This window comes from Nicotiana sylvestris, chromosome 6 (genome assembly GCF_000393655.2).
Source record: "Nicotiana sylvestris chromosome 6, ASM39365v2, whole genome shotgun sequence".
Classification (NCBI taxonomy): Eukaryota; Viridiplantae; Streptophyta; class Magnoliopsida; order Solanales; family Solanaceae; genus Nicotiana; species Nicotiana sylvestris.
The window spans coordinates 44012810-44156988 of record NC_091062.1 but is presented as its reverse complement, the minus strand read 5'-3'; the positions used below and the strand labels follow the sequence as shown (position 1 = coordinate 44156988).

At 38.5% G+C, this 144179-nt stretch overlaps 3 protein-coding genes across 4 annotated transcripts; all 3 read right to left on the bottom strand.

Annotated features, from left to right (window-relative positions):
• Window positions 1-54214: 54214 nt before the first annotated feature.
• LOC104212906 (uncharacterized) lies at window positions 54215-64136 on the bottom strand. Its single transcript, XM_070148354.1, has 4 exons — window positions 63778-64136; window positions 63238-63465; window positions 61066-61439; window positions 54215-54336 (listed from the first exon to the last, which is right to left on the bottom strand). Exons 1-4 carry the CDS (start codon window positions 64134-64136, stop codon window positions 54215-54217), a joined length of 1083 nt encoding a protein of 360 aa, XP_070004455.1.
• A 77-nt stretch (window positions 64137-64213) lies between these two features.
• On the bottom strand, window positions 64214-65083 carry LOC138870539 (uncharacterized). The gene has a single exon (XM_070148353.1). The coding sequence runs from the start codon at window positions 65081-65083 to the stop codon at window positions 64214-64216; it is 870 nt and encodes a 289-aa protein (XP_070004454.1).
• A 3029-nt stretch (window positions 65084-68112) lies between these two features.
• On the bottom strand, window positions 68113-119057 carry LOC104221039 (phytyl ester synthase 1, chloroplastic-like). 2 transcript variants are annotated; one of them, XM_070150027.1, is made up of 14 exons: window positions 119031-119057; window positions 118068-118461; window positions 117795-117846; window positions 116838-116893; window positions 115816-115974; window positions 115603-115707; window positions 114913-115019; window positions 112752-112873; window positions 111366-111474; window positions 83567-83697; window positions 75434-75803; window positions 70155-70268; window positions 68697-68794; window positions 68113-68590 (listed from the first exon to the last, which is right to left on the bottom strand). In XM_070150027.1, the coding sequence occupies exons 1-14, from the start codon at window positions 119040-119042 to the stop codon at window positions 68290-68292; spliced, it is 2130 nt and encodes a 709-aa protein (XP_070006128.1). In that variant the 5' UTR covers window positions 119043-119057; the 3' UTR covers window positions 68113-68289. The 2 variants fall into 2 exon arrangements, with proteins under 2 accessions (XP_070006128.1, XP_070006127.1); XM_070150026.1 differs by lacking the exon at window positions 119031-119057 and having other exon boundaries at window positions 118068-119019.
• Window positions 119058-144179: the final 25122 nt, after the last annotated feature.

Below are 144179 nucleotides of genomic sequence, written 5' to 3'. Positions count from 1 at the left end.
CCCGTTTCGATTGTCCTTTAATTGGAAAAACTCCCTTTACCCCTTTAGACCCTTTCCGGGGGTGTAAGGTAAAAAGGAGGTGTGACAGCTCTGGCGACTCTGCTGGGGATCGAACCTAGAATCTCTGGTTCAGGGTTCAAGAATTCGAGCTTAGAATAATTGTTATAGTTGGCTTTATCCATTATCTGATTTTGTTACATGATTTGGGCCTAATGTGCTAATTGATTGCTTTTACCTCTTTGATATTTCGTGAACTGTATATAAACTGTTGCGAAATCCCCCTTTTCTCTGAGTCTTCTAAATCATGAAGAAGTGTGCAGTTCGTGTGACTTCTTTTCTGTTAGAGTCATATCCCAAATTTAGAACGAGGTTCAGACAAGTTGCAAAGCCGGTGAAGATTACGCTGCCCCCCCTCGGCTCGAGCTGTCTGCTCGGGTAAGCCAGGTCTAGAACAATAAACCCAGGTTTTGAACCTAGTACAACAAGACCTCATGTCGGATCCCTAGAAGGCACGTTTGTTTGCATCATGTGCATTTGACTTTGGGGACTCAACACAGGGGTTGGGTCCGTCTAGGACAGGTACACCCCAAAAAATAAAAGATCATCCTGATGCATCTTACGTGTTACATGTTGCATTTATGTAAGGGTAAAAGGGTCATTAGGCGTACCAATGATAATTGAGGGCGAATGAAAAAAAAGGAAGGAAAAAAAAAAGAGAAAGGGTGAAGTGTGAGGATAAAGAGAGTAAGGCCCATTTATGTTTTCTATTACATTTTTGTTATCAAAAAAAGAGTTTGAAAATTGAAAAAGATTTTGCACTTTTTATCATTTTTCAAAAATCAAAAAAAAATCAAAAAAAAAAAAGAAAAGAAAATCCAAAGAGATTTTACATGTTTCATCATTTTTCGAAAAATAAAAGAAGAAGAAGAAAAAGAAAAAGAAAAAATGTGTTTTCTATATGTCAGTTGTTTTTTTATTGTTCTCGCCCGTATCCAATCTGCCCGAACTACACATACCTGATTCTCGTCTTTCGGGGCGTGATACATAGGCAACCCACATAGGGTCCAGTCTTCCTAGTAAATCTTAGGTTCTCGACTTTGCGGGGTCTTAGCCAAATTTTGCACTTCTAGCCAGTTTTTGGCCAAATAAGCCATTTTGCAAAAATAGCCTCAATCATGTCTTGCATGTGTCTTAGGGAATGTTATTGTCTCACCTAGTGTTGGTTTAAGTTTTCTCATATAGGTGTGGATTTATTTACCGGACTTTGGGCATGATAGACATCCCGTGACCATCCAGTCAGGATCGCTCAGTCGGGAGTTGCTTAAGGAGATTTGTTTTATTTTTTTTATGTCCTGAGGTTCTTCTTCATTTTATGTCGTTTGTTACTTTCTAGTTTTGTACAATAATGTCAAGCCTTTTGTTATTATATTTTCTGCTTTATATTTGAAAATATGTTGTAACTCAAAAAGCCAAAAAGAGATATGTTGCATTTTATATTTCGTTATAAATTTTCTTTAGAATATTAATTCTAGAAATGAAAAAAAAAATTGAGGTTGTTTTTCCTTTAGGCAATTAATATCTAAGACTTAAAATGAATTGTTTTTATGTTTACTTTAGTATATTAGGACCAAAATTCAAAAAAAGAGAATTTTCTTTTAGTGCTTCTTTAAAAGCTTCCTTTAAGGTGTTAATTCCAAAATCCAAAAAGATTTTCTTTTAAGGTGTTTCTTTGGGAAATTAGTGAAAAATGAAAAAAAAATTCTTTTATTTCCATTTGAACTTTAGGATATTGTATATAGAAAAAATACTTTATCTTTCGTTTATCATTAGAATTTCCTTTTTAGGTAATCAAAATTGAAATTCAAAAATATTTTGTTTTATCTTTTTCATTGCTTGCTTCGAAATCTTGCGTCAAGATATCAAATGAAGATTCGAAATGTTCTTCTGTGGTTTATTCCTTAGATTTCCTTCAAAAAAAAAAGAATCAAAAAATATTTTTCTCTTTTAGGGGTTTTCCTTGATAATTTCTCATAGAGTACCTATTTTTTTTATAAAAAAAAAGAAGAAAGAAAGAAAAAAACAAAGAAAAGAAAAGAAAATGAAATTGTTAGTTTGTTTACTTTATCCCCGATCTTCCAGAACTACGCAAAGATCTGATTCATGCGAGGTCAGGATACGTAGGCAGCCTCACGGTTCGGTCCCATCAAAATAAAAATCCAAAAGTCCCCAAGAAAGAAACTGGGGCAGAAGTTGTGGTTGTTGTGAGAAATCTGATTCAAAAGTTGTAATTTTAACCCATTTGAATTGTTTTGAGCCTTTTATACCCTTTTTTTCTAACCCCATCCAAAAGCCCACGTTGCCGTCCAAAGAAGTACCTTCTGATCAGTCTTCGAGAAATGCCAAGTCAAACAGGTAAAAGTAATTCATGTCAGGGGCAACACTCTGATTCAAGCAGAAAAATCAAAAATGAGAGAATCTTAATGGTAAAAATCTTCACGGGCACCGTAAGGCGACGGGAGCTGAGAGAAATCAAAAATGAGAGAGTCTTATTGGTGAAAACCCTCGTGGGCACCGTAAGGCGACAATAAGTTGAGAGAAAGAACAAAATAAGAGAGGCTTGATGGTGAAAACCCTTCGGGCACTACAAGTCGAATAAGGATTATGAATCAGATTGGATAATCAGAGCATTGAAGCCCAGTTTCACGGTTTAAGGGGGTATAACAGGAGTTGAACATCAGACTTGCTCAACAGAATATGTCACAGGTGCATGTCATGGTCATTAGAGTTAGTATCCACATCTGATAGGTTTCTACTTTGTAGTTTTCTTGTTAGGAATCATTTCTTTCCTTTGTCCTTTACTCTGTTCCTTTTGTCTTTTTTACTTTCTCTTTCTGAGTCGGTTTGGTTAGAACAAGTGAGAAATGACTTCAAAATTTGTCGCCAGCTTTCCAATTGCACAAAACGGGATCTGGCCAGCACATCAAAGTGGCATAAGTTAGGAAAGAACAACAAGCGCACTGAGTTGGTAGCAATCAACATGCGTTGGAGTCCATGAGAAATACAAAGGTTTGGTATATTTCAACTTATGAACATTACAACAGATAGAGGATGTTGGGTGAACAGGTCAAAGATATTCTCTATGATGAATCAACAAATAAAGTGTTTAACGAGTGATAAACGAGGTCTTCCAAGCAGAAATCAAGGTTGTCGTGGCAAGTGAAGGAGCAATAGACCTCAAGGCCAATGTCAGTGGGTTAAGTCAGGAAAGAACAGCATGCACATTGAGTGGACAGTAATTGACGTGCGTTGGGATTCATGTGAAATACAAAAGTTTGGTACATATCAATTCAGGAGCGATGCAACAGATGAAGGTGTTAGGTGGACGAATCAAAGGTATTTTCGGTGAAACACAAAGGTTGGTAAATGTCAGTTCATGAGCAATGCAACAGATAAAGGGAATTGGGTCTGAACGGAGAAGGGGTATTTTCTGTGATAAGGATGACAAGGAAAGTGGTTAGTCCAAAAGCAAGCAAGGTCCTCGAGTGGAAAGCAATTATCAAGGGAAGTGAAGGAGCAATCACCCTCAAAGTCAAGGCCACAAGCCAACCACCACATTTTAAACTGACAAAATTTTTCTTTGATTAAAACAGGGGCAGGAGATTTCGGTTGTTTCGGAGAAACCCTCAGTGGAGAAAGGCAGTCACCAAACAGGTCGGATTTTTGATTTTCAGGACCCTCCTGGAAAATGGGACCTAGTTTAAAGTTCAGAAATAGCATAATCTAGCATAAATGTATCCCAAAGGAATATAAGTTGGTTTAGAAGTTTTCATGCTTGGGATAAGAATCAATTAAGAGTTTTCAGGACCCTCCTGAATAATGGGACTTAGCTTTAAGATTTCGATTAGATAACAACATTTAGCGTAAAGTCTGTTGTAGGGTAGTATAATTCAGCCATAAAAGTTGTCACTCTTAAGATAAAATTGGACTTTTGATTTTCAGGACCCTCTTGGATAATGGGGAGTAGTTTAAAGATCATCTTAGATAGCAAGATTTAGCAGAAGTCACACCTATAGAAGATATAACTTAGATTTTAAATTGTCGTTTAGTTAAGAGTTGTCAGGACCCCCTGAATAATGGGACCTAGCTTTCAAATCCTTAGTAATACTTGGTAATATGATTTAGTTTTACAATCACATCTGTCCCCAGCCACCAAACTGGGGCAGACAATTTTCTTTGTTTTTGTCTATGTTGAAGTTAGGAGCCCGCCTGGAGAGCAGGGAATACATTCAAGTCAGCAATCAGGAGCCCGCCTGGAGAACAAGGGAGTACAATTTAAGTTTTAGCTTTCAAATTCTTTGTTTTGTCTATTTGAAGTCAGGAGCCCGCCTAGAGAGCAGGGAATACATTTCAAGTTGAAGTCAGGAGCCCGCCTGGAGAGCAGGGAATACATTCAAGCGTAGCAGTCAGGAGCCCGCCTGGAGAACAAGGGAGTACAATTTAAGTTTTAGCTTTCAAATTCTTTGTTTTGTCTATGTGAAGTCAGGAGCCCGCCTGGAGAGCAGGGAATACATTTCAAGTTGAAGTCAGGAGCCCGCCTGGAGAGCAGGGAATACTTTCAAGCGCAGCAGTCAGGAGCCCGCCTGGAGAACAAGGGAGTACAATTTAAGTTTTAGCTTTCAAACTCTTTGTTTTGTCTATGTTGAAGTCAGGTGACCGCTTGGAGAGCAGGGAATACATTTCAAGTTGAAGTCAGGTGCCCGCCTGGAGAGCAGGGAATACTTTCAAGCGTAGCAGTCAGGAGCCCGCCTGGAGAACAAGGGAGTACAATTTAAATTTTGGCTTTCAAATTCTTTGTTTTGTCTATCTTGAAGTCAGGAGCCCGCCTGGAGAGCAGGGAATACATTTCAAGTTGAAGTCAGGAGCTCGCCTGGAGAGCAGGGAATACTTTCAAGTTGGCAGTCAGGAGCCCTCCTAGGGAACAAGGGAGTTCAATTTAAATTTTAGCTTTCAAATTCTTTGTTTTGTCTATCTTGAAGTCAGGAGCCCGCCTGGAGAGCAGGGAATACATTTCAAGTTAGAAGTCAGGAGCCCGCCTGGAGAGCAGGGAATACATTTCACGTCAGCAGTCAGGAGCCCGCCTGGAGAGCAGAGAATACATTTCAAGTTAGCAGTCAGGGAGCCCCGCCTGGAGAATAGGGTTAGTTTTTACTTTAGTCAAGCTTAGTTTATAGTTTTCCTAGTCTATTCTTTAGTTTAATTTCATCACTGCATCAATAGTACAAGTGGTTTACAATTTTGCTAACAACCCATAAATCTTCCTAGTGCAAACTGGGGCAGAAAATTTCTTTGTTTTGTCTATTTTGTTGTAATCAGGCGCCCACCTGGAGAACAAGGGGAAACAACTCAAGTTTCTAGGGAAAGCAGTGTCGAAGGAAGACAACTCGAGTTTCAAGGGAAAGCAGTTTCGAAGGAAGACAGTTCAAGTTTCAGGGGAGAATGGTTCAAGGTGCAAAGGAAAACAATGTCAAGTAACAAGAGAAGACGGTTCGAGTTCAACGGTCAGGCGTCCACCTGAAGAAATGGAAAAGCATCTCAGATTGCAATTCAAGTCAGCAACCAAAGAATCTCGCGGCAAGAATGTGAGTCAACAGTCTGAGGTGATCAACAGAAGTTAGTCACAATAAAGAAAAGAGAGAAAGGAAAGAAGTGAATCCAAATGCAGAAGTTGATGAAAGATGTGAACTGCTTAAGACGTGGTGGAAGTCACAAGCACTACATGTCCGGTCCTGACCCAAAAGATGTGGAAGAACAACCTAGCACCTGCAGCTAACAAGCGCCAAGGTTCAGATCTAATGTCTGCATGAAGAACCATTCAAGACTCAAGATCAAGCTTCAGAAGACTTATAGATAGGAATCTTGTAACTCGTAGTTGATAGGATTAGCTAGTCTTTTTCATGTTTTGATTTTGATGTAATAGCAGGACTGCGTACCGGAACCTCGACGGAATGACACCTAGACCGGATCTCCACCTCGGCATACTCTGTCATCTCACTCATTTCTGAACTACACGTGGTCTGATTCCTTTATAGCCAAGGATATGTAGGCAGCCCAGATACCAGGGCTCGGTCACATTCCCCTCTCTCTCAGTTTTAGTCTCCTCAAATAAGAGTCGGGTCAAAAACCTATCTAGTCAGTCTTTCTCTGAAAACTCCGTACATTTTCAGTTAAAGAGGGGTAGCTGTAGACCTGTGATTTTTTATCCTCCCCAAGATTTTTTATATATTAGCGTAAAATATTTAATTTAGGCATAATATAGATATTTTAAGTAATTTTGACTCTTTTACTTTATTTTAGTACAAGAAAACAAAAATTACAAAAAATAGGTTCATTAATGTTTTGTAGTAATTATTAATCTAAAAAAATACACAAAAATAGTATCGTATTTTTGTTTTAATATGATATTTGAAAATACAAAAAATACATTTATTTTAATGGTTAGTTTTATTTTAGTAGTTATTTGAATAGTAGGATTAATTAATAAATGGGCCCGTATTTTTAATCTCGTTCGCAGCGAAAGAATAGAACTTGGGCTCGAGCAACCCATCTTTAGGCCTAATTTTGGACCTATCCCACAATTGCCAAGCCCATAATTCCTAGGCTCATACTCCTTAACCTAAAACCCTACCAAAACCTAGACTATATAAATAGAAAAACAACGAACAAAAATAGAGGAACGGACAAAAGGCAAAACGCAAAGTTGCGCATGAAAAAAGAATGGAACAAAGAGATAATGGAGAAGGGGATTGAACGAAAAGAAAGGGATGAACAAAAGATGCGCATGGAGGGAACAAAATAAGAAAGGAACGAAAAAGCAGTAGCCAAAGAAGCATGCGCACAAACGAGCGACCCCCAGCCCTTTCACGTTTTCTTCTCCAACGACCCCTTCCCCATTCTTCTTCTTCAACCAACAGCCTCCAAAACCGGGAACAACCCAGCTCGCTGGAGAAAACACCAACGACCTCGTCTCTGCCTGAAACTCGCCGAAAAAATGAGCTCCACCTGTTCGTTGGATCAACGAGTTCCAGATGCGACAAACAGAACCAAGCGACCTCACCCAGCTCACCATCGTCGCTGGACCTCCATTCACCGCGAAGCTGCCATTTCCGACGAAGCTTCACGTCACAAACGACTTGCCATAGAATCCGACGAAGTAGGTTCGAACCCAACGGTAAACCAAGCTCCAAAACTCCCTGAAACTAACTCAAATCAGTGCGAAAGTCAGCTCAAAGACTCTACCCAAATCCATGTCGAGTGAATCTGTTCAGTTCCGTCGAGGTGTTCGTTGATACGCTGTCCGAGATTTCGACTGTTTTGAATTTCTGGCGAGATCTTCAGTCCGTCGAGGTTGCTGGTTTGAGGTCTATTCGTGGGTGACCATGTTTTCAATGTGAACGATTCATGGCTATATGCTCTGTTTAACCAGGTTGGTCGCTACTTATTTGAATTCTTAGAGCGTCGAATTTGCATTTCCTTACAGTTTCTATTATGTTTCTTTTAATTCATTTGAATTTGCACTTCTTATAAATGCTATTATGTCGGTTTTGTGCATGACCATTTTTATATACATATATAAAACTTTGAAAAGTACAATCACCTATTTTTCTTTCCTTGAGTTTTCCTTATTTAAATTATGTTGTCAAGTTGTTACTTGTATTTGAAATTGAGTAGTACAGTAGACGTATGTTTGGTTTTGGTTTGTGCTCAAAGGAAATCGACTGATTTCAAATAGCCCTTTTGTGGCCTTATCTTTGGAAATCGATTAGTTTCATCAAAATTAGACCCACGGGTACGAAGTTTGAGAGGTCTTATTGTATTTTGTTGATCTTTTGAGGGATAAGTTTTATTCCATTGCTAAATCATACATGGTAGTGCTGAGTGGTTGGTGATAGTGTTAAAGAGAAGCACATTAGTATTTGTGGAATTCGATTGTGTTCGATTGTTATAGTTGAATACAAATCTCTGTTTTAAAGAAATTGAGGCTCGTGTTTACTCGAATTGGTTATTGCTGAACATGATTTTGTCACAGTATGAAAATTGGGTTACTATTCATCAACTGAACTACGTCAAATTAGACTAAAGGGACTCGGGTTTGCATTTCATGTGACCTCGCCATGACTTTGAATAATAATAGAATGAAGCGTGTTGTTGAAATCTGGGGGTGCATTTCATGTGACCCGGTTCTAATTGCAACAAGGTTAAACAGAACGTGTCGTGAATCATGGGTGCATTTCATGTGGTGTGGCTTGCGATATGTTTTAAATGACCTTGAATTAATTCTTTAAAATGGGAGAATGTAACAAGCTGATCGGTCATTTTGTGTAATTGCACTTGTTTCCCCCTTTTGATGCTTCACACATGTGTGCTTTTGGTTTTATGACTTATGGGGTTGATTTTTTTCATTCTGGGATGATTTTGGGTTGAATTGGCCCTTTGGCTCTTGGCTTAGAAGCCTAAGTTGTTAATGATGACCAAACTTTGACTTTGGTGAAAACGACCCCAAAACAGTGTTTTGATGGCTCCGATAATTTCATATTGTTATTTTGGACTTGGGCGTATGGTTGGAATCGAATTTAGAGGTCTGTAGGGTGTTTGCGATTTTTTGTCAAAAATTGGCAATTTGAGGTTTAGAAGTTTGACCGTAGGTTGACTTTTGGCTATCAGGTTCAAAATTTTTGTTTTGGGACTTGGAATAGGTCTGTTATGCTATTTAAAACTTGTCTTCAAAATTTGGTATCAATTAGAGCTGATTTGATAGGATTCGAATGCTTGGTTGTAATTCTAGAAGTTCTTGAAATTTACTTTGAAATTCATGCATTTTGGTATCTGATTCGTAGTTTTGGATGTGATTTTTGTAATTTGACCGCGCAATTGAGTTCGTATGATGTTTTTAGACTTGTGTAGATATTTGTCTTGGAGTTTCGAGGGCTCGGGTGAGTTTCAGACGTGTTTCAAAATGTTTTGGACTGAAAATAGAAAATCTGGTGTGCTGGTGCTCTAATGTCACAATTGTGAGCACCAGCTTTGCAATTGCGAACATGGAAAGGGAGGGTCAGGTGTCGCAAAAGCGATTCCTAGTTCGCATTTGCGAGGTATGGGTTTGGGTAGGAAATTTCACATTTGCAATGAAACTGTCGCATTTGCGAAGGGAACAGGGTCCGTATTTGCGAACCCACAGTCGCATTTGTGAGGTTCCCCTTGAGTTTGTTAGTGCCGCAATTGCGAGAAATTCTTCTCAATTGTGAGGGTTTGCAATTGTGAACCTAGTGTCGCAATTGCGACGTCTGCAACTGAACAAAAGATAGAAAAGTCGAAATTTAGGTCTCATTTCTCATATTTTAGGACCCTAGCCTCAGTAGGAGACAATTTGGAGAGGGAATTTTCATCTACAAACATTGGGTTAGTGATTCTAATTAATTTCCAACTATATTTCATGATTATATCTTAGATTTAACATCAAATTTATGTGAATCAAAGAGTAAAATTGGGAAATTTTGTCAGGTTTTAGAAAAATGAGAGTTTGAATTTTGAGAGTCGAATTGGACTCAGATTTGAAAACTAATCACATATATGGACTCGTGGGGTTATGAGTAGTCGGAATCTACCCTTGGACCTAGGTTTTGACCGGGCAAGCCTGGGGTTGACTTTTGTTGACTTTTTGGAAATTTAGTAAAGATCTAAGTTTTGTCTACTGTAATTGTTTTCCCTTACATTGTTTGATGATATAAAGTAACTTTTTATTAGATTTGAGACACGTGGAGGCGAATTTTAGGGGAAAAGCTATCCGAGGGTTGAGTTAGCCTAATTGAGGTAAGTATCTTGCCTTACTTTGTGTGGGGGAAACACCCTTAGGATTTGGGATTGATTGTGCTATTTGTGTTATGTGAAAGCTGTGTATGCAAGGTGACGAGTGGGTACATTGGTTATATGTAGTATTTGACCGGTTTAGGTTATTTAGACTCTTTCCATACCTGTAATTGAAATGTGATAATATGTTATATCCCTCGTTGTTAATCAACTCTTACATGTGTTAATCTACCCTTACATGCCTTATTTAACATTGTTAACACTTGTTCCACCTCTTACTTGTTATTTTGATCTTATATGCTTAATTGAAGTTATTGCCTTCCTTATTGACCTGTTACATCTTTCATTGTTGAATTACTTTTATTTGAAGTTGTTATTTTGTGGAATATCTTCTTGTTGAGTTATTGGTGTTTAAATTGTGAAAGCTGTTATCACATTGAGGTGAAGTTGTTAATTATTGAGATATCTTTCTTGTTAAGCAATTCACATTCATTTTGTTATTGTTGAGATTCTTGTGCACATTATGGTTGAGTCAAGGGCTATTTATTGTGAAAACATTAATATTGTTAAATCCTTTGGCAAGTTGTGGCGTATGGTTACTTGTGGTGCGAATTGTGATTATGTTGTGATGTTGATACGCATGCGGTGGTATAAGGATAGGGGTTGATACACATGAGGAGAGATAAGATGGGCTTGATACGTATGTTGCTAGTATGGGGAATTACTTGAAGCCACAAGGTATGATAAGGTGGGTTAAAACGCGGGTAGCTATTTCGGGAAAAATAATTTTTAAAACTAAATGTAAGGCTCCGCGGTGATATAAGGAAAGATTTTGACTGAAATTTTGAAATGTGAATACGAGGTGGTACCTTGGTTGTGATTCTTGTTGTGCACTTCATATTGAAAAGAGTTATTCGTTAAACCATTCTTGTTTCATTTATGTTTCCTTGTCATACTAGTTTTGTCCCTATTTGATTATTTGAGGTTCTCATTAATTTCTTCCTTCTTGTTGTTTTTCTGCTTACAATCCTGTCATTAGGTTATGTTATTAGAATGCTAGTTACTATTCATTTTCTCCGTTTCCATTACTTCTCGTTATTATATTTTTGTTTTGTTTACTATGTCCTAGTAGGTGTCTTGATCTGACCTCATCACTACTCTACCGAGGTTAGGCTTGATACATACTGGGTACCATTGTGGTGCACTCATACTACACTTATACACATCTTTTTGTGCAGATCCAGGTACGTCTGATCGTGCTGGACATTAGTTATTGACTTGTTCGTTGCCTTTTGGAGACTTCAAGTTATACCTGCTCGGCGTCTTCAGGCCTCGGAATCACCTTCTATTTTTAGACTTTCTACTGTTTATTTCTTGTGCCAAACAGTGTTGTGTTACGAGGCTATTAGTACTTTCTTGAAAAGCTTATGACTCTGTTCCACCACGTTTTGAAAAAGTGTTGGCTATTGTATTGTTTAGTTTTAGTATAATAGTGTAATGGTTTAATTTGAGATTTTAGTATTATTTTTGCTATTTTTCTATGCATGTTAGGCCCATCCCAAGGTAGGAAATCACGGTCATGACAGGTTGTGTGCTGATCATGTCCAATTCACACCTCAATTAACGGAATATGAAATGGTCGTTTTAATAATAAACCCAACGAGAGTCGGAATCGAATCCACAAACAATTTAGAACGGGTGTTGAGGTAAATACTTAAGAGAGAAACTCGAATAACTAGATTTAGCTTCCAAATAAAAGTAGGCATCAATTCTTCTAAATTAAACTACTAAGAAATTTGACTAACTAATGAACAAGTAATAACTAAAATGTTTTTTTAAGGTTTTATCAAATATGGAAAGGCCTAGGGTTGTAACCTTAACCTATGTGCAAACCTATTGGGTAGAATAAATCTTTGCTTGCTTGGTAGATCGAGATTTGTTATGACTCTCAATCCACAAGTAAACACTCAATACCTCTCGATTAAGGAGTGATTATGCCCAAATTGGCTCTCTTAATTATAAATGGGTAGCAATCAAAGAAATTGAATATGAGTCCAAGTTACATTATCCCTATCTCTAGTTCAAATCCTTTAATTAAGCTAATCGATACTTCAACTAGTTCAATTTTTTGTTAGCCAAGTTTTCCTAGACTAAATTTCTCTTTGTCAAGTAAGAACAAAGACAACTAGTCTTGAATCAATGTACGCAACCATCAATTCTAACTTAAAAGCATAAACAAGGTTAAATAATATTGATCCAATAAATAACAAGCATTAATATTAAACACCCATAATTTTTACACTTTAGGGTTGGATCACAAACCCTAGATAAAATCTAGCTACTCATGATAATGGACATAGAAAAATAAAAAGAAAAAGAAATTAAAGACATAAAGCTAAATTAAAATGAAAAAGTAATTGATCCTTTCTAATTGTAACTCCACGTTTTCCCAAATAACTAAGAATAACAACCAGTTGCTGCTACAATTCAAAAAGATGCTCTAAAAAAGCGTTTCACACATATATATGAAAATTCTGACAAAAATACCCTTCGGTGGGTTCTGCGGCCGCCCTTTAACATCAGTGGTCCACATTTTGCTAGGTTACTGCTGCCAGTTCATTTAGTTGGAGGAGTTATGCGGCCACACATTAGCTTATGTGGCTGCACCTAAATTGTTGTATAGCACAGTTTGAGGAGGCTTCAGACTTGATTTCACCTTCTCTGATGTTTTAGGCTTTGTTAATGCGAACTTGCTTTGCGGACCAAGTCCGACCGCACTTTTTGTTTTGCGGACCGTGTTTCTACCAAAAATCTGTGAAGCTTCAGTTCCTCTTTTGCGGCTACATTTCATCTTTTACGGGTTGCATTTGCTTTTGCGGCCATAGATGGAATTATGCGAACCATACTGTTCTTCGTTTTTATTTTGTTGATATTAGCTAGAACATCTCCTCTTTGAGATATATTTCTTTATTGAGCTCACATTCTCCATCACACCTGCATTTTAACCATCTTCATTAGATTTAGGGACAAAAATTAGCACTTTTGGACTAAAACTAAAGCAAGAAGGTACTAATAAATGGTTAAAATCCATACTTATCAGTTCTCCAAAATTTAAGTCTTTGTTTGTCCCCAAGCAAGTAGATTAGCTCCTCTTTCTCTCATTGTATGATCATTTCAAGGAGTCACCTATTAGTTATGCATACTATATTGGGACCAACAATTACCCACAATACTCATACATTCTAAACAAGGCGTCAATTTTTTCATAAAGGTGCAACTTGTTCATCTCATGTAATTCTAGTGTGACATTTGAGCCTCAAGAGTTGACTTCATCCATCAAGGATTCTTGTTCTTTCATGTATATCATGGTGGGCTCAAAACTCTTCCTCTTCTACCTTACATTTGCAATGCTCAATTCAAGTTTCAAAACTCAATTTTTAAAGAAACAAAGGCTTCACTCTTCTATCACAAAGAAATGTCAGAAAATTAACAAGATTGAAGTGATGCACACAATATTGTGGAAGTGTGATAGGACCAATTGGAATGTGGATGGCTGTGTGTGTTCAAAAGTTCAAGCAACTTGTTCCTCAGAGAGTATCAGTGATATGGTGAAAAGAGTGAAAATTGTAAATGGGAGATCTACTGTTCTATTTATACTCACGCGTAGGTAAGGGTAACACAGGGCGAGTGCGGCTGCAAAATTTCAAATGCGGGACGCACTCTATTACTTGGGCACTGGAGAGCTTAGAGTTGTGTTGTCCGCACGTTTTCAAGTGCGGCCGCACTTTTGTGAACCTAGTCTTAGTGACTTCTCTGTGATTGCTCTCCTGCAACCACAAAATTTGTGATAGTCCGCAAAGTTAGTTCTGCATCATTGGGAGAAAAGTTCAGAGGACCTTCTATTTAGCACCTGTGAAGCTTCTTGAAAATGCAGTTCGCGGGTAATATTTGTGACTATTAGAATTTTTTTATGGTCCACATCTCCACTTCTGCGGCCGCACAAATAAAATTGTGGTCTGTAGTTTCCCATGTAGGACACATCTTCAGCCGTCATCTCAATACCTAACACTAATCACTACAGCACACTTTAAATCTAGTTGAAAATAAGAAACAACATCTACCTAAAAGAGAAAAATGAAAAGAACTTGGTTTCCTCCCAACAAGCGCCTTATTTAACGTCGTGGCATGACGCAATATCATAGTATTCACAATTAAAGTAAAGTACCTCCACCATATGGCTTTCACTAACTTTTCCCAAGTAGTGCTTCACTCTATGGCCATTGACTTGAAATATTTTATTGTTCTTGTTCTTCAAAATCAAAGCACCAAAAGGTGTCACACCAACAATTTCAAATGGACCACTCCACTTTGACATGAGTTTCCCGGAAAACATTCTCAACCTTGAGTTGAACAACAACACTAGATCACCGATTTTGAACTCATTGCTCCAAATATACTTATAATGAAAGTACTTTATCTTTTTTTTGTACAAGGACAAACTCTCATAAGCATGGTACTGGAATTCATCCAATTCATTCAAACGTGCAACCCACAAGTTAGCTGCTACATCCCAATCAAGATTTAGCTTCTTCAAGGACCACATTGCCTTGTACACTAATTCCACCGAAAGATGACATGTTTTTCAGAACACCAACGAGTATGGAGACATTCCAATAAGTGTTTTGTTGGCCATTCTATATGCCCATAGAGCATCATCAAGCTTCTTAGATCAATCTGCCCGATTTGCATTCACCGTCTTGGACAAAATACTCTTTCTCTCTTGGTTGAAAAATTACACTTGACCACTTGCTTGTAGATGATAGGGAGTTGTCACTTTGTGAGTGACACCATACTTTCCAAGCAAAGTTTTAAAATACGTATTGCAAAAATGCGACCCTCCTCACTTATGATTGCCTACAGAGTGCCAAATCTTCTAAAAATATTGCTTTTCAAGAAAGCCACCACACTTCTAGCATTATTTTTGGGGTAAAGTAATGGCTTTAACTCATTTAGACATATAATCCACCGCAACCAAAATATAGGTGTTTCCACAAGAACTCACGAAGGGCCCATGAAGTCAATACCCCGAACATCAAAGATATCAATCTCCAAGATGGTTAAAGGGACATCTCATATTTCTTTGAAATTTCACCAGCCTATTGACATCCATCATATCATCTCACCAACTCATATGCATCTTTGTAGAGAGTATGCCAATAGAAACCACAACTTAAGACTTTATCCGTCATTGTTTCTCCACTATGATGACTACCATAGGGCGAAGAATGACAAGCCTCATGAATATAACTTTGTTCCTCCTCTGGCACACATCTTCTAATCACTACATCTGTGCGAATCCGGAGAAGGTATGGTTCATCCCAATAGTAGTCCTTGCAATCCCTCTTGATCTTCTTCCATTGATTTGAATAGAACTCATCCGAAATGATTCCACTCACAAGAAAATTTGCAAAATTCGTGAACCATGGTAACTCTTTCACTGAAAGTGCCAAGAGTTGCTCATCGGGGAAAGAGTCATTGATCTCAAGGCCATCATATGGCCTCCCCTATTCCTCCTAACGAGACAAGTGGTCGGCCACTTAATTTTCACTTCCCTTTTTGTCTTGAAAGTTATTATCAAACTCTTGTAACAAAATCACCCATCTCACAAATGAGCTTTAGATTCCTTCTTGCTTATAAGATAGCGAAGAGCCACATGATTCGTGTGGACAATAACTTTAGCACCCATCAGTATAGGCAGAACTTCTCAATAGCAAAAACAATAGCAAGAAGATCCTTCTCCGTAATAGTATAATTGACTTGGGCACTATTCATCATCTTAATAGCATCGTAGAAATGATGAAAAACTTAGTTAATACATTTCCCCAAAGTAGCCCCAACCGCTACATCACCTGTATCACACATGAGCTCAAATTTGGAGATGTAATGATAGGATTAGTTTCCAACTTGAACTTAAATTGTTCAAAATATCTCATACAATCATAATTTAAATGGAAATGACATCCTTCTCGAGGAGTTTGCACAAGGGTTCACCACTTTAGAAAAGTCTGTGATAAATCGCCAGTGGAAACCCGCATAGCCCAAGAAACTCATCATACCCTTCACTAAGGTAGGGGGTTGAAGTTTAGAAATAGCTTCAACCTTTACCTTATCCACTTCAATACCATTCTTTAAAATCGTATGACCAAGGACAATGCCTTCCTCAACCATGAAATGACAATTCTCCCAATTGAGTACCAAATTTATTTCCTCACATCTAGCCAAAAACCTTTTCCAAATTAGCAAGACAATCATCAAATGAATCCCCAACCAACCAAAAGTCATCCATGAAGACCTCAAGGTAATCTCCCACTATGTCCGTGAAGATAGCCATCATACACCATTGAAAAGTCACCGACTCATTGCACAATCCAAAAGGCATAAGTTTGAAAGAAAAAGTACCATATGGACATGCAAAGGTGATTTTCTCTTGATCCTCCAGTTTTATAGAATTTGGTTGTATCCCGAGTAACCATCAAGAATAAAATAGAAGGCACGACCGGCCAACCAATCAAGCATTTGATCCATAAAAGGGAGAGGAAATTGATTCTTCCTTGTGATTTTGTTGAGCTTACGATAATCCATACAAACTCTCCAACCGGTGAACGTCCTTGTAGGAATAAACTCATTCTTATCAGTGGTAAAAACCATCATGCCCCCTTTCTTTGGAATACATTGGACATGTGAAGTCCATGAACTATCAAAAATAGGGAAGAAAACCCGGCATCTAGCCATTTGATAATATCCTTTTTGACACCTCTTGCATAGATTCATTTAGTCTTTTTTATGTTCAATGGACGGTTTAGCACCATCCTCCAACTTAATCTTATGCATGTAAAAGGCGGGGCTTGTATCCTGAATATCCGCCAAAGTCCATCCAATAGATTTCTTCCTCTTTTGCAAGACCGCCAATGTGGAATCTACTTGCATATTAGTCAAACAAGAGGACAAAATACTCGGTAAAGTAGAACAAGGGCCAAGAAAATCATACCGAAGGTGAGTTGGCAATAGCTTCAACTCCAAGGTTGATGGCTCTTCAATTGACGGCTTTATAGGAGGAGTCTTCCTATTCTTACGATCCAATGAAAACTTTAGGGTATATAGTTGTAAGACCCCATTCCTTGCAACAAATTCACTCACTCCATGAATCCATCCATCTCATCATCATCAAAGTTGAGCAAAGTGGCTTTTAACGTCACCAACATTAATTGTAGCACTAGTATCATTAATAATGACATCGGTTACCAAGTCCACAAAAGAGAACACCTCATTGCTATCTGGTTGACGCATGGACTTGCGCACATGGAATACCACTTATTTATCACCAACCCGAAAAGTGAGTTCTACGGCTTCAACATCACAATCCAAGAATGACATGACTTTACAATCAACCTCACAATCTAGAATAACAAAGTCCACCGGAAGAATAAATTTGTCAACTCATACCAATACATCCTCAATCACTCCCAACGCTCTCTTCATTGTACAATTGGCCATTTGGTCTCACAGATGTGGGTCTTGGTTTCCTAATCCCCCAAAGTTTTGAACATTGAATAAGGCATCAAATTGATACCCGCCCCATGATCATAGATAGCTTTAGCATAAATATCACTTCCAATAGTACAAGGAATTGTGAAAGCATCGGGATCCTCCAACTTGCGAGCCTTGGAATGAAAAATTTCACTCACTAGATGAGTGACCTTAATTTTTTTAAAGTTCATCGACCTCTTCTTTGGTCATCTTTCATAAACTTGGCATAACTTGGCATTTGTTCCAAAGCTTCCACCACTGGCACATTAATAGAGAGACCTTTCATCATTTGAACGAACTTCTTGAATTGATTCTCACAATTTTGCTTATCAAGCCTTTGAGGCTAATGAGGTAGAGGCTTAGATAATGGTGCCTTGGCCTTTTGTACCACCGGATCTGGTATGTCAATGGCGTGTTCCTTAGATGAGTTCACCTCTTTTTGGGTCTCCTCCACACTATCATCGATATCAATCCGAACATCATCTTGCACTTGAACATCATTTTGTGGAATTTCCCCATCTTGGATCATTAGGTCATCATCATCCACGAGTTGACTTTCAATTGAGGTGGGTGCATTCCCGCCTATTCCACTTCTTGTGATAATCAGGGCGATAGTATGACCCATATTGTTACCACCCTTTAGGTTTGTCGCACCCCTTTTTTCCCTTTTTGATGGGGAAGTCTCGGTTTCGACATTCACGGGGTGTAATGACTCACTTCCTTTTGGGAATTGGGTATTTGAAGAGTCGACACCTAACGAATTACGGTGTGTTAGGGCACCTAGAGCGATTAACTCTTGGATTGGTTTGCATTACCACATATTAGGGTAAGGGCTCAAAGTTACCTCGAGGGAAAGGTATTAGGCACCCCTCTTGGTCCAAAATTGTAGGTCTCGGCTGAACTTATATTTACAAATTAGTCCATTACAAGTGAACAATTGAATCAAATAGGTTGCTAGTAAAGTACGTTGGATAACTCAAGTAATAAGATAAAGATTTGGACAAGTTGTAAAACAAAGGTTTAAATAAAAGGACATTTTAGTAAATGAGGGGTCCTAGGTTGGTTATCCTATAGGATCACCCCACACAATGTCCGGTAAACACTCATCAATGAGGGGATACACATGACATTAGCGTGTAGTCATCATATCTCATATCTACCCTTCCCATCCCCTTAATGGTCATGCAAAGCGAGTGTTTGGTCAATGATTTCTATTGCGTGCTGCTATCCGTCCCTTCTTAATGGTCCTAGAGGGAGTTAGGACCTCTACTTATAGGTGGTTCTAGACGGACCCTAAGGTTTTAAAGGTGAACATTCTAAGGCGAAAAGCAAAACACTTAGGACTTTCAGCACATAAAAGGAAGTAAATAGAGGCTCAAGGTTTCCTTCTCAAACAAGCACACAAACAGCACGACTCAAGCACAATTAAGGGCTTCATTAAGACAGCATCTTAAGGTAGGATGTCTAGGTGAATATGCAGAAGACAAACAATTTCCTTTTAGACTCAGAAGTGACAACCCTAGTAGTTGCCTACTGATTTAAAAAGCCTGTTAGGATCAGAAAACATTAAGAAATGGGAACAGTTTTAGAGATGCAGTTTTGGAAATGCCCTAAAGGCTTGCCTATACGCGGAGTACTAATGACTGCATTGTATAGTAAGACAGGGCAGATTTTAAAACAGACTTTTGAAAATTCTATGGGCCTGATGTCTAATAACAGATTAAAGCGATTTTAAAAGACTTGTTTCAGAAATGTAAACTACTTAGTTGAACCAATTCAGAAGTGAACTAGGCGTGAATCAGGTTGAATCATTCAGACTAGTTTAGACTGAGAAGCAGAATTTCGAATATGGTTCCTTATAGGCATGATATGTAATCTAATTATAAGACATGTAGACATGAAAACATTCGTAAACATTTGCCATAACAGAATCTGGATTAGGTCCTATAGGTATGACATCTATTAGTTAAGCCGATTTTAAGACATTGAAGGCATACATGAACACTCATCATAACAGAATCTGGATTAAGTCCTATAGGCATGGCATCTATTAGTTAATCTGATTTTAAGACATTGAAGGCATGATTATTTGGAACCTATAGGCATGGTTTCTAGCATGGTGAGGTGACAAAATGTAATGCCCTATAAGCATGATTTCTACTTGATAAAGCAATCAGATTAAATGCAAAGTCCTATGAACATTATTTCTTCCTGTATTACCCAATAAAAACATGTATCTACCCATCCCTTTCACTAAATACCCCAATATTTGTTTACAAGTTATTACAGACCAATGAATGAATTACATAAGTAAATAAGAAAAATAAGAAGCTATCTTATAGGGAGCCTTCGATTAGGACCATATTTCCTAAAGCCTCCAATGGCCTCAAATGCCTCAATTCCATAGACAATGACATAGTCTAGGTGCATCAAAGTTCCCTAAGGATCTCAAGGATCCCGGGCAGTGCTTACACCTAGACTTGGTAACCAAAAATTAAACAAGTGCAGTGTGGAAGGGCCAGCCTCAGTATGCCAGAGTTCAGAGGGTTCTTAAGAGGATCCCAAGGCAGTACACATACTGGAGGGGACAAAACTTATTGACTAAAAGTAGAGTGAAAGTGATTTTAGTGAAAAATTGTATAAATGAATGCATGTTTGAAAGTAATTTAGCAAAACACAGAGACTGTTTGAAAAGAAATGAAAAGAAGTCCAAACACAACACCTTAGGACAGGTTCATACATAGCTAGGGGTCATAGCACCCAAAGCAGGTTCAGTAGCCACAAACATGGATCAAGGGGTCTGGGAAATACATAGGACACACAATTAAGCAAAGATCCAGGAATTAGTATAGACATGCTTAGAAGCAGCTGACCAGACATAGTCACAAAACTAGACAAAGGAACAAACTCATACACAGGGGAGATAGGGATTTGGGGATTCATGGGACATATGATGGTCATCATATAACAAGTAAGCGATAATTGGTATAGACATGTTCAGAAACAATAGAGAGGGGTAACATGCTGATCTAAAAGAAGGTGAGTACATAATAAGGTAAACATCAATTACAAGTTTCACAACAAAACCACAAATAGAAGCAAAACTAGAAACATGATGAACTGAAGCAATAAGAAAATCATATTGTTGTTGGAACTTTGAATTGAAATTTAGATATACCAGTAAGGGGAAAGTAAGCAAAGTGAAAGAACAAGAGAACACAATGGTTAGCCTTGGCTTGCAACCGGCTAACTTAAAGCAGTAGCAAGTAGCACAAGAGAGAGAGCAGAAAGTTTTAAGTGTGAGAGATAGTTTTGAACCAAGAGTGTTCGTCTGTTGTGCTAATGAAAGACTAAGGTATTTATAGTTTGAAAGCAGATAGTAAAACAGGGTAGAAATCAAAGTCCATTAGTAATTAAGGAACTCAGAATCAATCAGTCAGGAAATCAAGGTAAGTACTCCCTTAAGTTAAGGGAATTAATTCAAACGGTAAGAACCGATAGAATATAAGGCAAGAAATCAGTATATGACTAATAAGGAAAGAATCAAATTTAGTAAGTATAGGGTAAACAATTAGGGCTAAGTTCAGAAAACTCCAATTAAGGAAATGGTTTAGTAAGAATAAAGTACCATAGAAAATAAGGTAGGGGAATCAATTAATTTAGACGGACGAGGTATAAATTTAGGGTTTAAACGAAGATCTTTCAATCAAACCATAAAATAAGGAAATCAGAATCAATCAAGAGGAAGTTATGATTCTATACTCAACATATAAATAGAGTAAGAACAAACAGATGTAGCAAACAGGCAAGGTCAACAATATCGATAGAAAGAGGCTAGTCTTGAACAATCAAAATGAATATAATCACATAGAGGTGGTATAAGTTAGGCTAAGAACTCAGTAAAACATATTCGAAGCAAGGTAACCACAGAAACTTAACAAGAATCGAGTAGTCATGCTAACATACAGAACCAAACAAAGAAGATCTAGAAAAATTAGGGATTTTAACATAGGCGAGTTGAAAAAAGCAGTAAAAACATAGAATCAGTTGAGATATGCAAAGGATAGAAGTTTGAACATACAAATCGGTTTAAACAAAGTGTAGAAGAAGTTTCGAAAAAACCCTAACTTTAGAAGAAAGTGAAAACAACTCGAAATCGATGATTTTTGCAAAACGAAGTTCAAGAATAGTGTAAAATATAAAAGGAACAGACTCGAATCGTTTAAAAATAGCACAGATCTAGGAGGTGTAAACAAAAATTAGGGTTTCGGAAGAAACCCAAGTGGAGATGGAAGAACCTGCTTAGAAACTCAAAGATCGTAACAAATACAGTGTGATTTTACTTGAAATCACACCGGAGCAGCCATGAACAGCCAAAAAGGCAAACCCTAGATATAAGTTGGCGTGGCCCAGGGCCCTTGAAGGCCTTAGAGAAGATGAGCATGGCAATGGAGGAGCCATTGGAGACTTAGGGGTCGAATGGTGGTTACCGGAGAAGACCGGAGAAGGAAGGCAGTTGAAAAGGGGTTAGGGTTAGGTTGAGAGAAGAGGGGAGATGAGAGGATTTGAGGGCGGTGGTGTGTAGTGAATGATTAGGGTTAGGAGTCATTTAGGATTAAAAAAGGAAAGAAACAATACGGGTCGTTGATCTTTCAGATCAACGGCCATGATCTAACGGGTTCTGGATCGGGTAAGTGTGTATAGGGTCTGGGTCGGGTAATTTAGCTTGAAATTGGGCTGGGTATTGGGTTTAATTTAGGCTACAATTGAAAGCCAAATCTGGCTATGATTTAAATAACCAATTTTCCCTATTTAATTTATAATAAGTAATAAACAATTTCTGAAAAATAATTTTTATGTACAAAAATGATATAAAATATATATTTATCATAAAAATATAGGGACAAATTTTACACATATAAAAAGTAATTATGCATTAGATGTGCTAATATTGCAATTATATGCAATTTAGCCTAAAAAATACCAAATGCAATTATAAAAATGCATAAAAATATATTAACCATAGTTTGGCATAAATATAGGAATTAAATGACTAAATCATCATAACAATAATTTGAGAAATGATTATTGGGGATTTTATGAATAAAAGGGGAAGAAATAAATCAATTTAAATCTTTAAAATTATGGAAAATTTTATAAAAACCTTGTGCATCCTTATATGTGCATGTATATGCTATTTTGAAGGTATTTATGCATATTTAAAAATATATAGAGAAAAATTGGGTATCACCAAGGTTCACTACTGTATCACTCGGTAATGCACCATTAGGACGACTATTAAGAGCTTGAGAAATTTTTCCCATTTGAACTTCAAGATTATGGATTGAAGTGGGAAAGTTGGACATCCTAATCCGTATTATTTTTCATCATTTGCTTGAACATGTTCTCAATATGACCCATCTTATTGCTTGAAGAACTTGAACCGTGGGAAGGATACGAAGGTGAGTTGCTCAGTTGTTAGTATATTGGGGGTCTTTGAATACCCGGACTCCGATTTGCATGATTATTATTGTTTTCCCAATTTCCTTGATTGTTGTCTCCCCAGTTCCCTTGGTTTATTTTTTATGCCAATTCCCTTGATTGATAGAACCCCATTTCCCTTGGTTATTTTGAGAAGCCATTGATTTTAATTGGAGCCTTGAAAATTGCTCTCTTGCTCTTGGCAATTTTTCATAAATTGTACCTCTTCTTCTTGCTCTTGATAAGAGTCATCTTGGTTATAACCACCATTATCATGTGCATAAGTCTCCACCCGGGATTAAATTTGTGGACCTTTAGTCCTTTTCTTGTTGGCTAAGGCACTCACCCCTTCCATAGCATGAACTTGGTTGGGAGCTTGAGTTTGATGAAGTTGAGCCTTAGCGAGTCGAGTAATACTTGTGTTCAATTCGGCAATAGCTTGCCCATGGTCTTGTAACTCTTTATGAATATGGATCATGTTGGGAACACCTCGGGGAACATTAGTTCGGGATTGCCTATGAACCTAATGCTGAAGGTAAAACTAGAACTAGAGTTGTGGTCAAGGCAATCTTGAGCTTCTGAAAGCTCTCCTCACACTCATTAGACCACCTGAATAGGGAACCCTTCTGGGTCAATCTAGTCAAAGGTGCAGGAATGGATGATAAATCCTCCACAAAATGGTGATAATATCTGGCCAAGCCAAGAAAACTCCGAATCTCAATAGCTGAAGACGGTCTGGGCCAACTTTGAACTGCCTCAATCTTCTTCAAATCAACCTTGATCCCCTCACTGGACACCACGTGCCCCAAGAATGTCATAGAATCGAACCAAAACTCACACTTGGAGAATTAAGCATAAAGCTTCTTCTCCCTCAATGTTTGTAGTACAATCTTCAGATGATGTACATGCTCCTCCTAGCTACGTGAGTACACCAGGATATCATCGATAAATACTATGATAAAAGAATCAAGATATGGCTGAAATACACTGTTCATCAGATGCATAAATATTGTTGGGGCATTGGTCAGCCAAAACGACATCACAAGGAACTCGTAGTGGCCATAGCGGGTCCTGAATACCGTCTTTAGAATATCAGAATCCCAAATCTTCAATTGGTGATACCCGGACCTCAAATCAATCTTAAAGAATAATCTCGCACCATGTAGCTGGTCAAATAAGTCATCAATGCTCGACAGTGGGGTACTTGTTCTTAATTGTAACTTTGTTCAACTACCTATAATCAATGCACATCCGCATAGTACCATCCTTCTTCTTTACAAATGGAATAGGTGCACCCCAAGGCGATACACTAGGCCTAATGAACCCCGTATCAAGAAGCTCCTGAAGCTATTCTTTCAATTCCTTCAACTCTGCTGGTGCCATACGATACGGAGGAATAGAAATGGGTTGAGTGCCTAGCGCCAAGTCAATACCAAAATCAATGTCCCTGTAGGATGTCATACCCGGCAGGTCTATAGGAAACACATTCATAAAGTCTCGCACTATCAGAACAAACTCAATGGTAGGAGTATCAACAACGACATCCCTCACAAAGTCCAAACATGCTAAACATCCCTTCCCTACCATCCGTTGGGCCTTTAGCTATGAAATCACTCTACTGCGAACATAGTCCAGAGAATATCCACTCAATCCTAGGCAATCCCGGCATCACCAACATCATAGCCTTAGTGTGGAAATCCAGAATAGCAAGACATGGTAACAACAAATCCATGCTTAGAATCATGTCAAAATCAACCATACTAAGCAGTAAAAGATCAATTCTCATGTATAATCCCCCAATAGTTACCACACATGACCGATATACACAGTTCACAATAATAGAATAACCCACAGGCGTAGATATATGAACATGTATAACTAAGGAATCACGGGGCATATCCAAATAATGAGCGAAGTACAATGATACATAGAAATAAATGGAGCTAGGGTCAAATAATATGGAAGCATCTCTATGGCACATTGAAACAATATAAGTGATCATTATGTCTGAAGCAATAGCCTTTGGCCTGGCGGGAAAAGCATAGCATCGAGCCCAACCACCACTTGATTGACCTTCCCCTCTAGGCAACCTCGAGCTTCCTGAGTCCCACCTTGAGCTGGCTGAGCGGGTGGTGAAGTAACTGGTGTAGAAGTCATAGCCTGACCCCTCTCCTGAACTGGACCTCCCATAAGATGGGCACAATACCTCCTCACATGCCCAACTCTCCACAATCGAAGCAACCTCGATCTGACAATGGCAGCGAGGACTGAATCAGACCTCGAGAACCAGTATAACCACTAGAAGAACCTAGTGCAGACAACCCTGAACTATGGAGCACAGGATAAACTCTGAGCTAAGAGGGAACTGAAAGATCACTGACCGGGACGAGCAATGTATGAACCATGGCTAGTTGATGCACCACGATGAACCACACGAGCCATTTGAGTGGGCCTATAAAGACGACCCCTACTATGGTGGGACTGTCCTCCAGATGAGGCACTGCTGAAACCACCCGAATCACGAGGCCTCTTGTCCTCCCTCTCCTCACGCTCCTGACTGCAAACCAACTCTAGGCGCCTAGCAATATCAACCACCTCGTCAAACCTCAGACCCGTCGCAATCTCCCGAGTCATGATAAAACGTAGTCCATAGTTGAGGCCATCAATGAACCTCTTAATCCTTTCCCTCTCAGTAGGAACCAACCATACAACATGATGAGCCAACTTTGAAAATCTCATCTCATACTAAGTCACTGCCATACCCTCATGGCGTAGCTGCTCAAACTGCCTACGCAACTCCTCCCTACGAGTGTGTGGAACAAACTTCTCTAAGAAGAGAACTAAGAACTCATGCCACGTAAGTGGTGCAGCACTGGCTGGCCTGCCTCCCACCATCTGTAGGCTACCCCGTCTACTGAAAAGAAGTAAATAAAACTCTACTGGTCTTCAAAATACTCGTAGTACGAAGAATCTGCTGACACCTGTCTGTAAAATCTTGAGCATCCTCTAACTCAGCCCCACTGAACTCTGGAGGCTTAAGCCTCCCAAAATGCTCTAGTCTCTTCTACTCCTTATCACTCATAGGTGGGCCAACCTAGGCCCGAGTAGCTGTAACCGGATGGGCTGGTAATACCCCCGATTTTTGGAGTCCTTGAGCTACCTTCTCTGGAGTACAGGCGGCAGGAGTCTGAGCACCTCCTCTAGCCTAAGAAGTGGTTGGTGCGGCTGGAACTGAAACTGCCTGAGCAAGGCTAGTGCATACACTCAATATCTGGGCCAAAGCCTCTTGAAGGCCTGGAATCACAATAGGCACAGCTGGTGCCTAAGCTGGTCCTATCATCTCAGCCACATCTGGTACCTGCTCCTAAGCTAGAGCAACTGGTGGCTCCACAGGTGCTACTCTAGCTGTAGTATCAGCTGCACCTCGGTTTTTATCGTGGCCCTAGCTAATGGTACTGGTGGTCATCCTCTTGATCTGGTCACATGTGTTCTCACTATCTATGAGAGAATAGAATAATAGAAATTTAGTTTCTAGAATCAATAAATCTGCAAGACAAGAGTACAAGAAAGTGAAGTTTTCTAATTGTTCGGTAGTCTTTAGAAGATAAGTATAGACATCTCTGTACTGATCCTCAAGAATTTACCAAACCTTCTCATGTCTCGTGAGACCAAAGTAACCTAGTGCTTTAATACAAACTTGTCACGACCCAAAATCCCAACCTATTATGATGGCACCTAACACATTACTAGGCAAGCCAACAATTACATAACAACTTTGCATTTGAAATAAAACATGATTTAATGATCTCAACAGCAAAAATATCTCATAAATATCAACCATCCCAAAAATTTTGTGTCATTGAGTGCGTGAGCAACAAAATATCAACATAGGTTGAAACTCTATACAACTGACCGAGAAATAGAACAGTACTGAATAAAATAAAAAAAGGAGAGTCAAGGTCTGCGGGCGCAATGGCAGCTACCTCAAGGTCTCTGCATAAGTCTAGCACCACTCTAGAAATCACGGCATCCTAATGTACCTGAATCTGCACACGATGTGTAGAGTGTAGTATGAGTATAACCGACCCAATGTGCTCAATAAGTAATAGGACTAACCTTGGGCCGAAAGCAGTGATGAGCTCAGAAGGAAACAGTTAGAACCAAAATAATGACAACACAAATATAACAAAGAGAATGACAGTAATATCTCAGAGAAACTTCCATATTTAGCTTGTTCACAATACAGAAATTTAAGAATGCTTTCAAGTTCAACAATTTAAGCCCAACATTGATAAAAATATGCCAAGTATAGCTAGTATGAGGAATGTTGCGTCTCTATGCTTACATGTCAACTATGCATGTCAAATGTAATGTATCACAGTGATAATCCCAAGTACTCACACTCTCAGAGTACTCAATCTTTCTATCTCAAATTTCCACTCATCACACACAATCACTCAACATTATATGGGTTCCTGGCATCAATTCCCCTTACCAAAGCACGTGTATATAAATCACTGTGGTTGCGCTCGTTGTTGGTATGTAAGACTCTGGAGGGTCAGATCCTGCCCAAGCTCTAATTAAAAGACTATTAGGCCTGCTGCAGCATGCAGCCCGATCCACAATAATAAATGAGCCAATAAGGTCTGCTGCGACACGCAACCCAATACACAATAACATACACAATCCGGCTCTCAAGCCCAACTGGGTCATCAATTTCTCCAGTCTCACGGGCTCACAAGTCTCACACTACTCAGCCTAAACAATGATAACATGATATAACAGTGAATGATAATAGAGACTAAGATGTGATATACAATTGAATAAACAAGGCTAAGTACATAATTGCAGTTGAAGCAAATAACTCAATAGTAGACATAACCACAGTGGGTCCCAATAGAATAAGTGCATAGCCTAAACATGATTCTTATATGAATCACAGCTCAGTTGCTCTAACATGTACGAATTAAAGGGATAAAACAAGACTAGATAACTACACAGTACCATAAATTCAACCGAGTCATAATTACCACGGTGCACACCCACATGCCCGTCACCTAGCATGTGCATCATCCCAATGTCAACCATATAACACGTATTTCGGGGATTCATACCCTCAGTACCAAGTTTAGAAGTGTTACTTACCTTAAAGTGCGCAACTCAATGCTCCAGCAAACCCTTGCCTAGCGAATTGGCCTCCTTCTAGTCACAAATAACTTAATATAACCAATACAAGTTATAGAAATAAATTACATAGGCTAAAGCTAAGTTCTTTAACTAAATTCAAAAATTCAACCCAAAAAGTCAACTCTGGTCCCACGCCTCGGAACCCGGCAAAATTTACAAAATCCGAATAGACATTCAATAATGAGTCCAGCCATACCAAAATCATCTAATTTCGACCATAAATCGAATCCCAAATCCCCAAATCTTACTCTCAAATACACAGACCACTAATCTCCCAAATTTCACCTCGAAAACACATAATTTAGGTGGAAAAATCAATGGATATTCAATATTAATGAATAAAAATGACCAAAAGTTGCTTACCTCGTGAATTATGGCGAAATCCCACTCCACAATCGCCACTAGCCAAGCTTCTAAAGTGCAAAAATGAGAAAATCTCCAAACCTTCACGTATAACATTCTGTCCAGGCATCTCGCACCTGCGGACACATAAGCCGCACATGCGATTCCACTTTTGCGGAATATCCATCGGTTCTATGAAGCTCACTTAAGTCCCAACCAGCCGCTTCTTCGGCCCTTTTCCCACTTCTACAACAACAGCCTCCTATGCCACATCCACTTTTGTGACCAACTACCCGCACCGCGAGCTCGCAGGTGCAGAATTTTCCTCGTACCTGCGTAACTACCCAATACCACACAGGACTGCTTCTGCGACCCCCTGGCCACTTCTGCGGCTCCGTACCTACGGCCAATTCCTCGCAGGTGCGGTTGCACCAGAACTGAACATAACAGAAATTCCTTAAGTCTAAAATTCCATCTGATGACCTCATCCAAACATACCAACGCATCCTAAAACACAATACGAACTTAGCCGAAGCCTCAAATTACATCAAACAACATCAAACAACATGAATCTTACCCCAATTCAAGGCTATTGAAACTAATGGATTTCCAACTTCTACAATTGATGCCGAAACTTATCAAACCAATTCCGATTGACTTCAAATTTTGCACACAAGTCATAAAGGATATAACGGACCTATTCCAACTTTTGGAACCAAAATCCGAGCTCAATATCAACAAACTCAATCCTCGGTCAAACTTTTCAATCTTCCAAACCTTAAACTTTCCAACTTTCGCCAATTCAAGCCAAAATGACCAACGAACCTCCAAATTAATATCCAGACATACTCCTAAGTCCAAACTCATCATACGAAGCTATCTGGACCATCAAAACTCCATTCCGGAGCCATTTACACATAAGTCAACATACGGTCAACTCTTTCAACTTAGGCTTCCAACCTTGGGACTAAGTGTCCCTATTCATTCTGAAATATCCTAAGAACCAAACGAACCATCACGGAAAGTCACATAACCACAATTAAATTTAAAATAAGCAATAAATAGGGGAACGGGATTACGATACTCAAAATGATCGGTCGAATCATTATAAGTATATCCTAATTAATAAATATGCTATGGGACAGTGAATTCCAAATGCGAGCTATTAATAAGTTAGGACCAGAAAGCTGAGCGATAATAAAACATCTCCATATCACTGACCTAAACTTTGTAGAGAAAGTGTTTTTCTCCATTTTGGATAATTGATAATATAATTAATGGGTATGCAGACAAACAAAAGAGTAAATAAAAAGTTGTAATTCGATCCTTGATGTTGATGAGGTGCATTTCAAGCAAAGTCATTGGCTTCTCAATTGTGCTAGCTCAATACTGTATTCTTCATTAAGGGTCAGTGTAGGGATATATCAAATCACTATTACCGGTTGCCTTTCATCTAACCAAATTTACGCATGTGGTTGAAGAGTAAAGACAAGCGCCAAAACTTTGAAACCCTCCATTCCTCCTTCAACTAAGGAAAAATAGACAGGAACAAAAAAGGCAAAAACATGGTGTCATGGGTAAACTTGGACGATAATGTTTGGATTGCTAAGTACCATTGATATGATAGTGAGTGAATGAGGATTGTGCCCTAAGTTGAGAGCTTTGACTATGGATCCAACACTCTGAAGTGTTGTTGATATGAGAGATCACCAATTCTCTGTGGGTTCTGGAGGAGCCGTGCCGCATTGCTGTTGATTGTAGCCAAGGACAAATGACTGAACTCTATTTTACTAGATCCATGGACGATGACCTTTCTACAAGGGCGACTCTAGGGTAAAGCCCTTACCTTAGGCCCCAAATATTTATTGTATAATTTATATTTATATAATAGTTAATAAAAAATTGTTAGCATTTTTTCATACTTGTTGTTATAATATAATATTCTTAAATGATATAAAACCTTTAACTTCACATAATAATATTATTACTTATATTAGTAAGCGATAATTCGAATAAATAAGATATTAGGCATGTATTATCAATATTTGTCCTTTGATATTCTCTTAAAAAAATTTATTTACTAATACAAAAATTTAAGTAGTTTAATTCAAAGTTCTAAAATATTTTGCTATTAAAGAATAGATAAAAATAATTTTTTTTTTTACAAAATTTTATACTTTTTATATTTCTACATTAATATTGTCATAAAATTTACTATTAAAATATTGAGGCCTCAAAATCTCGAGGGCTTAAATCAAGACTTTACTAGTCTCCCCCTTGAGCCATCCATCCACTCATGACATTCTCAATTAAATTTTGTAGAGTCTCAATTAAGATAAGACAATAATGGCAAGAACATTAAAGATACTAAATGTGTCATTCAGTTAACAGATGTGAATGAAGTTGGTTGAACAGCATATTCGCGGGCAAAGAATCTCAACAAAATTGGTGGATAAAATCAAATATATTAAAATACCATTAAACATTTTTCATAAAATTCATAAAATAATAAGACGCTAACAAGGTATACATATGAGAGTGCAAAGATATACATGATGTGTTAGTTAGGCGTATATAATGATATCGAATTCTCCTCTATACAAAAATGTAGTATTAAGAAAAATTATAAATGGGTGAACCCATTACTCATTGAGTTTTTTCTTAACATTGCAACACCTGCCTCAAGAATTTCTTAATTAAAAATTAGACACAAAGAACTTGCTGATGTATGAATCAATCAAATATGCCAAAAGGAATTTCTAATTTAGAGAATTTGAGGTAAAATTAGAAAGTAAAATCATGAGAAATATTTTTAAAAAAATTATACATAAAAGAAGAAAAGTAGAATTAACGAAATGTAAATATGTTATTTAATTTAATGAGAAATTATTTTTATCATATTAACTCACTCCTACCTCTATCAAATTTTAATAGCCACTAAATTTATTGAGCCCCTTGCCTTTTCAGTTTCAATGCAGAGAGGTAAAAATCTAATTTTTTATGGGGTTTTGGCTTCTTTGTTTTCTGTTTTTGCATTCTCATTTCCACCCTTTTTTTTATATAAAGCAAAACTAGATATAGATTTACAGCAAATAATATAGATAAAGCGTAGGTTTTATATTAGCTTTTAATTTTTGTGGCTATTTCTATTTTACCTTTTTGGTTCTTTGCTTCTTTTGTCTTCTTGGGAGAAAATGAAGCGAAATGATATGGTCATACAGTTAAGTAGAGAGAGAGACAAAGGGTTTAGGGAGAGGGTTTTAACCTGTTTATTTATTTTTTCCTTTTTAAAGCCTTTTTTCTAACTCAGACCACACTATAGCCGTGGACTTGATTTCTCACCTTTTTTGTTCTTTCTTTTTATTCTTATATGCTACACCAATACATATTTACGATGACATGATTTGGTCCTTAATCATCAAATAAATAGTACTAATTACTATTTGTATAAAAGTTTAATTTTTGGATGTCCCGAAAAATTCTTATACTATATATTAGGCTACTCATCTAAAACCCCAACAGATAAATGTCAAAGTATGCATAGGTGAAATATTTGAAAAGGAGATAAAAATTGCTTGTTAAAAATATGAGTCAAGCAGTATTTGTACCAGGTAGAGTGTTAAATGATAATATACTACTGGGGCACGAGCTTGTTAAAGGATATGGAAGGAAAGGTATCTCACCCAGGTGTATGGTTAAAATTGATATGCAGAAAGCCTATGATTCTTTAGAGTGGAAGTTTCTTGAACAGGTACTCAAGGAACTGAATATACTAGAGAAATTTCTTTCGTGGATCATGACATATGTCACTAAAATGTCTTATTCTATTGTGATAAATGGCAAGCCAACAACTCCTTTCGATGCCAAAAGAGGAGTAAGACAAGGGGATCCACTGTCGCCTTATCTTTTTGTTCTAGCCATGGAATACTTGACCAGAATCTTAAAGACTTTGAAGGACAGGCCTGATTTTAACTATCATCCCCGATGTGAGAAGCTGAACATAGTGCAACTCGGCTTTGCAGATGATTTGTTGTTGTTTTGTAGATGTGATGTGGTATCCATTCAACTGCTCTATGAGTGTTTTCAACACTTTTTCAGCTCGTCAGGATTGATTGCAAACCAAGACAAGAGTTGTATCTACTTTAGAGGGGTACCAGTGGAAGTCAAACAGCAAATTATACAATGCATAGGCTTCTCCACAGGCACACTATCATTCATATACTTGGGGGTTCCATTAAGCACCAAAAGATTATCTGTAGCCCAGTGTCAGCCCCTATTGGATAAGATGCTCAGCAGAGTTAAGCATTGGACATCAAAATTTCTATCATATGCAGGGAGGTTACAATTGATCAAAAGTATTTTGATTACCATTCAATCCTTTTGGTCGCAAATCTTCCCTTTACCAAAGAAGATTATTCTAAAGATTGAGACCATATGCAAGAGGTTTATATGGACAGGTGAAGCAGAAGGTAGCAGCAAAGCTTTAGTGGCCTGAAAACAATTGTGCTAGCCAAAATCTACAGGTGGTTTGAACATAACTGACATCCTCACGTGGAACAGAGATGCAATCCTTAAGCAACTGTGGAATTTGTGTAAGAAGAATGATTGCTTATGGATACAGTGGATGCATACATAATATATAAAATAGGATGTGATATGGAGTGTAAACGTGAAACAAGCTTCTTGGCTCACTCGAAAAACTTTAGGAGCTACAAAATATTTTAATGAAGCAAATATAGGAGTGGAGGAGGTGATGAATGCGCGGAGCTACTCCATCAGAGGCATGTATAACAAGCTTAGAAGAGAGTTTCCTAAAGTTGAATGGAGGAAACTAATATGTAATAACACTAGCATTCCTAAATGGATCTTCATATTTTATCTGGCAATTCTGGGCAGACTATACACATGAGACAGGCTTATCACTTGGGAAATATTAGCTAATCCATCATGTTCATTGTGTGAAGGAGGTACAGAGGATCACGATTATCTCTTCTTCAGATGCAACTACTCAATAGCAGTTTGGAGGAAGCTATTGTACTAGCTTGTTATCAAAAGAGATATGACTGGGTGGAATGAAGAGATAAAATAGGTTACAAAGCATGCTACAGGTTGACAGCCATCAGCAGCAATATATAGAATGCTTCTAACTTGCACTGTGTACTACATATGGCAAGAAAGGAATTGGAGAATATTTCATAGGCAGCAGAGAAGAAGTGAGGAGCTGGTCAAAACAATAATCCAAGAGGTCCATCATCGAGGAAGCTTGAGTCCTAATCTAGCTAAAGGATTTCAAGAGTTAAATTTTTACCTTTAGCTTGTATATACTTAAAAATGGTGTTACTTAGCAGGGAGCACAAGCGAGGAGGAGAGGAGTGCGAATAAAGAGAGGTACAAAGTGGCTAGGAAGGAGGCAAAGTTGGCGGTCACGGAGGCTAAGAATGTAGCGTTTAGCCGTCTATACAAGGAATTAGGGGAGAAAGGCGGGGAAAGGAAGTTGTTTCGGCTGGCTAAAGCGAGGGAGAGGAAGGCCCGAGATCTGGACCAAGTAAGGTGCATCAAAGACGAGGATGGTAGAGTATTGATGGGGAGTCCCAGATTAAGCAGAGATGGCAGACGTACTTTTATGGTCTTCTTAATGAGGAGGGGGACCAGGATATAGCGCTAGGGGACTTGGGGCATTCGAAGAGTCTCCGAGATTTTAGGTGTTGCAGGCGCATTAAGGTGGAGGAGGTCGTGGGGGCTTTGCGTAAGATGAGTAGGGGTAGAGCGACCGGGCCAGATGAAATTCCGGTTGAGTTTTAGAAGTGTGTGGGTAAAGCAAGATTGGAATGGCTGGCTGGGTTGTTCAATGTAATTTTTAGGACAAAGAGGATGCCGGAGGAATGAAGGTCAAGTACAATAGTATCGTTGTACAAGAACAAAGGTGATATCCAGTGTTGTAACAATTATAGGGGTATTAAGTTACTTAGCCATACTATGAAAGTCTGGGAGAGGTAGTGGAGGTCAGGGTGAGGAAGACGACGTCTATATCCGACAATCAGTTTGGGTTCATGTAGGGCCGCTACACTACGGAAGTTATCCACCTTATTAGGAGGTTGGTGGAATAGTACAGGGATAAGAAGAAGGATCTGCACATGGTGTTTATTGACTTGGAGAAAGCGTATAATAAGGTTCCTAGGGAGGTGCTCTGGAGATGTCTTGAGGCGAAGGGCGTGCTGGTAGCCTACATACGAGTGATCAAGGACATGTATGATGGAGCTAAGACTAAGGTTAGGGCTGTGGGAGGCGACTCGGAGCATTTCCCAGTTGTTATGGGATTATACCAAGGCTCTACGCATAGCCTGTTCTTATTTGCCTTAGTGATGGATACTTTGACATACCATATTCAAGGGGAGGTGCCATGGTGTATGTTATTTGTTAATGATATAGTTCTAATTGATGAGACGAGGGCCGGTGTTAACGAGAGATTGGAGGTTTGGAGACAGACTCTCGAGTCTAAGGGTTTCAAATTGAGCAGGTCTAAGATAGAGTACCTGGAGTGCAAGTTTAGCGCTGAGTCGAGGGAAGTAGGCAGGGACGTTAGGCTTGGGTCACAGGTCATCCCCAAGAGACATAGCTTCAAGTACCTTGGGTCGATAATTCAGGGGGACGGAGAGATCGACGAGGACGTCACTCACCGCATAGGGGCGGACTAGATGAAATGGAGGCTTGTATCTGGAGTCTTGTGTGACAAGAAAGTGCCACCGTTACTCAAAGGTAAGTTTTATAGAGGTGTGGTTAGGCCGGCCATGTTGTATGGGGCAGAGTGTTGGCCGGTTAAGAACTCCCATATCTAGAGGATGAAAGTAGCAGAGATGCGGATGCTAAGGTGGATGTGTGGGCACACTAGGATAGACAAGATTAATAATAAAGATATTCGGAGGAAGGTGGGTGTCGCCCCTGTGGATGACAAGATGCGGGAAGTGAGGCTCAGATGGTTCGGACACGTGTAGAGGAGAAGCCTTGATGCACCGGTGAGGAGGTGTGAGCGGTTGGCAATGGTGGGTATGAGAAGAGGTAGAGGAAGACCTAAGAAGTATTGGGGAGAGGTGATTAGGCATGACATGGTACGACTGCAGATTTCCGAGGACATGGCCCTTGATAGGAAGGCCTGGAGGTCAAGCATTAGGGTTGTAGGATAGGGGTAGTAAAGCTTTCTTTACTTCATACAGGGGGTGAGGCGGGGTTGGATTAGGGTTGATCTTAGATGGCTTGCAGTTTATGTTAAACTCACACTATTCGTGTTGTTTATCTTAGCCCCGGGCCTTAGATTCTGGTTACTGTTATTGCATGTCATTCATCTTTTGGTTTTTATGCTTCTGTTACTATTATAGTTTCTACTGGAGTTACTGATGAATTCTCTTTTCTTGTTTTTTATTTTATTTTCGTCTTTTTGAGCTGAGGGTTTATCGAAAACAGCCTCTCTACCCCTATCGGGGCAGGGGTAAGGTCTGCGTACACATTACCTTCCCCAGACCCCACTATGTGGAATTTTACTGGGTTGTTGTTGTTGTTGTTGTTGTTTAGTTTTGATAATCCTAGGTTTGGGGCTGCATGTCCAAATCTAGGGGATAATTGATAGGGTTTTTGTTATACTTATAAATATTTCCCCGGTAATAAAAATTAATTACCAAAAAAAAATGGATTTGCGTAGCTTACATGGAACGTATAAGGTTCTTATAACCCTTTCCTAGAATATGAATTAGATTATTAAATAGTATATAGTACCTTCCTTCAAATACAATCTCTTTTTAAACCATCTTTGTCAATGTCCTTGGTTCCCACGACTTACCTAATTGTGTTTTCTATTACGATAATCTATAGATTTTGGAAAAGAAAAAAAAAGTTAATCCTCCTATATAAGGGGCTGGTTGACAATCCAGAGAGATCCAAAAATGTAAACAAATCAAACATAGTAAGGTACAAACGGGGAACAATTAGTTTAAGTTAGACTTAGTACTCAATAAATAATGACAAAGAAGGGCAGTTTTGGAAATAATTGTAATAGTTTTATTTTTTAAGATTTTTTCCTTAGTGTCATTTGCTTTTTGTTCCATAGGTCAAGAAACTTGACAAATTTTTGGCTAAGAAGGGATCTGACACTTCAGTTACAAACTCTGAATTTGAAGAAGCGACTCCAAAGTTGAAATTGTTGAAGGAGGTGCTCCTTTACGAGTGCAATCGCACACCAAGTGATAATGCAGCATAGAAGACGATTTTAACGATGTTAAGGAGAAAAATGAAGTTGCAAGCTACATTCCAAAACATTTGCTCAATTACACCATCTCCAACTTGTTGGCGAAGCATTAGATGACCGTGGGCTAGAAACCATCATCAATGGTTGTCATTACCTCGAGTCCCTTGACTTAAGGAGGTGTTTCAATCTCGAACAATTCAGGGAGGCCTAGAAAAGAGGTGTGCTCAACAAGTTGTCACTTTTCTGGGTCCTCACGAGCCAATGGACGACTTCCCCTTTGAAGTTACAACTCCACCACATCAATTCCACCTCCCGCCGACGTTTGACGGGCAGTGATAATAATGAGAGGAATTTGAGGAGGGCACTGACGAGTAGTTTTAGCTTGATATTGACCAAGACTAGCACAACTACTTCCTTTTAAAATGTCTCTGGCCGGTAATTTCTTTTTTTCGTAGACAATCGTCTAGGTTGTGTTGTATTTAAAAAAGCGCAAGAAGGAGGCTAGACCTGACCTCACAAAATACAACAATGGTGATTCAATCACCCCGAAAGAAGGACATGAGGTTCATATATATACACCCTTCTTCCTAAGACCTATTAACAAAATTAACTAATAAAGAAATTAGATTTTTAATATTTTGTCCTTATACTAGGAAGTTGCCATTTATCAAGGAGAAAGCGCCCTTTTGCATTGCTAGGCAAATCTTGGAGTGAATGATATACCCTTCTCTGATTTGTGGTTGTAGCCATTTTAGCAAGATAATCCGCTACCTGATTCCCCTCTCTGAAACAGTTCCTGACTGTAGCTCTAGTTTGTTTAATAATGAGAGAGGCTCTGTCTATAACCTTTTTAATCTTCATGTTGTTAGGATTTCCATCCGTGAGCATATCCACTATGATCTTTGAGTCCAGTTTGATAGAGAAATTAGTGTACCCATTCTAACTACACCATTTTCCTCCAAACTCTGCTGCTTTAGCCTCTGCCATGGTATTATCATCACCGCTGATAGGAAATGAAAAAGCCATAATAAGGTCCGATTAACTGTTCATGACCACCCCTCCAATGTCTGCCTTACCACTTTCTTTGCAAAAGCTTCCATCCTTATAAACTTTAACAGTGCCGGGTAGAGGACACTCCCATGTAACTTGTATCCATTTCTGAGATGGTCTGAGTCTCTCTACATTATCACATAATAGCGGTCATTCCATCACTACTGGTACCATGTTCGAGATAGCCTCTTTCAATGTCCATGTGATTTGGTGTCTCATCGAGTTCAGCTGAAATTTCTTCTGTTTTCCAAAACTGCATGCATTTCTTTGTTTCCACAGTTCCCAGCATATGATTGTGGGAGCTATCTGAAACATCTGATTATGCACTTTATTGTTGGTTGTTGTCTCCCACCATCTTTTGAAGGTAGCAATAATAGGCTCCTGCTGATGTTTGATTCCAAATGCATTTCCTATGTTGTTCCATATGAAGATGGCAGCTTCACTACTATTAAAGACATGTTGAATTGTTTCTACCTGCGCAGAAGAACGACAAGAACATCTAGAAATAATGTTAGTACCAAATCTACAAATAACATCATCAAAAGGCAGTCTATTTTTGAAAATTCTCCAAGAGATAAAGGACATTTTAAAGGGGAGAGAATTATGCCAGATTTTGTTTATGAAGATATTCTTCTATTTCTTGAATCTAATAGAATGCCATGCTGAGTTAGAAGAAAATCTTCCATCATTAGAAGTAGTCCAAACAGGAAAATCATCCTCATTTGGGTCTCCTATATCCAGTTGAGCAATACTATCCATAATATGCATGGGGAGAACATTGTTGAGTTTGACAATATTCCGTTCTCCATTAATTATGAAGTCTTTCACCTATACTTTAGAAGATCTCCCACTGCCTTGTAAGATGTTGGCCAATGCACCTTTACATGTCTAGTTATCCCACCAAAAACTACAATTACCTTTCTGTATTTCCCATCTAATGTTTTCATCGGCTTTATCTTTGATTTTGAGCATGTTTTTCCAAATATGAGAATCAGTAGGATTTAGCTTTTTGTTCACTGGATGGGCTCTTTTGCAATATTTATTCTTGAGAAAGTTGGCCCATAGGAAAGGATGAGTTCTGAATCTCCACTATCTTTAATGCTAAGTGTATCTATGATATCCTCTATTTTTCTGATATCAGCTCCTCCCTCATCTTTGGGGAGACAAATATTATTCCATGAAGACCAATGATATCTGTTTTTACCCTCATTTGTTCCCCAGAAGAAGTTTGCAAAGTGTTTCTCCGTGAGCTTAGTTATTCCTTTAGGAGAGTTCATAGCAGATAGGATGTATGTGGGGAGGGATTGTAAGACATGTTTAATCAAAATCATTCTCCCTTCAGAGGACATCATATTGGCTTGCCATCCACTAAGTTTCTTGACCACCTTAAAGAGCATATCTTCAAAAAGATTGCTAGTCTTCCCCCCAAAATAAATGGGGCATCCCAGTTAAGAGAAAGGGAAAGGCTTATCCATATAGCTCGTAGCATTCCTAATTCTATTGATTCTTGCAGCACATGTGTGAGGGGCTATAATAAATAAGCTTTTATCATTGTTAACTTTCTACCCAAAAGCCTTTTCATACCTGTCAATAGCCTTTTTGATTAACTTGAGAGTCATATTATTTCCACCACAGAATATAAAAATATCATCAGTGTAGGCTAAATGATTGATCATCGGACCTCTCGGACCCATGCTAAAAGGAGTGAAGCCAATAAATTCATTTAGAGCATTTAGAGATCTAGAGAGAACCTCTGCTCCAATAATAAACAGAGAAGGAGATAAGGGATCTCCCTATTTGAGGCCCTGAGTAGATGTGAAAAAACCTGTTCTAGCCCTATTGATAATGATAGAGTACCATATATCTTGTAGAAGTCCTCAGATCATGTCAATCCAATTTTCATAGAAACCAAATTTCCTCATAACTGCTATCAGAAAGGTCCAGGAAATTCTATCATAAGCTTTTGCCATGTCAAGTTTTATAATAACATTGTCTCCTATGTTCTTCTTGTTCACGCCCTGAGCAATCTCCTAAGCTAAAAGTATATTTTCAGTGATCAATCTTCTTTTCACAAAGCCACTTTGATTCTCTGATACAAGCTTCCCAAGAATAGGATTCAGCCTTCTGGAAAGGATCATGGAGATAATCTTGGCTATAAAGTTACTCAAACTAATAGGTCTCAATTCCGAGAAACTACTAGGAGAGTCAACTTTAGGAATAAGAACTAAACAAGTATGAGAAAAAAATTTAGTGAGCCTCCTACCATATAGCTTGAACAAAATCAGTGATATCCTCCTTAATGATATTCCAACAGGATTGAAAGAATTTTCCATTATATCCATCCGGCCCTGCTGCACTGTCAGGACTCATGTTGAAGACAACATCTCTAACCTCCTCTGTGTCAGGAATGGCAGTGAGACTTTCATTATCTGCATCAGTTACACATTGAGGAATACAATTGATGATGTCATGATCATTGTAGTGATGATTGATGTTAAAGAACTATTGAAAGTGATGGACAGCTGCCTTGCCAATATTAGCATCCCCCTCAATCCAGTGGCCTCTATGGTCTTTGATTTTAAGAATTTGCAGCCTTCTCCTTCTCCCTCTAATGGTGTTATGGAAGTATTTAGTATTAGCATGTCCTTATTCAAATCAGTTCATCCTAGCTTTCTGTCTGAGGATGGCATCCTGCATCCCCATCCATCTAATGTACTCAGCTTGCCCTTTGTTCAGTTCAGTTCTGGTTGTATCATTATTATTCATAAGATCCATTTGCTCAAGGTCTTTTATTTTATCTTCCCAGTATTGAACTTGGTTGAAAATATTGCCAATGTCGTCTCTGGACAATTAAGTCAGTCTTCTGCTCAGCATTTTAAGCTTTTGTTGAAGTCTCCACAGAGGATTTCCATTGACACAATTTCTCCAAACTTCTTCAACTACCTGCAAAAAAGTTGGTTTATTAGTCCACAAATTTAAAAACTTGAAGTATTTTGGCCCCTGCTGGTTAGTGTCCTTGCATTAATTTAGAATAGGTCTATGGTCAGAGCTAATTCTAGCCAAGTGGTTGACAATATTGTTTTGAAAGATTTGGGACCAATCATCATTGATAAAACAACTTTATTCAATCTCTTCCATATTCTTCTTCTTGGCTCCCAATTGTTACACCATGTGTATTTTGGACCAACAAAACCCAAGTTTATCATACCACAGTTATCCATGCAGTTGCTGAATTCTAGACTTTTGTTTATTCAGTGAGGTCTGCCACTTTTTTTCTCATCAGGATCCAGAATGATATTGGAATCACCTCTAATGCACCATGGACCGTTCACATGAGGATTGGTTAACTCAAGACTATTCCATAGCTATCTCCTATCTTCAGGAGTACATCTAGCATATACTGCTATGATGTACAAATTACTGTTGGCAGCCCCATAATGCAACTTGATAGTAAGTTATTGATCATGGTTGCTCAGTATAGTAGTCATGTTGTTGCCTGACCACATGATCCAAATCTGACCATTTGAATTAGAAATATAGTGTTTACAACCAAGGAACCTCCTGCACCTTTCTATTTGATTAATGCTAACAAAAGGTTCCATAATAACAACTAGTTCCAACTTATAGATGAAGATCAATTTTTTTAGCATTGGTAAGGCTTTTATGGTATTCACACCCCTAATGTTCCAAAAATGGCATTTATCATTGAAATAGTTTAGGATAGCATGAGTGTCCCTCTTTAGGAGGTGTAGTGTCTTTGCTTTTGTTCTTTTTTCCTTTTTTCGTTTTCTTTTCTTTCGAGCATATGATCTGGAAAGACTCATCCTTTGAATCAGTTTGTATTTGGTCTTCAGGAACCATTACTGTCACCCTATTAGGAGATGTCACCTCTATTTGTTGACTAGTCATATATCTATCTTGTTTTGATTTGGATTCCATATTGAGATCAACTACCATCTCAATCCCAGGAAGATTTCGAATTTCAGAAGGCACACTAGTAGATTCATTGACATAATCACTTATGTTTAACGCACTCTTTTGTATTTTTTTGTTTTCAGTATCCTTCTTCACATTCTGACTAACATTTTCTCGGATGGACTCCTGCATATCTTCTTTTCTACCTCTGTTTTCAGTATCCTCCTGCATATCCCTGTGTAGCTTAGTTCTCGGAGACAACTGCTCACTGACAGCCTTAGTTTGGTCGTTAATAGCCTTAGTATGATCATTAGATGCCTTAACTTGATCTCTCTGCTCATCTTCCTTAGGCTGCCCTTGAGCATTCATAGTATTTTCAATGGTACTGTTCTGGTTCAGGTTTTGAAGGGCCAAACTTAACTCTTTGTTATGTTTCTTCCTCCTGCTAGGATCATCAGATACGTAGAGCATTGGTTTGAAAATGACTTTGGCTTTTTTTCTTAGGTAGTTTTCCCTATTTTCTTTTTTTGATTTTTTTCCTGGATCTCTCCCTGATGTTGCTTGATGGCTGTTGGAGGTGATTATCAGAATCAAATTCACTCTCCTGTCTTGGAGTGGTTCTGTTTTCAGTCTGCCCAGTGTTCACAACAGTAGCAGATTCAGTCCCTCTTTTTTGATCAATTTATTTAGCAACTTCTCTATTGAAGGCAGATTCAGCAAATTTGGTCCCTCTGTTTTGATCAATTTTTGTAGTAGCAGCAGTAACAATTCCTCTATTTAACAGTTTCATGTTTTGATCAATATGTGTAGCAGCAGCAGTAACCATTCCTCTATTTAACAGTTTCATGTTTTGATCAATTTGTGTAGCCTCATTCTGATTTCCAGCATGTTCACTCTGTTTAGCAGTATGTTCAGTTCCAGTTTCCATATTTCGATCAGCAATTCCCCTGTTAAGGGAAGTTCCAACTTCCAAATTTGGATCAATAATTCCCCTGTTATCCTCATTCTTATTTTCAGCGATCTTTAGGGTCTCTAAATCCCTATTTTCAGCAATATTTTTCCTCTCTAAAGCTCTACAATTAACCAAATTATGTCCCAATTTCTGGCAGAACTTACAATATTTAGGTACATCCTCAAATTCTATTTTTTGCACAAAGCCTTTTTGAGGTGTATTGTCATATGTTTGACCAACATAGACAGAGTTCGGTTGGTCTTTCGACAAGTTGATTTCAACTCTTACTTTGGCCATACTAGGCCTTGTTCTTCCCTTAGTCACTAAGTCCATTTCAAGGGGAGTGCCAATTGCACTTACCACTTGTTTAACATAATTTCAAGTGTGCATATGAAAAGGAAGTCTGGACAGGAGGACCCATATTGGAGAAATAGTCAAATCTTCCTCCGGCTTGAAATCCGGAGACCACTTTTGGAGCCACATTTGTTGACCTTCAATCTCAATAAATCTTTTAACCCGGATAGAATTAAAATCTTCTTCATTAGTGAAATCTAGGAATACATTATACATATCATAGATCCCAATCTTGACAGAGCCCTTAATCGATATTAATTCCTTGAATTTTGACCTAATTTTGTCAATTTGGGGCCTTGGCTTGAGGAATCTCCCTACAATTGTGAGTTTGCACTCCTCAGCCATAATTCCATAATAATCTGTTGCTTTAAAAAGAACCGCCGGCATGCCGTTGTGCGTTGTGTGAGTCACAATTATAGCCTCCCTGCCATGGCAGTTTGAAGGAGTCGGAGTAGTCGATGAAGAAATAACTTTTGTAGCATAAGTTAATTTTGTGTCAATTGGATCTGAGGGTTGGTTTGTCGTGTTATAAGGAGTCGGTTGACCACCCAAACGCGCCGGAGCGGCGCCGCCTAGCGGTTCCATCTGGTGGCGTGTGAGAGGGACGGATGTTTAAGAAATAGCCGCTGGGTTCAGTTGTAGAGATAAAAGAGAGAGAATTTTTGTATAAAATTGCACTAAGGTTGGCCGGTAAGTTAGATTTGCCTGATGAACAAATGTAAGGAGTCGACGTGACTTTGATTGTTTTCGCACTATTACTTTTACTATGGATTCTGCTTTTGTTGAAATTGTTTTTCGCACTATAATCACTTGGTTGATTACTCATTGTCCTTTAATATGGCTATCTTTTGCTTTTGTTCCGATTGTTTCTGGCAACTAGGCTTTCACAAAACTTTTCCAATTGTTTTTGGCTCTATGATTTCTCTTTAACTTGGCTGATTTTTTATGACTGATGAGTACCTCATTGTTTAACCAAAAATATGATTCTTTGGTCAAAGTTAAAGACAAATAGAAATTCGAGCTACTGATAATCAGGAGACGAAAAAGAAATAATAGACTTTTTGAGAATGACAAATAAGAAGTAGATAAGTTTGTATTTTAATGTAATGTTGATGGTATCCTCTGTCCTTACAAATGACCTGACCTCCTCCTTTTATAGTTGATCCTAAATAAAGGAGTAATACCTTAGCCTTAATGAGACAATTATGAGCAATAAATGACATTAAATAAGACGTTACACAATCATTCCTATTTAACACCAATTCTCTAACGTATTGGGTATTTAATATTGAATTTGGACTCCTTTTTGTCATCATATCCATGTCTTCAATACCTTCTGATCTCTTGGATTTAAATGACCTAAATAGGTACAAAGCTTGTATTATTCGAATTACCTCTCGTGCCTATTTAGCTTTCCTTTCCCCGTATCTGTTGTCACTCGTGCCTCTTAACTGATCATCATGTTTTGACCATTTGACCAGTCCTCGTGTCATGCCACGTCACCTTCAATGTAAATTCAATTTTTTCCCAATACAGATAGTCCCCCCACTTTCCATTTATTTATCAATTAAATATCTGGGAAGTGGATCTTCATAAAAAGGGATTTTTTGTTGTAATTAATACTATAACAGTAATGACGCTTCAATTGTCCCTTCTAATTAATGTTTTACATACGTGTCACCTTTTGATTGGTTTTGCAATTCTGCGCCCTTTTTTCAAGGCTTCTTCATTCCCACTATTGACGAAGTGTTAGTTGCCTTTATTATAGGCTTTCCATCATTACACTTCTAATTTTGACGATTGTCATTATAAACATATTTAACCCTCTTTCTTTTGTTTTCTTCTTCGTAGATCTTCAACAAGCAATTTATTATTCACTTCTGTTTTTTCTCCCCTTTAGTTCATCCTTCTTCAATAATGTCATCTCCAAACCCTAACCCTAGAAAAGTTCCAATTCTAGATCATTTCCCCAATGCCCCCGTAAGACATAGGAGAGGCAGAGGAGGTAGGCTTCGGAGCTTGAGCCTAAGATCCACTCATGGTGATTCATCTGGTTCTGCTTCTTCTTCTTCTGGTATTAGGAGTTCTATCTCAAAGACCCCCTCTTCTAAGGATAAAGAACTCTCTGAACCTACTCAGGAGCCTTTAGTTGAAGAAATCGTACCCAATTATTTATCTTTTGGGAATGATAGAAGATCTCTCCAAGAACAAGTTAAAAATTTAGAAAAATCTGACACCTATCCTTCTTTAATAACTAAACTTGTGATTCCCACTGTTAGGAAAGATTGTAATTGGAGAGATAATCTTCGTATGATGATTCCTGCCCCAAACCAAAGAATTTCTTCTTTCAGAATTGGATTCTCTTTCGTTTATACTTATCCCTTTACTTTGGGATTTAATCCGTCCATTGACCCAGTTATTCTTGAATTTTGTCGCTTTTTCAAAATTTGCTTAGCTCAAGTAGGGTCTCTTGTTTGGAGAGTTGTGGCTTGCTTAAGGTATTTGCCTACTAAAGCCAATGTTAATTTTACCTTTTCCCATATTATTCACCTATACCACCCCAAATTGTTCCGCCATGGAGTTTTTACCTTAACTGCAAGAAGCAAGAAGGTTTTAGTAAACCCCGAAGATGACAAGGATCGAGGGTGGTATTGTCGTTACGTTGCTGTACGTACGGTGGATTTGTTGGGTGAAACAAACATTCCCTTCCCTAAGAAGTGGAATTTTGCACGTAAGTTTTTCTTTTTCCTACCGTATCTTAGTTTTTAAGAATTTTGGTTTCTTTTATAATCTCATCTCTTTTTGGCTTTTTGTAGCAACCATGGGAGATGTGGAACACGTTCCTAACTTCCGTGGTTGGGTAGATTCAATTTTGAAGATTGCGCCTATGGAGGCGAGAACTTGGAAATCAATTTCTCTTTTGAATGGTTGGAAAGTGAAGAGCCATGGTATGTATTTCCTTATACTTTGCCGTATATTGAATTCTTTCTTATTTCAATTCCTTATCCCTCTTTTTATCAGGATTTGGTATCAGGGGTATGACAGCTGAGGTAACCATTGCCATTCGAGCGTCTTCAACCGCTTCACTTGATTTGGAAAAGACTCGAGCCACACTACCAAAAAGAAAAGTTGTAGAAGAAAGTTCTGAGAATGAGGAAGAAGAGAATACCTCTTTGATAGCTAGGCCAAGAACCAGGAGACGCGTCATTGATGGAGATGAAGTTGAAGATACTCCTGCTCGAGCCTCTATCTTCGAGCCTGTTCAAGTCCTTTCTGATGAGGATACCACTCCAAGTGGCTCTAATGAATCAATTCGATGTCTCCTTGTTAGTGGTTTTGAGAGTGGAGAGTTTGGACCAGTTCTTAATGAAACTCCCCTTTCTTATTCTATTCCCATTTTTTCTATTCCTTCTATTCCTTTGACAACCACGAGTATTTCTTTGCCTATTTTGTCGACTCCTATTTCTTTACCTGTTTTGGTTCCCATATCTACTCCTACCATCCCTACTTTGACTCCCACAGCTCCCATTGTTTTTACCACTTCTAATACTCCTCCTTCCATTGTTCCCCCTCCCTTTGTTCAGCATACAAAGGCGGGTTCTAGCTGCAGAGGCAGGGCTATGAGAAGTGTTACTCTTGAAGTTCCTGCCAATCATAGCCTTTTGAGAAAGACTGGTGGAGCTAATGTTTGGCTCGAGCCTTTAATCAGAGATATTGAGAAGAAGAAGATGGAGAGCCACAGTTGCTTGACTCTGATAAATGACATAGTTCATTCTACCTTGAAGGTACTTCTCTTTTAACTTACAAGTTTTTTTATATATCTCTCTATATTCTCACATTTGATGCCTTTCCTTTGTAGGCTAATCTTATTGGTACTGAGTTAATGGGAAGAGTCTCCACTCTAGAGAAGAAGGATCGAGAGTCTGCGAAGGCTATCTCTAAGGCTAGGAGAATAGCCAAGGATACCCAACTTGAGGCAGCAAACTGGAATGAGCAGTTTGAGAATGCTCAGGGGACCATAGAGGAGTTGCAAGAAAGTAGAAATTTCCTGGAGCAGCAAAAACGTGGTTTGACTTCTGAGCTAGCAATTGCCAAGGCTTCTTCAAGCCAACTTGAAAAAGATAAGGAGCTTTTGGAGGACTCATTTTCAAAACAACTATCAAAGGCTAGTGAAGAAATTAGGGAGCTTAAGGCACTTGTGGAGAAGAAAGAAGAATATGCAGGGGAGTTGGTGCAAAGCTTGACTCAAGCTCAGGCTGACTTAAGGATCTCCTCTGACGAAATACGTGCTTTGAAGAGTTCTCATGCCTCCCTTGAAGCTTCCCTTGACTCCCGCTTAGCTGAACACCAGATATTGAAGAACGATCTTGCTATGTGGGAGAGGGAATATGGACTTCTTGAGGAGAACTTCAACATAGAGGTAAGTTGTGCTTTTCTAAAATCTCGCCGTGATGCTTTGATGGAAGCTACTCAAGAAAACTTTGATTTGCAATCTGAATTAGCCAAAGTTTTAGACACTATTGAAAAAAGCCAACAACCAGTTGATACTCCTTCTCCTGCACTTGGAACTCCTGGGGCAGAAGAGCTTTTAAATGAAGAAGTAGCTACAGCGGCAATTGAAGTTGCAATTCCAGCTCCTGAGGGTGAAACTTCTATGACACAGTCCATGGAAGCTGAAGTTCCCGTGACTCTTGCTTCCCCCGATGATTTTAACATTCCATGCCCAGTTGAAACCGCTCCTATTTCTGCTCCTTCAGAAGTTGTTACCGTGCCTGTGACTGTCCCTGAAAATGAGATTGCAACTTCTGATGTTCCAACCCCTTCAGTGACTAGTTGAATGTATTTCAAACTTTACTGTTTTTTTATTAACTGGTGGTGTTATCCCTTGGTAAGTTTAAGGGATCTTTTGATGAAGTCCCCAGTTATCGTAATGGGGCATTTGTATAAAACAAATATTTTGCTGACTAAGTTTGTACTTAGTATTTTATATTAAGAAGTTTTATCGGTACTTCTGTATATTCTATTCTTGCCTATTTATCTAGGACTTATAGAATAACTTAGCATTTTTATCCTTTGAAAATGCTTTATGATTCTTCTCATGGATTATCAACATGAGACTTATAAAAGAGGGCCCTTTTATTTTATCGACACTTAATGAAGAAGACGTCTCAACTTCATAATGGTGTTATAATACGATGAAAGAAATAGGAATACACATGTTTTGTATGAAACAACTTTGACAAGTTTTTATTCATGAACTTTAACAAGTTTTTTTTTTCTCTTTTGACTATTACATGTATTAAAATACATCTATAACTTTCTCGTAACTGTTTTTCTTGCAATAGATTTTTACATAATATAAAATAAACAAGGTTTTTCTTCATAACCTGTTTCAGTACATAGTCATGACCCTATCTTTATATATTAGGAAGGGTTTGAGAGGTGACTTCGTTTATGAGTTTGAGAGATGACTTTGTTGTTCCCTCTGGAAAAACACTATGATGAATGTCTTGTGTTTGTTGAACACGATGATGAATGTTGAAGACTTCGTAACGTTTTCTCAACACTCGTCTCTTTGTGGCCGACCTTTGTTCGATATTCGTATCTGTTTTTCTGCACATATCTGTATATGATATATAGTCCCCCAAGTGTTGGAGCGGTGAAGTATAAAGCCTCGAGCACTTGTTTATTTCTTTCAATTTGGTCCTTTTTCTGAAACAGCAAAATATACGGGACTCGAAGGTGCGATTATAGATGAAGACTGCCTAACTCCTGTGTATTTCCATCAGATTAATTGTAACCCTGGGCTAGGAATTTTAGAATACTCCATTTTCCCTTGCAGGTCGTGACTCATCATTTGGCACGAGTTAGGGTTTTTGCCTAGCATCTAAAATCGTTAGTAAAACATTAATAATTCAAAAGAAAAATTTTAACATGGCGATACCTGACCGTGGGTACTTTCTCAGAAGTAATATCTCCTTAAATGGACGGCATTCCAATGTGAGGGTAAAACTTTGTCGTCCATTGTCTCCAACTCGTATGCTCCTTTTCCCGCAATGTCACAAACTTTGTATGGTCCTTCCCACGTTGGACTTAGCTTTCCTGAATTAGCAGCCTTTGCAGATTGGAACACCTTTTTAAGCACGAAGTCCCCAATTTTGAAAAATCTGAGGCGTGCTTTCCTATTGTAATATCGTTCAATTACTTGCTTTTGTGCTGCCATTCTTATCAATGCAGCTTCTCTTCTTCCTTCAAGCAAATCAAGGTTGACCCGCATCTCTTCATCATTAGATTCCTCCGTTGCCTGAACGTACCGTGTGCTTGGTTCACCTATTTCAACTGGAATTAAGGCTTCCGCACCATAAACCATTGAAAATGGTGTTTCTCCAGTGCTTGTTTTTGTCGTTATACGATAAGCCCATAATACTCCAGGTAATATCTCAGGCTAATTACCTTTTGAATCTTGTAACCTCTTCTTCAAGTTGTTGATAATGACTTTGTTAGTGGATTTCGCTTGTCCATTACCCACTGGATGGTATGGCGTAGATGTTATCCTTTTAATCTGCCAACTTTGAAGAAATTCTGTGATTTGAGCTCTTATGAATTGTGGTCCATTGTCACACACGATCTCCTTTGGTGCTCCAAAGCGGCATATTACATTTCGCCATATGAAGTCTTTAACTTCCTTCTCTCGTACCTTTTGCTTGTGGTAGTAGACCTACGATATCCATTCCTTATTTCATAAAGGGCCACGGGGCTATAATAGGGTGTAGTAACTCAGCTGGTCTGTGCTTATTATTGTCGTATCTTTGACATTTATCGCATTTGGACACGAAACTATTTGCCTCTTCTTCCATCTTAGGCCAATAATATCCTGCTCGAATCAATGTTCTTACCAGCGACCTTCCCCCTGCGTGATTTCCACAATGTCCTTCGTGCACTTCCCTCATCACATATTCTGTTTGAGAGGGTCCGAGACACTGTGCTAGTGGTCCACCGAACATCTTTCGATAAAGATTTCCTTGATATAAACAATATCGAGTGGCTTTTTTGCGAAGCGCGTGAGCCTTCCCTTTGTCAATAGGCACGGTTCCGTGCTGTAAAAAAGTAATAATTTCGTTTCTCCAATCCCATGTTAAATGATTAAAATTTACCTCAATCTTATCAGGTTCGATAACGGAATGAAATAAATGTATGACTGAAGCATTTGCGTCGTTTGCTACGTCAGCTGCAGATGCAAGATTAGCTAAAGCATCTGCCTCCACATTCTCATCTCTTGGGATCTGCATTACCTTCCAAGTTTGGAATTGCTTAATTAGTTCCCGTACCTTTTCGAGATATTCTTGCATTCGAGTTTCCCTGGCTGTATAAGTCCCCAGCACTTGATTGACCACGAGTTGAGAATCACTCTTGATTATAATTTGTGTTATGCCGAGTTCTCTTGCCAATTCCAAACCTGTAATTACAGCTTCGTACTCTGCTTCATTGTTAGTTATAGAATGACATTTTATAGCTTGCCTAATAGTTTCACCCGCAGGTGGTATGAGAACTATACCCAGACCTGCTCCTTTTACATTAGATGAACCATCAGTAAATAAAACCCAAGTCCCCGGGTTTGCACCATTAAAAACTTGTAATTGTTTTTCTGCTTCTAAATACATCCCCTGACTAAAATCAGCCATGAAATCAGCTAGTACTTGAGATTTTATAGCGGTCCTGGGTTGATAAATGATTTCGTATTCACTTAGTTCTATAGCCCATTTTGCTAATCTTCCTGACAGTTCGTGTTTATGCAAAATATTTCGAAGCAGAAAAGCAGTAACTACAACAATGGGATGGCATTGAAAATAAGGTCTTAATTTTCTAGATGTCATGATCAAAGCTAATGCTAACTTTTCTAGCTGTGGGTATCGTGTTTCAGCATCTAGTAAGAACTTACTTACATAATAAATAGGATATTGTTTACCTCGGTCCTCACAGACTAAAACAGCACTTATCGCAACTTCAGACACAGCCAGATAGATGAGAAGATTTTCTCCCACCTTTGGTTTTGCCAATAACGGTGGTTTTGACAAATAAGCTTTCAAATTTCTAAGGGCTTGTTGACAATCTTCATTCCATTCAAAACAATCTTGCTTTTTGAGTGCAGAGAAAAACTTAAAATATTTTTCTGAAGATTTGGAAATAAATCTCCCCAAAGCTGCAATTCTTCCCGTTAATCTTTGAACTTCCTTTTTATTAGTAAGGATATCAGGGATTTCTTCTATTGCTTTGATCTGAGAAGGATTTACCTCAATACCACGGTTAGAAACAAGAAAACCCAAAAATTTACCTGATGAAACTCCAAATGCACATTTTTCTGGGTTGAGTTTCATATTAAATTTTCACAAAATTTCAAATGTTACAGATAGATGAGAAATATGATCATGAGACTGCTGGGTTTTGACGAACATATCGTCTATATATACCTTCATTGTCTTTCCTAAATGTTCCTGGAATATTTTGGTGACCAACCTTTGTTAGGTTGCCCCAGCATTTTTGAGACCAAAGGGCATTACTTTATAACAGTAAGTCCCCATGTCTGTGATGAAAGAAGTTTTTTCTTCCTCACTAGGGTCCATTTTAATTTGGTTGTACCTTGAATATGCATCTAAAAAATTTAAAAGTTCATGTCCTGCAGTTGTATCAATTAATTGATCTATATGTGGTAAAGGAAAAGAATCTTTTGGACAAGCTTTATTAAGATCTGTATAATCTACGCAGACTCGCCACTTACCATTTTTCTTAGGTACTAAAATTGTGTTGGCTAACCAATTAGGGTACTTTACCTCGCGGATTGACCCAATTTTTAATAGCTTTTGGACGTCATCTTGAATCACCTGGTTTTTGAAAGCCCTTTGCTTTCTTTTCTTTTGCTTTATTGGTGTAAAGGATGGGTCTTCGTTTAACTTGTGAGTCATCACATCCGGTGGTACTCCTGTCATGTCAGCATGGGACCAAGCAAAGCAGTCCACGTTAGATTTTAGAAATTCAATTAACATACCTCGCATGTTTGAGTTTAAATTAGCTCCAACATAAACTTTCCGTTTAGGCCAATGCTCAAATAATATCACAGCCTCGAGTTCTTCGATGGTTGTTTTGATATTTTCATTCTCCTCAGGTTCTTGAATTGTATCAAGTCTTGAGTCTAAATCTGTTTTCTCTTGCTCAGTTGAGGTTTGATTGCTGGCACCTTCAACTGTTTCCTGTAATTGCTATTTTTCTTTGTTTACGGTACTCATAATTGTTATAGCGTTGATACTCCTGGCTGTTTGCTGATCCCCTCGAATTTGACAAATCCCCCACGGTGATGGAAATTTAACAACCTGATGTAGAATTGATGGAACAGCATCCATATCATGGATCCAAGGCCTCCCCATGATCATATTGTAGGCCATTTCCATATCAACTACCTGAAATTTAGTTTCTTTAACAACACCTGCAGCAAAGGTTGTTAGAATTACCTCTCCTTTTGTTACCACACTTGAATTGTCGAAGCCTGACAAGGTATGCGCCTTGGGTATCATTTTGTCTTCAGCTTGCATTTCACGTAATACCCTTAGTAGTATAATATTTACGGAACTCCCTGGATCAATCAAAACTTGTTTTACATTAGTATCATGTACAAGTAAAGATATTACCAGTGCGTCATTATGTGGAGTTATCACTCCTTCGGTATCTGCATCATCGAATGAAATACTTTCATTTTCTAAAACCTGCCGTACCCGTTTCCCGTGTGTAATTGTTACTTTAGAAACCTTGTTGGAAGCTATGTAGGTTATGCCGTGAATATCTTCTCCCCCACTTATCACATTCACTGTTCTCTTGGGTGAAGGAGGCTTTGGTGGCTCTTGCCTATTTTTCATATAGGCTTGTTTACCCTTTTCACTAAATAACTCAGTGAGGTACCCTTGCTTCAATAGATGATCCACTTCACTCTGCAAGAATCTACATTCTGAAGTTTTGTACCCGTGATCATTGTGGAATTCGCACCAATGATCTGGATTGCGTCTATTTGGATTTGACTGTATCTCTTTTGGCCACCGTACCTTATCTCCCATGCTTCTCAAAACAGCCACGAGCTCGGAGGTAGTGACATTAAAGTTATATCCACCGAATCATGCCTTTAAACTTCTGTCATCATCTCGTGACTCTTGTCTGTTCCGATCATTTCTGAATTTCGATGAAGAACCAGAGTCCCTGTTCCTCGATTTTTGATCATATTGCTGGCTATCTTGTTTTGACCGTGAGTCTTTTCCTGCAGGTCCCATATATGGATCGTACCTGTTTTTACCTGATCTTTTTCCGGTTTCTGATCTTTTGGAACAGCCCCTTTCTTCATGATGAAACTTAGGTACGGTATCTTCTTCAATTCGCAGCCTCGTACTATACCTGTTGTAAACATCATTCCACATGGTTGCAGGGAATTCTCAAAGACTTTCTTTGAGTCTTCTCGTGGCTTCAGAATTTTTGTCATTTAAATTACTTGCAAAAGCTATTGCAGCCCAGTTGTCAGGCACACGGGGTAGAGTCATTTTTTCACGCTGGAATCTATCAGCAAAGTCTCTTAGCAACTCTGAATCCCCTTGTTTGATTTTGAAAATATCTTCCATTCTTTTCTCAACCTTTTGAGCTTCCGAATGTGCTTTAATAAAAGAATCTGCAAGCTCAGCAAAAGAATTTATAAAATTTTCAGATAAAAGAGAATACCAGGTTAATGCACCCTTGGTGAGTGTTTCTCCAAATTTCTTGACCAGTACTGATTCAATTTCTTATTTGGTCAAGTCGTTGCCTTTCACGCCTGTTGTAAATGCAGTCACGTGGTCACGTGGGTCTGTAGTACCATCATATTTCGGGATGTCAGGCATTTTGAACTTTTTCGGAATTGGAAGGGGAGCAGCACTTGGCTTCCAAGGTTGTTGTGAGTATTTGTCCATGTCAAGTCCCTTTATTACAGGCGGAACTCCAGGGATTTGCTCAATACGCTCATTTTGTTCCTTAATCTGTTTCTGCAAGGTTAGTACTAAATTTTGTAAATAGGAATTATTTGAATTACCTGGTCCCCCTTCCTGTGGTTCACTGGTGGTTCCTCCATTCCCAGAATTAACAAGACCAGAACGGGGATCCTCCAATGTATTATTATTAGGAGTTGGTGTGGGTGGTGCAGCAGGCAATCGACTAACTAGAGCCTGAAGAGCTTTGCCGACCTATGCATCAATTAGCTTTTGTAAAGCTCCATTTGTACCTCCTTCAAAGTGTTCAGATTGTTCTTGTTGATCAGCACAGGATTCAGTAGCAGGAGTGCCTTCACGAGATTGACGTGGTGAATCTGGAGGGGAGGGAACCACGTCACCTTGATTTTGATGGATTTGATTTCATGGTTTCCCAATGTGTTATTACTGTTATTGTCGTTGTTGTTTGACATGTTGATAAAAGACGAATAAAACGTAGCTTCAAAGAAAAGATTATCAGTTTCCCGGTAACGGAACCAATTTGTTTAACCAAAAATATGATTCTTTGGTCAAAGTTAAAGACAAATAGAAATTCGGGCTACTGATAATCAGGAGACGAAAAAGAAATAATAGACTTTTTGAGAATGACAAATAAGCAGTAGATAAGTTTGTATTTTAATGTAATGTTGATGGTATCCTCTGTCCTTACAAATGACCTGACCTCCTCCTTTTAAAGTTGATCCTAAATAAAGGAGTAATACCTTAGCCTTAATGAGACAATTATGAGCAATAAATGACATTAAATAAGACGTTACACAATCATTCCTATTTAATACCAATTCTCTAACGTCTTGGGTACTTAATATTGAATTTGGACTCCTTTTTGTCATCATATCCATGTCTTCAATGCCTTCTGATCTCTTGGCTTTAAATGGCCTAAATAGGTATGAAGCTTGTATTATTCGAATTGCCTCTTGTGCCTATTTAGCTTTCCTTTCCCCGTATCTGTTGTCACTCGTGCCTCTTAACAGATCATCATGTTTTGACCATTTGACCAGTCCTCGGGTCATGCCACGTCACCTTCAATGTAAATTCAATTTTTTCCCAATACACTCATAAGTAGTATAGATTTTACTATGGCTTCTGCTATTCCACCCTTTTTTTTTTGGCACAAATGCATAAAGTTCACCAATGACGCCCATATGACTTCTGGTGCAACAGGCAACGTCCAAATACAATTTTGGACTGGAGAAATTAAGAAATGTTGACAGATGTGTATCCACTCTTTCGAATAAATGGAATCTTTGATACATTGTAGAAGCACACGTCTGATGCTATTTTTGCACCCCATGCAAACAATTACAGAATGAGTTACGTTGGGACTCTATCTTAGAGTCCGTTTACAAAGTAAAATTTACAACTAAGCTCACGGTTTGGCACTTAGCTTGATTTATACTTAGCATTACACGTTGCCTAAAATTGATATATATAAATTTTTTCCTGCACACAATAATCAAGTTAATGTTAGTCCACATATAATAAAATTTCCAATATTCTCCCACTTAGACAATATTAACTTAATCTTAAACTAAAAGTTTTAAAAAATTATTCTATAAAATAACTCTTGGGCTAAACAAAGTGGCCACAAACATACAGTGGTAGAACATCACTTCCAACATGGTCTAGTCAAACTAGACTATCAATGTCGAAATGCAGTTGTACTTGCATCAATTAACAAATAATCAACTATTGTCCCATTTACAACTCAAACCTACCAATAACATAAAAAACAAACAAGTCAAACATCTTGTGACAGTATGATTATTACGATCCATTTTCTACGCATAGACATATAAGAATGTGTCTCTCCATTACGGATCAAGCAAATTGATCATTTTGTTAACAAATCATCAAGGAGATGATCAAATAACAAGGAGACAACATGAAATATATTACGGCCAATATATGTCAATATCTCCAATGGTATCATTCTGAATATACATTTATCGATTCAAATAAATTCCAAAGAGTGTTATATGATGATTTAGCGTAACTGTTTAAAAAATCGCAATACAGTTTACGTCCTTCTCGGAGTTCAACCATTAAAATATAATTGTATTGCCATACTTTATAAATGATATTGAGTTTTATCATTATAACATAAACAAATGGAGTAATAAATACAAAATTCACTACTACTAATCAACAGATTCATTTACAATTTTAAGCATGACTTAATATATATTTTGCAGAACTCAAAAATGTACTTCCAATCGTGATTTCACATAAATACATATTCAATACATGCGATCTTAAGAATTTTCTTAATACTCTTGTTAAATATGCAATCTTTTAGAATGATAACCACATGTACATGAAAAGTCATAATTTAGTTCATAGAAAATGTTCCCGTTGAGAAACTAATATTTATTTTATTTTTTTGTCAAATGCATTTTCGATCGTCAAAGATATTGTAGATGTATGATCAAATATAACATTTTAAAATACTATGTGTCAGTGAAAAATGATCCATTATGTATGAGAACAATATATGCTTTCACTCCAACAAAAAATGAAAAGGATAGACTCGATGAATATATATATATATATAAGATCATCAACTTCAGACTCCTCATTATCAAAAACTCTCTTATTCTTCACTATTAAAATTCGTGCAAGTTCTCAACTCATTTATGGTCCTATAGTGCATGGAATATGCACATCTTTTCAATTTGTCAATCTTACTATTTCTCACTAATGACCATTATTAGCTCACATGTAATCCGTCCTTCAACAACATGCGACGAAAAATACTCACACAGAGACAAAAAAAGGTGCAGGAGAGACACAGTCGAATCTTTCTAATATGATTCTCAAAATTAATGTCAAACACCATAGTAATCCATATGAGCTACGTGATAGTTGAAGTTTACCAACTATCATAACTGACCTTTTCAACTATGATAATAAATCATCTTTAGCAACTGAATAGAAAGCTAAACATATATCAAATAAAGACAACAAATGCTATCTCAACGAGAAATAATTAATACAACAGATATTTCTCTCATCAGTATAATTCTTTCAACACAAGTAAATTTTTGGAGATATTGCAAGGTTGTTATCGTTTATGGCTAACAAGTTTCATCTACAAATAGTAAGAAATCTTTATTGGTGATATTTGCTCTATGTGAGACAAGGTAATGAGGGGAATGTAACAGGATTATTTGGTTATGATGGTCTAAGGGTATGAGCCTTCATTTACGTCCTTTAGGCAGGTAATTAATGAGAAAATATTCCAGTCCTTTAGGTAGGTAGATTCACTAAACTAAAATATTAACTTTAAGGCCTCACACTATCTGTGGGTAAATAAGTCTTCTACAAGATTGAAAGACCATGAAGAATGCAATATAAGTTAATTATGGACAGCAAACGTGAGCCTTCACAATATTACCCCCTTTGGGCGGGTAACGAGAAAATATTTCAGCATTAATAAACATATCCCCTTTAGACAGACAGATTTACTTAACTTAAACGTGCTCAATCAAATCAATCATCCCGCAAGTCACATAATAATAAACAAGTATACGAGAAGCATCAAATAGGAGAACGAGGCTCAAATATCCAAAACGATCGGCTGAATCATTACAAAATAAAACACTTATTGGACAGGATTTCCATTGTAGAGAAGGAGGAGCATCCCCAAATCCCATACACTCCTAGGAAAGATTTTTCCATGAATTAGTGTCTTTTTATAACATCTTAATACTAAAATTGACACACCGTACTCGTGGAATTCAGAGATTCTCATGTAGGATATATAGTATTCTTAGTCATTGAGAATTATTTATAAATACCCAAAACTACACGTGCCGGCATATGATCATAATCACCCTTAAATGGTTTCCCTTGATTGGGAATTCTCTTGCTAGCATACATGGTCAACACCTATACGATATTATGGTGAGACACCCTATTCGATACGGGCCAAGTACGGGGCTCTATGAGATACACATGGTTGTGATGGTTTTGGTCTGATTTGAAAACTCCCACCTAAAACAAAAAGGTTTGTTTAAAGGTTTAAGTTCTATAATATTTCTTTTCATAAAATGTTTACTTGTATTTCATTTCACATTACGATTCCATGTTGTCCTCCATATATGTTCCTTGTCATGTTTTACATGATGGAATTTAGCTACACATACGAGTACTATTTCACATGTACTTATGCTTCTTTTGTCAGGGGTGCTACATCTTTTAATGGATGCGGGCATGTCACGACCACAAATTCCCACCTTAGGATGTCATGATGGTACCTAGGCTCTAAGACGCCTAACATGCATTGAGAAATAGCAGAAATAACAACTTAAATATCAACTTAAACTGTTAAACTATCATAATAAAACTCAAACAGTACAGCTGTCAAATAACTCCCAAAACCTGGTGGAACCGAGTCATAAACTCTACAAAGAGTGCACTAATAATATTGAGATACTATATTGTTTGAACAGGAAATAAACAGTAATACAACTAAAGCAGAAGATGACTTCGAGGCCTGCGGACGTTGGCAGGTGTACCTTGAAATCTCCGGGATAACTGGTCAATCACTGACGTTCGACACGAGCGGATGTACCTGGATTTGCACAAAATAAATATGTAGAAGTATAGTATAAGTACACCACAACAGTACACCTAGTAAGTATCAAGTCTAACCTCAGTAGAACAGTGACGAGGTCAGGTCAAAACACGTACTAGGATAAGAAAACTGAATAGAATATAAGATAATCTAATAACGGAAGCAAGGAAATGAATGGCAACAAGGCAATGCAACAATGTAGGCTAACAACGAAATTTAAGGCAATAAAGAAAACAAGGAAAGGATACATGATAAGAACGACGAGCAATCAAATACGGGCAAAACACAAGTAAGAATAATGAAGAATTAACAAAATTATTCAACCAACAAGCCTAACACAGAAGGTGCAACAAGAATCACAACCGAGACACCATACCTCATATCCATATCTCACAAATCACAATTACAATCTTTCTTATATCGCCGCGTGAGCCTTGCATTTATATTTTTGAAAATATTTTTCTGAAATAGCTATCCATTACTAAAAAATCAGGTTTTAGCGACGGACAAATTCTGTAGCTAAACAGAAAAATCCGTCACTAGTCTCATTTAGCGATGGATTAGCTACGGATTATCAAGAAATTCTTCTAGCTACGAGTGTTTTAGCAACAGATTAGCGATGACGTTCGTAGCTAATTCAAGTTTTTTTGTAGTGTACATGCGCTTTAGCCCCTTATCTCACCGTGTGGCACCAAGTAATTCCCTTACTAGCAACACGCGCATAAATCCCATCTTATATCTCCGCATGCACATTAACCCATATTCTTATACCGCCACATACACATCAATATCAAAACATAATAGTCAACTCACACCACACGTGCCCATATGCCACAGCACTTGCCAACATCAATAATACCAAGATTACCACAACATATAGCCCACGGCTCAACCACAATAATATATAATATCTCAATGATAACAAGAATGAACGAGAATTACTCAACAAGGAAAGATATCTCCATAATCAATAGCTTCAACCTCAACGTGATAATAGTTTTCATAGCTTCAACTTCAATAACTAGAAATAAAGGCGTTCCTACAAAATGACTACTTCCAATCCAAGTGTATAATATAAGCTTAACAATGAAAAGATAGTATAAAATAGCAGCTATGTCTAAATGCATAAGGATAGTTCAACACGAAAAAATATAATGAAATAACAACTTCAAGTAAGATTAATTCAAAATAAAAGAGGCACATGACAATAAGAGAGATAAAAATGCCAATTAAGGCATATAAGTGCAAGTTTGGAAATAAAATATAGAACATGAGTTAACAACGTCAGGTAAAGCATGTTAGAGTAATTTAATAATGAAATATATAACATGATATGACAATGTCATTTTAATGCATGAAAGAGCCTAAGAGTCTAACCCGGTCAACATACTACATATAAGCTCATGTACACACTCATCACCTCATATAAACGTCTTCCACACAATTCAAATAACAAAATTAACCAAATCCTAAGGAGTAGTTCCTCCACACAAGGTTAGGCAAGATACTTACCTCCATAAAAATTCAATAAAAGTCAACCACAGGCCCGCCCGGTCAAAATCTGGGTTCAAGGGTAGATCTCGACTACCCATAACCCCACGAGTTCATATATGTGTTTTGTTTTCAAATCCGATTCCAGATCCACTCTCAAATCCCAAATTTTCTTTTTCAAAACTTAGACAAACAACAACAACAACAACAACAACCCAGTAAAATCCCACAAGTGGGGTCTGGAGAGGGTAAAGTGTACGCAGATCTTACCCTTACCCAAAGGAGGTAGAGAAGTTATTTTCGATAGACCCTCGGCTCAAGCAGACAAAAAAGACAATATATCAGTACCAACAAAAGAAAGCATAAAAATAGTAACAACATCATAAGTACCAGAAAAAAGATGAAAAACAATAACAGTAACACGTAAAAAAAGCTCGGTACTATGAAAAGTGAAAGAAAGTGTGGACACAACAATAACCACTAGCACTATAGGACACAACCCTATAAGACTAGCCTCTCACCCGGTACGAAGTAGACAAGAGCTCTACTACCTCCTAAGCTACAACTCTAATGTTAGACCTCTACACATTCCTATCAAGGGTCATGTCTTCGAAAATCTGAAGCCTCGCCATCTTCTGCCTGATCACCTCTTCCCCATACTTCTTGGGCCGCCCTCTACCTCTTCTCATACTCGTTAAAGCCAGCCACTCACATCTCCTTACTAGGGCGTTCGGACTTCTCCTCCGCACGTGCCCGAACCATCTGAGCCTAGTTTCCCGCATCTCTTCATATATCGGGGCCGCGCCCACCTTCTTCCAAATATCTTCATTCCTAATCATATCCATCCTAGTGTGCCTGCACATCCACCTCAATATCCTCATTTCTGCTACTTTCATCTTCTGGATATGAGAGTTCTTGACCGGCCAACACTTTGCCCCATACAACATGGCTGGTCTAACCACCGCTCTATAGAACTTACCTTTGATCCTTAGTGGCACCTTCCTGTCACACAGTACTCCAGGTGCTAACCTCCACTTCATCCAACTCACCCCTATACAGTGCGCGACATCCTTGTCAATCTCCCCACCCCCCTTGATAACGGACCCAAGATACTTAAAACTGCGTCTCTTGGGGATGACATGTGATACAAGAGTCATGTCCACACCCGTTTCCCTCGACTCGGTGCTGAACTTACACTCCAAGTAATCTGTCTTAGTCCTGCTAAACTTGAAACCCTTAGACTCAAGGGTCTGTCTCAAAACCTCCAGCCTCTCGTTAACACCACCTCGCATCAAAAGTATGTCATCAGCAAATAACATACACCATGGAACCTCCCCTTGAATATGTGCATCACTGCGTCCATCACCAGGGCAAATAAAAATGGGCTGAGCGCAAATCCTTGGTGCAACCCCATAACAACCGAAAAATGCTCTGAGTCGCCTACTACAGTCCTAACCCGAGTCTTAGATCCATCATACATGTCCTTAATCGCCCTAATGTAAGCAACCGGCATGCATTTTGATCACGTCCAAATGCACACCTCACAAGAGAGATAACACGATCGTATGCAATAATAAAACTCAACAAGGAGTCGGGATCGATTCCATAAGGAGCTAAGATGGGAGTTCGTAGTATATATTCGGAATAAGTAAATGGAATATCTAGATTGCACTTCCACAAATAAGGTTTTGTTTTTACTTCTAAAATTAAGCTAACAATTGCAAATCTAAAGATTTAAAACTAGAGAAGATTGTTTTTGAGTATTTTCCAAAGATATAAAAAGGCCTAGGGTTGTGATCATGAACTAGGTGTTTGCCTAATGGGATAAAGACTTTTATGCTCATTTTATTGACTGGGGTGTATTATAGCTCACAACACTATGTTGCCCACTCAATACCTCTCAGTGAGAGACTAGCTTTGCGCAATTTGGCTTTCTCAATACCAAATGGGTATCTACCAAAACGGTTGATAAGAGCTCAAGTAGGGTTGTTACTATCTCTAGGTTGAACCTTTTAACTAGGTTAATCAATTTCTCAATTGACCCAATTCCTTGCTAGCTAAGTTAACCTAAACTAGGTCCCTCTTAGACTAAGTCAAATAGGCATGAATTAATGTTTGCAACCATTAATTCCACAAACAAAGAATGAACCAAGCTAAATAATAAATACATTCATAAACAAGCATAAATTAATCACCCATAAGGTTTACACACTAGGGTTGGGTCACAACCTAGTAAACATCTAGCTATTCATGCTTGAAATTGAAGAAATAGAAGAAGAAATGCTAATTAAACTCATATTGTAAAATCAAATGATAAAATCTATGTTAAAATATTCCAAAATAAGAAAAACTACTAAAAGAGGCAAAGAGAAACGGCTACTGTAATTGCTGATGTCAAAAATTGACCTAAAATTGTTAAACTCGTCTATTTATATAAGGCTGGAAATTTCGGACAAAAATGCCCTTTAGAAGGTTCTGCGGCTGAACAAATCGTGTGCGGTTCGCAGATCTCTTCAAGTTGTCAGGAACTGGAGGTCTGCAGCTGCATAAATCTGATTTGTGGCTGCGAGGCATTCTTTTTGCGGTCCGTAGATTTGTCACTGCGGTAGCACCTTGGCCATCTACGATCCGCACTTTTACGTCTGTGGCCGCAAGGCACTTCTTCTGCAGCGGCACAATTCCTGTGCGGTCCGCACTTTTGAGGACTTGAAAACTTGGAACTTTGCACATTCTTTGAACTTTGTTCCTAGCCATCTTTTCCGGTCGCATAATTCATGTGCGGATCGCAATTTGCACAAAGGTCTGTTGGTCTTTCCTTCATCATCTGCGGTCCGCACTTGTGAGCCTCTGTGACATTTATGGCCTTGAGTTTAATTAGATTACTCCTTTTGAGTTAGATTTTATCTCAGGAGTCCATCTTCCAATATTCTTGTAATTTAGCAAATTTCATCAGTTTTGGGAACATAATTAAACACTTTTAGACTAAAACAAAAGTTAAAAGGCGCTAATAAGTAGTCAAAATTCCCACTTATCACCTTTTGCCTCCAGGCATCTCCAAAGAACCTCCCTAGGTACCTTGTTATATGCTTTCTCCATGTCAATAAACACCATGTGCAGATCCTTCTTCATATTCATGTACTATTCCACCAACCTCCTAATAAGGTGGATAGTTTCCGTAGTTGAACGACCCGGTATGAACCCGAACTGGTTATCAGATATAGACACAATTTTCCTCACCCTCTCCACCAGCCTCTCCCAAACTTCCATGGTATGACTTAACTTGATACCTCTATTGTTGTTACAATTCTGGACATCGCCTTTGCTCTTGTACAACGGTACCACCGTACTCCACCTCCACTCATTCGGCATCATTTTCGTCCTGAAAATAATATTGAACAACCCAGTCAGCCACTCCAAGCCTGCTCTACCCACACTTCTAAAAAATTCAACCGAAATTTCGTCTGGTCCGGTCTCTCTACCCCTACTCATCTTACGCATAACCCCTACGACCTCCTCAACCTTAATGCGTCTACAGTACCCAAAGTCTCGGTAACACTCGGAATGCCCCAATTCACCTAGCACAATATCCTCGTCCCCATCTTCATTCAACAGTTTATGAAAGTAAATCTGTCATCTTCTCTCAACCTGGGCCTCTCCCATCAATACTCTGTCGTCCTCATCTTTGATGCACCTCACTTGGTATATATCCCGAGCCTTCCTCTCTCTTGCCTTGGCCAGCCGGAAGATCTTTTTATCCCTGCCTTTGTCCCTCAGTTCCTCATTCAAACAAACAAACACATCAGTCTTAGCCTCTGTGACCGCCAACTTTGCCTCCCTCCTAGATACCTTATACCTCTCTCTGTGCGTCCTCCTCTCCTCCTTGTCTATGCTCCCTACTAACCTCAGGTACGTCGTCTTCTTCTCTTCCACTTTGACTTGGACCACTTCATTCCACCACCTGTCACCTTTGCGCCTATCAGTGTCACCCTTCGAGACCCCTAGCACCTCTTTTGTCTCCTCCCTAATACGGTTCACCGTCGTCTCCCACATAGCGCTCGCGTCCCTGCTATTCCTCCAGAATCCCAATATCAATAACCTCCCCTCCAACTCTCGAGCTTTATCCTCAGTCAAGGCTCCCACCTGATCCTCGGTCGTCCCTGTGCCAACCTCTTCTTTCTCTTTATTATGATACCGACGTCCATCACCAAGAGCCTATGCTGCATCATGAGGATCCCCCAGGGAATAACCTTGCAGTCCTTACATAACCCTCTATCACATCTCCTGAGGAGGATGTAGTCAATTTGGGTCCTCGCCATTGTACTTTGGAAAGTAACCAAATGCTCATCCCTCCTCGAAAAACTAGAGTTCGCAATCACTAGCTCAAATGCCTCCGCAAAATCCAACAGTGATGTACCTCCTCCGTTCCTAACCCCAAAACCGAAGTCGCCATGCACATTTCTATAGCCATCAAAAGTCGACCCAATATGACCATTGAAATTCCCTCCTATAAATAACCTCTCAGAAAGCGGGATACTACGCACAATCTCATCCAACACTTCCCGGAAGAGCCTTTTAACCTCCTCATCCAAGCCCACCTGTGGCGCGTAAGCGCTAACTACATTTAGAGTGCACTCCCCAACCACTAGCTTAATAGTCATTAATCTATCACTGATCCGCCTGACCTCTACCACCGACTCTCGAAGATCCCTGTCCACCAGAATACCCACTTCATTCTTACCCTTCATGACTCCAGAGTACCAAAACTTATACCCGTCTGCATCCCTCGCCCTCGATCCTACGCAGCTAGTCTCTTGAACACAAGTTATATTAACCTTCCTCATCTGAAGAATCTTCGCCAACTCTATAGACTTACCCGTTAGTGTTCCTATGTTCCAAGACCCAATTCTCAACTTAGAGGCTCTCGTGTTCCCCTTACTCCCTTTGCCTCCAGTATCACCCCATGTGCCCTGCCCCACCCCCGCCTCACCCGAGGACATGACCTTACTCTAACATTCCAAACCTCAGCCACTATACCTACCGCATACTAAGGAAAATCACTAACCCAAAAATAGGCAAAGGACCAATCTAGAAGAAAATGATATGTCGCTACAGACACGCAGATATTATGATTGTACTAATGCGACTACAATGGCACCAATTTAACGAATACATCGAAGGGAGTGAGTGAGGCAAGAGGTACCAACTCCCGACAGTAAAACCTTGATATTCAACTTGGTGTCGTCTTTGCTTCCACTTCTTCAATGACAATCGCCAGAAAACGTCACCGGAAAATTTCTCTTTGATTCTCATAAATTTGATGTTAAATCTCATAGATAATAATAAAATATAGTCCGAAATTGATTAAAACTACTTACCCAATGATTGTAGGTAAAAATCCCCTCTCCAAGTCGCCTCAAACATAGTCTAGGGTTCTAAAATAAGAGAAAATGAGATAAAATTCCAACTCCCAAACTTTTTGTTCAGTTGTAAATGTCGCAATTGCGATACTGGGTTCGCAATTGCGAATCCTCACAATTGTGAGGAATGATTCACAAATGTGGCACTGACAACCTATGTGGGAAGTTGCAAATGCGACATTGGGTTCGCAATTGCGAACCCTGTTCCTATCGCAAAATGCGACTAAAAATGTAGCAAATGTGATCCTACCCAGACTAGCATATCTTCACAAATACGAACAAGGTATCACAATTGCAATATCTGAGTCTCCCTTGTCATGTTCACAATTGGGATGCTGGTGCTTGCAATTGCGATAACTGCAGCACCAGCACACCAACAACCTGTATTTGTGTCGAAACCATTCCAAATTACGTCTAAAACTCACTCGAGCCCTCGGGGCTCTAAACTAAACATCTACACAAGTCTAAAAACATCTAGAATTACGAATCGGATATCAAAATTCATGAAATCCAAGGAAGAGTTCAACAACCTCTAGAAATGTAACCAAACGTCCGAATCCTGCCAAACCAACTCCAAATTACACCAAATTTTGCGGACAAGTTTCAAATAGCAAAACAGGCCTATTCCAAGTCCCAAAATCAAATTCTGAATTCGATATCCAAAAGTTCAACCTACGGTCAAACTTAGGGAAACTTCTAAACCTCAAATTGCTAACTTTCAGCAAACCAAGTCAAATCAACCTAGGGACCTCCGAATTCAATTCCGAGCATATGCATAAACCCAAAATCATGATACGAACCAATCGGAGTAATCAAAATACCGTTCTGGATCGTTTCACAAAAGTCAAACCTTGGTAAACATTTTCAACTTCGGCTTCTAAACCAAGAACCAAAGGGTCTGAATCAACCCAAAACCTTCCCGGAACAAAACCAATCAACCCCGCAACCCATAAAATTACAAATATACATGTATGAAGCATCAAAAGAAAAAAATGGAGCTTAAATACACATAACGACCGGTCGGGTCATTACAAGATATTACTAGTACAGGATGATATGGATTTTTTTTAGGCTCCTCCATGTCATCTTCAACTACTATAAAAAGCTCACTATAATTCTAGTGGGTAATTTGAGTCTAGGTTATTTATGTACTTAGGTATCTATTATCATAGTACGGGATAATATGGATTTTTTCTAGGCTCCTCCATGTCATCTTCAACTACTATAGAAAGCTCACTATAGTTCAAGTGGGTAATTTGAGTCTAGGTTATTTATGTACTTAGGTATCTATTGTCATAGTAGCTCCATGTACATTGTGGACATGTATTTAAGTTTAAAGCATTATCATTTATTCATGAAAATTATGTATAATGTATTGATGAGAAGGTTTTTGGGCCATTGAGACAAATGTATATGATTTAATTTTTTAAATATTTATTGTTATCATAGATTATGTATTTTCCAAGTCGAAGCGTAAAGGAATGACTAGTCCACCGTGTTAAAAGTTTAAGGCACTTGTTGTGTCGCGCTCACTAAGGTTGGGGGTTGATAATGAACATCCATACATGATGCGCCTAAGGTAAATCAACGTATAGGTTGGTACATATAAGATACTATGGCGATCTTAGGTCTAAGGATCACTTGCACAACCTCCACATGAGTACTTCCTTATTGACTAAGCGTTCATTAAGGTTTTCTTAAAAATGAGTCAATCCAATGAGCTCATTCTCTAATGAGCACCATATTCTTTAATTAGTGTCACATATACAAGTGTTTATGAGATCAATCACCCTCTCCATGCGTAGAATGTGCCAATCTAACTGGTTTACCAGTACTCATTCTCGAAAAATCATAACGACTAAAAATGTTTAAGATCGGGGCTTTCGATGCATCGAGGTCTCATTGGTATGATTGCTAGCATAACCCTCAAATTCGTTTCCCTAATTCAATGATTATCATCTTCTTCAAATTATTAGATATAAACAAGGCACAACAAGATGATGAAGATCGCCTTTATGATAATCATATATATAATGAAAAGATTTCTTACAATAATTTACCTATCACATCTCTATATGATTAGCTTGAGGGTGTATTTCCAACACTAAGATTAATAAAATTCTACTACCGCTACCTTGTCTTTGTTGGTGAAAACTTGAAAATTTGATATAGTGAAGAAGTAAGAAACGAATGTTGCATCTCAACAAAATGCAGAATTTGAATTCAAAGCTTTGGCACAGTCCTCATATGAGATTATGGGGACACATCATCTTTTGACTGAAGCTAGAGCGAAGCATCCTACAACAGCAAAACTTATAAGGAGCTATAATAAAGTTGCCCTTGTATATCATAAAAGAACAAAACATACTGAGATTGATTTTCATTTTATTGTGAGAAGATTCAAGAAAACATGATTTTCACTTGTTACGTGAAGATAAAAAAGCAACTAGCTGATATATTCACAATGGCGTAGAATGGAGCTCAAGTTGATTACTTTTGTAACAAGTTGGTAATGGTCAACATCTACATTCCGTTTTGAGGGAGAGTGTTACAAGAATGAGCTAGACCTACTTCTTAGTATTGTACATAGGCCCGGTATATGTAGCAGATTTGTAAGAATCTTATGACTCTTTTCTTATTTGGACTCAATGTATATGTATTTACATCTTGTATATTTTTGCAATTACAAGAGAAATTCCTCCATCACCTTGGTACATTACACTGATGAATGAATTCCTATATGCTAATATGTAAAAAAGAAACAAAAGAATCAATAAAATCTACTGCTAATATTCAAATGTTGGGACTTCATCAACAGTAGCAGAAAATGCCTTATATACGGTCCTATCGATGATGTTTCTATAGGGATCCTCCTCTCTCTTTTTAAGCAAGTAGTTCATACTATTTTGAACTTCAGCTTTTATCTGCAAATACAATTCTCTTGCCTTTTCTCTGTCTTTCAACATCTCCTGCCTTCCCTTTGTATGAACAGGTTTTCCAAACAAGTAGTAAAAGCGTCCAGGAACCTTTGGTAAAAGGCCTGGAACATATAATGTTTGGTTGGCGACCTCCCCTGTCATGTCAGCCCTGCAATCAGGCGGTTCATCATGTAGCTTAGATTGTTTAAAAATAAAGAAGCAAGCTTGGAGCAAACAATAAACATGACAATAGCGTATAAGCAACCATTAGTTACCTTAATCTTACGCCCATCCTGGCTGCCTGTTCATTGTTATTTCTTATGCGATCACTCAGTATGGGAATTTTTGTCAGGTCATCATAGTCGAGGACCAACTGCAAATAAAAGAAGATGACATCAGAATAAAAAACGCTGAGATGCACCAGACATCTGTACAGCTATGAACCAACCACCTGCTGTTGTTCGGTTTCCTTTTCTAGACCTTCAAGTAGAAAAGGGACTTATCTGATCCCTAAGACATATTTACTTCTCTAACAGCAATTTCAATTTACACAAGGTCAACATCAAAACTTGGAAGAAGGGCGGCGCTTAAAGATTGCAACTTTTTTCTCATCAAACTGTCCAAAAACCGGACTCCTTATGCTTTTGTACATAAACCACACTCATTCAGCACAACTTGAGTTCCCACTCTTCTATTTTGTACTGTTAGATTCAATTTTGGGTTGTTTTGAAGTAAACATCCACTTTCACTGAAAAGAAACTTCAAATCGTTCTTTTGTTTTACATTCGGATACCATGTACCAGTAAGTATTACATGAAAGTACTTTGAACTCATCAAAACTACTTTTTGCCTGTTCCATTTTAGAAACTAAAATTCATAGAATACAGGACCAACATTTCCATCACCTAGATATGAAGCAATCCCACACTTCAACGAAGAATCCTTAGAAGGTTTCCCAAATATGCCTCATAGAGTGTCTCCCTGTGTGTGTATATATGTATATAAAATTTGATCTTCTTAAATGGCAGTATCAATCAAATATAATTGAAACATAAATAGGAGAAATTTAGAGGTAGTTATGAAATAGAGACTGCCATTGCATAAAGAAGAAATTAAAATGGAAAATTTCTGTTTGAAAGTGTAATGAAGCATCAATCTAAACTAATAATTGAATCATGATAAAATCTATATTGCGTGGACTCTCCAAAATGATGCCGCACCCGTGTCGGATCCTCCAAAAATACACTATTTTGGGAGGATCCGACACGCACCCGGCAACATTTTCGGAGAGTCCGAGCAACATAGGATAAAATTAAAGATACCCAGTTATTTTCTAAGTACTTCATAACTGAAGTAAAACATGCCATTGCATGAAGGATAAATACAAATGCAAGAATCTGTATTCAGAGGGGTAAAAACACGAATCAGGAATAGCTATTTCCTCTCTTCCTTCTGTATTTCTTAATTGAACAAGTTATTTGGTTAAGAGCAATGGGGATAATTATGGTTCGGAGATTCTATTTTTATACCTTACACCCTTCATAATTTCATTGCCTTCAAGAAAATTGGTTTTTCAGATAATGCTGAACTAGAGAAACAAGCACATTGTATAATGCAATAACTGGTGAAAACAACATTAATTCTTTCAGTAGAAGAAATTTTGGAGAACCAATCATCATTATTTCTTATATTCTTATTAAAGAAAGTAGCACGTAGGAATATCATTAACATACTTGTGCTATGTCATCTTCTCCTACAACTCCAAATGGCACGATTGTAGCACCAAACCGTGCAGCCATTCTGACGAATTCTGGTTGATCAGGCCAAATCACCTTATACTCTTCTCCCTGGCATAAACTGAAACCATCAAATTGAGAAGTAGCATCATAATAAGTAGTAGCTGAGGTTATATGGTTTCACAGACAATCAGAAGCAAACTGGAAGATTGCAACCTTTCTTCCTTTTCCCTAGTCTATCCTTAAAAATTTGCAAACGAGCACTTAAAATTTGCAGCAAGACAACCCCCATTACAAACCTTTACAAACAGCTATAGTCAGAAATGTTTTTTGGGGCAATTTTCTTTCAGCAAAAATTAGTGTGTGATTCTTCTTAATTAGCTCTCCTTCAGTACTATATCCTGTTTTTTTCCTCGCAACTACTTCAATGGAAAATATTTAGAGAAAAAGTTGACCTTCTCGACTCGGAGAAATCTTCTGAGCTAATGACTGAAAAAAAGCACCTGTTTGGCAATGTCATATGAAATTTTGAAAACCATCGCCATATTACAGTTTTTCTAGTCACAAAGAGGAACTGCGACCATGTTATGCACGGAAAACTGCCTTTTTACTAGGGGAGTCCTGATTTAAGAGCAGCTATGCACTCATGATAGTTACCTAATCAAGCAGTTTTTGAGTCGGACCAACTGCAGTACATCTATTAGCATACTGTTTGAACAGTCATGGTTGACATTATGTCAAAATTATCATGTGCATCAAGCAGTCAGAAACATCTTTTGCATTTTGTACTTCTAATTTTCTTGATGTTGAAGACCTAAATAAGTATCGACAAAAGAAGACTGAAATAAGTAAATAAATTTTTTCATCCTCTACTAGTGTACACAAATAGACAATATTTCTCTCCCTCTAATTACTTTATCTTATAGAAAATGATAGATATACTATAAACATTTTGATCATACAAGCTTATATAGACTAAAAACACAAATTGAAAAAGGTGAACTGTTGATTCTGAACAAAAATACGCGTTACCATTTAGCTATGCAGATTCACATGCATACATGCAGAAACACAACTTTCCAAAAACTGATTTCACCATTTATATTAATACCTCGTATTCTATACAGACAGACGCTATATGGAAATTCATATATGCTTAGCTGTATGGCAAATGCCCCTTTTAGGGGTAGGTTATGGCTGTCCAACGGGACGGGACGTCCCGTCCCGTCTCGCGTCCCGTCCCGTCCCGTCCCGTCTCGCGTCCCGTCCCGTCCCGCTTCAAGTTAAATGGGATGGGCCAATGTTAAACGGGACACGGGATGGGACGGGACGACCATTTCGTCCCGTTTGTCCCGTCCCGTCCCGTCCCGCGTCCCGTCCCGTCTCGTCCCGCCAGTTTTTTTTTTTTTAAAAAAAACTAGCCGTTGGGCAACGGCTTAAATTGCAAAAATAGTCGTTGCCAACGGTCCAAACAGCCCCTACCCCCCTCCCTCGAAACACCCCCTAACCCCCCCAAACTTTTAATATAACCCCTAAGTTTATTAAATTACACTTTGGCCCTATTTTCTACTATAAATACCCCCATTCTTCTTCATTTTTTCCCACAAAAAATCAATCTTCTCTCTCAAATCTCTTACATTCTAATATTCTATCTATATTCTATATTATTCTCTCAATTTTGTTACTATCAAGTATCAAGTGATAACTTTCAAGTTTCAATTTTCAAGTATTTGGGCAAATTTTTTGGAGCAACTTTCAAGCTTCAAATTAATTCGTCAAGTATTTGGAGCAATATTTTGGGCAATTTCTTCAAGTTTCAATATTTAATCACGGTGCACTCGTTCCATCTCCTAATTTTAATATATAATTTTTGCGTATCATTTTAGTGCTTAATTTTTGTGTTTACTTTACGTGTTAATTTTCGTATTTTATTTGTGTGTTTAATATTTGTGTTAGTTTTTTTAATTTAATTTCGTATTTAAATTATGGTACCTAAAAATGTATTTGGTATTTTTTTAAAAAGCAGTAAAAAAAATAGTAAAGGTGAAAGTAGTAGTAATCCTAATCCTAACCCTTCTCCTAGACCTAGAATTAGAAAGCATATTGATGAAATGACTCATGTTGATGAAACTTCATTTTCCCAACCCCCCACATTTTATGATGTTCATGTCGGAGAACAATTAGATCATGAAACTTTACAAAGACAATTTGGCAATGATATTTTTTTTGAGGATGAAGAAAATGAGGAAGAAGAATTAGATGAAACACCCACTAAGAAGAATTAGATGAAACACCCACTAGTCCCGCAACAGAAGCTCCAACTCAGAGTCAATCTCAGTCTGGAGCTTTACCCCCTGTACCCCCTGCAAGGGGTAAGCCTAAGGCTGAACGTCCCAAAACATCACTTGTATGAAAATTTTTTAAACTTGATAAAGTCAATCATCGTGCTATATGTGAAAAATGTAAGCAAGTATTTGCACACACAACAAGTGGTGGGACGGGGGGTTTAAGTAGACACTTAATAAGGGATCACAAATCTTTATGGATACAAGCTAACATAGAAGCAGAAAAATTATAGATCCTATCATCAGTACTGACACTCCTAGCGGATCTGGTTCTAATCAAATTCAACAACAACTTGACCCTGCTTCTGGTCATGTTTTACGCAAATATAACAAAGATAGAGATCGTGAGAACTTAGCAAAAATGGTGGTTGTCTGTGGCTTACCTTTTACTTTCCCTTCTCACCCTGCTTTTGTGCATTATATACAAGAAACTTATAACCCTGCTTTTCAAGGTTTTCCTAAGACCACGGTTAGAAATGATGTTTTTAAATTTCAAACCGAATATCTTCAGTATATTCGTTGTGTATTTTTTCACTTAGATTGTAAAGTGTCTATCACATCTGATATAGGTCGTAGTCCTAATGGTTGTGATTATTTAACTGTTACATGTCATTGGGTTGATCATCACTGGAACTTGCAAAAACGTATTATTGGTTATAAATTTGTTGATTCAAAACACACTGGAGCATATATTGCAACTACTGCTCTACAAATACTTGATTTTTATAGACTCATTAATAAAGTTTTAACTATCACCTTAGATAATGCTTCTTCTAACACAACCGCAGCAAATAGCTTAAAATCTAGACTTTGTCCAATTAATCCAACAATTTTTCATGTTAGATGTGCATGTCATATTTTTAACTTGGTTGTAAAAAATGGTCTTAATTTATTTTCTGATGCTTGTAGTAAAATACAACATGCTTGTGGCTATATTTTTCGTGCTCATAAACAAAGTAGAATTCGTGAATTTGCTCAACAATGTGCTAGTGCTAACCTTCCATTTAGAAAAGTTCCAAAAGATGTTTGTACTAGGTGGAATTCTACTTATGAAATGCTTAAAGTTGCTTATGATTATCGGGTGCCTATCCAAAAAGTATTTAATATGCATAATGCTCACCCTGTTGATCAAATTGTTGATTCTGATTGGGATGAGATTAGAGAGCTTACTAAATTTTTAGAAAAATTTTATTATGCTACAAAACAATTTTCTGGTATATATTATCCTACTGTTACACAAATATTGTGGTATATTTGTGGAATTTCTGTTGTATTTGGTAAGTATAAAAAAATCCAACTTATGCACCGGCCATTAAAGAAATGATTTTAAAATTTAAAAAGTATTTTTTCCCTATTCCCGAAGTTTATTTAATTTCTACTCTACTTAACTCATCTTTAAAACTAGGAGGTGCAAAGGGACTTGTTCATAAAATTTATGAGAATTTAGAAATTCAAGAAAATGAACAACCATCTCTCGAAAACTGCCAAGCTAGCATATATTCTTATGCTAGATCAATGTTTGATAAATATAAATCTATGGATACAACTGGTTGTGAAACTGCTCCTTCTACTTCTAAGTCTAGAGCAGAAGTTTTATGGGAAGATATGGATGATATAACAGGTTTTGATTCCTCTATTGATGATGAACTTGATTCTTATCTTAATCAAGGATTGGAAAATATTAAAGACGAAGAAGGCAAGGAACAACTTTTGTCATGGTGGAGGGAGCGTGGCAAGGCTTTTCCAACACTTTCAATTATGGTCCGAGATATCCTGGCTATTCAAGCATCATCAGTAGCATCGGAGAGTGCTTTTAGCGCGGCAAGATTTCAAATTGGAGATCATAGACATTCATTAGCGGAGGACAGTCTAGAGATTTCCGTATTATTCAGAGATTGGATTAATGCAGAAAGAAGAAATTTTGGTTTTGAAAAATTAACCACTAGGGAAGAAGAAGAATACAATGAGATACTAACCACTGGGAGCGATGACGGCATGGAGCTCATGGAACATCAATCAACATTGCCAATTCCAGCAGAATGTCCGAGAGATATTATTGATAAGTTACAAAGAAGCTATATAGGAGCTTACAAATATTAGTATGATAATTTGTAATTGGCTACTAAGAGGCCTAGTTCAAACAGAACCCTTCCTAGAAGGTGACTGCGTAGATTAGGTGCTCTTCAAAAGAATTATATTTGTATTTGAGATTTGAAAGTTCTATTAATAAAATAAAAGGCTCTAAGCATTGAATTTTATTTATGAATTGTCTTAGTTACTTAATAGTTAATACTTTGAAATTATATTAAATAAATTATAACTCTATTATAAATTTATAATTACTAGAATATTTCATTACAAGTCTTTTGTTTTAATATTTTATAATTCTTTACTTAGTTTTCTAATTTTCATTTTAACATAGTAACATTTAAGTTTACTAAATAAGTCAAAAATCTAGCCATTGCAAACTTTAAAAACATAGTAAATTTCAAAAACTAGACGTTTTTTTTATAAAAAAATACACTTAAGGCCCACGAACCCGTCCTGTTCCGTCCCGTCCCATCCCGTCCCATCCCGTTTGTTAGCGGGACGGGATGGGACGAACATTTCGTCCCGTTTGTCCCGTCCCGTTTCGTCCCGTCCCGCCTCCATCCCGCTTAAATGTCGTCCCGTCCCATCCCGTTGGACAGCCATAGGGTAGGTATCCCATACCCTGACCTTATACATCCTACTGTTACATATATAATTTTCCAGTATCAACTCCATCATTTCAACCAAAGCAAAAAGTAGTTAGACTAGGAAAGCATTTAACCAAAATCTGGTCCTACTTTAGGCAGCTTGAAGGTTCAGGCATGAACAAAGATTTTGCAAGGCTTCACATTAAGAGTGTAATAGAAGGTCAACTGAACTAAGAGCAGGAAGAAAGCACACCTTACGATGTAAGGCCTCACGGGCACCACCAGGATACAGCAGCACATGCGATTTTGTTGAAAGCAACTTAAAGAAGTTGCTAGCTGAGACAGGCGATGCCCCGTATAGTCTCAGCAAATCTAAGAACGAGACTTCATTTGTCTGATTCTCAGTCAGCTGCGAAAATAATGTTGGATGTGCTATACCACGAACTAAAATTTTTCTCTCCCTCAAAAATTCTTCAACAAGAGGGACAAGTTCTACACCCATAAGCATGTGATAACCCACCAATATCGTGGGACCTTCATCTGGGATCCCTGCTAGCCCTCTCACTATTTTTCCATCTTCCATTGTGGACAACATAACTGGACTAGTAAAGTTGAGATACCATCTGCAAATACACATTACTTAATATTAGCCTCAACATGCTGAATATCAGTATCTGCAAATACATTATACATAATATTAGCCTCAATTTATGCATTTAAACCATAGGGTGATAGCTCTAGAAGTACTGACGGGGCATAAGATTCATTTTTAGTGTTAAAAGAGAAGAAAGACAAATGCATCAGGATATAAATAGAGAATCAATAAAATCTTAGGAGACCATCTAAATGAGATTCAGTTCAATCTTCTGTCCTCACATTTAAGTAAAATAAAGGAGCATGAGATGCATTGACTGTGATAAATTAGAAGTTAGGATTTGTTCATAACAATAAGTTAAGAATCGTTTTTCCATTTGATTTCAAATAAGGAGCATGAGATGCAGTATGACGATGACAGTGAAAAATTAGAAGTTAGGAATTGTTCATAAAGGGCCCTCGTTGAAACAAAGCCAAGAGTCCAACAGGTAAACAAACTAAACTTCACAAGTCATCAGGTAAAAACTATACATGCTTCAAGGGATTCTAAGTTTGAGCTAAAGTAAAAATCTATTGAATCCTTTTAATTCTAGATTGCTCTTAGAGCATATCTTCGTGCATGTATGAAACATTCCCATCAACGTACGTACATACATACATACACACACACATATATATATACACACACATATATCATACAAAAGAAACTTGATGCATTTGTTTTTTTTTTCAACAGTTGTGTCTTATGCCAAGTGGATAAAGTATACGTGTTCAGCAACTGTAGGTATGAATAGGAAGAGAATATTTTTTCTTAGAGAATGCTCAAGTTCTATCAGGCTACTTAAGGCCACTTGATATGATTACAACCACCAAATACATCCCTATTTATACTATTCAAAAAACAATTCAAGAATCTTGCATAACTAAACAAGATACATGTATCACAACTTCCTAAAAGACTTCTCGAAAAACTAATAGATAATGTCGAAGAACTAAATAATACTCTTGAAAGAATAAGAGACTCCTAGAAAACATAAAAGTCAAGGTCAAGGATAATATCCAAGAAATGCATTAATTCCAACACTTCCCCTTAATGCATTTGTTTTGACAACTCCAAGCTTTTATCTAAGGTAGCAAAACGTTTCTCTAGGAAGTGCTTTGGTGAAGATGTCAACAAGCTATTCTTCTGTCTTGTAATAATGCAACTGAATTTCACCTTTTTCTTGTGCTTGTCGCATAAAATGATACTTGATGGAAATATGGTTGGATCTTTCATGGTTGACCGGGTTCTTAACAATGGCAATGGCTGATTTGGTATCGCAAAATTTAGCAGTCCCTCCTTTTTGTTTTTCACCAATATCTTCAAGAATTCTTCTATGCCAAATAGCTTGAGAAGTAGCCATAGCTGCTGAGATGAATTATGCTTAGTGGATTGAGCAACAATACTTTGCTTCTTTGACAACAAAAAATAAATGCTTGAACCAAATAAGAAAGCATAACCAAAAGTACTCTTTATGTCATCTACACTTCCGGCCAGTCACTTTCAGAGTAGTCAATTAATTCCAAAGCTCCATCAAATTTGTACATTATCCCATAATCTGTTGTTCCTTGCAAGTAGCGTAAAACTCGCTTTGCACCTCCAAAATGCACTTGGCTTGGTTCTTGCATGAATCCGGACAAGCAGCAAACATAATGTCAGGTCTTGTTGAAGTAAGATATAGCAGGTTTCCAATCAAGCTCCTATAGAGTGAGCTATTAGCTTTCATTGCTCCGTCATCTTTTCATTTGGTGCTAATGGTGAGGCCAAAGACCTGCAATCCATCATTTTAAATTTTTGAAGAATAATTTTAGCATACTTCTTCTGAGAAATAAACATCCCTTCTATTACATGAAAAACTTCAATTCGCAAGATATAATGTAGCAACCCAAGATCGCTCATTTTATAGGTCTCCATCATATCTTGATTGAATTTCGGCATCATCTTCCCTAGATCTTTGATTTCTCTTATTGAAGAGGCAATCTCAATTCCCAAGAAGTACTGCAGCTTCCCTAGATCTTTGATTTCAAATTCCTGTGCCAACCGCTTCTTCAATCGGGTCATCTCCTCTTTATCATCTCCTGTCATTACTATGTCATCAATATAAACTATGAGAAGAGTGAGTTTACCCTTTTGATGTCTTATGAAGAGGGTGTGATCAGCATTACTTTGTTGGTAGCCGAAGGAGATCATTGCTTTGTAGAATCTGTCAAACCAAGCTCTAGGAGATTGCTTCAGTCCATACAAGGCTTTCTTCAATCAGCACACTTTTCTTTGACTTTGTTCGATATCAAATCTAGGCGGGATCTCCATATACACCTCTTCTTCTAAGTCTCCATGAAGAAATGCGTTCTTCACATCAAACTATTGTAAGTCCCAATCAAGATTAGCTGCACAAGACAAAATGATTCTGATAGTGTTCATTTTGGCAACAGGGGCCAAATGTCTCTTGATAATCTACTCCATAAGTCTGAGTGAATCCCTTAGCCACCAATTTTGCTTTGAATCTTTCAATTGAGCCATCAGCTTTGTGCTTCACAGTGAAGACCCATTTGCAGCAAACAAACTTTTTGTCTGGTGGTGAAGTGACAAGTTCCCAAGTTTTATTTTTTGATAAGGCGTTCATTTCTTCAATCATAGCTTGCTTCCATTTAGGATCTACAAAAGTTTTCCGCTAATTCTGGGGAATAAGACATAGAAGAAATGGACAAGGCAAATGCTCTATAGGAGGGGGACAAAGAATTATAGGAGACAAAATTAGATAAAGAATGTTTGGTGGTGCAAGATCTGACCCCTTTTTTGTGAGCAATAGGTACATCTAAGTCATTAGGAAATGTAGGTAACTCACCAGTTGAAGAAGGTTCAGCTTCGGCAGATTGGATGATGACTTCTTCTGCTCTATTTCTCCTTGAGTAAGTTTTTGAGTAAGTTTTCAAATCAGGTCTATCCAAACGCCCAATAGTCTCCCCCTATATTCTGTCTTCAATTTTACTTTCCCCTGTGGTACTGGCAGTGGTTTCAACAGTAGAACTCGCGAGAATCATCTCTTCCCTTTTATAGTTCTCCCCTGAAGAGGTGATGATGTAATACTGAAATAGGGTTCAGATTCTCGAAAGGTAACATCCATGCTGACAAAGATTCTCCGAGAGGGAGGATGATAGCATTTGTAACCTTTCTGTGTTGAAGAATACCCAATAAAGACACACTTAAGGGCTCTAGGATCAAGTTTCCTAGAGTTCCTAGTGTGAACAAAGTAGACACACCCAAATACCTTCGAAGGAACAATATAATCATTCTTACCCTTTAATACTTCCTGAGGAGTTTGAAAATTGAGGGTTTTTAGTGGCATTCTATTGATGAGATAGGTAGCTACTAAAATGGCATCCCCCAGTAAGGTTTTGGTAGATTCGTGGTAAACATAAGAGATCTTACTACTTCTAACAAATGCCTATTTTCCTTTCTGTAACCCCATTTTGTGCACTAGTATAAGGACAACTACTTTGATTGATTATCCCATAAGACTCCAAATAAGCACCAAAATTTTATCCATGTATTCTGTGCCATTATCCGTACGCAAGATTTTTATCTTAGCCTGAAACTGAGTGCAAATCATCTTATGAAATGACTGAAAGCAGGAGAAAACTTCATTTTTGGCCTTTAACAAATACACCCAAGTAATTCTAGCGCAACAATCAATAAAAGTAACAAACCACCTACTACCAGATAAAGAAACTGTTTGAATAGGACCCCACACATCAAAATGAATAGTCGAAAAAGGAGTTGTACTTTTATTATCACTCAAAGGATAAGAGTTTATAGTATGCTTGGCAAATTCACAAGCATCACAAAACAAAGATTCAAACTCAGTTCTAGAAAACAAACTAGGATATAACTTCTTTAAAGCAAAAAATGATGGGTGCCCCAACCATCTATGCCATTGTATTATTTCTTGGTTGACATCCTTATTTCCTCCAAAAAAGGCCTGACTAGAGTCTTGAGTTCCATCAATCCAATATAAGTCATCATGCAATCTACCACTGCCAATCCTCTTCCTTGTTTGAAGATCCTTAAAAAAACAATGATCAGGAAAGAACTCGACATTACAGTTTAGTTTTTTTGGTGATGGCGCTAATAGATAACAGGTTAACAGGAAACTCAGGGACATGGAAAACAGATGATAATGTAATATCAGGTGTACAAACAACAGAACGTGTTCCAGAGATAGGAGTTAGGGAGCCATTGGCTATTCTGACATAATCCCCTTTGAAACTGGGAGAGTAGTTTTTAAAGCCCTTAGAGGAGCCTGTCATGTGTCTATTCGCACCAAAATCAATAATCCAAGAATTAAGGTGAGCATGAAAAGCAATACCTGACTGCACGTAATTAGAAGTGGCAACATTAGAAGAGTCAAGTTTATTCAAGAGACGGTAAAGATGTTGAATTTCATCCGAAAACAAAGCTTCTCCAGAAGCAGTTTCCCTGGATGTCTCCACAATTTCTGCAATATTAGCCTGAACCCTTGATGGACCTACACGTTTTCCTCCACGACCTCTAGTTGGTCTACCATGTAGTTTCCAGCATGTCTCCTTCGTATGCCTTGGCTTTCCACAGTAATCACAGTGCAGGTGATCTTTATCAGAAGTGAACGCCTTTGGTTGTTCATGAGACACAGCTAACCCGGACTTCTCCATTGGTGCGGAATCAAGCATGACCCCTCGTCGACTCTCTTCCTGTTGAACATAAGAGTATGTATTCTCAAAAGAAGGAAAAGGAACTTTATAGCCAGAAAATAATACATCCTATCCTTTTCAACCCATCGTTGAAAGAGAACTGCATCATCAGTACATTTTGCTTGGAGATCCTCATAGTAGTCAATCTCCTGCCATAATCCGCTTAACTCGGAATAATAATTAGTGATAGTCAACTCACCTTGCTTAGTCGCATGAATTTTATTTCGAATTTCAAAAATCTGGGCATCATTTCCCTTGCGAGAATAAGTGCGCTGGGCTGAATTCCAGATTTTTCAGCAGTGTCAAGCAACAAATATTGTTTAGAAATTCGAGTGTGCATAGTACTCAAAACCCAAGTCATGACAAGGGAATTATCACAATCCCATTGGTTGTAAGTAGCATCAGTCATAACAGGTTGTTTCTTTTCTCCAGTAATATAACCAATCATCTTCCTGGATTTAGTAAACAACAAACAAGCCCTTGACCAGGTAAGATACGAACCAGCACCATCCAATTTTACCATACTAATACCATGTGAAACAGAGTTATTGTTTACAAAATTATTGTTATCTACTGTTTTTGAGTCCCTTATATTTTTGAACAATCTGAAGCACAAAAAGAAATTTCAAAATATAAATTCTAAACAGAAGAACCTGGTAACCCAAAAACAGCCTTCAGAATCTGAAAGAAGGCTTCTGGAGCTTACTGGTTACGCCGGACTTATCTTCTGGTGTTCGGAAAAATCTGAAACTTCTTTCGGTAGGTCGTACAGTAGGTATAATCCTTCCAGTGAAACCAATTTTTGTACAGAACTGGCGGAGGTTAAAAAAAAAGGCTTCAGACAGAAACTTTAGCAAGAAAACTATAAGAAAGAGGGAGAAAACTCAACCTATGGAACCCTAGCGCTGCAGAGCGAGAAAACTCACATCAAAAGGGCAGCAATGGCTTCTGATACCACGATGAGTATGGGCCTAACTCAACCCCAAAAGCTAGGGGTGTGCATTCGATTTATCGATTCGATTTTGACTCTTATCGATAATTACTTTATCGATTATCGATTTGTACATATGCTTATCGTTACCGTTTCAATAAGGTTTCGATTTTTTCGATTTTTGGGGCTTATCGATTCGGTTATCGATTACACCAATAAGAAAATCTGCGGGATTCCACAGAAAGTATATCGCTATAAACACGCCTAACTAATATGGACAAAAAGAAGCTAAAATAAGACGAACACCGTTTATAACATAAAAATTGTGTCAACAAGCACATGCAACGAAACTAAAGTAAGGGATCAAATGTATGCCGCCAACACTCCAATGGTATAAAAAAATACATCATCACAGCTAATTTTGTTTTCTATTAATTTGAACTTCATTCCCTTGAGCTTTAAATATGATCATTCCTTAAATGTGGTAGAGGAAATAATAGGGTTAGAGACTTAGGGTAAAGGGAAGGGTATTATAGAATAAGGGTAAAAAAAATTGTCTTTTTAGTATATCTTATCAGTTTATCGATAAACCGATAACCGAAAAGGGCAAAATCGAAATCGATAACTTGATAAGGAAAATTTCGAAATCGAAATCGATAAACCGATAACAAATAATCGATTCGATTTATCGATAAACCGATTCGAATACACACTCCTACCAAAAGCTAGCATATGAGGTGAGGATTGTCCCAGCAATATAAGGAGACCAAAGACCTCAAATACCTCCGATGTGGGACAACTCAACACCCCCCTCACGCCCAGGCCTCTAGAACGTGGACAACATAAATGGGGGTCCAACATCGGTAACAATAACTAGGATGGGCCTGGCTCTGATACCATAATGAAATTGAGAAGAAGAGAAAGCTTCTTTGTATTTCAATGTACTTTACATCCTACGGATACATGCCTTTACACAAAAGTTCTACAACTATTCTAGGAAAGCAAATAAATGAAAATAATGAGAGAATATTCAGCTACAATACAATTTTCCTACAATCAAGCTATCCTACAATCAAGCTATTAATTTGATTCTCTGATTTTTCTCCTATAATTAAGTTGGTCAACAATTCTTCAGGACAACTTACTCGTCCAGTGATTCTGAGCCTACCAATATAAATTACATCAAATTCTGACAATTTTTATTTTTTCTGGTGTGAACAGTGATTTCCGGCGTGAACAGTGATTTCCAGAAAAGTTTTTGTTTCTTGGTGGTGTTTTAGAACTATTCTGTAGTGTGGAATGCTTACAAATTTTTCCGGCGACTTTTCGGCCAACTTCTATTTGTCAGCAACCACCTGGTTTTGGTGCTCAAGGGAGTCTAGTTGCCTTGTATGTCGAATGATCAGCTTGCAGATATTTTCACCAAGTCTCACACTGGTCCTCGTATTAGTTACATATGTAACAAGCTCGGTACATATGATTTGTATGCACCGGCTTGAAGGGGAGTGTTAGATAGTTATGTGTAAATAGTCTTAGTCCCATATTTAATAGGAGTAGAATATGTCCTAGTCTCATATGTAGTAAGAGTAGAATATATATTATATATAGGGCTCGTTGTATCATTGTTAATAATAGATTTTTCTCTCATGCATTCTCACAGTCTATGGGATCACATGGATGCTTGTCCTCATTTGATTCTTGTATTAGGAATCACAATAGGTGTACTAGTAATTGTTTGGATAAAAAGAGAAATATCAGCAATACAATTGAATATGCTGGCCCTTTAGGAATTATTGAAGCTCTAGCAGATGGACAAAACTACTTTTGAAAGAGAACCTTATTCCATATACAAGAGATACTTGTTTATTCAATATCGGACCATCAATATCTATATTTCTAAGTTATTTAGTAATTCCGTTTGGTGAAGATAATGAGAATAAGAAATTAGACCAAAAAGGAAAACAATAATAAATAAAGAAGAATAAAAGGGGAAGAGAAAAGGGTAATTGTATACTCAAATATTTCCTGCAATCAAGTGCTTGCATGCATCCATTCGTTACTAAGAGGATAATACTTAGTGCTATACTCAATTACCTATTGTTGTCGATTGCCTTCTTGAACTCTGACATACTTGGAGGAAGAAAATCCATGACACAATCATGCCTCCTTGAATGACGATATTTGCCAGTACCTTTGATGATGGATAGTAGATTAATACCATCTTCCTGCATGATTAAATTAGATGTTAATGAAAGGTTAAAAAATTTCCACAAGAAAATCGACCAAATCCTAGAAAGGTCTAATCTCTATATAACCCGCCTTTTATAAGGATCTCTCGAGCAGTTATTTTAACAAGTTTTGTATGCTGATATAATGATTGGAAAAAGATAGTTTCATCGACACGTAGCAAGAACTATAGCCTGCTTTTGCCATCCACCAAAGTAATGCATCCAAATTATCCCTTATATTCAAAAGGAGAAAGAGTGGCTTCCAACTTAGTTTATTTGACACCATGTGAAACAGTGTGTTTTTCCTTTTAATAATTAAGAACAAATTATTTATCAAAGCAGCACTAAGATAGTGTTGTGAGATACAACTTAAAAAAAGTTAGTTCCTATCTAGTCTAGTCTGTGAGGTAACTCAGAAATAATAATGAATTGCTCATGCAGTTAAGCTTTGTGTTTAACACAAAACGCCACTGTTATATTTCAGCCTGTGGATTTTTTTTTTGATGAAGTAAATAAATTGTATTAGAAAAGGCATCAAGAAGATGCAGAATTACAAAAGGTATTAAATGCCAACTCCAGACAAATCCTACAAGGAGCTAACAAATAAAAAATAAATGTAAAAAGCAAAAAATCTAGCTCCAAACCACATCTATGGTAGTGTTAGATAGTTATGTTTAAATAATTCTAGACCCATATGTAGTAGGAGTAGAATATGTCCTAATCTCATATGTAGTAGGAGTAAAATATGAACTATATATAGGACCCATTATGTCATTGTTAATAAATAGATTTTTCTCCCGTGCATTCTCACATGGTATCAGAGCTTCAGTGAGAAAATTATCATTGTGTCATTCTAGTGTTCAATTCCGTGGCTGGAAGGATTTCTTTCTTCCATCTGTCATTCCCTTCTCTCGATATGGTAAAGGGAGGATATTAGGGGAAGCAATGACATCCGAGAAGAAATATCTCGTCGCCGTGCAATTTTCCGGCAACTTCGTCTTGTTCCCACTTCCCAGGGTTCATCATTGGCACTGTGCATATACCAGTACCACCATCAGACCCGAAACTAATGGTGCACTGTGGGCCGGGCCTGAACCGGACCGGGCCCGCGGTCCTAACGGGCCTAACGGGCCTGGTGGGCCGGTCTTAACGGTTCTTTAAAGCCCGTGGCGGGCCGGTTCTTCCTAGAAAGCACACGACTCCGGGACCGGCTGGCGGGCCTGGGCCGGGCTTAACGGCTAGTTTTTATTTTAAAAAAAAAATTAAAAAAAATTCCAACGGTCAAAATTTAAAAAGTAGCCGTTTGGGCTGCAATTTTGACCGTTTGGATGTTTAGAAAATAGTCATTTGGCCCCCAAACTTTATATAATTACACTTTTCTCAATTCTCAACTATAAATACCCCCTCATTCTTTCATTTTTACTCACCAATTCATCAATCTCTCTCAATCTCTCTACTATAATTGCTTATTTTATTGTTGAAATTTCGTGAAAAATTGTGAAGTTGGTGAATTGAAGTATTCAAGTCTTCAACGATTTTCAATTTTCAAGAAGTTGTTCGGCAATTCGGTAAACGCGTTCCAACTCTTAAGTTTTAATATTATAGTTTTGTTAGTTTTATTTAGTATAATTATAATTAATATGGCATTTTCTTTGAAAAATATTTTTGGTGGTAAGGGTAAAGCTAAAATTGGTGAAAGTAGTGGCCAACCTACTACCCTTCCCCCGGCTCCCCGACCCAGACCTGGTAGACGTCCTGCTGCTCCTATTATTCTTGATAGTGATAACCCCTGTTTTCAATTTTCCGATAGTCAATTTTGCCATAATGTTGCACCAGGTCAAAATTTAGATGATAAAACTATGAATGCTCTATATCCTAATGAAACTATCTTTGAAAATGATGAGGAAAATGAGGATGAAGATGAAACCCAACCGGATTAAGATGATACACCTACTAGTCCTGTTAATAACTCAACTGATGTACCGTCCGACCCACCAGTAGAAACCCCTAGTTTTAATAGACAACCTTCTAAACGCCTAGAAACATCATTAGTTTGGAATTTTTTTACTCAAGTAAGAGAACAAAATAAGGCTAAGTGTAAAACATGTGGGAAATTACTGGCGCATAAATATACTGGAGACCGTAGCGGCACGAGTAGTTTGACTAGGCACATAAAAACACACCCTAGAGATAAAGCTAGATATTTACAAATGAAAGCGCAGCTAGAGGGAACACATGTAGATTCTGATGTTAACCCTAGTACAGGTTCAAATCTAGTTCAACCAGGAATTAACACTGTGACCGGAGGTATTTTATATTACGATCCAAATAGAGATCGTGAAGAATTAGCAAAGATGGTTACCGTTATGTGCTTACCCTATTCTTTTCCCTCTAATCCTAATTGGGTGCATTATATTAGAAGAGTTTTTAATCCTACTTATAAAGGTTGGCCTCGCGCAACAGTTAAGAAGCGATATTTATAAATATAAACATGAATATGAACAATATTTGCGGTATTTATTTACTCATATAAGTAATCGGATTTCTATTACTACTGATATTGGTAGAAGTGGTAATGATTGTGATTATCTAACTGTTACAAGTCATTGGATAGATGAGGAGTGGACAATGCAAAAACGCATTATTGCGTATAGAATAATTAATTCATGTCACACAGGTAAGTTTATAGCTAACACTGTTGCAGATATTTGTAGATATTTTTGCTTTAGAGATAAAATAATGTCAATTTCTATGGATAATGCTTCTAGTAACACTAGTGCTATAGACATACTTACAACAACACTAAATCCCGCATTTAGAAATATATTCCATGTTAGATGTATTTGTCATATTTATCATTTAATTGTCGGTGATGGTATGCGAATTTTAAATTTAAAAATTGAAAAGGTTAGAATGGCTCTTAATTGGTTGTTTTATTCAAACCGTAGAAGTAGACTAAGAGAATATTTTAAAAAATGTGATGAATATGGCCTTAGAGAAAGAAAGGTTCCTAAACCTTGCCCGACTAGATGGAATTATATGTACGAAATTTTAGTAGTTGCATATGAATATAGAAACCCAATTAATGCAACGTTTAATGCTCGGGTAGGTGGTGAGGATGATGATGAAATGCTTACTACTCAAGATTGGACGAATGTTAAAATTCTTATAGATTTTTTAGAACATTTTCAAATTGCTACAAATGCATTTTCTGGGCAATATTATCCTACTATTTCAAACTGTTTAGTTTATATTGCAGCACTATGTGATTTGTTTGTTGAATTTTCGGAGGGTGAGGAAATTTATCAACTTGCTATAAATGCAATGAAAGAAAAGTTTAAAAAATATTTTTTCCCTATCCCTCCTATTTATGGTGTTGCTGCAATGTTAAATCCTACAATGAAATTAGGAGGTCCTCATTTTTGGTACTCAAATATTTATAAGGCTTTAGATCTTTCAAATGAGGAATTTGCTACACTTGCAGATGCAAAAGCCTCAATTAAAATTAATGCTCAAACAATTTATAATGATTATCAACTTGCCTTAGAGCATGCTAGGCCAAATGTTCCAACCCCTACTTCGTCTAGTTCACAATCGTCTAAAAGAGCTGCGGGCTTAAAAGCACTTAAATCTTGGACGGAGTTCAGGGGTTCTCAAGGTGATAATTATGATGAAACTTCACATCTAAATGAGCTTCAAGTTTATTTGTCGCAGGGACTTGAAAAGGAAAATCCAGACGACACTTTTGATCTTTTGGAATGGTGGAAGGCAAGGGAAAAACATTTTCCGGTTCTTGCAAGGATGGCTCGGGATATTTTATCTATTCAAGCTTCAACTGTTGCATCAGAGAGCGCTTTCAGTCAAGCAAGACTTCAAATAGGTGATCATAGAGCGTCAATGAGGGAGAGCTTGGAAAAATCTGTACTGTTCAGAGATTGGATCCGCTCGGAAAGAAGAAACTTTGGAATTGCGGAATCACAACCGGCGATAGATGAAGCTTATGAAGAAATGATGGCGGAACTTGCGGAGGATGTTGCTTCGCCCGGAAGTGGTGATGAACAAGCTTCTTTTCCACCACCACCAACGCAACCTCCTCCGAACCTTGAAGGATTTATAAAATTTGTTAGAGATACAATGTAGATTATGGTGTAACTTGTACTTTGGCATATCTTCTTTTAGTTTTTTTCCTTTTTAATGGTGGTATTAGTACCTTGTTGTGCTCATTCCATTGGGGGAGGAAGACTAAGAAAGATATGCCATTTTTGGTAATAAAAATTATAATACATGCCCTTGAATATCTTTTTGCAATATTTTTTGGTCTTTAACTTGCAATTATTTATAAGCTATAATATATATACATAACATACAATATATACTACAAGAAAATCTATATATATATATATATATATATTACAAAACATTATAAGAAATTATATTTGGAAATATATATACATAACATACTATATATAGTATACTATACTAGTATACTATATATATATTATATATACTATACTAGTATACTATATATACTACAAAACAAGATTTTTCAAAATTCAAAATAAGGGCCCCACCCCCAATGACCACCAACGGCCATATTGCACAAATAGCCGTTTTTTTTTAATTTACAAAACTAACATTCTCTAACACTATAAATACCCCCTCCCTCTTCTTCATTTCAATACTCAATACTCATTTCTCAATCTAAATTTCTCTCAATCTCCAATTTTCAAGACTTCAAGTCTCAATCTTAATTTTCAAGTTACATCATGCCTCGTTCGGAAAGAGTGCGCTTATTTGTTTCGCACTACTATGAACTGCTTAAAGAAAATGAAGAACGCCAAATATTAAAATGCAAGAACTGTGGAAGAGTCTTAAATTTTCGTTCAGGGTGTACCACAGGCATTTTAAGGAGGCATATAACGTATTGTGTTGATGGTATTTATCCGCAAATTCGTCTTTAAGATATTTCAACAATTTGTGTTATTTTAAAATTATTAGACGTATTTATGCTTCATGTTGTACTTTCTTATTAATTTATTATGCATGGCAATTTAGTTTTACTATTGTTTTGTTATTTTACTTTTTCGTCAAGCACTTTAATAATTAGATTTCTACATATATATTACATATATATTTTTTATATAGCCATGATATGGTTTACAAGAAATTGCCTTAAAAAAAAAAAAGCCCGGAAATAAAAAAGCCCGTTAGGCCCGCTAAGCCCACGAGCCCGACCCGTTTAGCCCAGGACCATATGGTTCCACCCGTTGAGCCCACGAAGCCCGGGACCGCCAGAGCTCAGGCCCGCCAGAGCCCAAGCCCGTTAAGCCCAGCCCGTTTGGCCCATTTAGGCACGGGCCCGGCCCAAAATACAGCACTATCCGAAACCCTTGTGCGATCAAATATCAGTCCCATCGGAACAGAAAAGTCGGTCACCGTGTGTCTTTCTGGCTGACAACTCAAGAATAATTTGCATTATCTCCTGATCAGTAAGTGGTTGTGCGAAAACCAACACTACCATCTGGTTCGAAAAAGTCAGGCGACAAAACCCCAGTCAATCGCTCTGGAAAAAAGACCCTCACACGCCACTAGAACTAGGGTTCTAGCGAGCACGTCTGGCACGCGCCTGCACGTGGAGCACTGTCCAGCCAGAATTTTCAAAAATTTCTTTTGGACAGTTATTTCGTGGGGTGATTCCGAGTCTACCACTACAATTTCCTACATATTCCGAGAATTTTGGAATTTTCCGACGAGCTACAGTAACTTTTCCGGCACGTGTGAGCCATTCCGGCCACATTTTTGACAAAACTTCTTCATGACAACTTACTCGTCCAGTGATTCCGAACCTATCTATATAAATTACATCAAATTTTGACAACTTTTATTTTTTCCCGGCTTGAACACTCGCCACTGCACTCTTTCCGGTGTGAATAGTGATTTTCTGGCATAAATAGTAATTTTCTGAAAAGTTTATGTTTTTTTGTGGTGTTTTAGAACCTATTTTGTAGTGTGGAATTCGGCTTAGTCTCACTCTCTTCAAATTTATCCGACAACTTTTCGGCTAACTTCTATTTATTAGAAACACTTTTTAAAAGCGTGGCCAAACACTAATTGCTGCTTAGAAGTGCTTTACAAATTAATTAGCCAAATACAAACTGCTTCTCACCAAAAGTACTTTTGAAAAAAAGCACTTCTCAAAATAAACTGATTTTTCCAGCTTGGTCAAACAGGCTAGTAGTAGGAGTAAAATATGTACTATATGTAGGACCCATTGTATCATTGTTAATAAATAGATTTTTCTCCCGTGCATTCTCACAAAAGGAATTAAATGCTAGCTCCGGACAAATCCTACAAGGAGCTAACAAATCAAAAAAATGTAAACAGCAAAAAGGCTAGCTCCAAACCACATCTATGGTAGTATCAGGGAGCTAACAAAATCCAAAAATTTATCAAACACTGTTTACAGGGGAGTGAAAGTTCAAACTGAATAAACTAACTAGGCATCTAGCTTTCAGAATGTGGATTGGAGTTCAGATTCCATCAAAATATCTGTGATTCCTTTCATTCCATAAGCACCACAAATTACTGCTGGGACCATTCTCCAGATTCTTTTGATGGTTGTCAACTCCAAAAAAGCACCGGGTAACAAATGCTTCTCTGATTGAATTAGGCCAAAAATGGCTAAGAAGAAATTCCAAATAGCATTTGCAACTAGGCACTGCAAAAACAAGTGACTGACATTCTATGAGTTTTGGTGACATGTAGCATCTGTTGACTAGGACAATGCCTCTTCTACTGAGATTTTCCTGTGTTAAGCATGCTTCATTAAGAGTTGTCCATGTGAAACAAGCTACTTTTAGTGGTTTCCTAATTCTCCGAACATGTTTCTAAGGTCAGTCCTCTACCATGCCATGTCGTGAGCACAAGTGGTTGTAACTATCTTTGACAGTGTAAACATCCCTTCCTTAGATCTTCTCCATAGCATTTTCAGTTTGATGCTCACTAGTACTGCAGTCACCCAGAACTTCTAAGAGTGTGAAAAGATCATTGATTTCCCAATCCCGTAAGTTTCTTCTGAATAAAGGAGTCTAGTTGTTGCCCTCCCTATATTGACCCACATTAGCCTGCTGTCTGATATAACCCTGGATAAGAGCCCTTTTGAGTTGTGTTGCCAAGCCATCTGTCCTCCCAAAATCTGACATGTAGACCATTATGTAAAGCCCCGTGAAATTTCGCCAAGAATCTGAGGTCTTATGGTGCCGAGGTAGGCTCATGTGCTTGGGAGGTTAGCTCGTCGCGGTACGGACTTTAGCGGTTGAGCAATGCATTGAGGAGTTGGTGGAAAATCTTTGCAGAACATGGCGTTTTTGCGGTCCATTATGCGACCGTACAACTGTTCCACGGACCGCAGAATCGTCGCGGAGCTGAACAAGAGAAGCTCAATTTGGAAGGTCATTTTGCGGTCCATTATGCGACCGCATAACCGTTTCACGGGCCGCACATCTGTCGCAGAATCAACATGAGAAATTCCGGAGGGAGATTTCGCAGCGCATTATGCGACCGCATAACTTATCTGCGGATCGTAGACCTGCTGCAGACTTGAACAAACCAAACCAGTTTTGAAGGTCAATTTCGCAGTACCTTTCACGGACCACAGACTTGTTCTACGGTGCACTCTGCGATCGCATAGTCGGTTCGGAGGATCTATCTGGTGTATTTTATAACCCAATCCCATTTTGATTAAAAGCCATTGGGGTCTTTTTGAAGGCAAAAATCTGGCATTTTGGAGAGAAGTGACACATGGTAACTTTGAAGAAAACATTTTAGAACAATTCATTGCGATAGCTGCTGATATGATTCGAGACCCCAACCCCATGAGAAGTTGTGCATTTCCTGGTACACCAGTGATTTTGAACTCCATATTAGCACCTATGACTCTCTTCCAGAATCATTCCTTATTTTGCCCATATCTCAACAACCATTTCATTAGCATGCTTTTGTTGTGATGTTTTAGATTCCTGATTCCAAATCTCCTCTGTGACTTAGGTTGGGTTACTTTGGTCCACTTCACTAGTGAGTATTTGTGAGTTCAGTTGTTTCCTTCCCACAGGAACTTCCTCCTCAGCCTGTCTATCTGCTTCATATCTGCACTTGGCATAGGATATGATGACATTCAATAAGTGGGGATGTTGTCGAGAACATTGTTGATCAATGTGAGTCTGCCACCCATTGAGAGGTACTACATTTGCTAGGTTGCTAGCCTCTTCTCCATTTTTTCAACTACTCCATTCCAGATACCAACTGATTTTAATTTGGCCCCCAAGGGTAAACCTAGGTAAGTTGCAGGAATGTATCCTATTTTGCAACACAGGATATCTGCAAGCTCTTCCAAATTGGGAACCTCATTGACCAGATAAATTACATTCGAGTATATTGATGTGCAAACCATAAATAGCTTCAAAGATCAAGAGAGTAAGGTTGAGGTTGGTTACTTGAGCTCTCTCTGCTCCACGGATAATAGTGTATCATCTGCATATAGTAGATGAGATATAGTTATTGCATTTACAGGATTTCTGCCTACTTGAAATCCTTGTATCCATTGCAGTTCTTTAGCCTTTTCCAACATCTGGGTAAGCCCCTCCACATATAGTTTAAAGAGAAAAAGGAAGGGGGGTCACCCTGTCTAAGACCCTTTTGGGTGAGAAAAAACCGACATGGCTTCTATTCACCAACACAGAATACTTGACAGTAGATATGAAGAAAAATATCCACCTATTCCCAACTAAGTTGCTCCGACATAGCAGTTTAGGTGTCGTACCCGTGTCGACACGACACTAGTATGGGTATGGGTATGGGATCCGTATCGGATGTTGTCAGACAATTTTTGGTACTTTGACTACGACGACGGAAAAATACAAGACGAGATACAATTTGATTTCCGAAATCAAAACCAAAACTAGAGTAAATTTGAAGAAAATAGCATACTTTATCTAGGAAATCAATCATTTACTTATCTACAATTTGAGGATAAAAAAGGAATCTACACTTTACAAGTTCTGTGTAAGTATTCTAAAAAATTTCTCATAATTTAGGAAGTTCTTTTTTTGAATTATTTTTAGTCGGATCCCCAAACTCGTATATGTACTAGGATCCATATCCCTGAATCTTAGAATTTACATCTCGAAAGATCTGACCTCTAGATCCGCACTCGTGTCTCACACCCGCACCAGTGTCCGAGCAACTTATATTCCCAAAGCCCATTTTCTTTAGGATGTTGATTAGGTATGTCCAATTTAGTTTGTCAAAAACATTTTCAATGTCTAATTTGCACAAAATTCCAGTTTCCCCACTCTTTATTCTCCGGTTTAAGGCCTCACTAGCAATCAGAGAGGCATTTGTAATTTGCCTATTTTTCATGAATGCACTGTGTTGACCAGAGACTAGCTTGCTAATGACTTTCTTCAACCTCTCAGCTAGGATTTTTGCAACCAGATTGTAAACGCTGCCTATTAGACTAAAAGGCCTGAAGTCTCTAATCTCAATTGCTCTTTTCCTTTTAGGAACGAGAGCAATGAATGATGCTGTGAGAAGGCACGGGAGAAAATATGATATATTGATATTGTATGTGATGCAATACAAGAGGTGCTATTTATAGCTACTCTATACAAAGGGGATACTACTCCTATTCCAATGTGGGACAATTACATAGCTATCTCTAACACTCCCCCTCAAGCCGGAGCATATAAATCATATGTACCGAGCTTGTTACATATATAATCAATGCGAGGACTAGTGAGGGACTTGGTGAAAATATCTGCAAGTTGATCATTCGATCTCACAAACTTCGTAGTAATATCTCCTGAGAGTATCTTTTCTCTGACGAAGTGACAATCAATCTCAATGTGTTTAGTTCTCTCATGAAACACCGGATTTGATGCAATATGAAGTGCAGCTTGATTATCGCACACAAGTTCCATCCGACTGATTTCACCAAATTTCAACTCCTTGAGCAATTGTTTGGTCCAGACTAGTTCACATGTTGCCATAGCCATTGCTCGGTATTCTGCTTCTGCACTAGACCGAGCAACTACATTCTGTTTCTTACTTTTCCAGGACACCAAATTTCCTCCTACTAAAACACAATATCCAGACGTAGAACGTCTATCAGAAGGTGATCCTGCCCAATCAGCATCCGAGTACCCAACGATCTGCTCATGACCTCGATCCTCAAACAGTAATCCTTTACCTGGAGCCGATTTTATATACCGGATAATGCGGACAACTGCATCCCAATGACTATCACAGGGAGAATTCATAAACTGACTTACAACACTCACAGGATAAGAAATGTCGGGCCTAGTCACTGTGAGATAATTTAATTTACCAACCAGCCGCCTATAGCTTGCAGGATCGCTAAGCGGCTCCCCCTGTCCAGGCAGAAGTTTAGAATTCGGATCCATCGGCGTGTCAACAGGTCTGCAACCTGTCATCCCTGTTTCCTCAAGAATGTCTAACACATATTTCCTTTGAGAAATAACAATACCTGAGCTAGATTGAGCAACCTCAATACCTAGAAAGTACTTCAATCTGCCTAGATCCTTAGTTTGAAAGTGCTGGAAGAGATGCTGCTTCAGATTAGTAATACCATCCTGATCATTGCCCGTAATAACAATATCATCAACATAGACTACCAGATAAATACATAGACTTGAAGCAGAGTGGCAATAAAACACAGAGTGATCAGCTTCACTACGAGTCATGCCAAACTCCTGGATAACCGTGCTGAACTTACCAAACCAGGCTCGAGGAGACTGCTTTAGACCATAAAGTGACCGACGCAAGCGACATACAAGGCCACGAGACTCCCCCTGAGCAATAAAACCAGGTGGTTGCTCCATATAAACCTCATCCTCAAGATCACCATGAAGAAAGGCATTCTTAATGTCCAACTGATAGAGGGGCCAATGACGAACTGCAGCCATGGATAGAAAAAGGCGAACTGATGCCACTTTAGCCACTGGAGAGAAGGTATCACTGTAATCTAGCCCAAATATTTGAGTGTATCCTTTGGCAACAAGACGTGCCTTAAGTCGATCAATCTGGCCATCGGGACCAACTTTGACTGCATAAACCCAACGACAACCAACGGTAGATTTACCTGAAGGAAGAGGAACAAGCTCCCATGTACCACTTGTATGTAAAGCAGACATCTCGTCACTCATAGCCTGTCGCCATCCTGGATGAGACAATGCTTCACCTGTAGACTTAGGGATGGAAACCGAGGACAATGAAGATATAAAAGCATAATGGGGAGATGACAGACGATGATAACTCAAACCAACATAATGAGGATTAGGGTTTAGTGTGGTCCGTATACCTTTTCGAAGTGCAATCGGTGTACTAGGAGCAGGATCCGCAGTAGGAGCCGTGTCAGGTGCAGGACGAGAACCAGATGGGCCTGATGTAGGGCGCGAACGACGATGATAAGTCAAGAGTGGTGTTCCTGTGGCTGGGGAACTAGGAGGGATAACACTGGACTCCTCAAAAGTTGGTATGGGTGAAACCTCTGTGGTTAAAGGTGGAGGAGGATTACTAAACTCCTCAAAAGTCGGTATAGGTAAGACCTCAGATATGTCATGGTGGTCAGCAGAAGTGACATCAGTTGTGAAGAAAGGTTTAGACTCGAAAAATGTGACGTCAGCTGACATAAGGTACCTATGAAGATCAGGTGAATAACAACGATATCCCTTCTGAACACGAGAATAACCAAGGAAGACACACTTGAGAGCACGAGGAGCTAACTTATCTTTCCCCGGGGCTAAGTTATGAACAAAACATGTGCTCCCAAAAACCCGAGGTGGAAGAGGGTATAAGGCTGACTGGGGAAACAATATTGAATGTGGAATCTGACCCTTGATGGGAGATGAAGGCATCCTATTAATCAAATAACAAGCTGTGAGAACTGCATCGCCCCAAAAACGCAGCGGAACACGAGACTCAATTAGAAGTGTGCGAGCAGTCTCAATAAGGTGCCTATTCTTTCTTTCTGCAACCCCATTTTGCTGAGGGGTATAAGGACAAGATGTCTGATGAATAATTCCATGAGAAGACATAAACTGCTGAAACTGAGAAGATACATATTCTAAGGCATTATCACTGCGAAAAATGCGGATAGAGACACCAAATTGGTTTTTGATTTCAGCACAAAAACTCTGGAATATAGAGAATAACTCAGAACGATCTTTCATTAAGAAAAGCCAAGTACATCTTGAGTAATCATCAATAAAGCTAACAAAATAACGAAATCCCAAGGTTGAACTGACTCTACTAGGACCCCATATATCAGAATGAACCAAGGAGAAAACAGACTCTGCATGACTCTCAACACTACGCGTAAAGGAAGCTCGGGTATGTTTCCCAAGCTGACACGACTCACAATCTAATCTAGACAAACTGGATAAACTAGGCACCATCTTTTGAAGTTTGGATAAACTCGGATGTCCTAAACGTCTGTGGATTAGATCTGGAGGATCTGTAACTAGACATGTTGTGGAAGGACTGAGCGAGTTAAGGTAGTAAAGACCTTCTGATTCACGACCTGTACCAATTGTCCGTCCCGTACTGCGGTCCTGCATAATAAAAGAATCATCAATAAAATATATACCACAATTGAGGGCACGAGTCAAACGACTAACAGATGCAAGACTAAAAGGACAACCAGGAACATAAAGAACGGAATCTAGGGTGATAGAAGACAATGGGTTGGCTTGTCCAACTCCTTGTGCCTTAGTTTGACATCCATTGGCTAAAGTAACAGTAGGAAGAGACTGTGAATATACAATATTCGACAAAAGTGATTTATTACCAGAGATATGATCAGAAGCGCCTGAGTCCATGACCCATGGTCCAAGAGTACTAGACTAGGAAACACAAGCAAAAGAATTACCAGCAATAGGAGTGTCAGTCTGGGCAACTGAGGCTACTTGTGGAGATGTTTGCTTACTTGCTCGATACTGAAGGAGCTCATTATATTCTTCTTTAGATACAGAAAAGCCCTGGTTACCTGTAGTCTCGCTCTGAGCAACGTAGGCATTTTTGGGTGGACGGCCATTTAAGGAATAACACATTTCGCGAGTGTGTCCAAGTTTGTGACAATAAGAACACTTGGGTCTAGATCTCCCAAAACGACCGCCTCCTCGTCTATTCTCCATAGCTTGAGATGCCCGAACATCCACTGTCTGGGATGCAAGAACAGAGGAATCAAGTATCTGTGATGAAATCACTGGGTGACTTGGTGCTGCAGCAAGGCGAAGTAATCGAGAGAATAATTCATCAACTGTAGGGACAGTCGGACTCGCCAAAATCTGGTCTCGTACTGAATCAAGATCATGAGGAAGTCCAGCGAGTGTAAGAACTAGAAACATTTTCTGTCGCTGCTCTTGTTGTTTTGACACACTAGCAGAAACTGGCATCAATGTCTCAAATTCCTCCATGACTGCCTGTACCTGACCCAAGTAAGTAGACATATCTAATTCTTGCTTCTTTAAGTTTGTCATCCGTGATATCACATCATAGAAGCGAGATATATCATTAGTGTATAACGTACGAGCCTTTGCCCAAACCAAATAACATGTCTGGAATGGCCGAAACAAAGGCATCAACTTAGAATCAATAGAACGCCACAAGATGCTACATAATTGAGCATCAATTTTTGCCCAAAGCGCTATCGCCTTTTCATCTCCTTCGCTAGACTGTTTAATCAGATGATCTTGCACACCTTGACCTTTACACCACAACTCGACAGATGAAGCCCAAGCTAAGTAGTTTGAACCTCCCATTAAAGGTTCCGAGGTAATCATAACATTAGAGTTTCCAGAACTCATGCTTTTAGACCCAAAAACATCAATTCCCAAAGACATCTTGTAAATTATTACCAAATAAGAGAAATAATCAACTGTAATCCACTGAAAATAGAGTAAGGAACACTGAACCAGAATAGTAAACTACTGTAGCAGTTGGAAAGTTACTGTTGCAGCCGGAAAATATTCAAAGTGGTCGGAATGAAATAAAAACAGTAGGGGTAGGATCGGAATTACCAGAAGACCCAACTGTTCTGAAGGAACTTTTTCAAAAAATGGCCGGAAGTCAACTTTTTGAAATCCCTATTCACGCCGGAAAAATAAAAAAGTGGTCGGAATTTGGTGTAACCTGGATGGGTAGGCTCGGAATTGCAAGGGAAACAATCTGTCCTGAAGAGTCGTCGCCAAAAAATGGCCGGAAGGTGGCCCACGCAACGTTGGAACTTCGCCGGAAAATTTTCTTTGGACAGCTACAGTACCGCCGGAGATTTTCACTGGGATTTGGTCGCCGGACAGTGACTACTCTTGTGGTAGTGTTGGATTTTGTGCACAACACTGACCGAGACAAAGCAGACGCAAAACAACTTTGAAAGTCGCCGGAAAAAAAGGGTTCCGGTGACTGATTTTACTTCCCGGAATCGCTGGAATTTATGCACAGAGATAAATCTCTCACGATAGCTCTGATACCATGTGAGAAGGCACGGGAGAAAATATGATATATTGATATTGTATGTGATGCAATACAAGAGGTGTTATTTATAGCTACTCTATACAAAGGGGGTACTACTCTTATTCCAATGTGGGACAATTACATAGCTATCTCTAACAGATGCATTGCTAGATCTCACCATTTGGCATTCAAAATGTCTAACTTGACATGCTTTTTGAAAAAAAAAACATGGTATAACCAACTGGACCAGGTGCTTTGTCTGGGGCACAAGGGTTCAGGGCTGCAAGGACTTCTACTTCATCAAATGGTGATTCCACATCTTCACTTTCCTCTGCATTTAGTGTGGACAGCTCCTCAAAGACCGTTGAAGGTCTCCATGGTTCTGCTTCTTCGTACAATTCTAGGTAGTATCGCAAGATTTCATCCCTAATCTGCACTTTGTCTTCAATTATATCATCCCCCACTTTGAGTCTATCGATACAGTTGTTTTCTATGTGAGTTGGCCATTCTTTGAAAATATTTTGTGTTTTTGTCTCCCTCTTTCAACCATAAGCATCTGGATTTTTGTCACCAGGTATTTCTTCTGCTATAGCAATTTGTTGGAGTTCTCGCCTCAAGCTAAATGTTTCCAATTTTTCATCTGAGGTCAGGGCCCTGTAACAAGCTATCCGCTCTAGAAATTCCAGTTCTTCAAGAGTTTTATTCCTATTAATCTCCACCTTACCAAAGACTTCCCTGTTCCATCCCGTGATATCTTTCTTTAGGTTTCTTAGCTTCTAATTGAGGATGAAATCCGGAGAACTAGTAATTTTTTATGAATTCCACCACTCTTTGACCATATCTATAAAGCCATCTACTTGTAACCACATGTTCTCAAATTTGAAATATGAGGGTGTAGCTTCCCAATCTCCACTTTCCAGAATAATTGGTTTATGATCTGAAAATACCCTAGGAATAGCTATTTGTTTTATCTCCTTGAATTCATCACTCCACTATGAGGAAATCAAAAACCTATCAATTCTTGAGGCTTGGAGAAATTCCTCCCCTCTTGACCAGGCATATTGCGCTCCTTGGAGTGGAAGATCAACTCATTGCCCTTGACCTCTTTGTGCAGTTGAGTCTCTCATTTTCAAACCTGTTAACATTGAAATCTCCACCAATTACCCAGTGATCCGACCATAAACCCCTTACTGCGGCTAGCTCATGCCATAATTCAATTCTCTGGGTTGGAGTGAGGGCCATAGACCCCAGTGAATACCCACTAAAAATCTTCTGTTAAGCTTTCAAGGCTGCAGGAAATTGAGAATATTTCAGGTTGAGAATCAATACACTGCCAAACCCTTCTGTCCCACATGATTAGTCTTCCCCCTTTGGTTCTACAAGCCTTCAAATCCATCCACTCAGCCCACCTATTCCCCCATATTTGCTTGATCAAAGAATTGTCCCATTGCTCGATTTTAGTCTCCTGTAAGTATATGATATCCAACCCCCATTTATTAATAAGAGATTTCAAAGTACTTTTTATTATTAAGACCCTGTACATTCCAACTTAGTATCGTGACTTTCATCTGGAATGAGCTTTTTGCGACCTATCCCTTACCTTCTTCCCACTGCCCTCTTGGAGTCCCACACCAATTTCCTGAGTTCTATTTCCCCTTTGTTCTTTCCTTTTTCGGATTCTGACATTGCATTTGCTTGTTGTTTTAGTTGAAATTTCCTCTTCTCTTCCATTCTTAGGATAATGACCAGATTTCATTTTCAAAACCTGCTACATTCACCCCGAAAGCTTTATACGCTTTCAATCATCGTTATCTTTGTCCATCTTGAACTTTTGACCATAGTGGGTGTACCTACTAATTGCATGCGTAAATCTTGTCTATCATGCCATGGTAAGGGTAAAAAATTCATTGAGAGAGCAGGAGAAAAAGTCGACTTTGATTCACTAATCCTTGGAACATCCATGATCTGAAGAGGTTGCATTGAGGGATGAGGACTGTTAGCTTCATCATCGGCATCAACTGGGATTGGGTCTCTCCAATTGAGTCAGTGGCTCTATAATTTGAAGCATTAATTTCCACCAAGAGAGGGTCAAAACTTATATCTGCTTGCATCGAAGAGTCCCTTAGCAGACATGGGTCTAATTTGTGCCCAATTCTCCTCCATTCAGAAACTATGCTGGGCTTCTATCAAATTTTCTGATTTTTCTTCTTCTTTGGGCCTTTAGTGTATGCCCTGGCGATGGACGCACTGACACACCATATACAAGGGGAGGTACCATGGTGTATGTTATTCGCCGATGATATTGTTCCGATCGATGAGATGCAAGACGGTATTAACGAGAGGTTGGAGATTTGGAGACAGACCCTCGAGTCTAAAGGTTTCAAGGTGAGTAGGACTCATAGTTGTCAAAAGCGAAAAGCTCTAAAAAGCGCTCTAGGTCTATCTGGGCTTTAAGCGCAAAGCGCACTTAAAGTGTGGGCTATAGTTAAAAAAGGCGCAATGAAGGAAATAAATAAAAATTTATATGTATTTCAAGAACAAAGTAACAAATTCATTGATAATGTTTCCCTTAGCAGCTAATACACTTATTTCTGATTATACTTGTTTTTTAGTGCCACTTGATTCAAGAGAGAAAGCATGGGCAATGAGGCGCACGCCTTAGTGCCTTGCCTTACATTAAAGGTAACTAAAGCGAGGCGAAGCGGCCTCCTTGAGCTTTTTTGAGCTTCAGGGCTTAAGCGCGCCTTAAATGAGCCTTTGACAACACGAGTAGGACTAAGACAGAATACGTGAAGTGCAAGTTCAGCGGCGTTTCGGGAGAAGCAGACATGGACGTGAGACTTGAATCTCAAGTCATTTCCCAAGAAAGAGAGCTTCAAGTACCTAGGGCTGGTTATCCAGGAGGATGGGGAGATTGATGAGGATGTTACGCACCGTATAGGGGTAGGGTGGATGAAATGGAGGCTAGCGTCTGGTGTCATGTGTGACAGGAAGGTGCCCCTGAAACTTAAAGGTAAATTCTATAGAGCGGTGATTAGACCGGCCATGATGTATGGTGTTAAGTGTTTGGCCAGTCAAGAATTCTCATATCCAAAAGATGAAAGTTGCAGAAATGAAAATGTTGAGATGGATATGCGGGCACACTAGGTTGGATAAAATTAGGAATGAAGATATCCGGGGGAAGGTGGGCGTGGCTCCCATAGAAGACAAGATGCGGAAAGCTAGGCTTAGATGGTTCAGGCACGTGCGGAGGAGAAGCACGGATGCCCCAGTTAGGAGGTGTGAACGGTTGGCCTTGACGGGTGTAAGAAAAGGTAGAGGGCAGAGAGGTGATTAGGCAGGACCTGGTGCCACTTCAGATTTCCGAGGACATGGCCCTTGATAGGAAGTTGTGAGGGCAAGCATTAAGGTTGTAGGTTAGGAAGTAGGAGGCTAGCGTGTGTTTGTCTTAGGCTGCCAGTGGCTTCAATTGTGTCCATATTACTTCTTTAGGACTGCAGGTTAGGTCGTAGGAGACTCTTCCGATAGTGTAGTGTCTTAGGGTGCTAGCGGCTCTTGTTGTATCCATATTACTCTATTGTGTCTGACCATTGTTACTGCTTATTGTTATTGCTTTCCCTTTATTATGTTGCTGATGTTATCTCTCTTTCTTTCTTGCTTACTCTGATATTACTGCGCCACTGTCTCTTTTCATCTTCTTTAGCCGAGGATCTATTGGAAACAGCCTCCCTACTCCTGGGTAAGGCCTGCGTACACACTATCCTCCCCAAACCCCACTTGTGGGATTCCACTAGGTTGTTGTTGTTGTTGTTGTTTTGGGCCTTTAGTGTAGTATCCAGTAGAAATGACAACAAATAGCCACTCTAAAGGGTTGCTATTTAGGAATTAGCCAGTGTGTCCTGAATTTTAATTTTCATGAACAAAATATCCTAAAATTAAAAAATTTAGCTTAAAATTTCAGGACAAAATAAGCACGGGCTAATCTTTAAATAGCATCCCAAAGAATGGCTATATATGCACTTGCCCCTAGTATTTATTGTTCAGGCCCAAATATAGTGGCCCTTTAAAAGTCTTTCCTTTAGCAATAACATTTGTGGATTGGGTCGACCCATGAGCAATTAAAGGGCTCCGGAGCTTTTGAAATAAAGTTATGCCTAGGGCTGCTTATCGGGCGGATATTTATGCTTACCGGTTCGGCTTATCGGTTGTCGACTTGCAAATGTACTAATCCGCTAGCCACCCTATAAGATATCGGGCGGATTGGTATCGGGTTAAGCGATTATCGCGCCATTTATCGATTAAATCAAATAGACAATAAAAATTACATAAGTGCAAGATAGTAAGCAATAGAGAGACGATCCAATCACAATCACACTCTAGTACACTAATGAAGCTCTCAATGTTAATGGTAGTTTCTTCTTCTTTAATTCTTTTACAATAAGCAAGTCAAAATACAAGTTGGGGGTCCTTAACCAGTAATAGAAGTTCAATTAACATAAATTCTGGATATAGTTTTGCTCCAGTTACCAAGTTAAATGATTTATTTGAGCAGAAAGGTATCAAGAACTATCTAGATCTGCGTAGTCCTACCCCAAAAAACAAGTTATGATGATGTTAAAGCTTAAGCTGCTAAGAAGTTGTTTTATAATGGGTAAAAATATTGATATAATAATTCTTTAACGGGTTAACGGTTTTTCTGATAAGGAAATTAAGTAATCCACCCCCAAACGATAAATTGTTAATTATAAAATTTCAATCCATTCACCAACCATTAATCCGATACCAATAAGCCATTAAGCTACTTCTACGGTTCGGTTAACGGTTACAATTCGGTTTTGAACAACCCTAGTTATGCCCCCTCACGTATTCCGTTTTTGACTGACTAGTGGAAGCGACCTCACAAGTCTGTGCTTGACTCGATGACACTGTTACCACCAGCTTCCCTGTTGTACCAAACCCAGAGGATTGTCCAGTTGGTATTGGAGAGGACCGAATTCCTATCAACACCGGGATTTCGAAATTCCATCCATCAACTTCAAGATTCAAACTCATCGGAAGATCCTTTCGGAGTTTCTGATGCATAGTCGAGCCCAGAAGAAATGGGTTCTATTCTTCGTTTCCTCGTCTACTCTGACGAAGCCACCACATATATCGTCAAGACATTTGAAGGTATCTGATGTCCAAGCATTCGGAGGGATTCCAAACATTTTAATTCATGAAGTTTCCGACTTGCTCCATTGTGATGATGCATCCATGTCTGGCGACCACCAAGTTAGAGATAAGTGCTTCTATTCCAAAACCAATCCCCAACTATGATTCTCGCCGCTTCCTATTTGAAGGAAGCTCGAATAAGAGTCGATTATGGTCCATGGGGTGACTCTGAAACTTGCAGTTACTCTTCGTCTTGTAGCAAACCATTTTTTAATCGTTTTTGGGTTTAGACTTCGGTTGAATGGGTCGTTGAAGGTCCAAACTAGGCCTCTGGAAAGTGGGTGTGTGCCTTCTACTGCCTTGATGCATGATTCCTTAGAAACCTCTGGCCATCTCTCTATATTTGCCGCAGCAAAATAGGTAACAATGGAACTGGTAGGCCAAAACAGTTAGGTTTCCCTATATCTTCTCAGCAACATCTTCCCACCCCTTGTTGTAGCTTCCGGAATGATCACCGCCAATTTCGAGCCTCCTCGCCAAACCTCAATTCTTATGAATTTGCCGTATATATTGTAATTCCGATACACCCTTTAAAGATATTGTTGTTGTGTTCTTACCCATCTTCTATAAAGATCTCCAACTCCCTTTGATACTTGTTTTAAAGCATCACAGACCCATCTGAGATTGTGTTCGCCGATACTGATTTTGCTAGTGAAACGTTTTCCTCTAGCGGTGAGAGAGAGCCATCTTATTTGATCACCCCCAAAATTAATAAGCTCAAAAGATTTGTCACCTGAGATAAAGAAAATTTTATAACCCATAATAAGAAATCGCCTCGCCAGAAAGTTCAGAAATGATGGGGCACATTTCCCAAATCAGAGCTAGTTGAATGTCACTTCCTTCTCTAACTGAAACTCAAGAGAGCAGTATCATCTCCTTTCCATTGTTACTGTTAGCGGAAACGTAAAAGAAAGAACACAAGATTTAACGTGGTTCGGATCAAAATAATCCTACGTCCACCAGAGAACAATTGCCTTTTTAATATTAACAAAGGAAGGGGAGAGTTCCCAATTACACTTAAGAGAATTTCTCTCTTAACTCTCTACTCACTACAATGTGTTGTATTATTTTTGGGATGGTTTCTACAAATGAAGGAGTGCATCTATTTATAGAGGTAAAGACCTCCTCTTGATGTCATTGGTGACATCAAACTACCTCCTCTTGATGTCATGGGTGACATCAAAGGAGGAAGCTTCCTCCTAGCATCCACACCAACTCTTTCCACCAACTCTTCCAATTGGCATGTCATTGTTGACTAAACATAAACCAACACCTTCAATCTCCACCTTGGTTTGCGTTTCGAGCGTGGGTGTGAACAACTCTGGCCAAAACTTCTAAGCTTACTGGGCAACCCCGTTGTAAGAAACAAGAAGAATCAAACCATTGTTGAACATACCACCTCCACCTAACAACTGTTCTCTTCGGAGTTGCATCAGTTGATGCACACCCCCGCCAAGTCCTTGCAGTGTGCAAACTTAGCGAGTGGGACTATCTTGGTCAACATATCTGCAGCATTATCGTCTGTGATAACCTTCACGACCTTGATAGTTCCCTCTTCAACAACATCTCGAATAAAATGAAATCTGACATCAATGTGTTTAGTGCGCTCATGAAATCTCTGATTTTTCATTAGATGAATAGCACTCTGACTATCACATCTAAGAGTTGATTCCAGCTGAACCAAACTCAATTCCGCTACTAAACCTTTCAACCAGATAGCTTCCTTCACCGCCTCCGCTGCTGCCATGTATTCTGCTTCTGTCGTAGACAAAGCGGCAATCGACTGCAGAGTCGACTTCCAACTAACGGCACTGCCAACGAGGGTAAAGATGTATCCAGTTGTGGACCTTCTTCTGTCAAGATCTCCTGCATAGTCAGAATCTACATAACCGAGAATTGAAATACCTCCACCACTTTTTCGAAAGGTCAGACCAACACCAGAAGCTCCTTTGAGATATCTCAATATCCACTTGACAGCTTCCCAATGCCTCTTTCCTGGGCTGGACATGTATCTACTTACCACACTTACAGATTGAGCAATATCTGGACGTGTGCATACCATAGCATACATAATGCTACCAACTGCACTGGCATAAGGAATCTTTGACATATGCTCCACCTCATCCTCGGACTGAGGCATTTGTAACTCTGAAAGTTTAAAATGAGGAGCTAATGGTGTACTTACAGGCTTGCACGTATGCATATTGAATCTCTTGAGAACCCTTTCAATATACCTCTTCTGAGAAAGATGTACAACACCGTCTTCTCTTGAAATCTCCATACCAAGGATTTTCTTTGCAGCTCCTAAATCCTTCATGTCAAATTCCTTACTCAACAGTTTCTTCAAAGCATTTATCTCTGTAATATTGTTAGCAGCAATAAGCATATCATCAACATACAACAGTAAATAAATCATTGAGTTACCAGACATCTTCTTGTGATACACACAGCTATCAAATGCACTCCTTGAGAATTCATGTGTAGTCATGAATGCATCAAACCTCTTGTACCACTGTCTAGGGGATTGCTTCAAACCATACAAAGACTTCTTTAGTTGGCATACGTGATCTTCTTTTCCCTCAGCTAGGAAACCTTCAGGCTGATCCATATAGATTGTCTCTTCTAGATCACCGTGTAAGAAAGCAGTTTTGACATCAAGCTGTTGAAGCTCCAAGTCAAATTGGGCAACCAATGCTAGTAGCACGCGAATTGAGCTATGCTTCACGACTGGAGAGAAAATCTCATTGTAGTCAATTCCCTCCTTCTGACTGAATCCTTTTGCAACCAATCTCGCCTTGAACCTAGCATCTTCCACTTCAGGAATTCCCTCTTTCTTTCGGTAGACCCACTTGCATCCAACTGTCCTCTTCCCCTTTTGTCTTTTCACTAAGACCCATGTCTGATTCTTGTGAAGAGACTCCATCTCTTCAGTCATGGCTAACCGCCATTGTACAGCATCCTTGCAAGAAGTTGCTTCAATATACGAGGAGGGCTCCAGATCCTTAATCTCTTCTTGTGCAGCTACGAACGCATATGCAATCAAGTTTGCTTGATCTATAAGGCGTTCCGGTTCTCGTGTCTTCTCGTGTTTGCCTCTTCTCCCTCCCCTTTGCAATTGTGTATGGTTCATTGACAGCAAGTTCTTCAAGGTCTACATCTTCTGACTCATCTTTAACCTGAGTCTCTTGATCCTTTTCCTTGGCAAGCTCCACCGGAAGCTCCACCTGCTCGTCGTTCTTGTTTCCTGAAAACTCCACGGAAACTTTACGGGGATCAAGTATAGAGGATTCATCAAAGGTGACATCTCTACTAACTATAAATTTGAGTAAAGACAAACACCAAAGTTTGTACCCTTTTACTCCATCCACATACCCTACGAATATGGCCTTCTTAGCCCTTGGTTCAAGCTTTCCTTCATTAACGTGATAATAAGCTGGACACCCAAATACTCGTAAGTATGAATAGTTAGAGGGTTCACCTGACCATACCTCATTCGGAGTCTTAAAGTCAATTGTCGATGCTGGAGATCGATTGACAATATGAGCAGCAGTGTGAACTGCTTCAGCCCAAAATACTTTGGACATTTTGGCTTGTAGGAGCATACAACGAGCTTTTTCAAGAAGAGTTCTGTTCATTCTCTCGGCAACTCCATTCTGCTGTGGGGTATGCCTGACAGTCCTATGTCTTGAGATCCCATGAACCTTGCAGAATTCATTAAACTCTTCATTGCAAAACTCCAAGCCATTGTCTGTGCGAAGATACTTGATTTTCCGCTCCATTTGATTTTCAACCAAAATCTTCCACTCTTTAAATGCTTCAAAAGCATCACTTTTTGCCTTCAAAAAATGCACCCAAACCTTTCGTGAGAAATCATCAATAAAAGTGAGAAGATACCTCTTTTTGCCCTTCGATGGAAGTTTAGAGGGACCCCATAAATCTGAATGGATGTAGTCTAGCACTCCTCTTGTCTTGTGTTTGCCAGTGCTGAAGCTGACCTTCTTTTGCTTCCCTAGAACGCAGTGCTCACAGAAGTCAAGTGTGCTGATCTTCTCACCTTCCAAAAGGTTACGATTGCTCAACATCTCCAGTCCACGTGCGCTCATATGACCCAGTCTCATGTGCCATAGTCTTGCCTTGTCATCATTAGATAACTGCACTGTAGATGCATTTGCAGAGCCAACAATGGTGCTTCCGGCCAATGTGTAAAGGCCGTTCTCCAGCTTGCCTTTCAGCATGACTAAAGAACCTTTAGTCACCTTTATAGTTCCTGCTTCGCTCATGTACCTGTAGCCTTGTTCATCCAGAGTACTCAGGGAGATCAAATTCTTCTTCAGATCAGGAACATGACGGACTTGTGTAATAGTCCTCACGACTCCATCATGGCAGCGAACCCGAACTGAGCCAATGCCAACTATTGCACAAGTTGCATTATTGCCCATTACTACGGTTCCTCCACTTTTCTCATAGCTGCTAAACCAGTCTTTTCGGAACGTCATATGCAGAGTGCAAGCAGAGTCTAACACCCATTTGTTTCCATAACTACTATTATTATTACACGATGTTGTTAGTACATAATCATTATCAAAATCATGTACCTGTTCAACTGTGGATGCACTCGCCTTTTCCTTGGACTTTGACATTGGGCAGTCTCGTTCAAAGTGCCCCTTCTTGCCACAACCCCAACACTCTGTATTCTTCTTGTTCACACGAGACTTTGATCTGTGCTTTGATTTGCTCTTTCCCTGTTGGCTAGTCCGGCCTCTCACAAAGAGCCCACTTGCCTGGTCATCTCTATCTCCTTCAATGTGCCTCCGCACATCACTAGAGTTAAGTGCATGTCGCACTTGCTCAAGCTTGATAGGCTCCTTGCTATACATCATTGAATTCTCAATATCACGATATCCTGAAGTCAATGAAAATAGCAAAGCACATGCAAGCGTCTCCTCCTCCTTTTTAATTCCTGCAATCTGTAAGTCCATGACAAGTTTATTGAACGCATCTAAATGATCTTGTAACGAAGTACCTGACCCCATCTTAAATGTGTGAAGACGCCGTTGTAACAACATCCTTGTTGTCACTGATCGGTCTTGGTATAGCCCTTCTAGCTTTTCCCATAACTGTTTGGCCGTCTCTTCGGTACCCGTACTCACTTCACAAAGCACGTTAGGTGCAAGGGATAGTTGGATTGCACTCAATGCATCCCCTTCAATCTTCTCCTTGTCGGGAGTTGATATATCCTTAGGATACTTTCCGTCAATAGCATGGATTGAACCTTCCCTCCGCAGTAACGCCATCATCTGGATCTTCCAGATATTGAAGTTGTTGCGTCCACTGAATCTATCAATTTCAAACTTCATCGAACTCATCTTTGCTTGTTCTTCCTCCTTGGATCGTTAAAGAATTTTGTTGCTCTGATACCAATTGTTAGCGGAAACGTAAAAGAAAGAACACAAGATTTAACGTGGTTCGGATCAAAATAATCCTACGTCCACCAGAGAACAGTTGCCTTTTTAATATTAACAAAGGAAGGGGAGAGTTCCCAATTACACTTAAGAGAATTTCTCTCTTAACTCTCTACTCACTACAATGTGTTGTATTATTTTTGGGATGGTTTCTACAAATGAAGGAGTGCATCTATTTATAGAGGTAAAGACCTCCTCTTGATGTCATTGGTGACATCAAACTACCTCCTCTTGATGTCATGGGTGACATCAAAGGAGGAAGCTTCCTCCTAGCATCCACACCAACTCTTTCCACCAACTCTTCCAATTGGCATGCTATTGTTGACTAAACATAAACCAACACCTTCAGTTACATAAACCTTCAGAAGGTATACTCAATTGTGCGATGAAGGAGCTCTTATCTGGAGCTATGTCAGCTGATTCTGAGAAATAACTTGACTCGCTAAAGAAAAAGAGGTTCAGGAATACTTTTGATAGCATTGCATTGGTTTGATCAGAGTTTACTTCCTTCTAAAGAGCAAGATGAGAAGGAAAACAAAAGATTAGGTACATCTGAGTAATGTAACTTCAGCCTGTGGATTTTTGCTTTATGCTTTTGAAATATCTGTCATTCCTTTCATTCCAAACTACCCACCACATGCAAGCTAGAATGGTTCTCGATATCTTCCTCTTACCCTTTGTTGTCTGTCCAACAAAATAGGGTTCCTTGAATGTCCTTGGAACAACTCATTTCACCACAAAGATGTTGAAGAGCATATGCCGTTATTGTGACACCACAGAGAGCAGTGTAGGAAGAGATGATTTGCAATCTCTGTCTCTCTTTCACAAATGTAGCACTTATGGCACAGGACAGACCTCTCGGTTGCAGGTTCTGTGAAGTCAGAACCACCTCATACGCATCTGTCTAACACAATCATACCACTTTGTAGGGTGCTTCAGTTCGACAACCAGATTAGTCCACCCAATATCTTGGATGATTTCAGGGGTTATTATCAATGATTTTCCTAGCTCCATGCATGTAAGGCAACGATATGGGTATCTCCAGAACTATCAGAGTTTTGTAAGACAAAATACGCCGAAATCTGGTCCCTGTTCCTCCCATCTTCTGAACAAGTAGCCTATGTCTAGAAATCTAGCTGTAAGACTTGGCAGACCAGCTAGAGAAGCATTGAATGATTTTATCAGTGTTTGACTGATGAAATTCCTCTTTCTTTCGAGTTTCGACCCAATCATACCAGTAAGCTGTCTCATCTTTTGCATTCCAATGACTGTTAGTTGTTCCAGGCAGCAAAGTAGATTTTTCTTTCCATAACTCCAAAAGTTCAAATCCCAATTTGATCTATCTTTCACGTCTGCGTAAACTAGGCTTAACTTACCGAACAAGGACTCCGGAAAGATTCAAAAAACTCAACTGAAATGTTAGACAGATGGGGTGATTTCTCTCTAACTCTTATGTTTTTCTCGGAACTTGATTTTTAGCAGGTGACGTTTCTTAAAAAGGGTATGAGAAGAGCATCAACTCAAATTACAAGTCAAGGAGATAAGAGACTCCACTGTCTGCTTTCTAGTATTCTTCCTTCTGTGGAGTAGGATAAGCTCATACCACTGTCATATGGGTTTAGAAGTGGTACAGCCTAAACCCATATAGGTGTATTCCCGATGCACTAACTAAATTCTTTAACATGCTCAACTCTTATCATATTTTAGTTTAACAACTTAACCGCAAAGTAAGTCTAATAAATCTAGACATAGTGGTTCTTCCTTCCCAACAAAAGATTGCAAGTGGCAAGTGCCATTATTTGTTTGAAGGAGGAACCATTCTTTATAAAGTTGGGTTAAGTGCCACATTGTTGAGGGAAGGGGTTGTGGTTTCTTTATATGGTCTTACGCAATCCTCCCCTCTGAGCTAGCTTTTGGGTTGTGTTAGGTCTAAGATTCATTTATTTACATGGTATCAGCACCTGACCCATCGATCCCTGATGTTGATTTTGTCAATGTTGGCCTAATTCACGTTGCAGTTGAGCCTTGAGCGTATGGGGGAGTGATAAGTCCCACACTAGTTGAGGGAATGGGTGGTGGACTTGTGGTCTCTTATATGATCTTGGGAAATCCACTACACATGAGCTAGCTTTTTGAGTTGAGTTAGGCCCAAGGGTCATATCTTCACAAAGCCAATAATTTTTGAATTTTTTGCACATGCACTTAAATCAAGAAGCAAGTTTTAATTTAAATATCTAATTCTTGGGCAACAAAAGAGATCAGAAAAAAGTGAGAACATCAAATTTCTGACAGAAAATTCAACTTCAATATGAGTAGAAAGTTTTTAGGCTTCAAACAATTTTCCAATTAAAGTTTATAGAAACATGAAGGTAACGGCAACTACTGTAAACAAGCAGACAGTTAACTTTGAAACAATGGAAAAGCATGATTGTATTCCAATAACGGGACAACTTTCTAACTTACCAGTAAAATAGTATGCCCATTGTCCTTGAAGTGTCGTATTTGGCAGTTTCTTAATGATTTTGCAAGCCTTTGAGCTTCATTTCCACTTGGAAGCATGTTGTCTTTGCCACTAAACAGTGAAATTGCATATCATCACATTTTATCAAGAAATCTGATAAAGAAACATAAATTCAACTACATGCATGCACAGGAGGCATAACTGACCCCAAAAAAATCTTGAAAAAATCTTTTTAGCATTATAAGCTGTCTCTCCCTGATAAGATAAAAATATGCAAGTAAATAGTACACCTCATAGCAATTTATCCAAAAAAAAAAAGAAGAAGAAGAGAGTATAACATAGCATCAACTATGAAACGTGGAAACCGAGGAACCTAATTTGGTGCTTTGTAGCTATTGTAACACATGAAATAAAGTAAGTTCACAATTAAGCGCCTAAATGAAATATATATTTCACTGATAGTTCTGGATGGAGTAATAAGACCAGATAAAAGTTAAACCTGATCGATGCAACTTCTTAAAGCAATTCATAACTAATAAACTCTATTTAAGTTCTTCACCATCAATTTGAAGTGAATTAAAATAAATAAACTAAAAACTGAGTTTGGCTTCATATATATTTTGTGACATGGTGAATCTTGCAGTACATATTGAACGGTCAGTTGAAGCAAGAACAATAAAATGAACCATCTTTTCAGCACTTTGTCACGGGACAAAGAAAGCAGAAATTAATAGGATGTCCACTTACTTTTCCTCCAATTTAATATATCTTCTTGACAAAGTAATAATTATTATTAATGTTTGGGCAACATAGCATGTAGAGTACAAGAAGTATACCATAAAGTAGAAAACCTACAAAAAGATATGGTTTTCTTCACAGTTAGTTAAAAAATTCTTTTCTCACCATCTTGTACCATTTATTTTACTGATTTTTATTTTTTTTTTGATTTGCACCGGATGTCCGAGTCTCTAAGAGCCCCGACTAATCCCGGGGGTGCACAGGCCCTCGGCAAGGAGTTTTCCGCAAGTGCACCACGGTTAATTCAGGTTTTACCCAGTCCGATGGCCCTTAGAAATTGTTTGCATTTCAATTTGATAAAAATTTGTCAGAACTACTCGCTAAGGGGGTAAAAGCATTCAGAAAGTAGACCACTTAAGTTAGTTAACACCTAATCAAGTCCCAAAAAAGAAGACACTTGTAGAAGAGAAGAAACATATGTTTAATTTTAGAAAACACTTGTAGGATATACTGCTTCTACAGACCACAAGCATGTTTGGGCTTGGTATACGAATCTTCAGAAGTGATCCAAAGTTTTAACGTACGTATCGCATAACGAAATCCACTCAGACCAATAGAGAATATGAATTAATATAAGACAGAGAAGAAACCTTGAGAGCACAAGTACTTCAGCAGTAATAGCATGGAGACGGGAATTTGCATAAGCTGAAGCAGATCTAAGAAGCTTCAGTTTCCAGAGAAGAGTCTCCTTTGGTATGATATCAGTCAAACCCTGAAGAAGGGCGAGGTGGAATACAATACTGTGAATATGACTCCATATCTAATTACCAAAAGAACAAAAAGACCAGTAGCATTTGACTGTCCAAGAATAAGAAGGCGAAAAGTTAAAATATTTTACTGCCCAGCATCAGAAAGACCAGTAGCATTTTTTTTTTGTTATAATAATTGATAACAAATAATTTGCCAGTACCATGTTAAAACACCTGCTAAACATTCAAGACCCTTTTCCACCAATTGCAATTGATAAACCACAGCCTGTAAACAACTGCAAACTTACCACTTTTTTTATTATTACTCTACTCCCCCATCCCAAAAATAATTTGTTTTCTGGATATTTTTCAGACATTTGGAATTTTTCAACTTTCTAAAGGATTTTACAAATGCGTATACAAGGTAACACAAAAGCTATAAAGGGCCTACTCTTGTATTTTTCAATGTGCACAACAAGAACTTAGTTGTGAGTTCACTTTTTCTGTCACCTAAATTAGAAAATGCAGCTTTTATGGAATATTTCATTGTAGTCTGGTCTTCTATTTAATTGCTAACTTGTAAAGCCGGCTACTCATAGGTCTAAAAGAAGAAGCCTCTAAAGAGAAAATGCCACTAGTGTCAACTTGAACCTCCGTATCTTCAACTCTGTCCCTTTCTCTGCTGCTGTTTCCTCTTGCTAGGCTCAAGTATCCACAGATGTCTCTGATAGACTTTGAGGCCCCAGTCCTTTATAAAACCCACAAGTTACTTCTCCTTTCATTTCATCCAATTTGCCTTTAAACAAGAGGTCTCAAAATTGAGTTGATGACCCCGTTGTTAGTTTTTCCCAATTTCTTCACGAAGATACAATGGCCATATATTACAGAAAATCTTGATACTAAGAGAAGGAGGAGAGATTATTTGATCTGTCCTCACAAGTTTTCTGGACATTCGAGTACATTAAATCAATACAAAGAATTTCCAACTCCTAAAAGACGTACTGAATGGAAGACAAAAAGCAAGCACTTCAACAAATCAACTAAGCCTCACTCCCAAACTACAAACAAAAAATCCTGTGGCACATTAAGGGACAACAAATGCAACCAGACGATTAACAACTTTTTCCTGGTAACAGCTGCAAAGTGAGTTTCCTGTGGTGTGCTATTCATTGTCTTGGCACCACTTTTGCAGCCAATTAGTAAACACGAGATTATAAGGAAAATATGGATGATCAGAAATGTTTGCATTTTCATCGCCAAACCTATACTGGGATTACAACCAAGATAGCATGAAAAACTCAGTTGAGTTTAGAGAATACGATGTTTATATATTTCTTATCTTAAAACTAAACAATCAGTGAATATCATTTTGGTTAACTTCACCAGAAGAAGAATGAAGAAATAATATGCACTATAAGGGTGTGTTTGGTATGAAGGAAAACAATTTCTGGAAAATATTTTTCAATTTTCCCATGTTTGGTTGGCTTAAATGTTTTGAAAAATATTTTCCACGTGAACTCATTTTCCTCCAATTGAAGGAAAATGGCTTTCATATCAAAAGAAGGGAAAACATTTTTCATAACTCTTTTTTAACCTTCCCCACACTATTCCCCACCCACCCCCAACCCCTACCTCTGCTGCTACTCCCACCCCCACCCCCTCTCCTAGCCAACCCTTTCCACCCCCACCCTGCCACCACCCTTGCCCCCCAAACACCCCCCTACCCCTGCCCACCCCCACCCCTACCCTCAAACACCGCCACCCCGTCCCCTAGACCCCGACCTACCACCCTCCCCGCCCTTATGCATTTCGCTTCCCATGGTGTTTGCTTAAATTATATAGTTTTCAAAAAAAAATCTGCTACCTAACCAACCACCAGAAAATATAAGAAAATCACTTATTTTCCAAGAAAATATTTCACAAGGAAAACATTTTGTTTCATACCAAACACACCCTAAGTGAACCGGATCATATTAAAACCATATAGTTATTGCAAAAGTCTATTTGTAGCAAAAGAGAAAGAAGAATGCAATATGAAGCAAAATAATGCATAAGTACATACAGAAAGGCGGGGCAGCAAAGCAGTGAGGTTGTCAAAGAGTTGTTCAACAACTTGTTGAGGAGGTAGCATGGAATCAATGTTAACCATAGCCATCTTCATTGGATCACCTGATGAAGCAAAAGCACATTATGTTTCTGACTATATAAAAAACTTGAAGCTACAACTTGCATATGCTGGTAGAGAAAAAGATACAATGAAAGGTTATTCCATATCTATTTCTTTTTGATAACACGATTAGAAACTGGGAAAAAGTTAACAAAAAGTAGAATCTATAATCAGTTCAGCCTTGAATTTATTTGGTAGTTTCAAGTTATACAAGTTCTGATAAAGTTCCCCAACTACTTGCAGCTGGAGTAATCAAGATTCTTAATCAGTACAATGTTTCTAACAAAAGATATCTTAGGGAGTGACTACTAATGTCACCTCGGAAAAACTTTCCAACAAACAAAGAGGAAACGACAATCATCAATTAACACTTGAGGACTAAAATACATAGGAATAGCACAAGAAATCTTGTCAAGGTAAGAGATAAAGCAACATCCCTATTTATGTGCCGTAATTATACTTGGCAATTGGAGGTAACATAATAATTTATTTATTTTTTGATAATAGGAGATAACATAATATATGAATGAAGTTTAAACATGGAAGCTGGAAACAGCAATATTGTCAGCCACACGGGAATTATACCCATAATAAAGCTCAGAAGATATGGGACTGTAACATGAAGTTCGTCAGGCAAAGACTCCAGTGGAGAGAGCAAAGGTTGAAGTTGTGACCTGCCAAATGAAGTTGCTGAAAGATGATAACAAACAGTTAAACCATAGAATACTAGGACATGGTGGATCTCCACATCGGAATTACAATAAGAGAAAAGTTTTGTTCTGAGGTCAGATGTCTGACCTGGATTAGCTAATATCAGAACAAGATCAATGTTACAGTTTCGAGCAGCAACAGCAAGAGCCAAACATCCTCCGAATGAATCTCCAACTACATAAATTGGCTTGTTTGGAGATGAGGCATGCAACATCCTTACAGTTGTCTCAACAAATTTCACCAGCTCTAAAAAAATTTGAAGTTCAAAGAATAAGTGTTCTAATCGATTTCCAGTTGTGACAGATAAAAGCACCATAAGCCAGAATCATGTTTAGGTTAAGTATACATATAAAAAAGAAATATTGCAAGTCATAGTCGAAGTCCAAATTCACAAACAAAGAGAGCCATCAAGTCCACCCACCCCAAAGATAAACAGAAAAAACTTGTTCTAACCTTCGAGGTTTTCGTCCTCACCCCCACTCTCCCAGATCAAAAGAAGGAAGACAGACCTTTACATCTTATTTAACTCTTTAAGCCTTTGGCTGGTGGTTAAACAGATGAAAACAACCTTCTGAACCTTCCAACCTGCACCCCAACTCATCCCCGTCAACGCCATCCACCCCATACCCCCAGCACGAAAGGAGCCCCCAGAAAAGAAGCAAAAAGATTGAAAAGAAAAAAAGAATGAAGGTAAAAATCTATTAGGAATTTGTTTCCTGATCTTAGATCCAAATTGCTTAGTTATTTGGATCCACCCAGCAAAAGTTATATAAATGAATAAGAGAAAAATCCAGAATATGTTCTATTATGGCCTTCTACGCTGAAGCCTTACCTTCCATATGCATCCAATTTGTCAGCTTTTAGGAGTCACCCTATTTCCTTCCATTCAACCTCCCCAATGCCAACCTATGGATCTATTTAAACTTCCAGGAGTGAGGTATTTCCGTTAAGATCTAAGGTGACTGCTTTTTTATTTGACAGGACAACAATGTCTCTAAGAGTTTGATGTATGGTGCACATATAAACAACATGAATTCACAGTAGACCGCTTCTCAATATAACATATCAAAATTACCTGTAGACCAAAATAGAGGGAGAAAAAAGTATACCTTCAAATGGTGTTCGATCATATACAGGAATATGCAAGCACCAAACTTGAAAGACTCTGCAAGAAACCTTAGATCAATATGTGCACTCCGATAGAAAAGGGGTTGGCAGTTCCATTATGCAAAGGATTCAGCATTACAGAAGCTGCTCAATAGAAGAATTTCCTACTGGAATGCTAGAGACTATTATTGCAGGTTTAGATTAAGCACAACAACTGAAGGCAAAATAAGTTTAAAATGCCATTATGAACCACATCCGTTTCACAGAAGAGTGGCATCAAACAAAAGTTCTTCACACTCAACAAACACATCACGTTTTTTAATAGCCTAGAAATGCCCTTTGAGTTAGTTGTCCGAGTCACAGTCGGCAAAGGTACGAAACATGGACCTGCCTCTCTATCCTGCTCGCATTTAAATATCAGGCCACATTTCTACTCACACATCATGCGTTGTGTCCATACCACTGAACCAAAGCACTAGAGCAAAATCACAGCACTTATCTATCAAGATTCAAGGTTATGTAATTTAAATTCACAGCTTGCTGTTTCTGACTCAAAACCGAAAAATTGGCATGAAGACATAGCCACAAAATCATGACATGCGAATGAACCTGTAGCTTTAAAAATATGAATAAGGCAACTGCAGTGCATGACAGAGACTACCAAACTGAAACAAAGGTCTTACTATATCTTCTTAGGCACAAGAAGAGAACATCTACTGTACAAATTACCACTGAGGATGCAGAAAATTAAGTGCACTAGATGAGCTGCGCTGAGCTACGCTCTGTTAATTGGCATTGATCTTATTCTCCTAACTATTTCCCCGTGATTTAAGTTGCCAACTAAAGTAACAGTATTCTTATAGTTGTGCTCATTTACTGCCTTAGCATAATCAGTGAAAGCATGAATCTAGAACTAGATACCACTACAATGAAATGTAATAGAAACAAGGTTAACTTACTTTCCAAGTGCCTTTTCATGCAAAACAAGACCCAATCCAGTACCATCCATTCCTACACATTGAACTACCCTAGGGTTAGATATTGAAAAAGCATATATAAAGACTCCGCAGAAGTACAATGCACAGATACATATGCATGGTTCAGCAAATTGAACTAGGAAATTCCAGCTCAAATTTGAGCATTACCTTTCTAATCATCTCTACCAATAAACTAAATAAGACTACCTAGTAACTGTTTTTAGGCATTACAAGTCAAATATAAGAAATTACTACCAGGCAAGAAAAGAAGAAGAGGTGAGTTTCTGAGAGGAGGGCCAGCTGAAATTGGTGTAAACCACCGCGGCGGACCTCCATCAGGCTTAATAATCTCTTCCGCTAACTCAAGGTAATCCTTCACAGTTTGTGTTCCATATCCATCATCCCAAAGTGGTTCCAACTTGTCTTGAACAATTTCCTTCCTCAAATGACCATTTCCCACATCAATCAAAGGTTTGTTTTCAACAGACGACACACCGTTAACTCTAACAGAATCATTAACTGTAACAGAATCAGAAGACTGTAATGTGGAGTCCCTGCTGCTGCTGCTGGCTAAACACCTCGTGTAAGCTCGAGATGGCTTAATCTTATAATCTGAATTCCAAGCCAAACAAGGGGAAGCCCACAAATTCTGCACAATTGAAGACATGGTTTCTCTAACCAATAGCTTCCGACTTCAGAAAAAGCACTCACTATCCTACAAAATATATAAGTTGCTTCTTTCTCTCTCTCTCTCTCTCGGTATGTTTATGAAGCAGACTAAAGCAAGTAAATTTCTGTTTTAAGACAAAAGTACAGTTGAAATGTAGTCTATCTTTTTGCAATTAAGCTTCAAAACCTCTAATTCGTTTTGCTACTCCTCTCTTGGACTAATGGCTTCAAGTTTTAGGAATTTCTAAACTTATCGCCAGAATTATTGTTACAACAAGTTAAGGTGTTACCAACATTTTTCACCATAAAAATTCTTCTAAATGCTTTGGGTTATGCTTATACATTGATTTAGGTGTCCTAAACTCTTCTATAAATGATGACTAGTTTTCCCAATAAACAAGCAAGAAAAAATAAAGGCACATTATGAGGTACAACAGCGTGTGAAACAGAGATTGACAACAAAAACAAAAAAGAGTTTGTGGCTTTAAGCTTCTTTAGTGCTCAAATAGAACAAAACAGACAAGAGTCCACTTAAATTGATATACACACACAGTCATACATTACGGGAGCATGTGGGAAGCGGGGTTTGCCAAAACGGCTAAAGAGACGTGGGTTTACTTGAACGACTGAAACAAATCATTGTGGGATATTTGTTTGTTGATAATACACGTAAAACTATTGGTAGCCCTATGAGGAAAACCAATTTAGCACACGTAGCACCACAGCACCTTGGATGGGGTTTTGTGCCAAACATGTTTGTCACGGTAAGTTATGTACTAGAAGGCACTGGAAAAAAAAAAGATTAGGAAAGATTTTTAAAACTTATAGGGTGTGTTTGGTACGAAAGAAAATATTTTTCATAGTAAATATTTTCCTAGAAAATATTGTCATGGAAAATGAGCGATTTTATCACTTATTTTTTCCTGTTTAGTTGGTTAGTGGAAAAAATTTAAAAAAAATATATTTTTTAGCGTTTGGTTAGAGATTAGAAAATATTTTTTTATATTACTCTCCTCGCCCCTTCCCCCAAGTCCCCATATTTCTTTGCTCCCCCCCCTCCCTCTCCCCCCACAAATATCCAACCTATATTTTCTTCGACAATTTAATGATTCAAAATTCACACAAACTCAAAGAAACTAATGTGCTGGTTTACTTTTTTATGCAAAATAACATGAAATTTATGATCAACAACAACAACGACCCAGTAAAATCCCATAAGTAGGGTCTGGGGAGAGTAGTGTGTATGCAGACCTTACATCTAACCCGAGGGGGTATAGAGGCTGTTTCCGATAGACCCTCGGCTCAACGTTGAAATTTATGATCCATAACTATAAAGAAAATACTCTTTTTTTGGTTGAAAAAGAAAGTGCTCTTTCTACAACATGAAAATAAAGTAATCATTTTATTGAAATAAATGAAAATACTTTTTCTAAATCATGACAAGAAAACACTCAATTTATTGAAATGAAAGAAAATATTTTTTCTACATCATGAAAAGGAAGTACTTTTTTGTTAAAATGGAAAAAATACTTTTTTATATCATGAAAAAAAATATTCATTTGTTGAAATGAAAAAAAATCTATCTATAACATGAAAAGAAAGTACAATTAATAATATTTTTATTTAGAATAGGGGTGGGACGGGGGTTGGGGTGGGTCGTTACAGTAGGTGGGGTGTGGGGGTGGGTTTGTGGGGATGGGGAATAGGGTGGGAAAGGTTAAAAAAGAGTTTTGGAAAATATTTTCTCTTTTCTTGATAGGGAAAACAGATAAAATGGGTAAAATGAAGAGTTTAAAGTTAAATTATTTCCGGTTGTAGAAATGTGTCATTCGTTTTGGAGCAGACTAATAAGTAAAGTGTGTAATCTAAATTGAAACATAGGAAGTATATACTTGTAGGCATATAAATTGTATTAGAATTAAATTTATTAAATAATTTGGACTATATTTTAAATTCAAGATATATTGGTCCAAATAAATAGTATAGGCTAATATAATTGAATTAATTATATAAGTCCAATACATATGGGTTAAATAAATAAGTCTTAATCCATTGGGCTAGCCTATTTAATTGGGCTAGGGTGATGAACCCACTTCATCAAGCCCAAGATGTCATCTTTCTAAAGGCCCAGTTTGGTGCCACGTGTCAAATGACGTGACACGCCAAGTCAAACGAAAGAGCCAATAGGATCGTGTCATGTGTCAAAATGACAAGGCATACCCAGTCACACTAAAAGGCCAATGAAATCGTGCCACGTGTGCAAGTGACATGTTCTGGCCAATCAAATGCGACCATGTCACACTTCAATTTGATTGGTCGGAAAGAGTTTGTTCTTATCACAACTCCTCATTTACACAACTATAAATAGGGGTCTTCATAACTCAGAAAGGGGACCAGAAGTTATAAAAAGAAGCAAGAAAGAGCTCGTGGATCAAACACTGCAAATTCCTCCACAAGTTTCAAGCTTCAAGTTCAAGTTCAAGAAATCAAGTTCAAACTCAAGAATGAAGAACAAATCAAGTTCAAGTTCAAGAACGAAGCACGAATCAAGGTCAAGTTCAAGCAATCAAGCTCAAGATCATCGTTCGTGGAAACAAATATAGATTCAAGATCAAGCTAAAAGGCCCTTGAATTTATTTACTTTTGAAAAGAAGAATCAGAGGATTCATAGAGATTGTAATACTCAAATATTCGAAATAAAATACTACGATTGTTGCGATATTTTTCGGTCTTGATTTTTTTTTCTCGAACCAAATTTATTGTCTACAAATTTTGGCACGCCCAGTGGGACAATCTCTACCTCTCAATCACCAAAGTTCAAGAACATTGAAATGGCTTCAAAGAAAATCAACTCCGGTTCAACTTCCACCAAGGCTGCTAACTCCAGGTTCTATGCTGATGTGGAAAGCATCCTCGATGTTACCTTTGGAAGCTTTGGACCAGTTACAAGGAGCAAAGCAAGCTCTTTAGGACAACAAGCACCCCAAGGGTCGTCCCCATCAACCCCTGTTTTCGGATCTTCATCCTCAAAAGGAGCAAGATCTTCCACAAACGCATCTGAAGGAGGAAGCGATGTTCTGAAAAGATCAAGAAAACTCTTGCTCTGCTTGACCTCTCCGGATCCAAGCACTCTGCTATGATGGAAGATGATGATGCTTCAAGTGATGGATCCTCCCCACTACCACCGCATAGCGTGAGCCAATCAAGGATAAATCTATGTGAAAATCCATGCTACTCTCCGTCATCCACGACAATCATGCAAGTCATGGTGACAAACACTTCATCTATGGAGGAGCAATTGGCAAACTTGACAGAAGCAATCGCTGGATTGACCAAATACATGCAAAATCAAGAGGCTAGAATTGACAAACTAATAGACAGGGTAGGAATCTTGATGGAAGAAGAATCCACCCATGCACCTGCCAAGCTCCCAGAGGTTCTAGAGAGTGACTCTCCCTCGAGACAAGCAGCATCCACTAAGGCTATCCCCGTCTCATCTGAAGGGATGATTCCAATTGATCAATTGAAGGAGTTCATTGAAGGAACCATTAAGAACAAATATGAAGTTGCTGCCAAATCCTCCCTTACATATTCAAAGTCGTACACTGCAAGGGTCGATATGTTGAAGATGCCTGTTGGCTATCAACCTCCAAAGTTTCAACAGTTTAATGGTAAAGGTAACCCAAAGAAACATGTTGCGCACTTCGTGGAGACGTGCAATAATGCTGGGACTTATGAAGATTACCTCATCAAGCAGTTTGTCCGCTCGCTAAAAGGAAATGATTTTGACTGGTACACGGACCTCGAGGCTGGATCTATCGATAGCTGGGATCAACTAGAGCAAGAGTTCCTCAATCGCTTTTATAGTACGGGACGTACTGTGAGTATGATAGAACTTACAAATACTCGTCAACGAAAGGGGGAACTAGTTATCGACTTTATCAATCGGTGGAGGAATTCAAGCCTCAACTGCAAAGACAGGCTTAGTGAAGCTTGGGCATAGAGATGTGCATCCAAGGCATGCATTGCGGATTGCGCTACATCTTGCAAGGTATCAAGCCTGGCACATTCGAAGAACTTGCAACTTGTACCCATGACATGGAATTGAGCATGGCCTCCGCTGGAAATGAAAGGATGTCCATCTATGAACCTCGCAAATGGAATGACAAGCAAGAAGTGGGCAAGTTCGTACCCAAGTCTGAAAGCAAAAAAGCTATGAATGTCAACACGTCACCTATGAAGTTCACGACGAAGGTGAGCAAGAAGCAGAGTATGAAGTCCACTTCTTTTCACGATAAGCCAAGTGGAAAGTTGACTCTAAAAGAAATGCAAGAGAAAGAATACCCATTTCTAGATTCCGATGTGCCAGCTATCTTTGAAGAACTCCTTGAGTTAAATCTCATTTAGTTTCCATAGATAAAGCGACCAAATGAAGCTGGAAAAAAAATGACCCAAACTACTGCAAATATCACTGACTTGTAAGCCACCCTCTGGAGAAGTGCTTTGTTTTCAAGGATAAAGTCATGGATTTGGCTCGCGAAAAGAAGATCGTGCTTGAAGATGAGAAAGCAAGCGCGAACCAAGTCTCTATCACCTTTGGCTCATTTAATCTAGAGGAGTTATGCAGTTTAAAAGGATTCAAAAATGAAGAATTACTGGATAACAACAAAGTTGAAGACGACCAACCTGATGATGATGAAGGTTGGACGTTGGTGATTCGTCGTAGGCGCCACAAAAGGATCCCATGAAAAGAATCAGTAGAACAACCAACAAGGAAGATGATGGTAAAACGACCAATAAAAAAGAATCCAGTTAGGCATTTGAAGAAAGCAAAATTGGAGACGCACCACCCTTAAAAGCCACGACATCTAGTGACCTTGGAGGAGTTCTTACCAAGTTGGTTCCGCACGAAGATTTCCCATGAGGGCATTGATGCCTCTTGTTGCCATGCTGACAAGGGGAAGAAAAGAGTGATGACCTACCGTTGGCGCCATCTTCGGAAAAACCCATCGAGACCACTCCTCAAGAAGTTAATGCTTGTGAGGAAAAGGTCACGTTCACAAATGACGATCTTTTTCTAGGTGACACTCCTCATAACCGCCCATTGTACCCGGTTGGCTATATGCGCGACGAAAGGGTAAATCGAATTTTGGTTGATGGAGGATCCTTAGTGAACATTTTGCCAATACATACTGTGAAAGAACTTGGTATTCCTATGAACGAACTCTCAGAAAGTCATGTGATGATCCAAGGATTCAACCAAGGGGGGCAAAGAGCCATAGTCACGATCAGGCTGGGAATTACTATTGAAGATATGCAATCAAGTGCATGGTTGCATGTGATCAACGCAAAGACTTCATACAATGTTTTGCTTGGGAGGCCTTGGATACATGAGAATAAAGTAGTTCCATCTACCTACCATCAATGTTTAAAATACACGAGGGTGAAGTCGAGAAGATGGTAGTTGCTGATGATGAGCCATTCACCGAGGCTGAGTCACACTTCGCTGATGCAAAGTTCTACTTGAAGAACCGCGTTGTGAAGGAGCTGAAAGCTGATGATGGCATGAAAAGCAAGAATAAAGAGCCCTCAACTAAAAGAGAAGAGGTGACTACTGGTGAAGCCAAAGATGTTAGTAAGGAGGTACAACCCAATGCGAGTAAATCTTATAGAGGGAATATTACGTCTTATGGCAAGAAAGTAAGTCCGGCGCTCCAATATGTCCCTAAAAGGAAGAAAGACGAAGGTGAACCATCTAATCGCTAAGCTAACATGCTAAAGGAGTTAACTCTTCCGATTAAACGAATTGAGGCAGTAAGTCGTCCTCAATGCCGCTTGCAGGGTTTGTATCCCTAAATCGTTTGTAGAATGTGGCACTCCCTAGAAAGCGAACAGATGAAGGTTTTGACCCTAATGCTTACAAGCTATTTGCAAAGGCTGGACACAATCTCAATGAGCCGTCAAAGTTAGGGAATCTCCCATCAGAAGCTGCAACGAGGCAACCACGTGAAGGTTTGGGATACAAGCAATCGTCACCAGTGCGCATCTCAATAAAAAAGGCGAGCAGCAATTATATCACTGTAGAAGATGAGTCAGCCGCTTCTAACAAGCTTTCTGTCTTTGATCGACTTGGAAAATCACCTGTGAGGACCTCCGTGTTTAAAAGATTAGGTCCACTAAAGAAGGGGAACAAGTTTCGGAGAAATTCTCAAAGCATAAGGACACCCGCTTCACCCAAAATCCATGAGATCTCTAAGGGTTTCCAAAGTTTGGTTCCTCATAGAATGAGGCGACAAACAAAACTTGTGGTTTCATATAAAGAAGTACTGAAGGTAAAGCCATATACTGTGGTCTATACTAAGGAACGTGATGAAGACGAAGAAAGTGTGGGTTCTTCGTATCATGTTACTGTACAAGTCAAGAGTGACATTCCATCTTCAATGGAAGATAATGCAGAATTGGAGGATGTTTCTCCATGTTATCACATATCATTCAATGATGGGGACCCTCAAGAAGATGAAGATGTAAAAGATGTTCCACCTGAACTTGAAGAAAGAGTGAAGACGACAGTTGATGCCTTAAAACAAGTTAACCTTGGCACCGATGAAGAACCAAGACCCACCTACCTAAGTGCTTTACTAGAAGCTGATGAAGAGAGCACTTATATTGAGTTACTCAAAGAGTTCAGGGATGTCTTTGCTTGGAGTTACAAAGAGATGCCTGGCTTGGACCCGAAAGTAGCAGTACATCACCTTACAGTCAAAAATGGTGCTCGTCCTATTAAACAAGCTCAAAGGCGTTTTAGGCCAGACTTGGTTCCCTTGATTGAAACGGAAGTTAACAAACTCATCGAAGCTGGCTTTATTCACGAAGTTAAATACCCAACATGGGTTTCAAGTATAGTCCCTATAAGGAAGAAGAATGGCCAGATTCGAGTGTGCATTGACTTTAGAGATCTCAACAATGCATGTCTAAAAGATGAATTTTTGCTTCCTATTCCAGAGCTGATGATCGATGCTACTACTGGTTACGAGGCAATATCTTTCATGGACGGTTCGTCGGGCTATAACCAAATACGCATGGCACCAAAAGATGAAGAGTATACTGCATTCCGTACCCCAAATGGTATTTATCGCTACAAGGTAATGCCTTTTGGCTTGAAGAACACTGGTACTACTTACCAAAGGGCTATGCAGAATATTTTCGACGATCTTCTCTACAAGAATGTCGAATGCTATGTTGACGACTTGGTGGTGAAATCAAGAGAGAAGGGAAACCACATGAAAGACTTGAGGATGGTATTTGAATTGCTCCGTAGATACCAACTTAGGATGAACCCATCGAAATGTGCCTTTGGAGTTACTTCTGGAAAGTTCCTTGGTTTCATTGTCCGACATCGAGGGATCGAAATGGATCAAGCCAAAGTGGATGCCATTTTGAAAATGCCTGAGCCTCGAGATATCCATGAATTGAAAAGTCTGCAAGGAAAGCTAGCATACCTTAGAAGATTCATATCAAACCTGGCTGGGAGGTGCCAACCATTTAGTCACCTCATGAAGAAAGGCGTTCCTTTCAAGTGGGACCAGGCTTGTAGCAATGCCTTCGAAAGTATCAAAACCTACTTGATGAAGCCTCCAGTTTTAGCAGCTCTTATACCTAGAAAGCCATTGATACTATACATTGCGGCGCAGGAAAGGTCTGTTGGATCACTATTGGCCCAAGAAAATAGTGAGGGGAAAGAAAACTCTCTTTACTACTTGAGCAGGATGATGACACCTAACGAGTTTAATTATTTGCCAATTGAAAAGTTATGTTTGGCGCTAGTCTTCTCAATTCAAAAGTTGAAGCACTACTTTCAAGCTCATGTTATCCGTCTTGTTTCTAAAGCAAACCCCATCAAGTTCGTGATGTCAAAACCTGTTCTTAGTGATCGACTAGCGAGATGGTACCTCCAATTTCAACAATTCGAGATTTTGTACATCCCTCAAAAGGCTGTAAAAGGACAAGCATTGGTAGACTTTTTGGCAGATAATCCAATACCTGATAACTGGGAGCTAACTGATGAACTACTTGATAAGGACGCAATGGTCGTTGAAGTTCAACCTCCATGGAAGATGTACTTTGATGGTGCTACGCATCGTGGGGGAGCCGGGGCAGGCGTAGTATTTGTCACTCCCCAAGGCGAAGTCTTGCCCTACTCCTTCACCTTGACACAACTATGTTCTAACAATGTTGTTGAATATCAAGCATTAATACTTGGGCTTGAAATGGTCGTTGATATGAAGCAATTGCAATTGCAAGTCTTTGGTGACTCCCAGTTAGTGGGCAATCAGCTTTTGGGTAGTTACGAGGTCAAGAAACCTGAACTACGCCCATATCATGATTACGCTAAAAAGTTGATGGGGCGGCTCGGTGATGTGACTATTCAGCATGTGCTAAGGAAAGAAAATAAGAAGGATGATGTTTTAGCTGCTCTAGCTTCATCATTAGCCCTGCCTGACCAAGCGCAAGTTACCGTCTGCCAAAAATGGGTAGTACCGCCGTCAAATGAGGCTGAAGGTGAAGAAAACAAACTCAAGCATCTTGTTGCTACTTCTGAAGTTGAGAAAGAAGAATGGCGACAACCCATTATCGACTACTTATGCTATGGGATACTTCCAGAAAATCCGAGGAGAAGGACTGAAATCTGTCATCGTGCACCTCGCTTCTTTTACTACAAGAATACTCTATACAGAAGGTTGTTCGAGGGAGTACTCTTGCAATGCCTAGGAGAAGAAGCAACTCTCTAAGCTTTGCAAGAGGCACATTCTGGGTATATGGGTCACACCAGTCTGGACCAAAGCTCCACTTTCATATAAAAAGGATGGGATATTGTTTGCCAACGATGGTAAAAGATTGCTTGGACTACGCTCGAAGATGCAAGGCTTGTCAATTCCATGCAAATTTTATTCATCAACCTCCTGAAGTGTTGCACCCGACTGTTGCATCCTAACCATTTGACGCTTGGGGATTGGATGTTGTTGGACCACTGTCAAAGTCCTCTGGTGGGCACCTATACATCTTGGCTACAACTGACTACTTCTCAAAATGGGTTGAAGTTGTTGCTCTTAAGGAAGTAAAGAAGGAAAATGTTGCAAGTTTCATCCGAGTAAACATTATTTATCGCTTTGGCATTCCTCGTTACATAATAACGGATAATGGAAAGCCATTCAATAATAGGTTGATGAACAAGATTTGTGATCTCTTTGGCTTCAAGCAACGTAACTCTTTGATGTACAATGCTGCCGCCAATGGTCTACAAGACTCCATGCAACTTGTTAAAGAAAGTCATCTCCAAATCCAAAAGAGATTGGAATGACCGTATGGAAGAAGCTCTATGGGCATATAGGACGACTCACTGCACGCCAACACAGGCGACTCCTTATTCAATCGTTTATGGAGTCGAAGTCGTCTTGCCACTTGAGCGTCAAATACCTTCATTATGACTGGCTATTCAAGAAGGGATCACTGATGAAGAAAATACTCGACTTAGGTTAGCAGAGTTGGAAGCTCTTGATGAAAAGAGATTGGAAGCTTAACAGAGTATTGAATGTTATCAAGCTCGATTATCTCGCGCATTCAATAAAAGAGTTCGCCCGAGATCCTTTCAAGTAGGAAATCAAGTCCTTGTTGTACGAAGACCCATAATTACTTCCCATAAACCTGTAGGGAAGTTTACTGCAAAATGGGATGGGTCATATATCGTACAAGAAGCTTACTCAAGTGGGGCTTACAAGCTGGTTGATGCAGATGGTATGAGGATCGACCCTATCAATGGCAAGTTTTTGAAGAAGTATTATCCTTGAAGTTGCAATGCTCCTTGACGCACGAGCCTAAACTGTATGTTGCTACACTCCTAGCCCCCAAGAGTATAAACTGTGTACGACCCAAAAAAAAAAGTCCTCTAGGTTGAAAATCTCGAAAGAGGCGGCCTAGGAAAAAGTTAGGATGTAAAAAAAAAATCTACCCAGTCTGAACTACGGTATGACTTGATCCTCTTCACCGAGGTACGTAGGCATCTTAGAGTTTCATTCTAAGTTCAGTCGCATAAGTTCAAAAGATACATATTGCCCCAATTGTTGTTCAAATGAAGTATGAAGGAATGTAAGATCAAGCTGAAATGCCATCCTCCTACTGAACTTTGACCTCATTTGATTTAAAGGGGGCAACCCTTCATGGTAAATTGATATCTTCAATGGGCCGATTTTAGGAGGATGTAAAGTATTTGCATTGAAGTCCAGGGATTCTCTATGTCTTCAGGTTCGCCAAACCTTCAAGTTTGTTGGTCTCCAAGTTCGCCCTCTGCCTTATAAAAAAAGGGGAAGAGAAGAGAGACATCAAAAGGAAACACAAGTATAAGGAAAGGATTGTTTGGCACAACGTTTCAAATTCAGTGAGACTTGAACTCAAGATATTTGTGAGAATATGGCTCTTAAATTTCGATTGATGTCAAGTAAGACATCTTCCGATCTCGAGGCTTCCATACCAAGATATGAATTTTTGTGAGACTGCGCAAATCTGGAATTGATGGCATGGTGCAATGTAAAGTTGATTTCAAAATACTATCTGGGACGATTCCGAAGTTGTTTGATTGAGAATTTTGTATATATTCTAGATCTTGAAGTCTAGTTTTCAATAAATTAAACGGTTCCTAATTTCGACGTTCCTACACCAAGATATGAATTTGTTTGGTGAGACTGCGCAAATCTGGAATTGATCGCGTGGTGCAATGTAAAATTGATTTCGAAATATTATCTGGGATGATTCAGAAGTTGTTTGATTGTGAATTTTGGATATGTTTTAGATCTTGAAGTCTAGTTTTCTTGAAATCAAACGGTTTGCAATTTCGACATTTCTACACCGAGATATGAATTTTTTGGTGAGACTGCGCAAATCTGAAATTATTAGCGTGGTGCAATATAAAGTTGATTTCAAAATATTATCTGGGACGATTCTGAAGTTGTTTGAGTGAGAGTTTTGGATATGTTCTAAATCTTGAAGTTTAGTTTTCTTAAAATCAAACGGTTTGCAATTTTGATATTTCTACACCGAGATATGAATATTTTGGAAATTTTTAACATGGTGAAATCTAAAGTTGGTTTCAAAATATTATCCGGTGTGATTCTGAAGATTTTTGATTCTGAGTATTAGATATATTTTATATATTGAAGTCATCAAACGGTTCATTATTTGGACTCTCCCACGGCAAGATATGAATCATTTGTTGCAAGCACGTAAAGCTGAAAATTATGCGACTAAGATAAAAGTCGAACAATGTAAAGCAAAAGAGAAGCTGAAATATTTAAGCCCCCCAAGTCTCAAAGTTGAAGTCTTCAAGTCCGTCGGTCTTCAAGTTGAAGTCTTCAAATTCGCCGATCTTCAAGTTGAATATTTAGGCCCTCCAAGTCTCAAAGTTGAAATATTTAAGCCCCCCAAGTTGAAGTCTTCAAGTCTTTCGGTCTTCAAGTTTCAGTCTTCAAATTCGCCAATCTTAAAGTTGAATTGTTTAAGCCCTCCGAATCTTCGAGTTGAAGTCTGCAAAGTCCGCCAAATCTTAAAAGTTTTCCAAGTGTTCAAGTCGATGTCGTCTTCGAGTTGAAGCTTTATAACTTTCCAATCTTAAGGTGAGCATATAAGTCCCTTTACACCTTAAGTTGGCCTCTTCGCGGGTTTTTCCTTAAAAAGAACTATAACTTTCCAATCTTAAGGTGGACATATGAGTCCCTTTGCACCTTAAGTTGGCCTCTTCGCGGGTTTGTCCTTAAAATGAACTATAACTTTCCAATATTAAGGTGGACATATGAGTCCCTTTGCACCTTAAGTTGGCCTCGCCGATAGTCGAGCCACATTGAGAGTAATCTCTCCGGTAATCGGGCGACATTGAGAGTAATCTCTCCGGTAGTCGGGCCATTTTGAGAGTAATCTCTCCGGTAATCGGGCCACATTGAGAGTAATCTCTCCGATATTCGAGCCATTTTGAGAGTAATCTCTCCGGTAGTCAAGCCATGAGAGTAATCTCTCCGATATTCGGGCAAGGATGAATACTCATCCCCTCACACCCCAAGATTGTCTTCTTCATGCATGGATCATCTTGTTAAACAAAAACACATCCTTCTCGCTTGAACTACAAAAAAAAAAGGACAACAAAACAAGAAAAGCGCAAGAAAAGAAGAAGAAATTACCTTCGCGTTAATCCTTCCAAGTCTACAAAACTAGACTCAAGTGGCTTGCGAAGACTGCGAACTGATGCTCAATAAACACGAGCATATGGGTTTATATAGATCTCAAAGGGACTCCTGAAACGTGAATTGCCGATGTGGGACTGCAGATTTAGAGTGAAGACGCCAAAGAATTTGATCTCCTAAGTGGAGTCAAATTTGATCTACAATTAGTTCTTGAAAAGGACTATTACTGTTTGACATAAAAAGGATATGCAAATCCTAATACTATGACAGTTAGGATTGGAAAGGGAGCCTAATACTATGACGTAGAAAGAATATGCAAATCCTAATACTATGACAGTTAGTCTTAGCCAATTTTCAATCATAGCAACTGTTTGAGTTGAAGATTGCCTATGGTATTTCAGTTGGTCAAAAACTGTATTCTACAACCAACTGGCAAAGTTTTAACGTAGAAGACAAGGTGGCTAATACTACAACGTGATGCAAATCGAAAGAAGGTGACATACTAAAGTGGCTAATAAATGAATCATGATATTACATAGCCTAGTGGTTGCAACTCAAACACTTGTGGCCTTGCAGCATTTTCGTATGCTGCCAAACACTCAAATGGAGCAAGGCGACAAATTAAATAGATAAAGCAAAAGAAAAAACTATCACATGTACTTCAAGCCTAGTCTCGGAATATTAATATTCGACAACTCTTGAAGTAGGGGCATTTGTAGGCATATAAATTGTATTAGAATTAAATTTATTAAATAATTTGGACTATATTTTAAATTCAAGATATATTGGTCCAAATAAATATTATAGGCTAATATAATTGAATTAATTATATAAGTCCAATACATATGGGTTAAATAAATAAGTCTTAATCTATTGGGCTAGCCCATTTAATTGGGCTAGAGTGATGAACCCACTTCATCAAGCCCAAGATGTCATCTTTCTAGAGGCCCAGTTTGGTGCCACGTATCAAATGACGTGGCACGCCAAGTCAAACGAAAGAGCCAATAGGATCGTGCCATGTGTCAAAATGACAAGGCATGCCTAGTCACACTTAAAGGCCAATAAATCGTGCCACGTTTGCAAGTGACATGTTCTGACCAATCAAATGCAGCCATGTCACACTTCAATTTGATTGGTCGGAAAGAGTTTGTTCTTATCACAACTCTTCCTTTCCACAACTATAAATAGGGGTCTTCATAACTTAGAAAAGGGACCAGAAGTTATAACAAGAAGCAAGAAAGAGCTCGTGGATCAAACGCTGCAAATTCCTCCACAAGTTTCAAGCTTCAAGTTCAAGTTCAAGAAATCAAGTTCAAGCTCAAGAACGAAGAACAAATCAAGTTCAAGCTCAAAAACGAAGCACGAATCAATGTCAAGTTCAAGCAATCAAGCTCAAGAACAAGATCATCATTCGTGGAAACAAATATAGATTCAAGATCAAACTCAAAGGCCCTTGAATTTATTTACTATTGAAAAGAAGAATCAGAGGATTCATAGAGATTGTAACACTCAAATATTCGAAATAAAATACTACGATTGTTGCGATATTTTTTTCGATCTTGATTTTATTTCTCGAACCAAATTTATTATCTACAATACTTTCTAAAGCAATTTTAACCTACATCTTTTTTCTTACCTAATTTAGCCTATAAAAGGTTCAAAGAAGAAAAGCGAAAGAGGCTATCTTTACATTCCTTGTTCACTTTTAATACGAGTTTATATCACGAGTTTAAATCAGATTATGCTATTAAACGGAATTTACCCTCTGTCATCAACTACATTGAGAAAACATATGCGTGTGTATATGTATAACACACACATATTATTTAAATTACTTACTTTAAATTAATACTCTTAGATGCTATTTAATATGTGATTGAATGCTTTTCTGATGCCCTGTATAAAATTTATCAAATAACATGTGTAATGATATGTACGGATATAACATGTAAGAATGCATGAATAGACATAAAGGATCACTTACAATAAACAAAGCTTCTACCTTTATACTCAAACTCATCAAATGGAATCATAATCAAACCAGAAACTCGTCAAATTCTCATAACCTCACGCGTACACCACCAAGAGAGAAACATGAGAGAGCAACTCTAGAGGGATGAATCATTATCCACACGCAACAGGAACATCATCTCACACACCTAACAAGAACACGGTAAAAATATGTCCAAACTAATATCTTAATAGGAACATGTAATGACATGCCCAAACTAATATCTTAACAAGAACATGTAATGACATGTCCAAACTGATACGTCTAAACTGATAGCTCAACAGACGTGAATGCACAGGCCCAACAGCTCAACTTTTCAAATAACTATCTTTAATAAGTATTGAGAAAAAAGTTTATATGGTAAAGGGTGTGATATGTCCCTCTACTATTGACAATTGTTTAAAAATATCCTTCGTTATACTATAGGGATATAAAACCCCTCACTGTTACACTATTAAACAAAAATACCCCTAATTAGACGATATGACACGTGGCGTAACCTTAAAGCTGAAGAGAATATGGTTCTTTTAATAACCCAACCCGCTCCGACCCACTAAATTGACCCACCCTTCTAAAATTAAAAACACGGCTTAGAACCCTAATTTTGTCACACCCTTAATAGAGAAAAATCGTCCTCTCTCTATTACTCAAAATTTGTAAATCCAAAACTGAAGATTCAGTCTCAAAGGTTCGTCTCCTCTATATTACTCAAAATTCATAATTCCAAAACTCAAGATTCAGTCTCAAAGGTGGGTTCAATGTCCGATTCAACTGCTACACCAAAGAGGAGGTGCCATTATGGGGAGATTGCCAAGAACTTCAAATCAACCACAGTTCAAAATCCTGGAAGGAGATTCTATAGGTGTGTTAAACCTGAAGTAAGTTTTAATTTTGCTTGTGATTCATAATTTGAAGGTATGATACAAATTTCGTAATTGGTTATTTTTGTTAGAATGAGTGGTACGGATATTGGGAATGGCAAGACGAAGCCTACCCGGACAGAGCGTTGATAGAAATCAACAAGTTGCAGTGCAATTTAGATGCTGCTAATGTTACAATCAATATGTTGAATCAGTTGTTGGAAACGTGCAAAGTTGAAAGGGACAAATTGCTGGAAAAGGTTGATGTATTAGAGGCTGTAAAAAATATTGAAGTGAATGAAGCAAGGGAGATGGAAGAGAAATTGTTGAAGATGAAGTTGTTTGTTTTGATATTGTTTGCACTGTTTGTTGGCTTTGTTGCGGCAATGACGATGGAGTAATGCATTAATTAAGACCAATTTCGAACAAGTTATTGTGAACAAATTATCGTGTTTGATGAAGTTAAATATTGTTGATGAAATGTATTGTGGAGTGCCTACTGAAATGTGTAGTTGGTATTGTGTATTGTGCCTACAGATATGTAGTGCCTATTGATATGTGTAATGCCTACTGAAATGTATTGTGTAAAATGTAGTGCCTACTTTAATGTCTTTTTATGAAGTTTAATGGTGTTGTGATGAAGTTATGAAAATATTTCTACTTTGTGTAAGGCTTATTGATTTGTAATGCTTTTTCATGTTGCATTGTTACTTAAAAACTGTATCATTTCAACACAGTTTTACTGCATTATCTAGAACAACTTATTGTGAATTTTAGTCAATAAACACCTAAACCTGTATCATTTCAAAACTACAGCACTGTTAAAATCATTTTAACACAGTTTTACTGCACTATCTGGAACAAGTTATTGTGAATTCTAGTTGATGTGTAAACACCTAAACCTCTATCATTTCAAAACTATGGTCTACAACATTGTTAAGACCAAAATATCACAGGGACAATTGATGAAATAAATACAACACATTCATCCAATTGACGGAATAAATACAGCACATTCAAAGCTACAACACTGTGCAAACTTAAAAGGGACAATTGACGGAATAAATACAAGTCAATAAGCATTTAAGTACTGTTATCACAGTAGTTACATCACCAAAAGACTACCTAGTGGATGAATGGATGTCATATTATAACAACAAAAACTTATACATCCAAGTCATAATATGACATCCAAATCTAGTACCAATATTAACAAGTTTGTAGCAAAGTTTGCAGTTAATACATCCCATCAAAACATAAAAAAAGTTCAGTTTGGTCATCAATTTCCTTTCCTTGGCCTAAGCTTCCCAATCCTCTGTTGCCTTTGTTTTTCTAACTGATTTGCAGTTGTAGCATGTTTTCCTTTCCAGCTTAAAGATGGTGGTGAGTATGGAAGGTTTTTCGGATCCCTCACACAAGTGTAATCACTAGTGAAGGTGATTGACCTTGTGCCAGTGGGTATTGGTACCTGCTGTCTCATCTTAAGTTTCGTATTGACTTTTGATATCACTCTTGGCCTCCGTACAACATCTTGATCAATCTCCAGATCCTTGTTTGATTGGCCAATACTCCTAACTCCAGGTGTAGGCATGAACCTAAAGTCATTGTCTTGACTTGGTTGACTGATTGAAGGGATTGAACAGTTAATTTCTTCTTCAGTTTCTTCATCTATTAAAGTTCTTAGCCTCTTTGTTTGTTGTTTTCCCTTTCTCTTTCCCTTTGGTTGCTGAAAGAAAATCCAAGTCAGAAAAATAAAATAAGTTCAAATTTCAGTAAATAAAAATTCAAATTAGATTTTACCTATCCACAAGTCCTAGCATTGTGGGTTATCTCTCCACATTTATTACAAGTCATAACTCTTCCTTTTCTTGATTGTGACCACAATCCTTGCCTTTTTATGGCCTCATCCTTCTGCCTATCTCTCTTAACTTTAGGCCTGCTAGCCAACTTCACCAACTCAGGTGGCTCCATTGCTTGTGATGGGCCAATCTTCCAAAATTTTCTCCTCTTATAGGTTGTAACTTGTGTTTATAAGTGAGTAGAAATGCCTCCTTGCTATACCACCAGTTCATTTCTGTCAAAGGATCACCCATGTTATGAAGTACAACTTTAATAACATGTGGACATGGGATTCCTGTAAGATCTCACTGCCTACAGGTGCACTTCTTCACAGCCATATTCACACAATGCTTATCACCTCCTTATGACACTTCATAGCCATTTTCTCCATTTGCATTAACTCTACAAGCTGATTGAGCAATTTGCATGTACTCGCTGTACAACTCCATTCTTTTTGGACTAAAGTCATGTCTCCAACTCTTCACTTCATCTTCATGTTCTCTTAACATGTTCATCACTTTGATTCTAATGTCCTCCAAAATCTTTATTATTGGCTTATGCTTTGCTTCCAAAATCCACTTGTTGAAGGATTTAGTCAAGTTGTTATCAACTGACTGATTCTTTCACACTATGTCCAAATAAGCTTTACACCAAGTTTGAGGTGGGTAATTCAACAAACTAGCTGTTGTATCCTTGTTCAACTCCCCTAAATTCTTCAGTTGGTCCTTGAATTCCTCCTCATAAGTAGACCATGCACACCACCAGAGTAATTTTTTGCTTTCACCAGTATTGTATATCTTGCACCAGTTGGCCTCAATATGTCTAACACAATATCTATGTTGTGATTGAGGAAGAACAGTTTTAACAACATCAATTAATCCCTGTGACAGTTATAGAAACATACAATCACCTAGAATATTTCATGAACAACAAAAATACATAATTAAAGGCAGAATTAAATACAGACTATGGACAGTACTATAGGACGAAAATAGAAAAAGATAGAAAATTAGGACAGAAATAGAAAAAGACAGAAAATGAAAAAGACAGAAATACAAAAAGATAGAAATTGAGGACATAAATAGAAAAAGACAGAAATAGATTGACATATGAATACCTTTTGCATGTCTGACATGAAGGTAATTCCTTCTCCAGCCTTGAAATCTAGAGAATGTTGAAGCAACTGCAAGAACCAATTCCATGTATTCTTTGTATTCCCTCATGCTTTACTCCGGTTCATTTACCTATAATAGAATGATATGAAAGATACGTTATGTTAGTGCTCGGTTGAGTAATGTATCAGGTGTCCGTCGCGGCCCATTGGTTTAGGTTGTGACAGCCTGACAGGTTGAGTTAGGTGCCACCACGATTATGGTAAACTTTGGGTCATAACACCAAGGTCTCGAAACACGAAGCACTACAAACCAAATCAACGACTTAATTCAACTTAGAGAATCTCAAAGTTTCCAACTTTCATGCTATAACGCTGAAATGCTCTCGAGCCTCTCGGGAACATACGTTCAAGTCCAAATACATCATTTAAAATTATTAGAAGCTTCAAATCATGAAGCAAAGTGCAGATACTATATTGAGGGGTAAGGTTGCTCCTTGAGCCTTTTAACCTTCCAAATAGCAAGAGAGTATTCTAAATCCTTCCTAGACCCTTTGGGACCTGAAATACTCATTCTCCCAAGTCATAAAACACCAAACAAACCTATGGAAAATCTCAAATTAGGGAATGGGGTGTTAAGGCTTAAAACGACCAGTTGGATTGTTACATTCTCCCCCACTTTCACAGATGTTCGTCCTCGAACATGCCTTGAATCATTCCAAAACTATCGAACGACCGTATAAATTCATCATAAATATTACCGTTGGTGATCTCATACAATATCATGAGAACACCTTAACTGAAGATTACTTTCTCAACCTTAGCTTATAAGCTTAAAATCCAACATATGTACCTAAAACTTCCTCAAAGATCTGATTTTGGTTCATATTCATTGCCTTGATCTAAATAACTCGTGTAGTGTTATTAGTAAACTTTCAGAATGTAATCACATGATATAGCCCATATATCACACAATCATAGCAAGTCTCTTGGCCACGACAATCGCTCATTGCCGAACTGGAACTGGTAAAATTCCCCAATTCAAATATATGCTTCTACCATGTATTCATGACCCTACTAATGATAAATAAAATCTCTAGAAACTCATAACCACCCACCTTAACTCTAAGTCATGAATTTCTCTTATCCGAAAAGAGTTTTTGCCCCTCTTTGTGTTGTCTTATAGCATTCTTGTTCCAAATTGACATTATCCAACTCTAATTATCACAAGCTACTCAACCAACATATCATATCAAATTCCTCACAAAACCTCGAGAGACACAGCTTTTGCAATATACAAGTAATTGTCGAAAGGTGTCAAATCTATAGAAAAGCAATTGATCACTCCAATAACTCTCTGAATATATGGTATTCCGTTATAAAAAGTCTATCCGCATCTTCACACCCCACTCAAACTGTCTGAAATGTAGCAAATAAGAAAACCAACTCAACTCAGCCTATGCTCCCAAACCATCTGATACAATTGCCATAATCACATGGTGAGTTGTCACTTTATCTAATCTAAAGAAACAAGTACTTTTGTGCAACCATACAAACATCTAGATAAGGTATTTGTATGATATACCCCATCGTATAAGCAAATCTATTTCGAAATCAAGTTTGTGGTCTCAACAAGAATATCAAGAGTCACCTAGATTGATCCCAAATCCTTCCAAGGTAGGTATTAAATCTTCCACACACCCACAGTGAACCCGTCTTGTAATGACCTAATTGGTCATTTTGAGTTCATCTTGTTACTTTATTTGAAACTTCCTATAGGTTCATTTGGTGATTTATTACATACAGGTATTAGTGCATCGAGTCACGAAGGGCCAGAATGCATTTTGGTAGGCCTATTTGTTAACTAGAAGCCTTAAAGTGCACAGAGCAGACCAAAGACAACAATATGAATAAATAAGCTTGGATTCATGATCTGAAGGTTCTAATAGGTTCATCCGATAAATTTTGGATCAATATGTATGTTCGGATTAGGAACCAAAGGGATCGAGTGCGATTCGACATTATTTTATAAAAAATGGAAGTTTAAGGTTCAGAAGTTTGACTTGACAATTGACTTTACGTTGCAACATTCTTTATTTCTTGAGCGTTTTGACAAGTCCATATAGGGTATTTGTACTTATTAGGATGGTTTGGAAGGTACCTGAGGGACTAGGGTGAGTTTTGGCTGGAGCAAATTTTGAAACATTTGTACTGCTGAAACATGGCCCTTCAATAGTTAGCCTAACTTCACGAGAGTAATTCTCCCAATCTATAAAGAATTTGGTGATAATGCCTTGATGAAAATTGTATCCCTATCAGACAAGTTTCTAGTGGTTCAAACATTTTTTATTTTGATATTTGTACAAAAAGGTATGGTCATTTTACTAGAGAGTATCACGACCCAAAATCTCGCCAAAGGCCGTGATGGCGCCTAACCTGCTCCCTAAGCAAGTCAACACCTAATGAAAATCACAAGTATCGAATTATTAATTCATTAATGGTTTCATGATATAAATAACAATGTAGAATAAATTTTAAATCAATAACATGGGTACATAATCAATGATAGGGTCTAAATATGACCACAACTCTAACAAATGCCCAAAACTTGATGTCACTACATCACAGGTATCAAATAAGAGTAACTAGAGTCAACTAAATAAATACATTTGTCCGAAAAGAATACATGAACATAAAATAGATAAGCATGGAAGGGGACTTCATGTGCCGCGGATCGGATCAAGTACAGTAGCTCATCACGAAGTCTCCAATAATACTCCTACTCATCTCAAAGGATACTGCTAATACCTGCCTTAGAACATGCACAAAATATGTAGAAGTATAGTATGAGTACAATACCACGTACTCAGTAAATATCAAGTTTAGCCTCGAAGAAGTAGTGGCGAGATATCGACACAAACACTTATTAACAACCAATAATTAGATAAAGCATGAAATAGATACGAGATAAGACATGATATCATCAAATAAGATATGAAATACAGATACACTGTTCATACAGAAATTTAGGCATGCTTCACAGATATTAGAAAATCAACAGGTGTCAAATGCCTCAATCCTCACCTCAAGATATGATACATGTCAACAATATTTATATAAGTCAGTAGCATTAGTCTATGTGTCTGGCCCACATCACAAATTCATGTGTCTGGCCTAGGCCACATCTCTAATCAAACACCACAAATTCCCGATGCCTACGCTCACAGGGCTCAAGGTAACATGGATAATCACCTGACTACGGAGGGGTAGATCTATATCTAAGCGTATGATCATTTTATGATTAATGATTGTCACACCTCCTTTTTCCGCACCCGAGGGGGTGCAGGGGAGTTTTTTCCAATTAAAGGACAATCGAAACGGGATTGGTTTATTTATTTCAGAGTCGCCACTTGGGAGATTTAGGGTGTCCCAAGTCACCAATTTTAATCCCGAATCGAGGAAATGAATGACTCTATATTACAGTCTGCGTACCAGAAATCTAGATAAGGAATTCTGTTAACCCGGGAGAAGGTGTTAGGCATTCCCGAGTTCCGTGGTTCTAGCACGGTCGCTCAACTGTTATATTCGGCTTATTTATCTGATTTTAAATACAATTATGAACTTATGTGCGAATTTTTATCTTTTAACCGCTTTGTTAATTATTATTATTAAGAATGTGAACATCGCTTAAAACATGTCTTTGGACTGCGTCACACGAAATGCACCCACAATCCAGAACATATCTTATTTGACGTTTTGGGATTTGGATTTGGGTCGCATGAAATGCACACCCAAGTTTAAGAAAGTAAATTATTAAACACGCGCCTAAAAGACTATCGCGTTATTATTTTGCGGAGGCCGTGAAATTCGCTAAACGACCCTCCTGAATTCTAAGTAATTTTAATCAAGTATTTACTGAGGGCCCCGCAATTTGTGTTTTTTATTCGGCGAGGCTCATCTCATTCTTATTTTTTAAAGGAATTTGCAACGTCATGGAAATGCATCTCATACCACGTCACAGTCAATGTACCCGTGATTAGAGGCACATTTCGATTTCGTTGAGATTTGGATTTGGGTCACATAAATGTGCACCCGAGTTTAGGGAGATAACGTTATTAAAGGCGCGCCTAAAGCAACTAGCGCATTATTATTTTTGGGGAGGGCCGTGAAATTTGCTAAACGACCCGTCCCGGAATCTAAGTATTTAATATATACACTTAGAGGGCCCCGCAATTTGTTCCTTTTATTCGGTGAGGCTCGTCTCATTTTACTTATTATTTTTTTTTATTATCATTTATATATTATTTTTTTTTATATTTTAAAAGGGTGCCATTTTTACGCCTTTAACAATGCTAAACCTTACGGCTTCTTTACAACTACAATCTCATAACTTGTCAAGATTTGATAAAAGGAGTTAAGCGAATGAGTGTTTCGGGCGTAGCAACAACAGGTACTAATACTAATTTTGTCCAAGTACACTAAGACAATGAAGGGACGAGCGAATCAACGTCAAACTGTGTCTTGGGACTACTAATACAACTAAATCAAATGACATCAAGTAAACAATAATAACATAACACAAAAATGAACTAAAATGCATACGGTGAAACATAAGCAGAAAATTATCATATCAATTGATATATTGCAACTTCAAACATTGAACGTAAAATTTCTTTAATCCAATACATCGAGGCTTACTAACCTGAATAAACAGAAATGCATAAAGCCATGGACCGAACCTCAACATCGACTTCAACGGACAAACTCGACGCGCCGGACCTCGACGAACAAAGACGACCTCAACGGACTACACGACAACAGTGAAAGAACAACGATAACATGGCTGGTTGGTGGTCGCGTTTGGATAGTATAGCTGAAGCAATGGTTTTTGGACGGTGTTCAGTGGGCTCGACGGGGTGATGGTAGTTTGACGATGGTTGAGGGTGGTCGGAGGTTTTGGTGGACTGGTTCTTTGTCGACTGCTCCTTGGGACGTGGGGGTTTGGGTGTTTGTTGACGATGCAGGCGAGACGCTGTGGGGTCAGCTGGTTGGAGGTGGGTCGACGGAGGGAAGGTGAGGGTATGGCGGTTGACGGAGGTGGTTTTTCTGCTGGTTTTCGTGAGGGTCTTCGGTTATGGCGTCGGGGTGGTGTTTGGGCAGTGAGGTGTGGTGGTGCGACTGGTTTGGGCGTGAGGGAAGCTGGGGGAAGGTGATGGTTTGCAGGTGGTCATCCTTGCTGCGACAGTAGGGGTCGTTAATGGTGGTTTACCGGAGGGGTCGTGACGGGGGGTGTTCGAGGTTGACGATGGTGGGGCTGTCGGGGAAGGTCGTGGTGGTTATGGCGGAGAGGGAGTTGGGGAAGGTGACATGGAGGTCTTTTGGTTTGGACGCTGCGAGGAGGAGGGTCCTCGTGGGTTCTCGACGCTGGGGGGGCAGTAGGGTTTTATGGGTTTTTCTCCAGGAGGAAGACGGAGGAACAGTAGGTGACGAGGGGAGGGGAACTGGTGGTGATTGGTCGACGCCGGCGAGGGACAGTGGCAACCCTGGGGGAGCTCGGATCGTTTTCTGTTCAGTAGGGTTTGCTTACTTTCTTCTTTGAAGAAGAAAGAAGAACAGTAGTCGTTCCTCCTCAAAATTCAAAAATCCTCCTAGTCCCTGGCTTTCTGTCCGTGTTTTGTAATGCAATGCCCATAAAAATGAGCCCCACGCGTGGTGGGGTTCAAGGCATATGTCCCCCACGCGTGGTGGGGTTCCCCACGTGTCCTGGACACGGTTTATTATGGGCTAGGTCCGGAATTAGGCCTAAAACCGGGTAGTTTGAACCCGAATATTATTCTTTTGCCCGGACCCGAGAAATAGGAACATGACGTTTAACTAGTCCTATGTAAGCAAAATAACTACCAAAAATAAGACTAGTATTTAAACAAAACTATATCTTTTTAAATATTTTTCAAGGTTTAAAATAGCTACAAAATATTAATAAAACTATTTTTTGTAATTTTCGTTTTTAAATATTAGGATAAAATATGAGGTAATATTTTTGTATTTTTCAAAGTTAAAAATGACTATAAAACCTTAATAGAACTATTTTTTGTAATTTTCGAAATTATATAAAGTACAAAAATAAAGTGCAATTTTTGTATTTTTCAAGTTTATGAGAGATACATAAACTAAAATTTATATATTTTTTTGAAATTTTCTTTTTGCACCGAAATAAAGTAAAAATAGTTAAAATGGCTATATTAGACCCAATTTCACATATTCACGCTAAAAATGTGAAAATTCTCGGGGAGGGTCAAAAATCACGTGCTTACAGCTGCCCCTCTTTGACTGGAAACACGAAGAGTTTTCCGACAAAGAACGACTAGACGTGTTTTTGACCCGACCATTACTTGGACGGACTACACTTAAGGAAAGGGAGGGAATGTGACCGAGCCCTGGTATCTGAGCTGCCTACATATCCTTGGTTATACAGGAATCAGGCCACGTGTAGTTCGGGAATGAGAGAGATGGTAGAGTGTACCGAGGTGAAGAGCCGATCGAGGTGCCGTTCCGTTGAGGTTCCGGTCCGCGGTCCTGTCATTACAACAAAAATGAAAACTGAAAAAGACTAACTAAGCCTATCAGCTACTAGTTACAAGGATTCCTATCTTTAAGTCTTCTGAAACTTGGTCTTGAGTCTTGAATGGTGCTTCATACAGACGTTGGATTTGAACCTTGATACTTGCTAGTTGTAGGCGCTAGTTCTTGAGCAGATCACATTTGTTCTCCACATCCGTGCTTCGGATTCATTCATTTTTCTCTTTTTCTTTTCTTCTTTTTTTCTTTTTGTTTTTGTGACTAGCTTTTGTTGACCCTCTCAGACTGTTGACTCGCATTCTTGGGGCGAGATTCTTGTTGTTTCTATCTTGGATTGAGTGCTGGGGATTTTTGTTGTGGCTTTCTGCCTTCCAATGGGTTACGGCCTGACTTTGAACGATCCCGCTGTTCTACAGGCGGACCCCTAACTTCTTCAATCTTTGACATATAACAATCTTCGTTCTACAGGCGGGTCCCTGACAATCAAAACAAACAAAACAAATAAAATTTCCTAACCCAGTTTGTACTGGGAAGATTTGTGAGTCGTTAGCAAAATCGTAACTCACTTACACTACTGATGCAATGATGAGAGTAAACTAAAGACTAGGCTAGGATGTGCATCTCCTATGAGTAAAACCAAAACTCTTGCTAGCAAATGTGTCTGCTAAAATAAAAACCTCAATGACTCAAACTAGAAAGTGTGTCTTCTATGGTTGAATCGGAATGAGCTAAACTAGGAAGTGCGTCTCCTAAGGGTGAAAACTTCAGTGACTAGAACTAGGAAGTGTGTCTCCTATGAATAAAATCTCGATTAGGAAGTGCGTCTCCTACGGGTAAACTTCAAAAACTGGACTAGGAATTGTGTCCCCTATGGTCGAACTTAAAATGAATCAAACTAGGAAGTGCATCTCCTAGGGGTGAAATCTTTTTAGGAAGTGCGTCTCCTATTGGTGAAACTTGCTTTAGGAAGTGCGTCTCCTATGGTGAAACTGAACTTTAGGAAGTGCGTCTCCTATGGTGAAACTGACTTAGGAAGTGCGTCTCCTATTGATGAAACTCGCTTAGGAAGTGCGT

Coding starts and splice junctions, on each gene's coding strand:
- LOC104212906 (XM_070148354.1), bottom strand. CDS start 64,136: ATGTGGGAGACGACGGTGAACCGTATTAGGGAGGAGACAAAAGAGGTG. Junction 61,440..63,237: donor ACTATCCACCTTATTAGGAG/GTTGGTGGAATA, acceptor TGATGGACGCAG/TGATGCACATATTCAAGGGG. Junction 54,337..61,065: donor GGTGCCACTAAGGATCAAAG/GTAAGTTCTATA, acceptor CCTCCCCTCCAG/ATTCACCACGTCAATCTCGT.
- LOC138870539 (XM_070148353.1), bottom strand. CDS start 65,083: ATGTCCTCGGGTGAGGCGGGGGTGGGGCAGGGCACATGGGGTGATACT.
- LOC104221039 (XM_070150026.1), bottom strand. CDS start 118,479: ATGTCTTCAATTGTGCAGAATTTGTGGGCTTCCCCTTGTTTGGCTTGG. Junction 115,975..116,837: donor TGATCGAACACCATTTGAAG/GTATACTTTTTT, acceptor AAATTTTTTTAG/AGCTGGTGAAATTTGTTGAG. Junction 70,269..75,433: donor GTGAGGCCTTACATCGTAAG/GTGTGCTTTCTT, acceptor AGTTTATGCCAG/GGAGAAGAGTATAAGGTGAT.